This window comes from Cynocephalus volans, chromosome 11 (genome assembly GCF_027409185.1).
Source record: "Cynocephalus volans isolate mCynVol1 chromosome 11, mCynVol1.pri, whole genome shotgun sequence".
In the NCBI taxonomy this organism is placed as follows: domain Eukaryota; kingdom Metazoa; phylum Chordata; class Mammalia; order Dermoptera; family Cynocephalidae; genus Cynocephalus; species Cynocephalus volans.
The window spans coordinates 14,444,737-14,587,658 of record NC_084470.1 but is presented as its reverse complement, the minus strand read 5'-3'; the positions used below and the strand labels follow the sequence as shown (position 1 = coordinate 14,587,658).

At 43.5% G+C, this 142,922-nt stretch overlaps 6 protein-coding genes and 1 long non-coding RNA gene across 9 annotated transcripts in view; 2 read left to right on the top strand and 5 right to left on the bottom strand.

Moving 5' to 3' along the window:
• The window catches only part of CST8 (cystatin 8), a 7,725-nt gene extending 5,112 nt beyond the window's left edge, over positions 1-2,613 (bottom strand). The window contains exon 1 of the mRNA XM_063113547.1: positions 2,383-2,613. Within this exon, the coding sequence (XP_062969617.1) occupies positions 2,383-2,613 (231 nt within the window). The remainder of the gene's footprint in view (positions 1-2,382) is intronic.
• Positions 2,614-24,815: 22,202 nt separating this feature from the next.
• Positions 24,816-28,251, bottom strand: LOC134391329 (cystatin-12-like). Its single transcript, XM_063115357.1, has 3 exons — positions 28,057-28,251; positions 25,891-26,001; positions 24,816-24,896 (listed from the first exon to the last, which is right to left on the bottom strand). The coding sequence occupies exons 1-3, from the start codon at positions 28,249-28,251 to the stop codon at positions 24,816-24,818; spliced, it is 387 nt and encodes a 128-aa protein (XP_062971427.1).
• Positions 28,252-30,073: 1,822 nt separating this feature from the next.
• On the bottom strand, positions 30,074-32,506 carry LOC134391330 (uncharacterized). Its single transcript, XR_010024937.1, has 3 exons — positions 32,379-32,506; positions 30,635-30,749; positions 30,074-30,250 (listed from the first exon to the last, which is right to left on the bottom strand). It is a non-coding gene; the product is annotated as an uncharacterized LOC134391330 (long non-coding RNA).
• A 13,806-nt stretch (positions 32,507-46,312) lies between these two features.
• On the top strand, positions 46,313-49,239 carry CST11 (cystatin 11). Its single transcript, XM_063113354.1, has 3 exons — positions 46,313-46,537; positions 47,167-47,271; positions 49,156-49,239. Exons 1-3 carry the CDS (start codon positions 46,313-46,315, stop codon positions 49,237-49,239), a joined length of 414 nt encoding a protein of 137 aa, XP_062969424.1.
• A 3,426-nt stretch (positions 49,240-52,665) lies between these two features.
• On the bottom strand, positions 52,666-56,782 carry CSTL1 (cystatin like 1). The gene is made up of 3 exons (XM_063113353.1): positions 56,564-56,782; positions 53,522-53,632; positions 52,666-52,749 (listed from the first exon to the last, which is right to left on the bottom strand). The coding sequence occupies exons 1-3, from the start codon at positions 56,780-56,782 to the stop codon at positions 52,666-52,668; spliced, it is 414 nt and encodes a 137-aa protein (XP_062969423.1).
• A 12,613-nt stretch (positions 56,783-69,395) lies between these two features.
• Positions 69,396-109,959, top strand: NAPB (NSF attachment protein beta). 3 transcript variants are annotated; one of them, XM_063115085.1, is made up of 11 exons: positions 69,396-69,493; positions 82,557-82,636; positions 87,527-87,643; positions 89,803-89,849; positions 90,006-90,083; positions 96,976-97,031; positions 97,212-97,296; positions 105,172-105,276; positions 106,092-106,160; positions 106,417-106,467; positions 109,849-109,959. In XM_063115085.1, exons 1-11 carry the CDS (start codon positions 69,396-69,398, stop codon positions 109,957-109,959), a joined length of 897 nt encoding a protein of 298 aa, XP_062971155.1. The 3 variants fall into 3 exon arrangements, with proteins under 3 accessions (XP_062971155.1, XP_062971154.1, XP_062971156.1); XM_063115084.1 differs by having other exon boundaries at positions 87,515-87,643; XM_063115086.1 differs by lacking the exon at positions 87,527-87,643.
• Positions 109,960-115,141: 5,182 nt separating this feature from the next.
• GZF1 (GDNF inducible zinc finger protein 1) lies at positions 115,142-125,690 on the bottom strand. Its single transcript, XM_063114526.1, has 6 exons — positions 125,652-125,690; positions 121,658-123,030; positions 120,163-120,257; positions 118,412-118,579; positions 117,600-117,757; positions 115,142-117,231 (listed from the first exon to the last, which is right to left on the bottom strand). Exons 2-6 carry the CDS (start codon positions 123,007-123,009, stop codon positions 116,881-116,883), a joined length of 2,124 nt encoding a protein of 707 aa, XP_062970596.1. The 5' UTR covers positions 123,010-123,030; positions 125,652-125,690; the 3' UTR covers positions 115,142-116,880.
• Between the last annotated feature and the right edge of the window lie 17,232 nt (positions 125,691-142,922).

Here is a 142,922-nt window from a genome sequence, read left to right as displayed (position 1 = left end):
TGGCTCAGTTAATCCTCATGCCAGTCCTCTGGGGTAAGACTGTCACTCCTATTTTTTTCAGGTAAGGAAACTGCAGCACAGAGAAACTGAGTAACTATGTGTCTAGCAAGCAGCCGACCCAGGGGGGTGAACCAAGACATCCAGCACTGCAGCCCACGACCCTCACCCCCATGTGGCACTGCCACTCACGTTTCTGCTGCCGCTGCTGGCCCAGCCAAAAGAAGGCAGGGGCTTTCTGTAGGCTGATTACAGGGAACTATGAACCTAAAGGCTGGGAGGCTGGGGACATCCTCACTGCATCCTGAGAACCTATTTCTACAAATAAGTTCACCAGAGTGATACATTTAAAGCCCAAGTTTGACCACATAAGTCCTAACAACTCCCTGACCTAATGTTTTGCTGGCTTTTCAGTGCTCTCAAGACAAAGTAAAAATCTTGACTGTGGCCTGCATGGCCTGGCGTGGTCTGGTCCCTGCCTGCCTCTCTGGCCAGTCAGACTGGCTTCTTAGAGCTGCTTAAATGCGCCATGCTCCTTTCCACTGCCAGCCTTATAGAAGGCATTCTAGAATGCCCAACTGCTTCTCCCCATCCCCTGCACCCCCAAGTCCTCCTGCTCCCCTCCTGTAGCAGATGCTGTGCATGGTAACCCATGCCCCTTACTGTTCCTGAACATACTGCCAATTCCTGACTCTTGCCTGGGGCTTCCTTCCACCAGCAGGAGCCAAGTGCTCCCGGAGCAGCTCTCAGCCAATGATCGATGGGAGTTGGTCAATAAACAGCCCAGCTTCCTCGTCTGTAGGCTGGTCCAGCCCCAGGCTGGGCTCTGCACACTTCCTTGAGGACCCCAGGGAGACAGTTCAGTTGCCCGTGGGGGTCACCTGCTCATTAATTCGCCCTTGCATTGGCCATATTCCCTGCCCTGTCTACCTTCCCCTCTACCCCTGGTGCTTCCTGGCCTGGCCTCCCAAATAAACTGCTTGCACTTGAATTCTAGCATTAGGGTCTGCTTCTGGGGAAATGCAAACTGAAACACTTCCCACCAGCCTCCCTCACCTGTTTAACTCTGACTCAGCCTTCAGGTCTCATCTTCAACATCATTCCCCAAATGTTTGTTCTCAATCGTGACTGCATATTAAAAATCACCTGGAGGGTTTTAACATCTACCAAGACCTGGGTCCCACCCATAGACCCTCATTTAGTTGGTGAGGGTGTGGCCTGTGCAGCAGGACATTTACAAGCTCCCACTGTGAGAAATGCTATGGAAGGAAGCCTTCCCTGACACCACAGTACCATGCAACCAGAGCAGACAGCACAGCTAGAGTTCCTGGTTTAGGGGTTTTCTTTTACATTGATGTTGGCTGCCTAAGAGCTGTGATCATTTCTGTCCATCTCATCACCTCATCTACAGCAGCTAGTATGAAAGTGGCTTATGAGAAACTTGCTGAATGCATACGTGAATTGGATACCAAAGAAAGTAAACTATGAAGGAGGCTCGGGAGGTTGCCAGTCCCAGGCTCAATTCCTTTCTTTTGAAAGACCAGAGGGTTTGCACTGGGAGATGAATGGTGTAACATGCCCCATCAATAAAGGTGCTACCTCACCAGCACAAAGTACTGGAAATGCAATGCCGATGGCTCCCATTTCCCAAGGCATGGGGGACATGGACCTCTGCCAACAGGGACCCCTCTGATGAGTATTTTTACAGCTCAATCTTGTAAGTACATGGTGTAATTACAAGCCATATTACCAACCAAATTGCTGAGGCTGGTATTCACAGTCAGCATTGAGGGCCCTTCACTGAATAGAGCAGGCACGATCCCTGACCACTGTGTAGCAAACTCCCAAGACCACAGTACCTATTGGAATCTACATAAGCAATGCTTCCTAGAGTTGGGCAACTCGTGGCCCTGTGAAGAGATACCCATTTGTATAAACAGAAAATCAACATGTCTGTACTTCTGTTAAATAAATGTAGGATTAAAAAAATTAAAGAATATGGGAGAGGGCATTTCATTAGCCTATATGTTCGATAGTGCCATGGGCCTCTCTTCAACCCCACATTCCATGTTATGTGTATAGGTTTAGACGCTGCCTGTGAAGCGTTATTGCAAAATATTCACTGCATTCAATTTGTCTCCCAACCTCAGAAGTACATGAACATTTGATTTGCAGCATTTGGTTTAAAAGAGCTAATATATGCAAAGTTCTTAGAACAGCTGCCCAAGCACATATAGAAAATGCTCTATGTGTGAGTGAATGTTCTGAGCACTCACATATTCAAGCTTTTTGTACATCAGTATTTCTCTCACATGCCCACTTTCAGTCTGGCTTCATCTGTGCACCACATGCAAATGCCCTCCTGTTTGGAGAGAACACCTTTACCTGCAGCTGGGCGTGCTGTATCTTGGCCACCAGGAAAACATACTTGTCCTCGCTCTCTTTATTGTATTCTTGCAATGCAAACCACAGACACTGCTTCACGTTGGCATTTGAAGTACTGATGGTTTTTAATTTCCTCAGCACCTTCATCTTATTCTTGGCTAGGTCTGTGCTGGCCCTCAGGACTGCTGGGAAGGTGAGGAGGAGCAGGGAGAGCCACCAGGGTCTGGTCATGGTCCCTCAGTCAAGAGGCACAGGCGACAGGGCTGGAGAGGCAGGTGGGCTGGAGTGGCCGCCGCTGCCACAATACGTTCAAAGATCTTACCGTGGCAGGCTGCCTTCTCTCAGTGCTAGCCCAGCTGGATTCAAGAAAGAGCTATTAGGGTCATTCTTTAGGGCTACCTCTCTCCTCCAAGGAAACCCACCCATGGGATGCCAGTTAAGGAGTCTCTGCTACTAGCCTTCCCCCTCATTCTTGTCCTGGGTGTGGTCTGTGTTTCTAGGGAGAACTTCCTCTCCACTTGGACCCAGATGTGTCTACACCTACCCTGTGCATGTCACCACCTGCTCTTGTTATCTGCTTCTTGGTCCTGCAAGATGTGGCTGTGAAAACTGTTGCCCCTGAGGTTTCCTGGCCCCAGCCCTCTGTGGACTCTGGACCTGCTCCACACACCAGACCCCTTCTTCCTCCTGTGCAGTTGACCTCTGCCCCGCCACCCAGCCTGTGGTTCTCCTAGATCTCCAGCACGCTCAGTTCATGCCTGTGCCCTAGTCAGGGGGCTCTGCGGGTTCTGATCTCTGGTCTGTTTTCACCTGCAGGTCCACGCCCCTGTAGGGAGGTCACACTCTGTGATGTAATCCCCATCTGTGACCTTGCCTCAGTGAGGGCATCTTTCACCTGCCAGCCTGTGGCCTTTGGGTCTAAGCAGCTCTCAGAAAGCCACAGACAGTGTGCACGTCCCACTCTGCTCTTGGAGTGGAGGGCCCCCAGGTGTCTCCTACCCACCTGTGCTATGAACCCAGCTTCCTGAATGCCTGGCCTCTGGACTTCGTTTGGGCCAATGGCACCTCCCTCCCCAATCCTGCCAGGGCAAGGGTCACACAGCCCACCCTGGATCCCAGCCTGGGCCTTAGAGGGAGCAGGGGGCCATGAGCTCTCATAAATTTTGCTTTTATGTGAAACTCCCCAATCAGTGTCCAGCAAGTTCCTGGAGGGGCAGAGAGGTGAGTGTTTGTTCCAGGCTGCAAAGATTGATGGGCTCCAGACCATCGTGGGTGGGGGTATCGGGGTGGGGGGAGTTGAGGGGTCAATGTACAGGAAACACATACAGGCACTGCTCTGCCAGGCAGGCTGAAGAACATTGAAGAGTGTGAATGAACACATTGTAGCTACACTATTTTCCTAGTGATGGATCATTGGGTTGTTTCTAGTTTCTGGCAGTTACAAACAGTACTGTAGTTGAAAACAGCTGCTAACTACTCCAGGCAATTGACTAAGCTGAGTAATTGCCTGGAGTTCCTTTTAAGATAACAAAGTGCCTTTCCACTTTCTTGTAATGGTCAGATGATCATGAATTACTACTGTTTAAGGTTGTTTTTTTGTAGAAGCCCCAGTCTCTGAGGCAGGACAAACATGTTCAGAAGAGACCCTCTTAACCTCCAGATGTCACTTAGAACCAAAGTCACCCCCCACCTTCCTGCATGGAACAAAAATTCAGAGCTTTACTGGAGCCAGAATGCTGGACACAACTAAAAAGCGAGGGGTCCGTCACCATTTGTTGCAGGACAAGCAGAAAATGGTGTGAGATTGGAATGGGCTTATCTCCTACCAACCAGCTCCTGCCCACTTGCATTTTTGTAATTTTGCCTATAATTCTCTATACTTTGAGTTTCCTGTAAAAACAAGTCACACTTGGTCTGGGGAGCAGATATGAGCACAGCCTCCTGACTTCTTGCTGGCTGGTCATGCAATAAAGTTCTTTGTTTTCACAAAAGCCAGCATCACAGTGCTGGTTTTCTGTGTGCATCGGGCAGCAAGCCTATTGCTCGGTAATATAGTGAACAATACTTTTCCAATATCTTTGTGAAATTACACAAGTATTTCTATATAATAAACAACTAGATGAAGAATTTATGTAAAAGCTTTATGCAAATTTAAATATATTCATTTCCAAACTGCTAGTCACTTACTAATAACCTATGCATGATTTTCAAATTTTGCTTCATATTAAAAGGACTTGGGGAATTAAAGACCCCAGGTTACACCTCACCAGTAAAATAAGAATCTCTGGGAAGGGGTCCAGGAAGTGTTTCTGAACCAAGAAGGGGCCTGTCATCCACCACACCATGTGACTAAAGAGTCTCTCATGCCAAAGTTTGCAGTGACAAAGAGCAGTGTTTGAGTGTCCAGGCAAAGGACAACAGTGCAGCTAAAGGAGTTTGAAACCTCAAAATCCCAGATAGCCTAAAATGACAAGTATTTATAGAGACAAGCCATGAGTCAGGGTCCTGGGAGCCATGTGGGAATCTGATCTGTCCTCAGTGAAACTAGCATCTTGCTTCTGATCTGGGGAGTGCATGTAGTTTAGCAGGTCTTCGGTCTCTGGTGGTCTTGCTTCATCTGCAAAACAAACTTAGGAATGGTGTCAGAGATGACTGGGTGCCGGATGATCTCATGACTGTGGTCAGGTCACCCCAACCTCAAAATCTGCAAAAAATAAAAAAAAATAAAAATAAAAAATCTGTATGTAAGTACTGTTGTCTTTAAAGAAAAAGCAGAGGCAAGTATCTGGTGAATCTAAATCATTTCTGAGTATTGTTTAAATTATCACTTTATGTTTAACTGGCTACATTTTTTTTTTTTTTTAGAGATAAACACAACATTCTTTAAGTGACTGTCCATAATCTATTTCCTGTTACGTTTCCACTCTTTTTATCTAGAGTCTAGATGCTTAACTGCCATAACAGCTATAGGCTAACTATTAAACTGAGCAAAATACACATTTCTAGTCTTAAAATAAGAAATTAAATCTGTGGGTGTTGGTTTCAGAAGCCAGCAGTTTTTAAAAGTTCCCCAGGGGTGAACTTCCAATGTGCAGCCAAGTTTGAGAACCAGTGTGCTGCTGTCGGGGGCTCTCTCGGTCAGCCAGTCCTGGGCTCCGGATTTCCCTGGCCGTGGCCACTGAGTGATCCCCGGCAGACTCCCTATCCCCGTCCAGGCAGAACCAGATAAGTTGCCCTCTGCGGTGTAAGCCGAAGAAGGATCCCGAAGATGGGTGAGTGCACCGCCCCCCTATTCAGCCCGCAAAGGAACACTCAGACGCAGCGGGGGTTCCGTCAAACAGTTCCGTCTATTGTAACACAAAAGATCATATTTATATGCTTACCAGGCAGGGATTTCCAAGCTTAGGCCAATCCTTGAAAAGGTCAAATGTGCATGTGCCTTGCCTCTCTATTCTTAGCCTACTGATCATGCACTGATGAAGAGCCCGGAAAGGCGCAACTACCAATAAAAATTTTTGCGGAACTAAAAGTGACATTCCCCCTTTGCTTCCTCTAGGTGCCATCTTGTGTGGACCGTGAGGGTGGGGAACTTAAACAGCCGCCATTTGGTGTGGCCTCCTTTCACCCTAGCAATTGCTATAGCAAGTGGAGCAGTCGCAGCCCAACATGCTGCATCTGTGCTTGTAGAATATTAATGTGCATGTGAACCACCTGAAAATCTTGCTAAAATGCAGGTGCTGATTCAGTGGGTCTGGGGTGAGGCCTGAGATTCTGCATTTCTCACCAACTCCCAGGTGATGTGGGTGCTACCGGTCCTTGGACCACAACCTGTGTAGAAAGGTGTTGAACTGTGACAGTCCTCGCTTCTCCACATCTTTGTCTTCAGCTTAGTTATTCTTTCTTGACTGGATAAGAGAATAATTAGTTTTCATTGATTTATTTTTTGTTGTTTGTGTTATTGGTCAAGGTTAAGTATGTTTTCACATAGGATCAATATTTCTTCTATTAATGTCTCACTTACTTTACCTATTTTTTTCTAGTGTATTGCTTGTCCTTATTTCAAGAGCTACAGAGAGTTTCCTTAGGGCAATTAATATTTTGGTTTACATATGCACAGTAAGTCTTTTTCCATGTGAATCTTCCATCTTTTGAAGTTACTTGTATTTGATTTTTGTGTGTGTGTGTGTGACTGGTAAGGGGATTGTAACCCTTGGCTTGGTGTCGTCCGCACCACGCTCAGCCAGTGAGTGCACCAGCCATCCCCATATAGGATCTGAACCCACGGCCTCGGCCCTCCCAGCGCTGCTGTGCTCCCAGCGCCGCACTCTCCCGAGTGAGCCATGGGGCCGGCCCTGTATTTGATTTTTTTTTTTTTTTTTTAATTTTATTTTGTCGATATACATTGTGGCTGATTATTGCTCCCCATCACCAAAACCTCCCTCCCTTCTCCCTCCCCCCCTCCCCCCCAACAATGTCCTTTCTGTTTGCTTGTCATATCAACTTCAAATAATTGTGGTTGTTATATCTTCTTCCCCCCCCCCCCCGGTTTGTGTGCGTGTGTGTGTGTGTGTGTGTCTGTGTGTGTGTGTGTGTGTGTGTCTGTGTGTGTGTGTGTGTGTGTGTGAATTTATATATTAATTTTTAGCTCCCACCAATAAGTGAGAACATGTGGTATTTCTCTTTCTGTGCCTGACTTGTTTCACTTAATATAATTCTCTCAAGGTCCATCCATGTTGTTGCAAATGGCAGTATTTCATTCGTTTTTATAGCTGAGTAGTATTCCATTGTGTAGATGTACCACATTTTCCGTATCCACTCATCCAATGATGGGCATTTGGGCTGGTTCCAACTCTTGGCTATTGTAAAGAGGGCTGCGATGAACATTGGGAAACAGGTATACTTTCGACTTGATGATTTCCATTCTTCTGGGTATATTCCCAACAGTGGGATAGCTGGGTCATATGGTAGATCTATCTGCAATTGTTTGAGGAACCTCCATACCATTTTCCATAGAGGCTGCACCATTTTGCAGTCCCACCAACAATGTATGAGAGTTCCTTTTTCTCCGCAGCCTCGCCAGCATTTATCGTTCATAGTCTTTTGGATTTTAGCCATCCTAACTGGGGTTAGATGGTATCTCAATGTGGTTTTGATTTGCATTTCCCGGATGCTGAGTGATGTTGAGCATTTTTTCATATGTCTGTTGGCCATTTGGATATCTTCCTTAGAGAAATGCCTACTTAGCTCTTTTGCCCATTTTTTAATTGGGTTGCTTGTTTTCTTCTTGTACAGTTGTTTGAGTTCCTTATATATTCTGGATATTAATCCTTTGTCAGATGTATATTTTGCAAATATTTTCTCCCACTCTGTTGGTTGTCTTTTAACTCTTTTAATTGTTTCTTTTGCTGTGCAGAAGCTTTTTAGTTTGATATAATCCCATTTGTTTATTTTTCCTTTGGTTGCCCGTGCTTTTGGGGTCGTATTCATGAAGTCTGTGCCCAGTCCTATTTCCTGCAGTGTTTCTCCTATGTTTTCTTTAAGAAGTTTTATTGTTTCAGGGTGTATATTTAAATCCTTAATCCATTTTGAGTTGATTTTAGTATACGGCGAGAGGTATGGATCAAGTTTCATTCTCCTGCATATGGATATCCAGTTGTCCCAGCACCATTTGCTGAAGAGGCAGTCCCTTCGCCACTGAATAGGCTTGATGCCTTTGTCAAAGATCAGCTGACAGTAAGTGTGTGGGTTGATTTCTGGATTCTCTATTCTATTCCATTGGTCAGTGTGTCTGTTTTTATACCAGTACCATACTGTTTTGGTTATTATAGCTTTGTAGTATACCTTAAAGTCAGGTAGTGTTATGCCTCCAGCTTTATTTTTTTTGCTCAGCATTGCTTTGGCTATGCGTGGTCTTTTATTGTTCCATATAAATGTCTGGATAGTTTTTTCCATTTCTGAGAAAAATGTCTTTGGAATTTTGATGGGGATTGCATTGAATTTGTATATGACTTTGGGTAGTATGGACATTTTCACTATGTTGATTCTTCCAATCCAAGAGCATGGGATATCTTTCCATCTTCTTGTATCCTCTCTAATTTCTCTCAGCAGTGTTTTGTAGTTCTCATTATAGAGATTTTTCACCTCCTTGGTTAACTCAATTCCTAAGTATTTTATTTTTTTGGTGGCTATTGTAAATGGGCAGGCTTTCTTGATTTCTCTTTCTGCATGTTCACTATTGGAGAAAAGAAATGCTACTGATTTTTGAGTGTTGATTTTGTATCCTGCTACTGTGCTGAAATCATTTATCAATTCTAGCAGTTTTTTTGTAGAGGTTTTAGGCTGTTCGATATATAGGATCATGTCATCTGCAAACAGGGACAGTTTGACTTCATCTTTTCCAATCTGGATGCCCTTTATTTCCTTCTCTTCTCTGATTGCTCTGGCTAGTACTTCCAACACTATGTTGAATAGGAGTGGTGAGAGTGGGCATCCTTGTCTAGTTCCTGTTCTTAAAGGAAAAGCTTTCAGCTTTTCCCCATTCAGGATGATATTGGCAGTGGGCTTGGCATATATGGCTTTAATTATGTTGAGATACTTTTCCTCTATACCTAACTTATAGAGGGTCTTTGTCATGAATGAGTGCTGAACTTTATCGAATGCTTTTTCAGCATCTATAGAGATGATCATATGGTCCTTGTGTTTGAGTTTATTAATATGGTGTATCACATTTATTGATTTGCGTATGTTGAACCAACCTTGCATCCCTGGGATGAATCCCACTTGATCGTGATGAATAATTTTTCGTATGTGTTGCTGTATTCTGTTTGCTAGTAATTTAGTGAGGATTTTTGCATCTATATTCATCAGGGATATTGGCCTGTAGTTTTCTTTTTTGGTTATATCTTTACCTGATTTTGGTATCAGGATGATGTTTGCTTCATAGAATGAGTTTGGGAGATTTGCGTCCGTTTCAATCTTTTGGAATAGTTTGTAAAGAATCGGTGTCAATTCCTGTTTGAATGTTTGGTATAATTCTGCTGTGAATCCATCTGGTCCTGGGCTTTTCTTTGTTGGGAGCCTTCTGATAACAGCTTCAATCTCCTTTATTGTTATTGGTCTGTTCAAATTTTCTACGTCTTCACGGTTCAGTTTTGGGAGCTTGTGTGTGTCCAGAAATTTATCCATTTCCTCCAGATTTTCAAATTTGTTGGCGTATAGTTGTTTGTAGTAGTCTCGAATGATTCCTTGTATTTCAGATGAATCAGTTGTAATATCACCTTTTTCATTTCTAATTTTTGTTATTTGAGTCTTCTCTCTTCTTTTTTTTGTTAGCCATGCTAATGGTTTGTCAATTTTATTTATCTTTTCAAAAAACCAACTTTTTGATTCGTTGATGTTTTGAATTGTTTTTTGGTTTTCAATTTCATTCAGTTCTGCTCTGATCTTAATGATTTCTTTCCGTCTGCTAACTTTAGGTTTGGATTGTTCTTGTTTTTCTAGTTCTTTAAGGTGAAGTGTTAGGTTGTTCACTTGCCATCTTTCTATTCTTCTGAAGTGAGCGTTTAATGCAATAAATTTTCCCCTCAATACTGCTTTTGCAGTATCCCACAGGTTTTGGTATGATGTATCATTGTTTTCATTAGTTTCAATAAATTTTTTGATTTCCTGCTTGATTTCTTCTTGGACCCATATGTCATTAAGTAGAATGCTGTTTAATTTCCATGTGTTTGTATAGTTTCCAGAGGTTCGTTTGTTATGAATTTCTAGTTTTAATCCATTGTGGTCTGAGAAGATACATGGGATAATTCCAATTTTTTTGAATTTATTGAGACTTGATTTGTGACCTAATATGTGATCTATCCTGGAGAATGATCCATGTGCTGATGAGAAGAATGAATATTCTGAGGTTGTTGGGTGGAATGTTCTGTAGATATCTGCCAATTCCAATTGGTCTAGAGTCTTGTTTAGATCTTGTGTTTCTCTACTGATTCTTTGCCTAGATGATCTGTCTATTATTGACAGTGGGGTGTTCAGGTCCCCTGCTATTATGGTATTAGTGTCTATTTCCTTCTTTAGGTCTAATAGAGTTTGTTTTATAAATCTGGCTGCTCCAACATTGGGTGCATACATATTTATGATTGTTATGTCTTCTTGATGGATCAGTCCTTTTATCATTAAGTAGTGTCCCTCATTGTCTCTTTTTATGGTTTTTAGTTTAAAGTCTATTTTGTCAGATATAAGAATAGCTACTCCAGCTCGTTTTTCTTTTCTGTTTGCATGGTAAATCTTTTTCCATCCTTTCACTCTTAGTCTGTGTGAATCTTTGTGGGTGAGGTGGGTCTCCTCTAGACAGCATATAGTTGGGTCCTGCTTTTTGATCCAGTCAGCCAGTCTGTGTCTTTTAATTGGGGAATTTAAGCCTTTTACATTAAGAGTTGTTATTGAAAGGTGTTGATTTATTCCTAGCATTTTATTGGTTGTTTGGTTGTCTTAAGTGTCTTTTGTTCCTTGCTTTCTGATTTACTGTTTGTTTTCTGTGTTTGTTGGTTCCTTAGGTTGTAGATAGTGTTTTTGTTAGCTTGTTTTCTCTTCATGAATGCCATTTTTATTTTACTAGCGGGTTTAGATTTTTCTTGGGTTTTTATGGCAGTGGTAGTTATTTTTCAGGAACCAAACCCAGTACTCCCTTGAGGATTTCTTGTAAGGGTGGTCTTGTGGTAGTGAACTCCCGCAGTTTTTGTTTGTCTGAGAAATATACTATTTGCCCCTCATTTCGGAAGGATAGCCTTGCAGGGTAGAGTATTCTTGGCTGGCAATCTTTGTCTTTTAGTATTTTGAAAATATCATCCCATTCCTTTCTAGCTTTTAGGGTTTGTGATGAGAAGTCTGATGTTAACCTGATTGGGGCTCCCTTATAGGTGATTTGACGCTTCTCTCTTGCAGCTTTTAAGATTCTCTCTTTGTCTCTGAGTTTTGCCAATTTGACTATGACATGTCTTGGAGAAGGCCTTTTTGGGTTGAATACGTTTGGAGATCGTTGAGCTTCCTGGATCTGAAGATCTGTGATTTTTCCTATACCTGGGAAGTTTTCTGCCACTATTTTGTTGAATATGTTTTCAATGGAATCTCCATTTTCCTCCCCTTCTGGAATACCCATGACTCGGATATTTGATCGCTTATGGTTGTCTGATATCTCTCTCAGATTTTCTTCAATGTCCTTGATTCTTTTTTCTTTCTTTTTGTCTGCTTGTGTTATTTCAAACAGCCCATCTTCAAGTTCAGAGGTTCTCTCTTCAACTTCGACAAGCCTGCTGGTTAAACTCTCCGTTGTGTTTTTTATTTCGTTGAATAACTTCTTCAGTTCAGCAAGTTCTGCTACATTTTTTTTCAGGACATTGATTTCCTTGTACATTTCCTCTTTCAGATCCTGTATACTTTTCCTCATTTCATCATGATGTCTAGCTGAGTTTTCTTGTATCTCATTCAGTTTCTTTAGAATTATCACTCGAAATTCCTTGTCAGTCATTTCAAGGGCTTCTTGTTCTATAGGATCTAGAGTTTGAGATTTATTAACTTTTGGTGGTGTACTTTCTTGATTTTTTGTATTTCTGGTATCTTTTTTTTGGTGTTTATTCATTGTGGCCGGGGGTTTCACAGTCCACCGGTTTGAGACTAATGACTAACTAGGATGTTGCTGTGGTTGCCAATTTCGTATGGCTCCCTCTGTGACTGCTCAGTTGGCCTCTAGTGCCTTGTGTGTGTGGTTGCCTCAGGTCTTGGGCTTCTCCGGGGAGCCACCTTTCTGGTCAGCTTGGACTCTGCTGGGCTGGTGGGTCACGTACCACAGGGTGTGTGATTTCTGTTGAGCTTTCACTTCCTGTGCAGGACTTCTCCCTGTTCCGTGTGCTCTGGCCCAGGCTGTTAGATCGTGCAGTAGCGACCCCACCGGGTGTGTGGTTTTTGTCGAGTCTCCGCCTCCCTGGCCACACGTCTCCCCACTCTGTGCGCACTGTGCTGGGCTGGGGCGTGTCTTCTGCACCCCTCGTCTAACAGCTGGGCCTTCAAGACCCTGCTCGGTACCGCCTCGCCCAGGAAGTCTACCAGGTTTCTGCTGGGCACAGACGACCAGTCTCTCTGGGTGCCTTTGTGGCACTATGTAGATCTTTCTCGGGTCTTGTTCACTTTTGTATCCCCCCAGGATAAACCGAGTCTAGCGCCCACCTGCAGCCTGGTCTCCGGCAGGTTCAAGCGGACCTGGGAACTCTCCTACCACACTATTCCCAACCAGAAATTCGTTAGGCTTTTTTCCAAACTGGTGGCCGCACAGATGGTATCTGCCTCCCAGTAACAGGGAGTTTACCTGGGGCCGGAGTCCAGGGTATGGTGGAGTGACAGTCGGCCCGCCCGTACTTCCTTGCCCTCCCGAAACTGGCCCGGGACGCCCTCCGCCACCAGCCCCGCCAGAGAACCGCGGAGGGAGTGGGAGCCAAGGCCGGTCGCAAGCTCCGGAAAGCCTGGCGCCAGGCCAGCAAGTGGGAGGGCTCAGTGATGGCTGAGCAGGGCGGAGCTGCCCGCACCTGGGAAAATGGAGGCAGCACCGGCGGTGAGTGGGCTGGTGGTGCAGGCGGGGGCCGCTTGGGCATCCACCCCCCGAACAGAGCTGTGCCAGGGATCACTCACAGTGCTGTGCCAGGTCGGGCGCTCGCTCTCTGTCTCTGGTTTGCCGCCTTTCCCAGTTCTCGGCTGCTGCCGCCTCGGGCTGTTCAGTCGCGGCGCGGCTCGGGCGCTCCCAGGAATCTTCTTTAATGCCGGCCTGAAACCTCGAATCCTGAATAGGGCAGCTGGCCGCCTTCAGCGCGGCCCCGGCCTCCGGGATTCTGGCTGCATCCACAACAGCCCTGGCGCCGTGTTCCCTGTTTCGAGACTCACTTTTGCAGCTAAGAAACAGTTCTTTTCCTGCTCCACACTTTAAAGCTGTTGTCTGTAAATGAGCAGCCTCTCCTGCCGGGGGCAAAGTGGCGGTCACCCCCCACGACCGGTCAGCAGCAGCAGTCCTCCCTTAAGAGATGGCGAGAGGAAGGACCACAAGTTTCCCGGCTGCCTGAGTCCCAGTGGCCGCCTTTTCCACCTCAGCTACTCCGCGCCCGCCGCCACAGCCGCCGCCATCTTGAAAAGCCTTGTATTTGATTTTTTAAAAAGATATTTTCCATGAAAGAATTTGAATTTTTTTTTTTTTTTTTTTTTTTTTTTTTTTTGTCTTTTTCGTGACCAGCACTCAGCCAGTGAGTGCACCGGCCATTCCTGTATAGGATCCGAACCCGTGGCGGGAGCGTCGCTGCGCTCCCAGCGCGGCACTCTCCCGAGTGCGCCACGGGCTCGGCCCAGAATTTGAATTTTTATATAGACAAATTTACCCACCTTTTTCATCCATAGCTTCTAGCTTTGATGACTTTTGTTAAAAAAATCTCCTTGATTTAAAAAAATTTTAACCCATTCATTTTGTCTATATTTTAATAATTTATAAAACGATCAAATATACACTCACATACTCCTCATAGCACTGTAAACTGGTACCACCTTTTTAGTAAGTAAATTGACAAAACATGTTGTATTAATCCATTTTTGCTGCTTATAACAAAATACATGGAAGTGGGTAATTTAAAAGAAAAATGACATTTATTGCTTACAGTCTCTGAGGCTGGGAAGTCCAAAGTCCATCTGGTGGTGTCGACAGTGATCAAGGGGTCTCACATTGCAAGATGGTGGAAGCAGAGAGAGGAAGAGAGAGACAGACTCTCCCCTCTCTTTTAAAGCCCTCAGAACCACACCCCCGACCACCATTCTTAATCCATTCACTACTGCACGGTCCTACAACCCAATTACCTCTTCAAGACTCCACCTTTCAATTACCGTAATAGGATTTCCCACCCTCTTAACAGTCACAGTGGGGACTATGTTTCTAATACATAATACTTGGGGGACATAATTCAAGCTTCAATGAGTTTTCAGGGAACATAATTCAATCCACTACACATGTTAAAACCTTTAGAATTATTCATGTTATCGAATGTTGTTGACTTAATGCCTCTTTAAGTCACCTTAAAGCTATAATGAAATGAAGCTAAAAATTTACTTTGAAAAATGTTTAACACGTCTTTACATCAAGGAGCTAAAACCTGGCAACACTTAAATTTCCACCATTAGTAAATATAAATACACTATGGCATGAATAAAAGGAAATGACTTAAAAACTGCACATTTGAAGAACTCTCAATGGTGCTGAAAAATGCTCATGAAAAAGAAGTTATGTACATAATGCAAAACAGGGACTGTCGGGTTAACTCAGAACATGATGTTGTAACACCAAGGTCAAGGACTCACATCCCCCAGCCGGCCATCTGCCAAAAAATAACAAACCAAAAAAAAAATGCAAAACAGTAAGTGTGATCCAATTCTTTATTAATGAAAAAAAGAAAGGTAAAATGCAGGAAACCCTTGGTCCCACCTTCACAGCATGTGTTGGAATCTCCAATCACCTCACCAAGAGCCTCTACCCCTGGGGCTGAAAGTGCACCAGGCCTGGACCCCCTCCAGGGTGTGGCCTGGCTTCTGCTGGGTGTTTCTTCCCACACCCACCTCGGAGGCTCATCCAACCCAGCCAGTCTCAACACAAGTGTGATTTCCACAGAGACCTCCCCACCTAAAGTGCTTCTTCCAGCCACGCTCGTTTTCATTACCCTGTTCATTTCCTTCATATCATTTATCATAGCCTGCAATTATTTATTGGTGAAATTCTTTCCGGTCTCTTTCTCCACAGGAAATACAGTGGGCTTCCTAAGGGCAGGGGATCATTTCTGTTGCTATGGCTACACCCCTGAGCCTGGAACAAAGCCAGGCTTGAAGTACACATCAATAATTGTTGAGTGAATGACAAACAATGATTTTTACTCTGATAGAAGAAAAATATTTACTTCTGATTTTTCCTATTCATATTTTTTTAAATTTTCTATATTATTATATGCATATTTCAATAACTGGAAAAAGAGGGGGAAATAACCTTGTCATGGGTGTTATGGTATATAAATAAAAATGAGATTAAATTAAAGAATAGTTCATGTGTTTAAGGATGAAGGTTGAGAAGGAGCAGGGGTATGAGGACTGCATGTGGGCTGTGTATGCCTTGTTGATTGTCACCTCTGGGGATTCATCCATACATGTCCTCTGCCCCTTCTGCTTCCCTCCTCTTCTGCTCCGGGGTAAGGATGCTTCAGTGGAGGAGCCTACCTCAGGCACCATCCTCACAGGCCTGACCCCGGAGAGTCCCCTGATCCCATGGGAGCAGATCGGGCTCAGGGACTGAGCAGCTTCTTTCTGTGGGGCTTCAGAGTCCCCTCAAGGAACAGGGTATCTGGATCCCTGCCCAGTTCTATTACGGCCAAGGGTGGTCCTTAGGCCAGGGACCTAATCCTGTTGAGAGTCAAGGTCCATGCCTGTAAACTGGAGACAAGCCATCTTTACAGCATTGGTCCCCATGCCTCAGGGAAATGAGTGGTGAGCCAGGCACCTCAGCAGAGGAGCCCCTTGCAGGGTGGATTCTGTTTTGCAACAGTCGTTCATGACCCCTCAGGCCAAGGGACCTGTTGAGGATGAGCCTGAGACAGCAGCCCACCCAGCAGACCTGAGCCAGCTTCTGAGGACCCTCAATGCCGGGAAGTCTCACCATCCCAGGGCCCAGTGAGGCTGGACTGCAGGAGTAACTCCTCCAACAGCCCCTCGGCCCGTTCCTTTAACCTCCAAGGTCAAAACACCTCATGGATGTTCTCTGACTCTAGGGTTTACTTGGGTCTTTTGTTTGCTTACCTTTTCCTTTTGTTGTGAACCCTAGCTGCCCAGACGTGGCTGACACATCGCCCTTTCCTTTGCTGATGACACTGCTGTCATTGGCCCGTGCATGACTCACTTCCATTTTTGTATGACATGATGAACTCCCATAAATTCATCGCCCAAACCGAAAGCTAGAATATTATCAATATCTGGCAATTTGTGTTCTTTTGCTATTCTGTCCCCCTGTGCCCCGCTGAGTCCCCCGAGCTGACCCCTACCCTGAATTTTAGGGTTATCATCCCTGCTTTTACTTTAGAGTTTAATTGCCAGTGTCTGCTTGCCCACCACACTTGGTTTTGCTTGGTTTGTGTCTTATGAAAGGACATCCGCCACACTCTGTGTAAGGTTCCAGGGACTGAGTTTTTTCACACAACATTGTATCACTAAGTGCCATAGACCAAATCATCGCTGCAGTTCCCCAAGCCCTCCCATTGAAGAGCTGTTCATGCACACCCTTTGCCATGACTGTCAATGCCTCCCACCATGCTGGACAGAGTTTGTCCCCACCCACTGCACTGGACTTGGGCATGTGACTGGCTTAGAGTTTAGTGATGGGAACAGAAGTGATGACTGTGTACCAGGATTGTGCCAAGACTTGAAGAGGCACTGCATTTCTCCACTTGTCCTCACACTGTCAGGGGATTTTCCATAGTAATTGAGTGCCCTGGAATACTTTGTCTGATAATACATCATATGGAAGCCCCTCATGTCTGACCACTGAGTCTGGAAACACCCACTCTGGGCCCCAGAGCACATGAACAGCAGACCTGAACCCACCCCATGGTGAGCCCAGCTGCAGTCAGCCTTCAGATCTGCTCCTGGTGATGGAGGCTTGCTGTGGTTACTACCTGGTGAGGGTGAGTCGTTACACAGCGTTTTTGTGCCAAGGGCCTACGGATACACTCAAATTCACCAAATTAAAGCACGATTTCTAAGTCTTAGATTTTGGAGAAATATGTGGTGATGGTTAATTGAGTAAGAGATCCAAATCTTATGCCCCAACACTCTCGTGCTCCTTTGATCTTCACAAACATATGCACGTGCACACACACACACACACAGACACACACACACACTCTCTCTCTCTCTCACACCCTCATCATGTTGATAGTACATAGAAATTTTTAGTTCTGACTTGTTCTGAACATATTCAGAGCTGCTCCAGCTACTCTACACACTTGCCAGGAAGGTGTAAATGCTTATTGCTTTATGCTACTGAGATTATGAGGCTGTTTCTTATGCAACGTAGCTCATTGACACAAAACCCTTCCACCTGAGGTCTTTTGTCTTCCTTTAATTTTGGAAAATGTATCTCCATTGTTTCTTCAAGTATTTATTTTTATTTTTGTTTTTATTTTCTTTCCTTTGGAAATTCCTATGTTTTGTGGAGAGTAGGGTAGTTGCAGGGTTTTTTGTGTGTGTTTGTGTGTGTGTGTATTTTGTTTGTTTTCTGCTTTATGAAGGTATAACTGACAAATAAAAATTGTATATATTCAGGGTGAACATGTGATGTTTTGATATACATGTACATTGCAAAATGATTAAATCAAGCTAATTAACACATCCATCACTTCACATAGTTACCTTTCTTTTTGTGGTAAGAATACTTGAGATCTACTCTCTTAGCAATATTTAAGTATACAGTATAGTCTTATTAGCTATAGTCACCATGCTGTACATTAGGTCCCCAGAACTTATTCATGTTACAACTGAAGATTTGTACCCTTTGACCAGCATCTCTCCTTTTCCCACACCCGCAGTGCCTGGTAACCACCATCAACTTTCTATTACTAAGAGTTCCACATGTTATTAGATTCCATGAAGTGAGATCATGTAGTATTTGTCTTTCTGTGTCTAGCTTATTTCATTAGTATAATGTCCTGAAGATTCATCCATGTTGTTTCAAATGGCAGAATTGCTCTTTTTAAGGCTAAGTAATATTCCATTATACATATATACACACACACCAATTTTTTTTACCCAGTCATCTGTGGATAAACACTTCAGTTGTTTCTGTATATTGGCTATTGTAAATAATGATGCAACAAACATGGGAAGACTCTTCAACATACTGATTTCATTTTCTTTGGATATATAACCAGAGATGGGATTTCTGGGTCATATGGTGGTTCTATTTTTAATTTTAACCTCTATACTGTTTTGCATAATGGCTGTATCAATTCACATTCCCACCAGCAGTGCACAAGGATTCCCTTTTCTCCACATCCTTGCACGTGTATTAACTTTTGACTTTTGGGTCATAACCAGCTGAACAGGCATAAGGTGATATATTATTGTGGTTTTTATTTGTGTTTCCTTAGTGATTTGTGATGTTGAGCATCTGTTTATGTACCTGTTGGCCATTTGTACGTCTTCTTTAGAAAAATGTCTATTCAGGTCCTTTGTCCATGTTTTTAATCAGGTGGTTTGGGTTTTTTGTTTGTTTTCTTGTTGTTTTTTGATTTTGTTTTTTGCTATTGCGTTGTTTGAGTTCCTTATATATTTTGAATATCAAACCCTTATTGGATATATGGTTCACAGACATTTTCTCCCGTTCTGTAGGTTGCATTTTCTTCCTTTGCTGTGGAGAAACGTTTTAGTTCGATGTATTACCACTTGTTTGTTTTTGTTGTCTGTACTTTTGGTGTCCTATCCAAAAATTCATTGCTGAGACCAGCATCAAGGAAGTTTTCCCCCATATTTTCTTCTAGGAGTTTTATGGTTTCAGGTCCCATGTTTAAGTCTTTAACCTATTTTGAATTGATTTTTCTGTATGATGTAAGAGAAAAATTCAATTTCATAATGACAGTCCTGAATAAAATCTACCTTACCATTTTAACAAGTGCCATGAATAATGTTTTGGCAGTTTATACTTTTGGACATGTTTAGACTTCCACCTCTGTCCTTCATATCCCTTATCTCTTCTTTTTTTCTCTCTATTCTCTCCTGCTGCCTTCTTAAAGCATTCCCTGAAAAGGCTGTCCGCCTCATCCCTCTCTTACTTCTGTCTGCTTTGCCTCCCAACCCATTTCTGCCATAAATATCCATCCCTTGTGTTCTATATTTTGACTGTCGAGTTTTTCATATCTAATATTTCCACTTCATTCTTTTTTTAAATAGCTTTTTGTCTTTTTTTATGTTACTAAAATCTTTTCTTATCTTCTTAAGCATTTTATAATCTTGCTTGTTTTAGATTCTTTGACAATCTTTTCTGACCATTCTGCTTCAGATGGTCAGCAGGAGTCAGAGCAGGGGTCAACAAATGCTTTCTATAAAGGGGCAGATGGGAAATACATCATGCTTTGCAGCCACATGGTGTCTAGAACAGCTACTCAAAATATATATTATTTCAATGTAGTATATATTACTCAACAGGTCTCTGGGATACCTGGGCTTTATACTCTGGAGTTCATCACCTTCCCCTTCCCTAAATTCACCGAAGTAGAGTCTTAATCCAGGTCAGAATTCCAGACAGAGCAGCTGATACATCTTGGGAGAACATGGGCTGGTTGACTGGTCAAAACAGCTAAATGCCTGAGGATAGCTGAATACCATTAGTCTGAACCACATGAAATTATTATCTTTGTAGGTCAATATCAGTCAAATATTGAAATTCCCTGTGGTTCAACTTAATACTCTCAATAGATGTGGGTGAACCATGGCCCATGGATCAAATCTGGACAGCCACATGTTTTGATGAATAGCTATATTGGAACAGAGAAATTCAGGTACTTATACATTGTCTTGGCTGCTCTCATGCTCACATCCTGCATCTCCAGCCTTCCTAATCTTTGGGTCACTGTGAAGAGAGAGCCACTTCGGTGAACAGGAAGGATCCGCGGGGACCTGGGAGGCTTCTTTTGAGATCAGGAATCTACTTGACATTTTGTTATTGACTTCTAGCTTAATTTCACTGTGGTTCTAGAACACCGTCTGCATGATACTAGGTCTGTGTTTTGTTGAGAATTGCTTCATGGTAGAGAATGGATCTATTCTGAAAATGTGCCTGGCACTTGAGAAGAATGTACATCATGCAGTGTTTTCAGTGACTGTGTAAGTCAAGAAGGACAATTTGATTTTGTGCTATTCAGGACTTCTACACCTTTACTGATTTTTGTTGTTGTGGTTGGTTTAGTTTTATCAGTTCCTGGAGTTGTGCTTTATACTCTCTCACTATGATTGTAGATTTGTTTAGTTCTTATTCTTCCCATTTTCACTTTATATATTTTGACAGAAGCCTACATACTTAGAGGTGTTCTATCTTCCTATTTCGTCAGTAAAAAAATCCATCTTTATTGCAGGCAAGGCTTCTTATTTTAGAGTTTGTTTTATGTGACATTAGCACTGCTACAGAGGCATTGTTTGGTTAGTGTTAGCATAGCACACTTATTTTTCCAAATTCTCTGTGTTCCTATATTTAAGGTGTGTTTCTTTTTTGTTCTGTTTTCTTTTGTTTTTTAAACAGTCACATAAATCTGTCGTTTAATTAGAGCATTCCTTCTATTTGCGTCATTCCAGCTACGTGTTCTTCTCTCCTAACTTTATGCTATTATTTCCATGTATACTAATCCTACATGTATTTTACTGTCTCTAATAAGATATTGGTTTTTCACACTCAGCATATCGTGTAGAATTATCTACATACATACTTTCTTCCAACCATGCTATTCCTCCATCTGGGGTTGTTTTCCTTCTGTCCAGAGAATTCCCTTTAGGATTTATTTTAGAACTTACCTTGGATTGAGTGTCCCCACAAAACCTAGCCCCCACTGTGACTGTTAAGAGGGTGGGAAATCCTATTATGGTAATTGAAAGGTAGGGCCTTGAAGAGGTTATTAGATTGCAGGACCATGCCCTAGTGAATGGATTAATAATGGTGGTCGTGTGCATGGTTCTGAGGGCTTTTAAAAAAAAGTGAATGAGGAGGTTCTTCTCTCTTGCTCTCTCTGCCTCATCATTTTTACAATGTGGTACTCTGTCATCACTGTCACCGCCACCAAGGCTCTCAACAAATGTGTTCCATGGACTTTGGACTTCCCAGTCTCAGAAACTGTAAGCAATAAATTTCATTTTTTTTTATAAACTACACAATTCCAAGTATTTTGTTATAAGCAACAGAAACAGACTAATATAGAACTCTTTTGCAGGCAGCAAACACTCTCCTTTTTTTTTTTTTTTTTAACAACTTTATGTTGTATGTATTTTTGAGACATACTTTTGTTGGCTAAGGAAATCTAGTCTGGTCATTAATTTCCTTCATGATTTAGAAGATGTGTGATGGTGTCTTCTGACTTTCCTTGTTTTCTGTCTGAGATCAGCTGAAAGCTTGATACCTGCTTATTTGAAGATAAGGCACTTTTTTTTAACCTCTGGATGATGTTAAGATTTTTAAAAATTTTGGCTGTTAATTATTTCACACTCAGTTGTGTGTTCCTTCCATTATATCTGCTTGGAGATTGTAACACCACTTAAATCAATGGCTTGCTGTCTTTGGGCAGTCCTAGAAAACTCACACTTCACAATTTCAAATATTGCTTCTGCCGCTCAATCTTCTTCCCTTACTAGGGAGATCATCGTGAATTGCTCCATATGCTCCTATGCTTTTCTTGTGTTTTACATCCTGGACCATTTTCTCCGGCCTGTCTCTGGTTGTGAAATTCTCTCCTCAGCTTTCCCTGATCTTAGATTAGCCCACCTGTTGCACTGTCCATTTCAGTTACTGCATCGTTCAGTCCTAGAATTTTCATTTTATTCTTTTTGTTAGCTTCTAATTCTTTGTCAGGATTATTCACCTTTTAATTCCTTGAACCTATTAGCGTTGGGTACTTTAAAGTACATGTCTGATATGTACTTTATCAGTACATACCACAGTGCCTTGATATTTTTTCAAATTTATTTCCGTTATTTATTTTTGCTCTTGGTTTTCCATTGTCTCGTCTTTTTGCCTAATTGTTTTCGACTGAGCACTGGACATTCTATATTTTTAAAATATGATCTAATTTGAGGCTCTGCATGATTTGGATGATATTTTAGATTTACCTGACTGCTCTCCACAGGATGTAAGCCACAGGACAGATCTGTGTAAAGTATAGACTATTACACAGGCATCATGTAAAGAATAGCAGAATTCTGCGAGTGGGCTGAAGCCAGGAGACTGGAAGAGGCATGACAGGAGGTCATGCAGGGTCTGGGGAGCTCTGCAAGCAGATGGGGCAGGTGCTGAGGGCCAGCAACTGAGTGTGGGGCAGCAGAGGACCAAGACAAAGGGCTCTTTATGGCAAATGTGGTGGTTTGGGAATAGATTTGTTGGTTTGCTCAGCTGATGGGATCAATGGGCTGACAATGGAACCTCTTAAGAGAGGACAGGAAAAGAGATAAACAACAGCAGTTTCTGTGGTGGGTGACCCTGTTCTGAAAAGTGGTATCTGGGAAGCATCACAAAAAGGGGATGACAAGTGGCAGTTACAAGTGCTCCTGAGCCTTTGCATCATTCTTTCACTCGGTGTCTATGGATCAGTGTCCAAGAGTAGAAAGGGAGGTGGTAGGATCACTCAGCCCTGCAGCCAACTTCAGAAAAGAGCAGTAATTAACCGTGAGAGTAGCCGCCAGTGCCCTGATGTGAAAATGGGAGGGGCTGGCGGTGAGAGTTAAAGGGGACAGTTCACATGACACACATTTTACAAGATCGACGGTGCAGGGAGCACGACTCTCCTGTCTTTCTCCTCCACCTCCTCCCATTCCTCCTTTGTCACTTTCCCTGTCACCACAGTGCTGAGATTTCGGTTAAGTCCCAGTTTCAGGAGGGATCTCAGAAAATGTATTCCAAAGAGCTCTGTTCCTTCAAAATACGCCATTCCAGGAAATACAGAAAACATTTTGGGTCTGATGGAAGTCTAGAATTTATGAAATCTGTGTCACATTTTCTATTGTGTGTGTGTGTATAACTTTCAAACATATTTTTTACTCCTACTGATTTGAGCCAACTAATGTGTGAGCTGAATCTGCAGATGTTTCTCCAGGACACAATGACATAAGAAAGACTCCTGGGTTATGGCTGATCTCAGAGAGTGACACATCATTCAAAATCTACTAATTTCGGTTCATCCTATGACAAAAGTAGCAGGAACAAAACTTACCAACCCTCCAGGACGTCTACATAGCTCATGACCTCTGAGCTTCAACTCAGTAAAATCCACAATAGGACATTGTTTTAAATTTCTTAGAGAGATGGAACCAGAGGAAAGACACAGACCACAGACAAAAAACACTAAGAGCAATTAACACAATTTCTAAAATACTAGAGTTCCTCAAGAGAACTTTTTACAATCTTGGCTGCAAGTGCCAATCACCTGGGGACTTCACATATTTCTGATGTTGGTTGTCAAACTTTCTGCTACAATAGAGAAGGGGTGTTGCCTGGAGTCTAAGAAAATTATAAAATGAAACCTATGGGAGCAAAATCAAAGTAGAAAAGAACTGTAGTAGTGTGAAAAGGCACCACCCTCTGTGAAAAGGGACTGGAAGCTGAAGGAGCTTCTGCCTGTAACCACTGCCTGTGAGCCCAGCTCTTATAACAAATGCATGGGAAAGTGTCGGCCAGGAAAGGGACATTCAAATCAGAGTCCACAGAAATCCAGGACACAGGACAAAAGACCCCCAGCCATTCCATTCTGGAGTATTCCTCTAGATGGCATCGCCAGTGCCTCCCTGCGCAAATCTTGTTCCCACCCTCCCATGCCTCCGTCTCTCTGCCCTCCAAGGCTGCTCCCCAACGAGCACTCCAAAGGAGAGACTTGCTTGGCAGGTGGGTGTCTGCCATCACAGTGGCAGGGAGTGGTGTTGACAGCTGGGGAGGCCCAGCTGGTCCAGGATGAGGAATACAGGCCTCAGGGACCAGATGAGGACATGGGGACTGGCGCTGCCATCTTCTCAGTTGTCAGTTGAGCCCTGGAGAAGATGTTCTGGTCATCGGGCAGCGCTCAGTGCCACAGAGGGCAGAGCCTCCTGTCAGCTTCAGTGTCCCTCCCCTGCCCCTGGGCCTGGGCCTGGCCCTCTGCAGAAGGGCCACCCACTGTGAGCCTGGTCCTGGGATGGCAGCAGAGGGGACCCAGGTGGCTGCTCACAAGAAAAATTGTCTGCATTCCTTTTGAGTAGGTGGATGAGGGACATGGGGAAGTTGGAAAGTGAATGAATGAATGCATGAACAGATGAAGGAATGGATGAATGAGTGAATGAATGAATGATCACACAAACCCACCGCTGGAACCCCTACATGAAGTGCCTCATGACCTGGGGAGTTGGATTTGTTCAACGCTCTGCACCTGCAGCTGGGGTAATAACCATGATGATGACATAGTCTCCATCCTATATCACTGGCAGCGACATCCACGGAAAATGAACGAAGTGGGAGAGGGCAAGACTGCACAGGGACCCAAAAGTGCTGAGATGCCTTTAATTCTGCTGGTTCTGCACCGACCTGCGACTACAGACTGTCACACCCCAGGAGGAAAGGGACTTCTACAGTGAAAAGCCAGGGCCTTCATCCCCGCCTATGTCGGCACACAGGTGCTGTTTAGGAGAATAAACTGGGTAATCCAGGGTTGGGCATCCACATGAAAAGAGCAGCGCACCTGAAAAAAAATTGTAATGCATAAATAAGAAAAATGCAATGCTTTGAGATCATGATGCATTAAAACTAAGACAATTAAATTAAATTACACTTAAATTAAAAAATAAAAAGCAAAATCAGTCCCCTGGGGTCAGGGCTTGTAAAGCTCACAGCTCCACCTGGACAATGGGCAGAGGTGGCTCAATCCACCAGTCTGAACCTGGGGTTCCTGAGAGGAATCCTGGTTGGAGCCATCATCTGCGCCTGAAGCATCCCATCCACTCACAGCATTGCCAGCGCACACGATGCTGGATAAGCTGCCCCTCCGCATGTCTGAGGAAGCAGAAGACTGTCTAGAGGTAGGCACCCACTAGCTGAGCAGCAGCTTGCAAACCCACCCAAGGGAAGGCTGTGGGTTGGAGGGAGAAACAAGCCTCACTGATGGCACCACCGTGATTGAGGCCCATCCTCAAGCTCCAGGATCCCGTGGATCACACATCAGCCACGGGATGATGAACTTGGACTGAGGGGGAACAGCCAAAAGACATGAACTAGAGAGAGATGGCTGGGTGTGCAGATGAAATAAACAGTCCTCCAGTCCCCAAGAACAGGAACAAAGAAGAGTAAGGACCACATGGAAAACATCATCTGCCTGAACCTGTAGGGTCTCTTCAAGGGACAGGGCTGGGACCCAGAGTGGGGCTCCAGCCAGAGAGGAAGGCCATCTAGACATCTGCAGGTGGCCTGCGGTCAGCCGCTGGGCTGTGAGCAGAGGGCTCACCCCCAGTGCAGGGAGTCAGGCTCTGCCTGCTCAGAATTACCACTTTCTGTCTCCCAGGGAGGGGTGGGGGGGTGAGGGGAGCCTGGAAACCTGTGGCAGAGAGGTCAGGAACCCTCCTTCTGCCCCAGAATCGTCCCTCAATGACTCTCCTAAGTCTCCTCCCAAAGGCTCTCCTTGACATTTTCTCTCATCCCTAGTTGATCGGTATGCTGTGGGCTTTATTTTAGTCTCAGACCTTTTTCTCTCCTGCGCCTTCTTGCAATGGGCAATTGTCAATGTCTTCATCATGCTTTTTACAAACTGTGCGGCCCAATTCCATGTCGATTAAATATATCCAAGAAAACATCTGTCAAGAAGAAATTGTAGAAACTTCTGTGAAATACTTTGTTGGAATGAGAAAAACAAAAAGAACCAAATAGAAAAGTGGGTAAAGGGGTGATGTGCATATGCATGTAAATAAAGATCCACACGTCCTGTGCAACCTCTCTTACTTCCCTAATTTCTGTTGTATTTCTTATTCCACTTTTCCTCTTAACTCTTCATTTCCCCGTTTAAGGATGTCCATAAGTGCACCTAAAACATGCACTGGAATCCTCCCTGCAGCACTCTTCCCAGTGACTAACACCAGGTGGTCACACGGACAGGGCAATGAATACATAGGGTGTGACACACTCACAGGATCTGGTCCTGCACAGCAATGAACCCGCACATGCTACAGCCACACCCGATGACAGGATGACTCTCAAACCTGCGCCTGAGCAGCATCAGCATGTGCTGAATGATTGCTTTTACGCAAAGCAGGAAAACAGCAAGATTAATGCCCACGATTAGAAATCAGAGTGGCGAAACCCCTTTGGGGGATGGATATAGATGGGAACGTGGGCAGGGGCAGGGAGGAGCATCTTCTGAAGCTGGGAATATTCTTTCATGTGGTGTTGACTGCACAAAAGTGCTTATCTCGCAAAAGTTCTTATTTTCCTTATAAAGACGTAAAAACAAAACAAAACAAAACAAAAAAAACCTCAGGAACACCCAGACATAGAGAGAAAACAAATGCACCCAGAAATCTGTGCAGGCTGGAACACATGTACCACTAGAATGACCTAGAAATTGTCTAAAAGGTTGACTTGGGAGCTCAGAAATCCATGCAGGTGACAATGATGCCCACTCGTGCCCCAACACATGCCAGCAACACACTCACAGCTCACGCCCTGACACACACCAACACACACTCACACATTCACTCTCTGACACACACCAACACACACTCACACATTCATTCCCTGACACACACCAACACATTTACACACACTCATGTGTCCACACACGTCCTGCCCCTCCTTGCACGGTCCCGGACACTGTGCTAGGCCTGCACTCCATGTCTGGGACAGCGGCAGTAGAGGTGTCAGTGCCACAGGGGCTCCTTTGGCCTCCCAGAGTCTGGTGCTGGGGATGCAGCCTGAGGACGAGGCAGATGGCCTACGAGCCAAGCAAAGACGAGCACAGCTGTGTCCGTGCAGGGGCAGTCCATGGCACCATGGCTTCAGGCGTGCAGCACAGACATTCCATTTCGGCCTCCACATAGACCCAGAAGCCTGAACGTCTATCTCTGGCAACAAGGTGACCATCCCCTCATCCTGGCCAAGCTTACTGGGGGCTTTGGAGAGTGAGAAGCTTGCTGGAGCACCAGAGTAGTACCCTCCAGTGGATCCCCAGGACTCCAAGTACAGGATCCTAACCACTCAGCCCCACCTGCCCCTGCACACCTGCAGCAGACACGGGTCCATGGACTTTGAGGCCGTGGACTCTCCGGTGGCTGCCTGCATTGCTATTCCCAAACCTCTGCATGGTGGGGTCCTTCCAGGCATGCCTCACAGAGGGATCTTTCCTGACAACCAACCAAATAACGCCTTCCCTTCAACCTTCCTCACCAGCCCAGGACCCCGCATCACTGCGCTGACTGCACCTGCCCACCTCTCACTATTTCACTCATGAATGTGGGGGCCGGCTCACTTCTCTCTTCACCCAGCACAACATCCCCGAGACCAGGTCCCGGCCGTCTCCCCCACCACTTCCTGCACACAGGCTGACACACAGTGGACATCAGTGACTTCTGTGTCGCACACCGCTTCTCTCTCCCCCACCCAGAAGCTGGGCTTCTGACTCGATCGTTTCCTGTCTGCTTATCTTCTGTCCTCCTTCTATGCTGTTTTTCAGGGGCTATACTCAATAAGAAAGCAACACAGAGCTTTTCTGATGATACCTTGCATTTTTCTTAAAAATGTTTGCCAAGTTAGAAAATTGCTTGCTCTTTTGTGCATGGCAAGGGTCCACCAGCCACCGTCCCTGGCTGGCTGCAGGGAATGTGGGAGCCACAGCAGGGTGACACCCGGCCACTCACCTGCTGCTGGCTTTTCCGGACCCGCAGAAACTTGTAGGCGAACTCATCCTCCTGGTCTTCGTTGAACTGAAACACGGCATACTCCACAGTAATCATGACATACTGCGAGTTCTTATCAATGTCTACAAATTGGAAACTACAGATGTGGGTCCCCAGGATGAGGAGCCCCATGAGCAAGGCCACCTTCCGCAGCATGCCTGTCCTGGTTGTAGACTGGGGACTGGGACACGTGGCAGAGGGGCGGTGGCATGGCTGCTGCTGGCACCCTTCCCCACACTCCCACACAGCCCTGCCCATGTCTCCTCCACTCCCCCACCTTGTCCCTCCCCTCCGTCACCACCAAGCTGAAGGCAGAGCAGGAGGCCACATTTTCACCCCCTGGCCACCTGAGCTTTGAACCCATGGGCATGCATCTGCCTGCTGCCTGCACATTTCTGGGGCTGCCGCAGTAAGACCTGGTGGGAGTCTCAAGCCCACCTGGCTTGTCCTCACGGTGGTGCCTCCCAGGACTGGTAGTGTCATGGGAACCCCTAGAAATAATGGTGGGCCCTGATTCCTGGGAGTTGAGGGGAAACTCTGCCCTCCTGGGGCCTGGGCTGCAGCCCACACCCTCAGGGAGCCTCAGGAGGGCACAGAATGAGGGGCCAGCATCGGAGGCTGGGAACTGTCCTCCCACCATCTGTGGCACCTGCTGGTCGACTCTCCATTCTCCCTCTTGCCCCAAGGCCTGGCCATGCTTGTGCTTAGCAAGGAAGAGGGGTTTCTAGTGTCCTGGGGTAGGCAGGGAGAACTCCAGGACAAGAACGAAGCCGAGTCCCAGGCAGGAGCTCCGCAGGGATGCACGTGGACAGCCACCCTGCCAGTGAGAGGGTGTCCGGGGCTGGGAAGGGCAGGTCCTGCCAAGCACCGGCTGACGTGCATTGTCACCCAGCGCCACCATCCTGTAGTCCAGGGTCCTGAGCCATGCCACCATGTCAGGCTCTTCTTGGAGGAAAGCCATTGAGAAGAAAAGAAGGCGACGGCACGAGCAGGCTGGGAGGCATGAAGGCTGACCATGCATGCGAGGGGCTCATTCCAAGACAGCTTCCCCACCTTGGCTGCGGGGCACCCACACACTTATGCTTTAGTGACTTCACAGATGGTCCCAGGGCCTGGGCCACAGCCTTGGGAACAGGTTTCAAAGGCAGAACTGAAGCTGCCACAGGAAGAACTGGGAGTGTGCACAGACTGAAGGACACAGTTACGACCACTGTCCTGCTGCTTCTGGGGGTGGGGAGAGGAAATGCTCAGCTCAGGCACATGGCAGCACGGCTGCTTGACGTGTCCCCGGGTGGCTGGGGCATGGTGCCTGCAGAACACACTGGCCCATCAGGCCAGCTGTGCTGCAGAGTGTGCTGGGGCCTCCCTGTTCCCCACCTGAAGAGCCATGTGCTCCCTGTTCTTGTCATCGTCACCATTCTTGGCTGCAGGTTGATTACGGTTTCTCATGGTGGGCTTCTGAGGTCTGCAGGGTCTGTAACGAGGCCCTGACTGCCTTCTCCAGTTCCAGATCTCGCTTGCCAAGGAGTTAGTTAGTAGCTTTATTAGGCCTCTCAACCTATCAATATTGGATTTCTTGATCCTTTCTACAGGGCCACTCACTGTGAGCCTGGTCCTGGGATGGCAGCAGAAGGGACCCAGGTGGCTGCTCACAAGAAAAATTGTCTGCATTCCTTTTAAGTAGGTGGATGAGGGACATGGGGAAGTTGGAAAGTGAATGAATGAATGCATGAACAGATGAAGGAATGGAAGAATGAATGAATGAATGAGCACACAAACCCACCGCTGGAACCCCTACATGAAGTGCCTCATGACCTGGGGAGTTGGATTTATTCAACACTCTGCACCTGCAGCTGGGGTAATAACCATGATGATGAAATAGTCTCCATCCTATATCACTGGCAGCGACATCCATGGAAAATGAACGAAGCAAGAGAGGGCAAGACTGCACAGGGACCCAAAAGTGCTGAGATGCCTTTAATTCTGCTGGTGCTGCACCAGCCTGGGACTACAGACTGTCACACTCCAGAAGGAAAGGGACTTCTACAGTGAAAAGCCAGGGCCTTCATCCCTGCCTATGTCTGTGCACAGGTGCTGCTTAGGAGAGTGAACTGGGAAAATCAGGTCGGGCATCCATGAGAAAAGTGCAGCGCATCTGAAAAAAAAAAAAATAGTTGTAACACATAAATAAAAAAAGTGTAATACACTGACAGCATTTACCATTTAGAGCAAGAAGCATTAAAAACTGAAAGAAAAAAAGAAATATAAAAGAAAAAAAAAAAGCAAAAACTGTTGCCCAGGGGCAGGGCTCCTAAAACTGTAGGCTCCACTAGGACAATGGGCAGAGTTTGCTGAATCCCCCAACCTGAGCCTGGGGCTCCTGAGGCCACCTTCTGCCTCCATTGGGGGAGCTGGGAACCCTCCTTCTCCCAGGATCACCTCCTGATGCCACTACTAAGCCTCATCCCAAAGGCTTCCTTGACATTACTTTTCATTCTTAGTAAATTGTGATGCTTTAAGGTTGATTTTATTATCAAACCTTTCTCTCTCCTGCACCTTCTTGCAACAAGCATTTGTGAGTGTCTTCATCATCGTGTTTTTTCACAAATTGAGCAACCCATCTCCAAGTCCATTAAAAACATCATCATCCATGTCTGTAAGAAGAAATTATATAAACAGCTGCTAAATATTTGCTTTTCATAAATGAAAAAAAAATAGTCACAGAACCAAGTAGAAAAGTGGACAAATACTGGAATATGCATGTGCATATAAATAAGGCTATAATATCGTATACCTACTTCTCTGTAGGTCAGCAGAAAAATGTCCATAAGTGCACCTAAAACATGCACTGGAAGCCTCCCTGCAGCACTCTTCCCAGTGGCTGACACCAGGTGGTCACACGGACAGGGCAATGAATATATAGGGGTGACACATTCACAGGATCTGGTTCTGCACAGCAATGAACCCGCACATGCTACAACCACAGCTGACAATAGGATGACTCTGAAGCCTGCGCCTGAGCAGCATTAGCCAGACACAGAGGGCACATGCTGAATGGTTCTCTTACATAAAGCAGGAAAATGGGTAAGACCAATGCCCATGATTAAAAATCAGAGCAGCCCAATCCCTTTGGGGGATAGATCTAGTGCTCATCTAGCAAACATTCATTGAGGTGGATATATGTGCCCAAATCTGCTGTGTATGTTGTGTAAGCTTCTATACGAAGTTATTAAACATTATTTTCTTTTCTTTATAAGGAAGTCCAGGAAAACCCAGGAGGCACCCACACGTTAGAGAAAACTAATTCAGCCAGGAAGTCTGTGCAGGCTGGAACATAAGTCCCACTGGACTGACCTAGAAATTGCCTAAAAGGCTCACTCAGGGGCTCAGAAATCCAAGCAGGTGACAATGATGCCCACTCATGCCCCAACACACTCACACACTCATTCCTTGACACTTACCAACACACTCACACACTGCCCTGACACACACCAACAGTTACACACTCATGCTTGACACACACCGACAACACACACACACCCTCATGCCCCAACACAAACAGCACATTCTCACACACACTTATGCTCGAAATACACCAACTCCCCCCCCAACACACACACAAACACACTCATGCGTCCACACATGTCCCGCCCCTCCGTGCACGGTCCTGGACCCTGAGCTAGGCCGGGGCTCTGTGCCTGGGGTGGCGGCAGTAGGGGCATCGGTGCCGCAGGGCTCCCGCGGCCTCCCAGGGTCAGATGCTGAGGATGCAGCCCGAGGACAAGGCGGAGGGTCCAGGTCCCGAGCAAAGACGGAGGCGGCCGTGCCTGTGCCGAGGGGAGTCCACAGCGCCGCGGCTTCAGGCGTGTGGAGCACACGCGGGACCCTCCACCTCAGTCCTGCTGACACGGACGGGCTCGGGGCTCTTCGTCCGAGGACAGCCCTGGCAGGGACTGTCACTCAGCTTTTGCGGGGCTCGCCCAGCCTGCAGTACCCTTCTCTTCCATGTTGTCGTCGTTGAACCGAGCCACCGCAAACGACACAGACGCCACAAAATAATCCAAGTTCTTACTTATGTCTTTAAGTTCTTTTTGAATGGCGCTGACGTGAGTCCCCAGCACGAGGAGCCCCAGGAGCAGGGCCGCCTGCCGCAGCACGCCTGTCCTGGGGGACGCACGGCGGAGGGCTGGTGGCGCGGCTGCTGCTGGCGCTCGTCCCCGCTGCCGCCCCCACGCAGCCCGGCCACCCCCAGCGGCTGCCGGCCGCCCCCCTGCGACAGGCACCTGGTCTCCTCCACTCCTCCGCCTTGTCCCTCCGTCATTCTCGAACAGAAGGTAGAGCAGGAGGCCACATTTCCACCCCCTGGTCACAGGAGCCCTGACCCTGCGCGCTCCAGGGCTGCTCCCTCCTGCAGCTGCGAGCACCCGGCTTACCCTCACGCGGGGCAGGCAAGGACAAGGACGGCCGGCTGGGGTCACAGCGACTCCTGGCGAGCGGGAGGGAGCAGTTGCCGAGCTGTCCTCGACCTTGGCTGGAGCCCATGCTGCCAGCTGGGCCAGGGAAGGGCAGGGGGGCGCTGGCGGCAGCCGGGGAGGGGCAGGGTGGTCTGGAGGCCTGTCCCCTGCCCGGCCCTCCCAGGCTGATACAACCATTACTAGTTGTTCCTCACTCCTGAGCCTGTTCTCAGCATCCCTGCGACTTCTTCTTTGACTTGAGGGCTATTATAGGTGGTTTTCTAATTATCTTTTCTCCTATCATCGCCTAATCAAACATAAGTCAAACTCCTAATCCACATAGTCAAAGAACATCCATCCATTCTGTTATTTCTCTTCTTTGAAAATTGGTTTTTTTGTGGGGTTTTTTGGGTCCGGAATATGACCGATATGTCATATGCTCTTGAAAAGAATGTGTTTTCTTCATTTTTAAGTGGAGAGTTAGATATCTGTATATCTCAGTAAGGCCATTTTGTTCAAACTTTTAATATTTTATTCTTTTTTATTTTGTCTGGTTTTATTGAGTTTTGTATGGTTGAATTTTGGTTTCCTGTGGGGTATGTTAAAATCTCTCACTATGATTATGATTGTGAATTTATCCATTCTTTTTTTCTCTATGTATTTTGAGACTATGTCATGAGTGTTTGCACAAATAGAGCCGTTACAGCCATCTGCTTGGTGGCTGGCCATCTTATCATTATGAAATGTATCTCTTTATCCTGAGTAATACCTCTTGCTCCAAAGACTTTGATGTCAGAGTAGCGACAGCTGCAGTATATTTGAGTATTTTGATTAGTATTATTACAATATATCTTTATTCATATTTTTGCTCTTAAATGATATCATAATCATTATGGGTCTTTGTGAGCAGCAAATGCTTTTTAAAATGAGTCTAAGAGTCTTGCCTTTGGAGCATTTGTCTCATTTACAATTACTCATATTACTGGTTATTGATAACCAATATTGCCGTTACTGATCTATTTGGGTTCAAATCTACCATATCACTATTTGTTTTCTGTTCATCTCATCTGTCTCTGTTCTTTCTTTTCTTGTTTTGGATTATTCATGATCTTTTTAATATTACATTTTTTCCCCTTAGTGGCTTTTAGTTACCCCTTCTTTTACCCTTCTTTTACTGGTAACTTTAGTGATTGTCACAAGCATCACCAACTGAGTCTACTGTATATCAGCACGCTCACCATGTCGAGGATGGTGGGAAAACCTTAGGATAGTATAACTCCTTTGCCCTCTTCTACCATCCATGTTACTGTTGTTGCATATTTGAGTTCTCCATGTCTGAAAGCCCATAAAACAGTGTTATTATTGCTCTGTATATCCACTTTCCATTGGTTTCACCAACATGTTCATGCTTCCGCTGTGTGTCATTCCTTCAACATGCCTGTGCTTTCATCTGGGATCATTTCCCTCCCCCAAAAGAAATCTCCCTGGTATTTATTTTTGGTTGGATCTTGTTGACACATCTCCTAGCTTTTTCCAAAGCTGCTGTCTCACTAAACAATTCTACTTCTATGGGAGCCCCTGTCCTAGGGGTTCGGCCAAGTCTCCCTCCTTCCTCCTCTGGATGCCCCCCAAGCATTGCTAATATATGGATTTTAAGACTATAAATTTGCCTCTAAGCCCTGCTTCAGCTGCTTCCCAGAAGTTTTCGTATGTCTGTAATAGTCTGTTTCTATTACTTATAACAAAATATTTGAAACTGAGTAATTTAGAAAGAAAATGAAACTGATGGCTTACAATTTCAGAGGCTAGGAAGTCCAAAGTCCAGGGAACACATCTGGTCAGGGTTTTCTTTGGTGGTGGCTTTATAGCAAGGCACAGGTCTCACATGGTAGGAAATGCCACAGCAGAGAGAGAGACTCTCGTGTGTTCTTCTTTTAAAGCCCTCAGAACCATGACCCTGACCATCATTATTAACCCATTTTCTACTGCATAATCCTACAGTCTAATCACCTCTTCAAGGTCCCACCTTTCAATTACCGTAATAGGACTTCCCACGTCTTCACATGGTCACAGTAGGGGCCAAGCCTCCAACACATTAAACTTTTGGGGAGATGCAATTCAATCCATAATAATGTCATATGTTTATTATCTTTCAATTCAAAGGATTTTTCTTATTTCCTTTATAATTTCTTCCTTAACCATGGATTATTTAGAAATACATTGTTAAGTTTGCAGGCAGCTAGAGGTTTTCAAGTTATGTTTTTATTAGAGTTGTCTACTGTGAACAAAGACTGTACTCTGAGCCATTTCCATCTTTAGAAATTTTTGAGATTTCTTTTTTTGATTTTCTGAAGATATTTTTATTTTGCCTTCATTTTTTCAAATCACGTTATCTGAAAAAAAAAAAAAATGCTTGTATCCAGAAAATATAAATAACACTCAACATTTAAAAAAAAAAAAAAAAAAAAAGACCTAATTAATAAAGGGGCAAAAGACACAAACAGACATTTTATCAAAGATGTACAATTAGCAAATAAACACATGATAAGATCGTTAGTCATTAGGGAATAAACTCTGCATCATTAACCATTAGGGAAATGCTATTAAAACCATGATGAGATATGACTACACACAGCTAAAATAAAAAATGGTGAAAACACCAAATGCTGGTGAGGCTGTAGAGAAACTGAATTGCTCAGACATTGCCAGTCATAATGCAAAATGAAACAGCCACCAGGGAAAAGTTTGGTGATTTCTCAAAAAGTTAAGCACAAGCTTATCATATGACCCAACAATCCTACTCTTAGATATTTATCCTAGAGAAATAAAAACTTATGCTCACACAAAAACCTGTGCACAAATATTTATACCATCTATGTTAATTATTGCCTAAAACTGGAAATAATCCAAACATGCTTCCGTGGGTGAAGGCGGAACATCCCTACAATGGCATACTACTCAGCAGTTACAAGGAGTGGACTATTGATATATGAGCAGCAACACAGGTGAATCTCAAAGACGTTATGCTGAGGGAAAGAAACCAATCTCAAAGGTTACATACTGGATGAATTCATTTATATAGCATCTGGAAAAGGCAAAATTTACATTTCAGGTTGGGTCTGGGGAGCCCAATAGCTGGCGTCTACCCACCCTATCCTCTAAACAGGTTCTTGACTCTGCCACAGGAAAGAATTCAAAGGCAGAGTCACAGTAGAAAGTGAGAACGAGTTTAATATAACAGATAAGAAATACAGGTTCTGCAGAGAGCACGCGGCCTAGCTCCAGAGACTGAGCAGGGCCCACATCAAGTTTAACACAAAGTAAGAAATATGTACTTAAAGCTCAGTACAGATGCAGGCTGCCTCAAAAGAGTGAGCAGCGTTTGCTGAAAGTAAGTTCAATACAAAATAAACACACTTCAGCCAGTAAAGTGTATGTAAGCTGCCTTCAGGAAAATGAGCAATAACCCCACCTTGGGTTGGGCTTCCGCTTTTAGAATTTCTCTATCTAATGAATATTCAGTCACGGGAGGGATCCCAGTTATGTAACGTTGAGTCGTGCACATGCTCAGTTGGTCTCTTCTGGAACATGTTCATTGGTCAGACCCTATCACATGCACCAGGCACATTCAGGAATATTCTGTGCTCTCTATTCAGCATGTCCAGCCACTGGATTTGCATGAGACAGTCTCTTGTGGTCTCATTTTCCCCATGTCGGTGCTGAAAATAGGTCTAACTGGCAACAGTAACTTTCCTTTAGGGGAGAACTCAGAGGTGGGGGCCTGAATCCTTGGGGAACGGCTTATTACCCAGAAGCATATCCTGAAACCTGAGTCCAGGGAAACTGAGCACCTCCTATATTAAAACCACAGTGACAGAAAACAAGTCAGTTGTTGCAAGAGGATGGGTTGGAAGAGCAAATGACTGCAAACACACACCACTAAGAACTTTCTCTGTAGTGATGTAACCATTGTGTATCTTGGTTGTGGTGTTGGTAACATGAATCTATAAATGTGTTGATTCATAAAACTGTACACCAGAAAGTCAGTTTCGTTAGATATTAACCTAAAAATTAAAAAAATGAAAATAAAAACCCCTGCAGTTGCCCAAACTAAAACACATCCATCCTACAATTCTCCTACAGGTAAACTTCAACTTTGTGTTGCTTGTTAAGAAATTGCACCTTAGAAGGTTAAATATAGAATTATCATTTGAGGGCTGACCCCGTGGCGCACTCGGGGTCAAATTATCATTTGATGCAGTAATTCCTCTCCTAGACATATACCCAAGGGAATCAAAAACATATGTCCACATGAGAAGTTGCACATGATTGTTCATGGCAATATTATTCATAATAGCTAAAAATTGGAAATAACCCAAATGTCCATCAACTGATAGAAAGCCCAACAGATATGGTTTATCCAAATAATGGAACATTTCTCAACCATAAAAGGAATGAAGTACCGATGCATGCTACAACATGGATGGACCTTGAAAACATTGAGAAGAGTGAATGGAGCCAGCCAAAAAAGATCCCATTGTACAATTCTATTCATATGAAATGTCCAGAATAGGGAAATCTATAGAGACAAAAGGTAGGTTACATTTTCCCTAGGGCTGCAGCAGGGGCTGGTGGGGGACAGAGTGGGAATGAAGGGTGATGGCTAAAGGATACAGTTTCTTTAGGAGATGATTAAAATGTCCTAAAATTAATTTTGGTGACTGTCTTACAGCCATGTGAATATTAAAACCCTTTGAATTGTGTACTTTCAATGGGTGAATTGCATGGTATGTAAATTATATCTCAATATAACTGTTACCAAAAAATTTGCATAAAAAAGGTGTATTTACACAATGCCATACTGTACTGCAATGAGAACGAACCGACCAAAACTACATAAAGCATAGATGAATGGCACAAATATGATGTTGAATAAAAAGAGCTACATACATAATAGGACCTACTGCATAATTTTGTTTATGTAAAGTTCAAGAACATGCAAACTAATCTCTGCTGTTAGAAATGAGAATAATGGTGACTTTTCAGGTGGGCATGACCAGCAGGGGCATGAAGGGGTCTTTGGGGAAAGATGATGTTCTGGTTCTTGATCTGGGAGCTGGTTGCATGAGTGTATTAAGTTTGTAAAACTTCTGTACATTTATGATTTGTGTACTTTTTTGTGGGCATGTTATATTGCAATAGAACATTTATAAAACATTAAAAAATAGGAGAGGATGTATTATTTTCTTATTGCTGCTGTAACATTACCACAAACTTAGAGACTTAAAACAGATAAATTTATTATCTGGAGGTCAGAAGTCCAGTATGGTTTTCACTGGGCTAAAATCAAGGTGTCAGCAGGGCTGCATTCCTTCTGTAGGCTCTAGGGGAGGATTCTTTTTCTTGGATTTCTCATCTTTGAGAGGCCTTTTGCATTCCTTGGCCTGTGGTGCTGTCCTCCATCACCAAGGCCAGCCTGTGGCATTTGTCACTCTTTGTGTTCCTGTTGTCTCAGCTCCTTTCACTACCTTCTCATCCCTGCCGCCCTCTTATAAGGACCTTTGCCATTAAATTGGGCCCACCCAGCTTATCCAAGATAACCTCACCATCTCTAGATCCTTAACGTAATCACACCTGCAAAGACCCTTTGCTAGGTAAGGTACCACATTCACAAGTTCTGAGGCTTACCATACGGAAATTGCTGGGGGAACCATGATTCATCCTATCGCAGAGAGAAATAAAAGTTCACAAACCCATTCAGAAAAAAATTCCAGAAAGCCCTCCAGCACAACCAGGTCAAAACAGAGATTTCCAAGAAAAGAGAACGCAAAAATGAGACAGTGTGGAACAATAATACTATTTTATGTATACAAAGCATATAATTAAATCTAAGTGAATAAAAGTACTGTAGCTCAGATATTTTAATGTATTGAGAATTCTTGAATAAAAGAAACATTCTATAAATAAAAATGAATCAAAAGTTTGAAACCAAAATTTGTTCAACTATCTCATAAAAATTCTGGATTTGGATGGAAGAGAGATGGAGAAAGGGATGAATAAAATCATCCCTCACAGTTCATCCTGGGGGACAGAAGAACAGGGAAATGAAGTAGGTATAAAGAGTTCATCGTTTGGGAGATAAAGAGTGAACACATAATAGTCTTGTTCGGGACTACATGTGATTATCATTTTATTTTAATTTAGAAATAGGGAAATGTTTATTTTCATTTGTTTGGAATTAATACTCTGCTGGATTGACAAAATGTCTGCAATTCTTTAGTCCACCTGCGTCCACATCCTTTGCAATGGGACTTTGCAACTTCTCTCATTGTGAGGAGACTATTTATCTCTACAATGGAATGTGCCAGAAGGATCTGCAGGCCATTTCCCAACTAAGCCCCAAGAGACCCAGAGCATTTCTACTCATGCTCTTGGAAGCCTGCCTCCACCATAGACACACACCTGGGCTAGCCTGCTGGAGCATGAGGGGCCATGTGGAGCAGAGCCAAGTCAGACCAGTAGTCCCAGCTCAGGCCCCAGACATGAGAAAGAACCCACCCAAGATCAGCAGAGCCACTACCTGACCTCCACTTACTGCAAATGAGGGAGTGCAGCCAAGATTACCCAGCCAACCTGCAGGCTCGTGGGCTCAATGTGTACATACTGTTTTAAGACACTACACTTTGGCGTGGCACGTTACACAGAAATAACTAACTCACATGCCCCATGAATACAAAATCTATGAATTAAAATGTATTGATAACCAGGTAGGAGAAGATAAAATTGTCATTAAATGCTGATGATATAATTGCAGGCATAGATAACCAAAGAAAATCATCCAAAAAACTATTTTGAACAAGTAGAGAAATCAGTGCGGTGGCTGAATAAGCAGAAAATCTACACTTTCGACAACCGGGTGGAAAATGTAATGGAATAGCCTATTTGCAATGGCAAAAAAAAATGTAATGGAAACTACCTAGGAAATAAAATTAATAAGAAATAAGCAAAATATAGATGAAGAAATATTTTAAAGACTTCTGAGAACTGTGAAAAGGACCTAAGTAAGCACGAAGAAATGATAAATGTTTGACGTGATGGGGAAACAAAGAAAGACCTAAGTAAGTCAAAAGTGTAATGCTCAATATTATAAATATTTAGTTTTCCCCAAATTGATCTGATATTTAATGTATTCCCAATTCAAAATTTCAACATGACGTTTTAGTTAGTATACAAGCCAACTTAAAAGTCTGCTTAGAAACATAAACGTGGAAGAGCCAGCACGCTTCTGTAGAAGGGGAATGAGGGGACAAGAGGTATTACACACTGTAAAGATGGTGGGGGCCATGGCCACACAGCCGCTCCTGCCTCACTCCCAGGAAACCCCCCTGACCAGCACACCAGAGGTTGGGCAGAATCAAGGCCAGGAAGAGAGCCAGATAGAGCGTTTGATCATGATGGATGGTCAAGTCAGTTGGTGAAAGATAATTATTCAGTAAATGTGGCTGATACGACCAGACAGCCATCTGCCAAGCAAATAAATGCACAGTTCACTCCCCAGTCATTCCTTCCACCAACACAAATTCCACAGGGGGCCAACAGGTACAAGGGCCACTTCTGAACACTACTCTGACCGTCAGGACAACCACTGCTCTGGACCCTCTGGACCTTGAGGACACATCTGGGGAACCTTGGCTATGTTGGGTGAGGGCACTGGACTACCCCGTTAGGGAGAGCACTTGGGGAGTTCTGCTGAGGGTAGCTCTTGTGCCTTGCAGGCTGCAAGGCAGAACCCCATGTGTCTGTTCCCAGATTGGCACGATGCCTTTGAGGTGCTTACGAGGGATGTGGGGAGCAACAGGCTTGAGGAAAGGGCATTCTTGTACACTGCTGGAAGGAGTATAAGCCAGGAAAGCACGAACAGAGGGACGCTATGAACGCGGTCTGTCCCTTGAGTCTGCTCCTTATTTTCTAGGCCGCTGGGAGCTGCTGGAGATTCAGTGGAGGCTGCAGTTGTGGTGACACCAGCTCTGGTGTGTGGGAAGAGGCCAGAACGGACATCACGTGAGCCATCAGGATGTCACCCGAGTCCAGATGGAGCCAAGGAAGAGCGGCTGGGAGGTGGCCATGGGAATGCAATTCAGGGGAAAAGAATTTTATTCATCATTCATTCATTTGTGTGTTCATGCATTCATTCATTTGATGTGTTTTTGAGCAATGAGTTTGTGCCAGCCCCTGGGGATGCAGCTGTGCATAAAACAAAGACCTGCCCCATGGCACTTCCATGCCAGTAGTCTTCAAGAGGTGTTCTGAAGAATGACCCAAGGGGACCAAGTGACTGTTGGGCACAAGGGATGAGCAGGAGGAGAGAAGCAAGTCTCAGCCATTCCTTCCACATCCAGAGCCGCACTAAGTGTCCGCAATAATGATTAATAACATCAATATTAACAGCAATGTCTGTGTTAGCCACAGGATCCGAATAGGAGGGAACTGGTAAGGGCTCCTCATGAGAACAGGCAGTTCCAGGGAGTTGAGAAGAGAAGCTCCTGATCACAGAACCAGCAGAAACCAGTTGAGACCAGACCCACCAGGTTCTGGGGCTAACACACTGAACTTGGAGTGAACTTTGCTCATTACAGTACTAAATGCTCCACCGGGGCAGCAGGTTACTGATCAGCGTAATGTGCGTGCATGAGCAAGTGTGGAGATGAACCGTGCCTGCGTGTGATGACCTCAGTAAACTAATGTATGTTCATGTTCACCCTCAGCGTGAGAAGCGCAACCCTCCCGTCGAGGAGATGCTACTTTGGAAGCAATCCCCACTGTTCTCCTTGCCTGTGACAAGTCATAAGCCTTCCTATCCAGACTTCTGGTCTTGGTTGCATTTGTTGATTGAGCTCACTGAGAAATGGACCCATTGAGTCCGGTAACATTTGTTGAATACTGTTTAAGCCCTTTGCCTAAATTATCTCTTTTAATTATCACATGATAACTACTTTATACCCATTTTATGAGTGAGAAGACTGAGACATATTGAATGTAAGTAACTGTCCCATAGCCACCCAAATGATAAGTGGTAGAGCCAGACATGAGCCCAGACAGTCTGACTTTCCTGTCCCAAGGGACTTAAAGTCAGGTACCAGAGGCAGACCCAGAAAGCAATAAAGGGAAGACAGTCTTGCATGATTAGATGGACACATGGCCAAAGGAGTGTCAACCACGTCAGCCTGGGCAGCGGGGTGGGCCAAGCAACCAGTGATCTCCTGGAGGAGACCACTTCTGAGCAGAGTCCCGGAAAACAAGTCTCTGTTAACAAAGTGAAGAATAGGGGGAGAATATTCATCCGACTGGAGTCCCCCCACCAAGACTGAGCTAAGGATGGGGTGCTGGAGACCTGGGCATGAGGGCAGCTAGCAGCCTGAGACCCCTGTAAATGTTGGGCCCACTTCGATGGTGAGAAGAGACCGCATGCTCTAGGGAAGGTGAAGAAGGGGAGTCCCTGGCTGAGAGCACAGCCTCTCCTCTGTGGCCAGCAATTCCAACTCCTCCGGCCCCAGACCCACAAAACAAACACAGCCAAATCAAAATCCCATGGGAACCTACAGCCTCCTTCAAGGTCTCACGGACCTTCTCTTCTGCAGAGAGTCCTAATATACATGCCTTTCTCATCCTCACCATAATTCAGTGAGATACGTTCGTGTTGCTGGAAGACGGGTACCCTGGGAAGCCACCTGACTGATTTCCCACATCTGTCCCCTCTGAGCCCAGGGAGCTGTAACAGATCTACTTGGCTGCAGAGGACAGTGTTCATGAGATGTGAAGGCTGAGGACACAAACCAAGCCTGGTTTCACTCTCAAGGAGACGCCTCCACCTGAACTACGGGGAACCATGGAGAAGCATCAACTGCAACGAGAGAACTTACAAAATCACTAGAATTAAAGAGTGGGTGAGAAATTTTAGAGACCAGCTGGTTGAGCTTCCTCAGCATGTTCACCTACCTGAGTTGGCAGTTTGGTCGCCAAGTAATATCTTCTAGCAGAGCAACTCCAAGCCTGTGGCTGCAGGAGCATTAGGCAAGTCCACGTAACCTTGAAGCTGAGAATTCAGTCTTTCTGACAGCTGGAAATTAGGATCCCTTCCATTTTGAATCTCAGCATCTCAAAATATCACACCCATAGGTGGATGTCTCTTAGCAATAAACGTATTGCTCCATGTTGCCAATGAAGAATCCGTGGTGAGGGTGGAACTGAGACTTGCATGGAAGACTGAGGGGAACTTGGTGGCTGATTTTTGGGCTTTCAAGAGACAGAATATGGACCCCCAGAGGGGTGGTGAAAGGGGAGTGAAGACAATGAGTCCTTTTGGGGCTTGAGGAGTTTTAGTTCATAGTGGACTTTCAAACAAAATTGCAGCAACCAGTTAGAAATGTAGGATCAGACATCAAAACAGGGACCTGGAATGAAGGTATATGGGGGTCACCTCTACCAAAGCATTGAATGTGGCCAAATTGTTAGTAGCTAAGAGTGTAGAAAAGGAGTTCTTAATAAAGGGTTCATGCCAAGGGGTTGGATCCAGGGGTCTATAACCACACTTAAGTTATATGCAACATTTTATGTAAATGTTACTGAATGTTAAAATGGAATTTTTACATTACACCCCTTTCTCATAGGGGATCCTTGCCTCTTCCAGAGTTCAGAATTATTAACATAGAGCAAGAGGCCAAGGTTTGGGCTTGGGGGAGAGCACTTGTATTGCAGCCAGCTGGGGAGTTGGTGGGGTGGGGGGGACAGGGTACAGAGAGAGTGACGGGAAGAAGAATTAGAGGGAAGGAATGTAGGATCAAAAGGACAGGGAGGATGTGGCTTTCTGCACATTGCCTGCCCACCCCTGCAGGGCCAGGAAGGTAAGTGGGTGGCAGGAAGTGACTGACCAAGAGAAGTCCTATGAGTGCATCCTGGTGGAGGACCAGCCACCTCCATCTCCTGGACAGGCCTCTTTGGTTCTGCCTTCTTGCCTTGTGGCCTGGGAACTGAGGGAGCTGGTCAGGTGCGCTTGAGTGATCAGGATAAAAGCAGATGGGCTGCCCACTGAGGCTGGAAAGGAACATTGCCAGATCTGCACAGCAGTCAGCGCACACGGGAGACACTCCACGATCAACTCCCAGCGGCGCTTACAAGAGGGATTCTTTTTGAGGCCCCCACCCTGCCCCCCATCCTGCCCCACCAAGTGCTGGATGCTTACATATTATTTGTAGTTTTACAACAACTCGGCAAGGGAGATGTAACACATATGTCTATGTCATGAACTCTCTAAACCAGACAATAGAAAACAAAATTTCATATTGCTCAGACCATTTTATAATAATTCTATCATATATTGAGCCCTTACCATGTGTCAGATTCTGTTTCAACTAGCAATAGTGTGAGGCTGTGAAAATCAGAGACCAAAAATAGTGGCTTAAACACACAAGAGTTTATTTTCTTCCATAAAAGAATTTCAGATGGCAACATAGGGCAGGCATTGTGACTCCAAAAAGTGAAGAGGACGCAAAGCAGCAGGTTTCTTCCATCTTTCTCTCTCCCATCCTCAGAGCTGGCTTCTGTCCTCCGGGTTTCTTCATGTTCCAAGATAGCTGCTGGAGCTCCAGCCATCAGGTCCTCATCCCAGTAGCAGAAAAGGCAGAAATGACTCCTCCCAGGTGAGTCGGCTCTTTACAGTGTGAATTCCCACATGTCTAAAACAAGAATTTCACTTATATCTTGGTCATGTGGCCACTCCCAGCTTTAAGGAAGGCTGGGAAATGCAGTCTTTATTGCAGATAGTTCCATACCCAAACAAAAAGTGCAGTTCTCTTACCGAGGAAGAAAAGAATGAGCAGGATCTGCTGCTGGCCCTTACTCAATCATCACAGCAACACACTGAGAACACCTCTGCTATCCCACTTATAGCTGCCCCAGTGTCCCAGGGGTGCAGTGGCCTAGCAGGCCTTACAGCAGGCCCCGTGATGCACAGCTTTTCACTTTTTTCCACCTTTCTGTCATGCCCCCAGACAAATTGAGAGCACCCTAGATGTACAGACAGGAGGCCAAGACAGAGCCTTTCCATAATATGCCCTCCATCAACCTCCACAGGGCTCCGAGGAGAGACCCCTGAAGTCAGTGCAGCTCACTCCTGGCGTCCCACCTCACCTTCCCACTCCTCTCCCTGCTTTGTGAGTTCTCTCAGCTGGAGAAAGGCAGAGGGGTCTTTCCTAAAATGATTTCAATGGGGAGTGAGAGTCGAGGGTACAACTGTCAGATCGCTTGTACTTCCTGTAGGAAAGGGTCTCACCCATGAAGGGGACTTCTAAGGGCAGCAGCAATGTGTGGCCTAGGAAGACATTTTGGTGATGACTCTGCTTTTTTGTTGTTTTGAAAGAATGCAAAGAAACTGTCCCCTGTGAAGGTGCAGGTGAGGGTAGGTGGTGTGTGCATGTGTTGTGAATCTGTGAGTTTCAGTGTGAGGGTGGGTGTTTACGTAGGCAGGGGTGTGAGCATATGTCTCTGTGTGTGGCATGTCGGTGTGTAGGTGTACGTCTCTATGTTCTGGAGTGAGTGTGAATATGTGGGGGGCTGTAAGTGTCTGTGAGGGAAGGCTGGCAGGGGGTTGTTAGGAAAAAGACCCTCACTTCCTTGTTACTGGCCTCCCCTGGAATGCGTGTGGAAAAACCTGGCTAATCATTAATGGAAAAACTTGAAACAGGCATCTGGCCCTTCCAGGTATCTCTTACCTGTGCTCACCTGCATCCCTTCCTGGGTTCCCACACATGGGAACCATCACTACCTGTCTCTACCTTGCATCTTTCCAGATAGCACCATAAAGTGCTTTACAGTAATAACACACAACCGCACTGAGCTGACGTTGCACTCTGCATGCCACCGGACGGGAACGCCAGCCTCCGCCACCCGCGACTGCCTCCTCCACTTGGACACCGAGGTTGGGGGCTCCTGTAGGGTCTTACCTTTAGGAGACTAGAGTTACCAGCCAGAAACTCTCTGTTCCTCATGCCTGAAAATGCACAGCCTCAGCCCTGCGTTTTCACCTCCTCTTCCTTCAAAACATCTATGAATGAGCTGCGCTCACTCTGGGGTTTGCTGACATTCAGGTGTCATCAGCTTCAGAGGTAAGACTCTCTCACTCCACACTTTTCTTCCTGGTCCTCTGATCCTCTGTGCTCTGGGGGAAGGCTGTTGCCTACACAGGCCTTCAGGAGCCAGGTGATGGGGGAGAGGCTTCCTGTGCAGACAGTCCCTCCACAGGCTCAGCTGTTCATGCTCTACTTCCTGGGACCCAATAGCCCCCGTGTCTCCATCAGTTCATGTCCCCCAGACCTTCCATGGTCCCTGCTTAGGGGAGCAGCTCAGTGGACAGAGTCCCCTGGCTTCCAGCAAGATAATGCTGGGTCCACAGGAGACGGTGTGGTGCTGAGGAAGCAGCCCCAAAAGAAGAAATGTGTGTGTGTGTGTGTGTGTGTGTGTGTGTGCACGCCTACATCTTATGCAAAAGAAAAAGAAAGTGAGAGTGAACTTGCCAATCACTGCAAAGTCCCCCCTGCCCTCCCCTCATGTTCAGCTGTGGGCAAAGTGGGAGCAGCAGGGGAGGAGAGCTGTGGGTGTCCACTACGGGCTGCTCTGAGACCCAGCCAGGGCAGGTAGGCTCAGTGTGATCCAACTGGCCCTGGGAAGCCAGGAGAGGGCTCTTAGCATTCCTTCCCAGCCAAGGGAGGATGGCCAGACCCTGGAAGGCTCCACGGCTCCTGCTGGCCATTCTGGTGGCCCTGATGGCTCATACCTACCAAACAAGGAAGAAAACCTTTATCCTGGTCCAGGAAGTGTCTGCAGTGGAAGTTTACGTGCCGGACACCTTGCAGTTTGTCACTGAGGAGTATAATAGGGAAAGTGATGATGAGTACAACTTCAGGATCCTCCGAGTCCTGAAAATCCTGAAGAAGGTCAGTGTGGCTTCCCTCCTCTCTCCTCGCCGTTCCCCTATGCCAGGGGACCGCTGGTACTCAGGGGAAGGTCCCACTCTGGTGAAATTTGGCCTCACTGAGTTTGAGGTGGGCATTTTAAGAGAAGCATAAATTCACTAGAGTGGATGAAGTTAAGTCACTTAAGACCAGGAATCAGCAAATTACATTCCAAGGGCCAAATCTGCCTGCAGTCCACTTTTGCAAGCAGTATTATAGGAACCCAGCCATACCATCTGCATATGTGTCGTCTGTGGCCGCTTGCATGTTTTGATGGTAGAGCTGAGTCATAGCAATAGAGATCATATGGCCCACAAACCCAAAATGTTTGCTCCCTAGCCCTTTGCAGAAAAAGTTTACAGACCCCTACCTCAAGCAATTAGCATCAATTGTGTTATCCAAGGACTGGGTTTGCATATGGATCATATTTCTAGGGGTTTCTTTGAACGGCAATAAGAGGCATGGGGTCAGATAGGGGACAGGGGAGCCCACCAACCTGTCCAGGACTGGGTCCTTGCCCTCGGGCACCGTGTAAGGTGATCCTGTGCACAGAAGCTACAGAGAAGGGAGCAGAGGCCATTCTATAGCTCCTTGTCACTCGCTGCCCACAGATAACAGATCACTTGGAGTATCACATCGACGTGGAGATGCAGCGGACCACCTGCAAAAAGCTGGAGACGAAGAACTGTGTCTTACAGAAAGGAGAGCTTTACAAGGTACTGGGTAAAATGCACATGAACTTAATGGGTTTTTTTCTGTGGTTTTAGGATGAGGTGGGGTAGACCTATTTGAGATTTATTCAAACTCGCTTGAAGAGAATGTGTGGATAATACCTCCCTCCTTGGAGAGGAAAAGTGAAGGTGGGAATGGCCAATGCCTTGCTCTTTTGTTGCTGGAAGGATGAGGAGGAGCTGAGGTGGCTGAGTTGCAGGCAGACTGAGCGAGGAAAGTGGCCAGTTACAGATCACATGCAGCAGCCAGCAGGACGTGGCTGGGGTGCTGGCTGAATGTCTGAATGTCAGCACGAGAACGCACAGTCACTGGGCTCCAGCCTCTATTCCTGTCACCCAGTGGTGCTTGGCAAGGGGGAGGAGGAGATGAGAAAAGGAGTTCAGAAATAATTTTGGTGATGGGGGCAGGCTGGGGACAGACTTGTGTGTGTGTGTCCTGCTGAGGAGCCACCTCCCCAAAGGCAGCTCAGCCCCTACATGCTATGTTCACACCCAGGGCTCTCATGGCTGGGGGAGGCTGGGCAGACCACCACCAGCACCATCACCACCCCAATGTGCACAGGGTGGGTCCCATGTTCCTTGAAGGTCACAAGTCCTACAAGCCCTGGAAATCTCTTTACTTCACAAAAACAGATTAAAACTAGGATGACTGTATGTCCTACCTTGCCTGGAATCATTCTGATTTATGCCTAACTTCTTAGTGTGATCATTAATAGCATCCCCTTTTGCATATATAATGCATCCTGCTTTAGTACATAAATTATATTGTCACCCTGGGTGTTCACGACACAGAAATGTGTCCATCCATGGGCTCCCTCCTCACTTTCTACATGGGTAATTCTTCAAAATCTCTGGTTCTTCCCTGCAGAAGGTCATGACATCTATGGAAAGAATAATTAAAGATAACAGTAAAGTAAAATTAAAGGAACTTTTTGACTGGGGAGATTGAATCAGTGGAGTTGATACTCTGAATTTTTCTTTAAGAGGAATGTATATGCCTAAGCCTCCCACCTCCAACTCCGGGCTTTCAAATGAAGAGCAGAAAAACAAAATCATGCTAAGAAATGATAATCAATAATATGCAAAATATGTTTCAAGTGTTGATTTTTTATTACAGAGAAGGAAATAAAAAAGAAAAGGGAAATTTGAGAGAAAATAGGGAGGAAGGAAGGAGAGAGCTAATGCAATGGATAGGTGGATGGCTGAACAAATGAAGGAGGGTCAGAAGCAAAGCTGGATGGACTGGTGGAAGGATGGAAGAATGGAAGAAGGATAAACGGATGGATCAATGGAGATGGGTGGGTGGATGGGAAAGTGAATGAAAGGATAAATGGATAGTTGGAAGGAAGGCTGGATTGGATGACTGTAAGAATGGAAGGAAGAATGAAAGGATGGATGGATGGATGGATGGATGGATGGATGGATGGATGGATGGATGGATGGATGGATGGATGGATAGGTGGATGGATGGATGGGTGGACAGATGGATGCATGGATGGAAAAATGGGTGGATGGATCCAACAGAGGCCATGTAAAGGAAGGTGTGAAGTAAAAAACACATGAGTAAAAATGAAGAGGGAAAAAAAGAATCAGTAGTCTCCATGGTGAATATGGACTGAGAAGACACTTAATTTCTGCCCATCAATCAAATCTGACCACAGACAGAAGGATGTTTTCTGGAATGATCCCAGCAGTGTTACTGTCTAGTGACTGAAACCAAAGTAAATATCACACCGTATCTGGACTGGAGGGTGGTGGGGTGGTCTCATTTTCCCCATCCTCATGTTTCACATTCTCTTCTTTCCCCCTTTTACATTGCATCTTGCATGTTGGTCTTTTTTAGATATTGTTTTTGGTTTTCTGTTTTAGCAAATCAAGTGCTACTTCTCAGTGTTTGCTATACCCTGGTTTGAAAAGTACAAAATTCTGAACAAAAACTGTACCAACAGCTAAGTGTCCTGGAGCACCTCCTGTGGTCACCGCGTCTGAGAGCACCCTGCAAGGGGCAACAGTCAGTCCTCAGTAGAGACAATAAAAGCCCTTCAACCTTTCCTCTTCATGATCTAAATATTTGCAATTCCTCACTTTCTTTTTCTTCGTCTCCAAATTCTTCAGCTCATAATGAAATAACCTGAAGGTCTTCTGGGCCATAGGAGATTTGGGGTCCGAATGAGGTGACATGAATAATTCCTGGCCTTACAGCTGACACCTGCATGACAGCAGGACTTCAATCCCATCCTCGTATCAAGCAGGTCTGTAGATTTTAAAATAAGATGAAGATAAGGAGGAGACTAAGGAGGAGCTAAGAGGCTCAGAGTAACTCAACAGAACAGGCAGGAGATTTTTGCAAGTACGGCCTGTGATGGCATCTCTGGGGGCAATAAAGAGCATACCCTTCTCCCCTAAAGTGTGAAACAAGGAGGAAGAAAAGAGCACAAAGAATTAAGAAGTATAAGGACCTTGTAAGGATTGGTAAGGACTGAGTTTGAGACACACCCTGTTTTTGTAGGCAAGTGCACTTTCTAATTCCAAACTACAGGATTAGGCCTCCTCCCCCACACACCAGCAGCACTGGGCCAAAGCAGGTCTGTCCATGAACGGATTCCTGTCCTGGAGAAGCAGAGGAAAATATATGACCCCTGTGAAAAGAGGGAGAACTGGGTGACAATGCCCAGGTCATGCTTCCCAAGTGGACCAGTCAGATTCGTTCCACCAGGAGAGGAACAGCTGAGGACAGGGAGCAGCCAGCGAGGCTGTGTTCAAGGGGCTTCCTCTCCCTGGAGGGCGCATCGGCGGTGGGGAGTCAGCATACCCCACACAACAGCTTGCCTCAGGATTGCAAACAATGTCACCAGGTACATCCCACTCTTCTTCCTCCATGTGGTCTCAGGAGGGCCGCCAGCAGCTCTCTGGGTCACTCTGTCCTCACTCACATCCACGAGGAGAGTGGAAGAGCTTGTCCCCAAGAGCTCAGACAAAGCCCTGAGGCTTAATACCACTGGCAAACTCAAGAGACACTGTAGAAAACACACACACAGCACATTCATCTACCTGAGAGGACAAGGAATTGGGGTATTTACCCAGTAATTCTCTTCCGGTCAGTATTGGTTACGGGTGGCTCCTAGGGGACATTAATTCCCTAGAACTTCCGGCCTGGGGGTGGCTCCAGAAGAGAGAGCCTACAGATAAAGGGACACGGGTGTAGCATTTGGAAGTCGAGCTGGCGTGCACAGAAAGGTAAGACCTGAGAGGACGCAGGCAGAGCACCTACAGGATACTCCTTGCATGTGTGGATTGGGAACTGAGAGGCATAGTAGCCACATGACACCTCCGCCACTTGGAGACAGCTGGGAGCTTTGAAAGAACATTTCTTTTGGCTTCTACTCACCCTACCAAAGTTCTGGATTGCTTAGGATCCTGTTTCAGGTGGGGTGCAGGTGGGATTTCTCTCCACCAACTATCCTGGGTAATGATAACCTGTAATTTCCTCATTTTTAACGAAGAGTAACAGTACCTACTTCGTGGGATAGTTGTAAAAACTGATGATGATGCATATAAATTGCTTAACACAGTGCCTGTGCACAAAGCCTGCTTTCAAATAAATGCTGTTAGGAATACTGGCCGCAGCAGCGGTGGTGATTTGATATTAATCAGCATTCAACACTCTTCTGGGATTTTGGCTATTTTTTCCCTGAGGCAAGGGTTGTTATCTTTGGGGAGAATGAAAGAGAAGGTGGGGCATTTGTGCCCATTAATCTCTCGAATTTCTCAACCAATCTTTTGGGTGTTTTGTTTTGTTTTTATTTTTTAAAAAAGTAATTTTATATTCACAGGAAGTTATATAATACAGAGAAGTCCCCTGTTCCCTTCACAGTTTTCCTTAGTGGTTACGACTTTTGTAATTATATAAAAATACCACAACGAAGAAATCTGCTTTGGTACAGTGTGCACGTATTCAAGTAAGAATTTAGAGATTGAACAAGGTTTAAATCAATAAATAACATAGGTAAAAAACTTAAAAATGTTAAAAGGTCTTGAGCAAAAGTAGCTAAGAACTGAACATACTCATATACGTACAAACTATTATAAACCAATTCCTCTCTTAGGCATAGACCCAACAGAAACAGGCCCACCATTAGACATGTATATGCACATTTATTATGAACAGTGATTAGTCTTAAAAGCTGAAAAGTACTCAAAAGTTTATCATCAGTACAGTGGATGAATTGTGGTGTACTTACACAATGGAATTCCACACCATGAAAGTGAACTATACAGCACATACATGTTGAGTGAAAGAAGCCAGAAGCAAATGAATATGTACTGTATGATTCTATTTCTAAAAATTCAACCAGTAGACCCAACTAAGCTAGAATATTAGAATCTGGACAGAGGTTTCCTGAGGAGGCCCCGTGTCTATAAATTAGAGGTAAAAGATGCCATTTCATAGGGCTGTCACGATGATCAAATGAGATGCTGGGAGCACCCAGCCAGCCTCGGTGACACTGGACTCACACAACTGGATGTTTCTGCCACCTTCTGTTTTGTGCAGGGATTTCACCACCTTTAGCTCTTTCCCTGCAATCACCCACCCCTACTCTCTCAGTCCTCTCAGGCAAATTTGAGGCTCTGCTTGTGTGTTTACCCCCCTCCCTTGGAAATACTCTCTCCAGTTGCCATTATGACTGTGCTGGTGGCACGGGCACACATGGTACACGTGGTGTGCTCTCAACCACATCAGCACCTCGTTTCTGTGTGCCCGCCCTGCTCTGGACCTCACCCCATGCTCCTTTTCTCTTTGCTGATTTTGCTTTGTGTCCTTCTGCTGTACCAAGTCACAGCCATGAGCACGACTGTGTGCTGAGTCTTGTGAGTCCTAATGGATCATAAACCTGTGTTTGGTTGTGGGCACCTTAAACACACTAACAAAGACACATGTGAGTCATAGTGCTGTGTGTGGGTGGAGGAAGGACATAGGGCTCATGCTAGGGCCAGAGGTCAGGGACGTGCCTGAATCTAGAAAAGCCATAGATATGGGAGATGGGCCGCAGGAGAAAGAATGAGGAAGTTTCCACAAGGAGTTGTCAACATTCTGTCCAATTGCACCAGCTCCTGAAGACCACTGGGTGTGCATGTGAGTGTGCGGGTGAGTGTGAGAGGTGTCAGTGTGAGGGTGTGGATGTATGTGCACATGCATGTGAGTGGTGTGGGTGTGAGCGTGTGGAGGTTGGGAGGGTAAGCGTGTGCATGTGCTTGCACATGTGCGCGTGTGTGTGTGTAGCAAGACCCGAACAAGGGAGACGAGTTCTTCAGAACTTTATGACAGCCAGTGCACAGCACGGCCGTCTGAGGCCTCAGGGAGGGTCTTTGCAGGAGCTCTCAGCCCTCCAGACAGGAATTGTTCCAGAGCTGGTAATAGTTGACCCAGGGCACAGTATACATCAAAAACTCACAAATCAGAGTCTGGAAGAAGAAAGAACACAGACAATCAGCTTTTGGGGAAATAGTTTTCAAAGGCAAACAGAAGGATCCCGCCCCTCAGGCCCTAGTCTGGGAGTCTGGAGCCGTCTTGATGGCTGCTCACTGACCAGGTGGGCACGGGAGGAGCTACCCATGGTCACATGGTGGGGACAGCAGGGAGGGCCAGCCCAGAACAAGAACGTCACCCTGGTTCCCCCTGCCCAGCCACTTGGGACTGATAGCAGGTGCACTGGAGCCTGTGGCCCGGGAGAGATTTGAGATAAAGGCTGGGTGGAACAGCAATATGGCAATGCCGCATTGCCCCTCCAGCTGCCCCGCACCTACACCTGGGTACAGAGAGAGACCCTCGTATCTGCCTGCTTGCAGGTTGTGGCCCTCAGGGACCAGGAGAAACAGAAGGGAATGGGCAGAACTTGGAAGACAAGGAGAAATCGGGCAGTCCTCAGAGACGTGGTGAGTGAGAGATCAGAATAAGGACCCCAGGAGCAGAAAATGCCAGGGTGGTGGGCACTGAGGAGCCCAGGTTACCGGAGGCCTGAGTCCAGGGTGTGCCAGCACGGCATGGTGGGGCTGCCCAATAAAGAGCCTTCCTCAGTCCCCATTGCCTTGGGAAGGGTCAGGCAGCCCAGAGCTGGCCCTAGTAGGACCCAGTCCACACGGCTAGAAAAGCAGCCAGCGTTCAAGGAGTGCTTTTAATAATGTTCGCTTTCCACTTTTTGATGGCAAGTCCCTTTCAGGTGACTCCCACACACACCTTCCTCAGCTTCTTGCTTTGCAGGGGGCAGGTAGAATTCTTCGTTTCACTCCTCTTGCATTTGGTCCGGCCAATCTTCACGGTGACCATGTACTCGACCCCCGTGGTCAGCTGCAGGGAAGTGATTGCACGGTTAGTTTTGAGTCCAGGCACCAGTGACTGACCTTCTCCTGGAGAGGTAGGAACTGAGGGGGAAGGCCCAGAGACACAGTCCCTGTTCCCAGAGCTCACACACCACAAACACGGCTCCCTTCTCCCCACCCTGGCTGGAGGAGGCACAGTGGCAGCCCAGGCCCTGGCCACTCCTCATGCCTGTGCCCTGGAGTGGCTTTGCTATGGTGGCAACAGGCAGCTTCTCACCTGTCTCCCTTCTGTCCTCAGGACGAGGGAGGTGACATCGAGCTGGGTTACCTGGCAGCTGCAGCCACCCCAGGCAGCACACATCGTCCTCCCAACATAGAGATCCAGCATCTATCCCTGTCCTCAGTCCCTACAGTCTTTTCCTCTCTTCCTACTCTCCTTCCCAACCAACCTGAAGGGTGGCAGTTTTGCAACACAGCTAAAAACACGAGTTTTGGAGTCAAATTGATTTGGGGTGTGCATTCCCCATTTTCTGACTCTGTGACCTTGAGCACGTTGCTTAGCAGCCTCAGTTTCCTCACTTGGAGAGTCCAAGTTGTAATGGTGCCTACTCATGGAGTTGCGATGTGGGCTTATGGAAGCATGCGTTCCACTTAATGCATGAGATAAATTTTAAAGTAATTGAGTCATTACAAATTATTAACTGTTTTAGCCAAGTGTCTGGAACATTATTCCGTAGCAGCTATGGAGCTGGAAGAACAACACACAGAGACAGAAGAACTGCACTTGAGACCTGGACTTATTCCCTGCTAACTTCGTCACTTTGGACAGTCCCTCCAACTCCCTGAATCTCAGTTTCCTCATCTGAAAAATGGGAGAATAATGCCAATTTCCTCCTGGGGTGTGTGAGAGTGAAGGAAGGGGACGTGGTGAACCCGTAAGCCTCAGAGACACATGCCAGGGCCATTTCCCATGGCTGTGATTTGTCTTCATTTACTCAAGATCAAGTGTGAGGCCATGGAGACTGGAGGGGGTGCAGGTCAAGAAAGCCCCATGGGCAGGGAAGTCCTACACCCAGGAGCGAAACTCTAATGCAGAGTTTGGTGGTTATTGTTCTCTGTCGGAAACTGAGCTGGATTCCCCAAGTAAATATGTGGATTAGAGAGTTCTGCGCTGGTGAGGTGAGATGCTCCTGGAAGCCCTCTGCCCAAATGTCAGTGGTCAAACAAAATGAGATCACTTCATCCTCACTGGGTTGGCGACAGAGGCAGGGAGTGCCCACACTGCTCCCAGAAGGGGACTTCAGGGCAGGGCAGCAGGGGAGTGAGGCCCAAGGGCAGTGCCAAGATCCTAGTCCCAGCAGCCACTGAAACCAGCCCAGGTGCAGGTGCTCCTCTGCTCTTATCAAAGGACAGCGCCATCCTGCTCTGGCATCCTGCAGATGCTCTGCCAAGAGCTGTCATGCCAACCTTTAGCACACTCTGTGTGTATGAAAAACTAAAACACTGGTCATACGTTCAACCAACATTCCAGTGTAGCAAGTGTTTTCTTATTTGTTGTTAGACTTGATGTGAAATAATAATAGAAATAGTCATAATAATGGCAAACATTTTTACAAGTGCTACTAGATGTCAGTACTGTGTTAACTGCTTCCCTGTTATTCTGACCCACTTTGCAGGTGAGGAGAGGAGGCCAGGAGAGTCTGGACGTCACTTAACCAAGATCCTATTGTTGGGAGGGGCTGGGCATCAAACCCAGAGGGGGACCTGGAGCCCAGGCACAGGCAGCCCACAGTGCCTGCCTCTTACACCCCTCAGGGAAGTATGAGGGAAAACACATCATGTCTGGGGTGGGGGCATCCTGAGACAAGATCATCTGGCAGCTCCCCTCTGTCCACTTATCAATTTGAATGACACCAAACGTTTGCTTATAACTATTTTTCAATAGTTAACTGCTGATGACAATGGATTGATTTCACAAGACGGGCCTCCTTGGACTCTCAGATTTATTTTTAGGAAACCGATCAAAGAGAAGCGACCAAGAGCAACCCCGCCACCTTGCGGTAAAAGTGTGTAACTGAGACAGACTCGCGGAGGTGTCTATCCTGCGACTAGGAGCCGCCGCCGTCCTGTCGCACCAGCTCTGCCCACCCCCTCCCCACCCACCACCCCTGCCCTCCCACCTCGCTGGTTTCTCCTGTTCCAGCGGCACTTCCTTCTGGTCTGAATCTTTTCTCCTACTCAATGATTTTTTTCCCAAATCCATCTGATTGAACTAAGATGCTGTGTTACCACTGTCCTAACATACACTTGACCTGTGACCTTGAGGGAAAGTTGGACCAACAAAAGTGGTTCTCAAACAACTTTTTTTCCCTCTATCATCCTTCAATTGATATATTTCAGAGAAACTTTATATGTTAAGCAAAAGGGGAGATGATTTGATTGAAGCCCATCTATCCCTCACTCCTCCCAACCCCCCACCTCCAAAAAACCCTCTGCGTAATTTCAAGTTTCCATAGAACACAGAAAACCCAGTCTTAGATTTTACAACCCTGGACAATGAAAAAAGTATTGCTGTGGATTGGTATCTACAGAGATAGATACCACTATTTGTATTTTGCCAAACGAGACCTTTAAGGAAAGCAACATTGCCCTCGTTTGCTATCACTCTGGAAGGACCTAATATCAGAATGAAAGGCAGTTCTCCCTAAGGAAGAACAGTTGAGAACCTCAATGGACTTTCTTGCTTCTGACTAACAGAGTCAGGGTTCACTCCAGTCTTTAGACCGGCATAGCAGAAGCGTGGACAAGGCAATTTGGGACCTGAACAACTCTAAAATGTGCCCATCGCAGGTGAAGCTGCTGCCCACCTGGAGACACCATCCCCAGTTCTCTCAGGAGCCACACTGGAAGCCCTGCATGTCTGAATGAGCAAGAATGAGGGAGAAACTGAGGCACAAACCTGCATCTGACTTCGAATTAGCTTCTGGATTCGGAATAAGTAGGTGTCATTGCTGGCATTGTTGTAGGATTGAATGAAGAAGTTGAGTGTTGAATTCATGTTTTTCTTGCTCATAGGCATCTCCTGGAAGCCCTCCCACCTTTGGAAGTAACCCAGCTTGGCCGCCAGGACCAGGGCAACCAGTAGCAGCGGGGGATTCCTCCAGCATCCGACCCCCATCTCTGCAGCCTCAGAAACCTCCTCTCCAGCTGCACCTTCCAGGGTGGGCTGGTGCCAGGCAGCGGCTCGCTGGCTCTTCTACAACAGTCCCCGCCAACACAAGCTTTCCTGGGAGACGGCCTGCTAGCATTTGAACAGAGATTGAGCCCAAACCTCCTCCTTCTGAGGCCCTGACCAAAGAAGACCAGCCGGGGAAATCTCCCTGTAGGGCCACCCAGCCCATTCTCCAGTCAGTTCGTTTTCCATTCATGTATGACCCCTCTCCCTGCCTTAACACCTAGCAGGGAAGAAAGCCCCCAGAACAGACCCTTACAGTGCTATGCAATGAGAGCTGGTGTAGCAGACAGAGGGTGACATTTATGGGCTGTGGAAAGACTTGTGGAGAAGGTAGTATTTGAACTGAGATGCAAGGAATCAGCAACATGGAACAGGGGGTGGTACATTCTACCTACCTACCTTGGGTTCCAGCTGTCTCACCAAGCCATCAGCTGCTCCCTGCACTTCCTATAGGCTCAGGATCTCGCCCCAGATTTCTGCTTGCTGGATCCCACTGTGCCTACAGGCCCTGCCACTAGCTCTTGCCATCTTGTTGTGACCCCAGTGGAGCTTTGTGAGGTAATCTCAGCCTCCCTGGGGGTGGGGCAATGGGGTGGGAATAAGCTGCAAGCTTACTCAGAAGCTAATCCTGCAGACCCCTGAAGGTTAAGTGTCACCCAGAAGCCTGTACGCATGCCCTATTTTTAAAACATTTTGTTAAGGTGAGATTCTGAGTGGCATCATGCTCCAGAAAAAGATCAATAGAGGGATAATTGATGAAATGTGAATAAAATCTGGAGATTAGTTAATAGAATTGTGCAAACATTAAATTCCTAGTTATCACCGTTGTACTGTGATTATAAAAGGTGTTAATGTTTGGGGAAGTGGGATGAAAGGTATATAAAAATGGTTTATGCTATTTTTGCAAAATATTTGTAAGTCTAAAATTATTTCAAAATAAAGGTTAAAATATCCAAAACCAAGTAAATAAAGTGTTGGTCTGTGAGAAGCAGCATGATGTGGTGGGGGATGCATGAGTCTTGGAATCCAGCCATTCTGCACTCAAGTCCTTTGCTTAGTCTCCCTGAGCCTCAGCTTCCTCGTCTATGATATGACAATGGAGAGAAATACTCATCATGGGTTGTGGCGGAGACTAAATGGATGCAGGCCAAGAAGCTGCCCCCAAGCCAGGCATCGGGTGTCAAGAAAATCTGCATGATTCTTCTGTGACTCTGCATCCACGTGCTTCAGCCCATGGTCTGGCAGACCCTTCCTGCCCCAGCTCCCAGGCCACCCTCCATCATGACAATCATGCTAGGACCCTCACAACAGCCTACCTGGACCCTCAGAGCCTGCCTTGCTAGGGCATGCCTAGCCAGTGGAGCTGGCAGCTCTGCAGTTCCCGGAGCCTGAGCTGCAGGGTGTCACTGCAGAAGAGATAAACAAGGAGTCAGAGTAAAACATGAGGCTGCTCACACCTGGACCATCTCAGCCTGTGCTGGAAATCTGTGGACCTCAGAGAGGAAAAGTAACATTCGGTGGGTCATATTAGAAAACCCACGAACACAGGACTAAAAACATAAAAGATAGATCTGCTGAAGGAATATGGGAGTTGGTTATGTCCATGTATTAAAAGGGAAATGGGTCACTGGTAATTTCTATGGAAGAAAAGGAAAACGCAGACCCTGGGTGTGTCTATAGAAGTGACTTAAAAAAGGGGGGGACCCTATTGTATCACTCCTGGGGTTCTTTGGCTAGAGGCAGCAAGCCTTACAGAGAGGGGAAGACAAAATGATGTGATAGGCCCCCCCCTTTTTAATCTTCTGTGGAACAGAAGAAGGAGAAATAGGATTCTAGTAAGGCCCATGGGATAAGGGGAAAACCGAGAACTTGGTTAAAACCCTGGAAGAAAGGAGAAATCCCTGGCCTTGTTATATCCACGTAATAAGGGGAAAGTAGGAAGCAATTTAATGTTTATAAAATAAGGAGAAATAAGATGCCTGTCGCATCCATGGATAAGCAGAAAATAGGGGCCTCATTATGTTCATGGAATAAAGATAATGTAGGAACCCTGGTCATGTTCATGGAATGTAAGGAACACAGGGGGCCTCGGACATGTCCCTGTAATATGGTGAAAATAAGGAGCCTGGTTATGTCCATGAATTAAGGGGAAAATATTGAGCCTGATGAAATCCATGCAAAGGGAAAAATATCAGCCCTGATTATTTTCATGCAATGAGGAGAAAACAGGGGACCTGTTTATTTTCATGTAATATTAGGAAAATAGGATTCCTGGTTATGGCCATGAAATAAGAGAAGTATGGTTACCTGATTATGTCCATGAGAAGAAACATTGAGACTGGTCAAGTCCATGGAATAAAAGGAATGTAGGGGTCTGTTTATGTCCATGGAAAATGGGAAAATAGGGTCCTGTTCATATCATAAAAATAAGGGAAAATAGATGCCTTGTCATGTTCACAGAATACAGGGAAAATGGGGCCTTGGGTATGACTGGAATAAGGGGAAAACACAGGCCTGAATAAGGAAGGGCGGGAAAAAGGATTGCAAAGGGTGTGAGAAAACTTCAGATGACAGATACACTCATTGCATGGACAGATGCGATGATTCCACAGTTGCAGACATACGTCAAAAAACATCAAATTGTGCGCCTTAAATATATGCAATTTACTGTATGTCAATGATGTCTCAATGAAGCAGTTTGAGTCTGGCCAGTTGCTCACTTGGGAGAGCATGGTACTGAAAATATCAAGGTCAAGGGTTCAGATCCCCATATAGGCCAGCCACCCCCAAAATAAATAAATAAATAATAAAGCCATTTGGATGGATGGATGGGTGGATGGATGGGTGGAAGGGTGGGTGGATAGATGGGTGGATGGGTGGGTGGATAGATGGATGAATGAGTAGATGAGTGGGCAAATGATTGGTATGTGGAGCTAAGCACAATGTTTCCTATGAAACAGACACTCAGCCTGGGGCTCACTTTCTTCCGCCATTGTGCCCCTTTTCATGACCAGTGCCTGGGGCACTGAAGGAGAAAGGGCTACCCTTGGGCAGAGATGCACAGGCACAGGACTGAGAATGATGATGACTGCACTGCAGCCCCTCCCCCCTTCCTGTCCCCAGGCCACCTTATTGTCTACTGCCACACCACCCAGAGGAGAAGACAGTCAGCCACACTGGTAGTTGTCTCTTAAGGAAGAGGAAGTATCTTTCCCAAGAGCCCAGCAAACTTGGCCTCCTGTCTCCCGGGTTGAGCCTGGTAACAGGCCACTGCTGAACCAGTCATGGTGGCAAGTGGAGGGGACACATCTAACATCAGCCCACAGCTGTGTGATGTGTGGATGAGACAGTGCGGGTCCGAGGGGGCCCCCTATGAGCTGCACAACTTCCTGGTTTTGGCTGTGTACAACCGTGCTTGGGATTTCTTTGTCAGTCCAGCTCCCAGGAGAAAAGAAACAGGAAACAAACAAAGGGATAATGCGTTCTATCACTGCAGGCAGAAGGCCCTGCTTGCATGGGCTGAGGAGTCCTTAGACAAGGGAGTTTCCTGGCTGTAGCTTTTTCTCTCTTTGGTCCTATCCTCCTCATTGCTGCTGAGAGGAACTTCTCTGGCTCCTCCTTGACTCTGAGCTCTTGAGGGCCTGCACAGAACCACCCATCAGTCTGGTCAAAACCCATTGCTCATCACATTATGCCTCTGACTGGAAACAAAGTGGGGAACGTGGGAAAGGACCTGGAAGTCATCTAGCAGATGCCCACGGATGTGGGGCATATTCCAGGACAGGTAGGTGAATAGCACACCCCGTGCCCAGCCATCCCCAGTCCAGACACCCAGGCCCATTAGTCCTGGTCTCAATTTGGGGCCTTGGGGCTTTGGGGTTGCCGTGAGGGGCAGGAGAGCTGAGGAGTGGGGTGTAGAGGTGGGAAGTAGCCAGCCTTTTTCACTGTGGCTTGGCTAGTTGCTTTACCCTCTGAGTTTCAGTTTCCTCACCTGTTAAACTGGTATAATAATAATAAATACCTCATAGAGCAGTCGTGAAAATCAAATTTTAAAATGCATGGGAAATATCCGGCACATCGGGGACAGTGATGTTGGCTACGTCAATAGCAGGAGTAAAACTCCGGTGGAGGTGAAACGGGTGGAACTGCCCTGGGCTCAGGCTTTCTCCGGTGAGTGTCCCCCTCCTTCCCTCCATCCCACTGCCATCGACATCAGTTCTAACTGTATTTCACTGGTAGCCATGGCATTGGGGCTGGGAGGAGGGTCACCGTGTAACTCTCTCTTCACAAGCCTACATCTGGTATCTGGAATCTTCTCACTCCGGGGGAACAAGTAAGCCCTTGTAGACAACACAGCTGATCTCAGTTGGTTTCTTCTCTTCACCCTCTATTTTTTTAACACAGCACTGTTTGATAAGCTTTCCTTTGTCCCCTAAATAATCCTGTTCTAGGTGGCCTGCTGACCTGAATATAACCCAAACAGGAAGCAAGTGTATTTGAGACCCACCCTGCTGCCAGACACCCTTCAAGATGGCCCAGCAAGGAGCCATTGTGTGTACCTGCTTGAGCACAGTGAGGTGTGGCTGCAGGGAACATCACTGAGTCGCCAGCAGCAGTGCCCACTGCAGCCCTGTGCCTCATCCTGTGGTTGCAGCAGAAGGATGGGGCTGACCTTGGTTGGAAATGTCCTCTGGTGCCAGGGAGCAGGCCGGCAGCAGGTACGCAGAAAGTCAGCCGCAACAAGGTGGTACTACAGATGGCTACAAGCTGGTATTGCTCCAAAGGGCCCCGTGTACATGTTCTCTTCCCAGGCTAAGAAACCTGAGAAATCACAAGGCTCAGAAAGCTGGAGCCTATCTTCGGAGGTCGAGCCTTCTCACTGCCTGCGTGGCTTTTCCATTTGGGGATGTGGGATGGATAAGGACATCTGGGGTGGGGTGGCAGGTGGGGGGGTGCTTGATGGCAGATCATCTTTCTCATGCAGGCCTTGGTCTCATTTCTGCAGATGTTTTCCACAATGCAATGTTGGTTTATCAGCTCCTAAACAAGGTGCTCCACTTAAGTAGCCATCAAGTGTCATCCTGAAAGCCAATTAAAAGCAACAGGCTCTGCAGGCACCTCTGCTTCTGTTTTCTCCATCTGTCTTTCTGTTTTGCCACAAGTGGGTGACTGTCCCACGAAAGCAACGAGAGCAAATGCTGAAGAGAGCCAAGAGTTTGTTCAAATCTTTAAGTCTTCAAATTCTTTGTTCATTTTTCCATTTGTCTGTTTGTCTTGTATTGATTTGTAGATTTTTTTTTTTTTTTTTATCCTTGACAAAATCTTTTCAGGTACATAGGCTGCAAATATCTATTTCTGTATTCTGGTTTGTCTTTTAATTTTTTTTATATCACGGTGAAAAAGGAAATCTTAATCTTAATTTAGAGACCGTATTGATTTTCTCTTATGGTTTGCACTATTTATGTACTATTTAGGAAATCAAGATCATAAAGCTACTTTCCTGTATTCTATAAGTTTTAAAGGGTAGCCTTTCCTGTTTATGTCCATAATTCATCTATCTATATTTTTGTGCATGGTATGTTTGCTATTTTGTTCAGAATTTTTGTGTCTGTGTTCGTGAGTGAGACTGACCTATGATTGTCCTTTCTCATATTGTCCTTTCTCATATTGTCCTCTTCTGGTTTGGGTTTCAAGGTTATAGTGGCTGATGCAAGGAGTTGGAGAGTGTGTCAGTCAGGGACTCCACAGTCAACACAGGTACACTCACAATAGGAGAGTTCAGGAGGGTGTATTAAGAGAGGACATGTACAGTGGTGTAGGTGCAAGGGAACCACAGGGCACAGGACAGTTGTCTGCAGCTAGTGGCATTCTAAGCCTAAAGGATGAGGGGAACAATCTAGAAGGAATTAGAGAGTGTCAGCCGGCCACCTTGTGGAGGGACTGGGGGTCAAATATCATGATCTGACTCCTCTTCCATTCTCCAACCTCACGCCTGGGCATCTCACTGGCCAAACACAGTCAGAAGTTACAAGTCCCAGGAGAGCCCCACTGATGGAGTCCACACTGGCCAGCATCCCGTGGTAGAGAGCAGCATGGAGAAAGTGTATTAGTCGGGATTCTCCAGAGAGACCAAACCAATAGGAAATATATATACATGAAGAGGTTTATTATACGGGATTGGCTCACACAATTATGGAGCCTGAAAAGTCTGCAATCAGCCATCTGCAAGCCAAAGACCCAGGAAAGCCAATGGTATAGTTTGCAGGCCTGACAGCCAGAGAACTGACGGTGTAGATTCCAGTCTGAACCAGAAGCCTGATCGGCAGGAGTGCCGAGGGCAGGAAAAGGTCCAGGTCACAGGTCAAACAGTCAGCAGAGATCATCCACCCGACCCCCCCCCTTTTGTTCTCTTCAGGCCCTCGATGGGTTGGACGATGCCCACCCACATGGACGAGGGCAGATCTCCTTTACTCAGTCCATGATTCAAATACTAACCTTTTCCAAAACACCCTCACAGACCCACCCCAAAATAATGTTTAACCAGATATCTGGGCATCCTGTGGTCCAGGCAGCTGACATATAACATTAACCACAACAGACGGATGGCGACTGAAACCGGAGGGCAAACAGAGATGACCCAGCGCCAGGAGGTCTCCCTCTGCCTGCAGTCTCTGGAAGAGTTGTGAGCTGTCATCTTTTTGTTCCCTTCATTTAGAGGTGGGAAAGGGAGGTTCCATGATCTGGAGTCATTTCATTTTCCGTATCCAGACACCCTGGCAATGCACAGTTTATTCTCATCATTTGCAATAGCTGTCTTCTATAAAGTCTCCACAACGGAGAATCGGTGAATACTGAACCACTGCATACAGGGGAAACACAAGGTTAGCCTCCTGTGAGTCTCTGCTTACATGCTTGTCACTTGGTCAATCTGTACCTCACTTTATACGTGTTTCTGTTTAAAGATACCTTGTTTAATATATATTGTTGATCCATTAACATTGAGTTCATGGCTGACAACACTACAATGCACACTTAAATGAAGTTTATCTAACACACAGTTTTCTCCCGAAGGCACATCACACAGCCTTCTTGCTGTTAGGAACAGGAGCACATGCTTGGGGGCCATTTTAAACAGCGAAATCACCAACATAAAAACTCAAAAGTGCAAAAACAAAACAAAAAAAGTAGCACTGGCCAGGCTGTGAAAAGAACACTCGTTTCCAGCACGAGAGCAGAGCTTTGCGGTGCTGGGCGAGGCCGGGAATGCTGGCACCGGGCTGTTCTGGGAGTGTCCGTGAATGACCACAAAAGCACCACGAGGGCTGAGTTTAGGATCACAAATACTTTTTAGCGAGTAGGTGAATTCACAAATGTGGAATCCATGAATATAAGGAATGTTCAAAGCCAGTTACTACAATGCGGAGTGGGTTTGTGGAGACTCGGTTCTTCCAGATGGATTAAGAGCTGCTAGCACCAAACCCTAAATAAGCCGGGGCCACGCTATCCGGGAGGGGAAAACCCTCTTGTTTTTCGGGACAGACCTGAACATCTCTATAAGAGCCAGATTTCATGAAACTCAGATAGTGCCACAGTGGGAAAGGGTTGCGTAAATGTAATGCATTCAACTACCGACTATAGCAGTTAATTACAAAGACATTTAGCAACACACAAAACATACGTTTCATAAACAAAACATACAAACTACAAATATATAAGGGGTCTTCAAAAGTTTGTGGAAAGATTTGTATTATCTTTTAATTCCATTTTTCCATGAAACTTTAAAAAGTACCCTCGGACACCCTAACTATATCTACATATTTGTAAGTTTGATGGATAAAGATTAGACAGGAACACACATATATATGTAAAATATAAACTGTCTGATTGGGTGGGTAGAATTATGGATGGGATGTCTTTTTTTCCTAAAATTTCTTTTAAGTATCATTAAATGATGATGTGAAAGGAAGTCAAAGGGCATGTGAGGAATAAATCATTTTTCTCTTTAAGCAGTTATGTCTGCAGCTCAGAACCATAACTTTGAGAAGAGCTTCATTAAGCACAGATGAGGAAGGTCTTAGAATATATTATATAAATAAAAGTCATCATCTTTGTTTTTATGTTCATTTGCTATAATTAAAAGCACCAAGTTCATTTCAAAATTTGTTGTACATTTTCATATCAACTAATGAAAAGAATAACATTAACTAATGACAATAATTTAATAATATGTATTTTCTCATAAGCATTTATTTTAACTTGCCATTTTTTGTGTTTCACCGAACAGATATTTGCGTATATTTCATTTTACCTTTTTTGGTCTAAATTCTATGGAATAATTTCTTAAGGAAATGCTAAGTAATGTTTAAAAAGCTGCATTTGGGAATATTTATAGCAATTTTGACGGAGTGTGGAATGTCACCGCCCCAGTACAAACACACATAAAAACTAATGTTTTGAAAAGTTTTATAAAACTTTGTAGAAGATACCTATCTAATTATTTCTCTGAAATTTGCCATTCAAATGCTCTTGGGTTTTGCAAGTTCATGTGGAAAATGAAAAGAATCACTATAAACAGAACAATTAAATTCTGTTCTTAAAGCTGCACAACCTCATCCAGACAAATGGAGGACATTTGTTTCCATTATTACATTACTTTACTGATTTTTGATAAAGAACCTTCTGGAATGAGCTCTTTTCTTCCCTGCCTTCTACAGCAGAGCACCCTGCTTCAGAAGTGGTACGGCCCTGTCTGGAGGCCTCTGAGCCACTCTTACGTTGCAGGCAGGACCGAGGCTGAGATGTCCTTGGAAGAGGCAGCAGAAGGCCCCAGCAGGGCCCTTTGGAGCAACAGGGCCAGGTGAGGTGAGGGAAACTCCTCAGCCTGGGAACTCCAGCTTTTCAACTTTGTCAGTGCAACCAGAGTGGACCAAGGCAGGTATTGACTCCCTCTAACCTGACTGAGATGGTTTTAAATGTCTGCAAATCCTTTGAGACCGTTCCACCAAGAGATGGTGTTTAATTCCCCTCCCCTTGAATGTGGGCGAGCCATATGAATTTGCTTCAGTGAAGCTGAAGTGACGCCCCATAACTCTTAAGACTAGATCATAAGAGGTGTTCTGACTCTGCCTGGTGCTCTCTCTCCCCTTCTGTGAACACATGCAGGTGACCACACCTTTTTTCCCACATTGGCCATATTTTCTGACTCTACCTCTTTTATAGCTGGGAGTTCTCAAATGGCTTCAACCCTGCCTTTGTCGACCATCTCTCAGGGTGGGCGGGTGGACACTTAACATTCCAGTCTAGATTCCTGTGCGTTGATTCAGTCTGAGGGACCATGTGTCCACCCCAATCTGCCCATAGGGAAAGGCCAGCAGGTTCTGTTCAGCTCTGCCCTGTTCCGAGTTTGGGCTCCTCCTTTCCTGCTTCATCTTTTCAGAAACTGCCTGAAGTCTTTTTCCTCTTTTCTCCAGGGCTGCTGAAAGATAAGGCATGTATAAGGCAGTTCGGTCTAGGACTCTGTGCATTGATAGAAATGTTCTATATCTATGCAATCCAATATGGTAGCCGCCAGCGACATGTGGCTATTGAGCACTCGAAATGTGGCTGGTGCAATCAAGAAACAAAATTTTATGTGTTATTTAATATTATTTATTTTAAATTTAAATGGTCACATATGGCTAGTGGCCCCATGCTGGACAGCACAGGTACAGGTCCTTTGGATCTTCCCCAGGAGGACAGCTCCTTCTCTAGGCGCTTCCAATCTTTCCCTGGCCCACACCAGGTAGGTGGTTTTCCTTTTCTTTCCCTCCTGCTTCAATGATTCCTCATCCATCTCTAGTCAGGTCTTATTCTGTGAAGTTTGTCCCTCTGCCCTGCCCTTTCCCCTCCCCTAGCCTCTGGGAGAAGAACACACTTGGATTGAAGTTTTTCTCTTGCTTTGGTGTAGACTGAAGGAAGGGTGGGAGTGCCGGCAGGTTTTCCACGAAAAAGAAGAGAATGAGAGAATTAACCAGAAACAGCCAAAAATGTCAAAATATGCCCCTGCCACCCTTAATTGCAAGTTCTAGTTTAGAGGAGGCAGTCCATTCCAGCTCCCTTTCAGCTGACTACAGACTTGACAATCCAGAATAGTTGTGTGCTTTAGAATAGATGTGGAGAGTTATATTAGTTAGGGGTCTCCAGACAGACAGAACCGATAGAATAGATAGATAGATAGATAGATAGATAGATAGATAGATAGATAGATAGATAGATAGATAGATAGATAGATAGATAGATAAGAGGGGATTTATCAGGGGAATAAGCTCATGCGATATGGAAGCTGAGAAGTCCCATGACAGGTCATCTGCAAGCTGGTGACCCTGGGATGCTGCAGTGTGGCTCAGTCCAAGTCCAAAGGCCTCAGAACCCGGGGGAGTGGCAGGCAGCACTAGTATAAGTCCTATAGTCCAAAAGCTGGAGAGCCTGGAGTTCCAGTGTCAAGGACAAGAGAAGGAGAATGTATCCCAACTCAAGGAGAGAGCAAGGAAAATGCCTTTTTGTTCTATCCAGGCTCCCAGCTGGTTGGATGGTGCCTGCCCACACTGAAGGTAGATCTTCCCACTCAGTCCACAGACTTACACCCTAACCTCCTCTGGAAACACCCTCACAGACACATCCAGAAATAATCCTTTACCAGTTCTCTAGGTATTTCTTCATCCAGTCAACTTGACATCTTAACCATCATAAGAGTTTTTAAACAATTGTGTACTTTCTGGACCCCAACTCCAGGAAATCCTGATACCAAAAGTTAGTGGCCTAGGAATCAGTAGTTCGGGCCGAGCCCGTGGTGCACTTGGTAGAGTGCTGCGCTGGGAGCGCGGCGACGCTCCCGCCGCGAGTTCGGATCCTATATAGGACTGACCGGTGCACTCACTGGCTGAGTGCCGGTCACGAAAAAACGACAAAAAATAAAAAAATAAATAAATAAATTGGTAGGAATCAGTAGTTCTTAAACATCTCTTAGAGCTTCTGAATTGAACCAGGCATGGGAGCTGCTTTAACTGACACACAGATGCACTTAGGAGCTTTTGAGTTGGCCCCACTTCGTTAAATCCTCAAAGACTGTTCCGCTTTTCAAATGCTTATGCCCACTTTTCGCACTTTTTCTCTCTTCACTTCTGCACTTATTTCCGCCTCCAATTTCCTGCCTCCTTCTTCCCCCATACTCCCATACTGCTCCACCTTTTTTTAATTTTTTTTTTCCCTTGGTGGCTGGCCACTACAGAGATCAAACCATGGACCTTGGTGTTATCAGCACCACACTCTATCCAACTGAGCTAACCCACCAGCCTCCAAATCAGCTTTTTGAGGTTAGAAAAATGCATGTAGTAAATAAACTGCATGAAGAGCTGAGATTTCCTTCTATCTCTACAGTGTCTTGCCATGTATGAATCTGTGACATATGCTTTAGTAACCTTTTCTAGGTGTTTGGCTCCTGTTGCCTTGCTCTCTAAAGACGGGCTCTTTCTTAGATAAGTTTTAGGTGACAGTGCCCACAGTGTATCTATTAATAGTTTAAAATTGTCATAAATTATTATCTGGCAGTGATTCTCATATTTACTTCACCACCTCTGCTTTAGCATTGCCAAGAGTAAATGGTCTAGACATTGCATTAAAAAATAACTTCCTCTGGGACAGGCCTGGAATTCGCTGGCACAGGATTGCATCTATCTATGGATACTTCTCCTAGGAGATCAGAAGTCTTCCTGGCAGGAAGGAATTTTGTCCCAGGAAATCTACCCGCTATGGCCAGCATTATGCAAAGGATGGATGTTCAATGGCTCACATCCATTAAATGGGATTCAATCAATTTAGAGTGGATTGTGCACGTACTGCATATACGCAACTCATTTATAACCAAGGAAGAGAGGACCAACAGAAAGTTGCAGTTTGGGCAGACTTAAAAACGACCCTTAATTATTTTGGGCAAGATGATACATTCTTAAACATCTTGCTCTAGGAGATAAAAATGGGTCTTTTTGCCAGCTGTTGCTCCTTTTTTGGTGGGTGGCATCGTTCATATGATGCCATTGCTTTCTGCGGCTGCATTAGATTCCCTTTCGCAGAACTTGCAAGTAGGTTGAGCGTTCCAAGCTGCTATTCCTTGTACCTTCATCCATCCCGTTTCCACGTCAGTCGTGTTGAGCAGGGATTCCTGATGCTTCGTACTTTAGGTGACCTTTACTAGAAGCAACGGGTCATTTTCTATTTCCGCATCCTTAAAAGATTAAGGTCCACCTCGGCGCAGGACCCTCCGGAGGGTCACGCCCCCGGCGCCGCAGCCCCGGGAGCCAGCGTTCAGCAAGCTGAGCTCACATATGGCTCGGCTCTGAGGCCTTCTGGGAACTGTAGTCGGCACTTCCCTCATCCCCGCCGCCACGGCAGCGCCCCAGACTACGAATCCCGACAGGCCCTGCGCGCTGCGCCTGCGCACCTGCGGCTGGGAGGGGGCGAAAGCGCCCGGAGCGCGTCGCTGCGGGCTGTGGTGGCTGTGGCGGCTGCTGTGGCGGGCAACATGGACAACGCCGGGAAGGAGCGCGAGGCGGTGCAGCTGATGGCGGAGGCCGAGAAGCGAGTCAAGGCTTCCCACTCCTTCCTCCGAGGGCTGTTTGGGTGAGCGCCATACCGCGCGCGCCCTGGGGGACGGGGGGGGGGGTGTCTCCGTACCGAGCCCGCTTCCCGCTGCTGACCCCGGGAATCCCCCACGAACCCCCTGGGTCCCCCGAGCCTCCCAGAGGCCGTCAGCCCTCGGCATTCCCCTGGTCCCTCAAACGCCTCAGGGGCCCTCAGGCCCCGTTTGTCCCCCGGAGATCCTCCTAGGTCCCTCAGCGCTCCCCAGGATCACCCTCAACGCGTTTAGGGGCCCCAAGCGCCTTCCAGAGATCCCCTAGAGCCCCCAGCGACCCCTGGATCCCCCAGAATGCCCAGGGCTCCTCAGCCTCCGCTCGCCCTCTAGAGTTTCCAACACGCCCCCCTGCTATCCCCAGAACCTCCCAGCGGTGCTCCGTCCACACACGCTCCAGAGAACCCCGAGGGCCCCCAGAACACTCCACGCGCCTCTTGAAATCCTCGCAATGCCCAGGATCCCTCAGCCCCGCGCGCCCTCCAGAGTCCCCCAGGACCCCCGACGCCCCTCGGCTCGGCGCTGGCCCTGCGTCGGCGCAGGGGTCCCACGGCCTCGATGGTCTGCGGGGCGCGGCAGCGAGGGGTGTGCGTGGGCCCCCCGCCGTGGCGAGTAGGATTTACTCTTTGACCACGTACGAGCCCGTATCGCTCGGGAAGAGCCGGGGCCGGCTTGGGGACCCGCCCCCGCGCCTGGAGGGGCATCTGGGGGCGTCCCGCCGGGCTGTGGGTCTCGCGGGCCGCGGGTTCCAGAGGTCGGGTGTCCCTTGGCCTCGCCAGGGCCCTTGAGCCGAGTAGACACTTAGTAAATACTCATTGGGTGAGCCTAGTATTTTTCCTTCGCCAGAGATGGATTTACATAGCCAGGGCCTCCTGTTTAAATCAGCGTCTTTTGGGAATCCCGTTAATTTCCTGTAATTCTTCCATGCTCTCCTAGGGAAGGTTTTAAATTCGGAGCTTTCAAGAAGCAGAGCCTGTACTGACAGCTCCGGGTAGAGTTTTGGGCTGTTGAGCATGTGAATGATTCAGCTATTTAGGACGAAAGAGGCAGAAATTGCGTGTGCGTGTTTTGTTTCGTTTTTTCCTTTTAAAAGTGAACGATCCTCCACTGTCACCCAGACCAGATTTTCATTCTTGAGAAGGACCTGGGATAACATATTTAACCACTGCATTACTGGACAATTTTATTTCTGTACAAATTCAATTTGGACTCTTAGTTCAGAAAACACACGCAATGGGCTTGTTTTGCCAACTTCATTCTTTTGGCTGTAAATTATCATACTTTAGTGTTATTAATACATCTCCAGGAAATGCTTAAGGGCAAGTTTCATGCAGTGCACTGTAGTGTGGACCGCAAAGATGCATAAAAGTAAGGATCCCTGTTCTCAAGAACTCTCAGAGGGCATTTAACCCAGCTGGTTTCTAAATTTCTCATGTGATATGTAGCTTGAAGATAGAATAATGAATTATAAATTTTGTTTCTCCTTTAAAAGTCAGGACAATACATAAGGAACGCTACCTAAAACTTGATGCTAACACCAAACAATATTTTCTTTCTCTGATTCACAAAACATTTAAAATTAATTCATATAAAATTTAATACCATAGCACCTCGTGCCAGGAGGTGATCTTAATGTCACAGTGAGTTTCAAGTCAGGAAGTGCTTTCCTGGGAGAGTGTTTGCAACTGGTAGAGGAAAAAGCATGACAGCACTTGATGCTTGCCTTAGGTGAATACTCCTTTTGGTGAAGGGGTGTTTTGTTGTAGTTTTTAGGAAATTAGGCGAGATCTTGAGCCTATAATCCTGAAAGGATTTTGAAGATCCTTCTTTAAAGAAACATCTCTCTTTCCATTGCCTGTTGCTACCCTATGTCATTGACTGGTTATACAGGAAGACTTTCATCTTCTCCATTCACTCTTGGTTTGCACAGGAGTCATTGCATGTTAGGTCTAACCTGGATACAGCAGGTCAGTTTATTATCCAAGCTCTGGGACCTGGAGCAAGTTACTTAGCTTCTCTGTGCTTCAATTTCCTGTGCAGTAAAACAAGGATAATAATAGTACAAGTTCATCTCATTATTTGTGAGGGTTCATTGAGTTAATGTTTGTAAAACATTGAGAACCATGGATGTTGGATATGATGATTATGAGGTATTAATTAGCATATTCATAAAAATTGTTATCTCCAATTATTTATCAAGGAAGCAGATGACCAGACCGAGTAAGTGACTTTTCCAAGATTTCAAAGCCAAAGATCTTTTGGACTGATCCTTGGTCTTTTAATGAAATAAAATATCTGAAAGAGCTTTTAACTAAAGTACCATGCAGGTGTTATTTATACTATGAGGCCTGTGTTATTTCCAGTAATATTTGGCTCCAGGAAAGTTTGGAGGAAGAAAAGTAATCAGTTATATGAGTTTTAATAATATTACATAATTATTTGAAGTCCAAAACCAGACGTAGTTCTCTGTGAGTTACAATTGGATAGAGCGGGTCAGTTTATTAATGATTTTGTATCAATTTTAGATGTTTAAAATCCTACCTTATAGGTAGCATCACTTGGACCTATCATCACCTTTATGGACTGGAATACATGTTACTCTACATTCCCTCCCCCTCATTTTTCTTCCTAATGATCTACATGTTATCATGTATTTAAAACATGGTGCAATCCATTTTCATGTCTGACTCCTGGGTTAACATAACACAAAATTAACAAAACATATACCAACATGAGTATCATCAGAGCTCACATATTTAGGAACTGATCAGCTAGTGCTTGAAAGGGGACAGGTGATGCCATTTCGAGGGTGTGGCAGCCATTGAAAGGTGCTTGGCATATTGCATATATTTCATATCACAGCCATTCTCAATATCCCAACTGCAGATTAAAGCCTGTCATGAGCTCACCTCCTCCTTTAAGCAGTGTTTATCCACCACCCACTGGTTTTGTGGCATTACTGTATTCTCAGTACTATTCTACATCTCTTGCTTTTTGTTGCTTTCAGTAAAATTAGATGCAAATATGCATGTATATTCACAAGAAAGGGTCAGTCAAATATTTGTTCTGCAGGTATGGCACAAATCCCAAGTCTTGTCAGGCAAGGTGTCTGTGTTCCCTCCCTGCAGCCCTCCCTTCCCCAAAGGAGCTGACAAGGGTAGCAAGCATTGCAAGAAACCACTGTTGCTGCTGTTCTGTTTTCTGCTGGACTGCCAGTTAATGAAATAGTGATACATTTTTGTAGTTGTAGAATTAAATTAAACCTTACTTTTTCTGAAGGGTGTAGTATATTATAGTAAAACTACTACCAAAAGAGTTGTATTGTCATTTATTTATCACCAGAGATGAGCTATCAAATTTTGTAGTTAATTTCAAATTCTAATGTAGAATCTTAATGAACTGCTAATATGATCTTAAACTGGCCCGGAGTGTGACAGATAGTTTAGAATTGTGAAGGCCTGTTACTGTCCTTTCCATCTCGTTGCTAGGAGACCACAGATGGGGATAACCTGCACAGTGTACATCGAAGAAAGTGGTGTTTAAGAATGACAACGGAGAGATGTTCTTGGTAGTAGTTAATGCTGTCTTCCCTTGCTTTTCAGTGTTCTTCAATAGTAGAGTTATAAATCCGGCAGTGTCAATGCAAAATTAATGAAAGACCCTGTTGGGTTATCTTGAAATAATCATGAATGTATAATTTAGTAGCTATTTGTGAAACTTGAGAATATTTCTTAAGCATTGTAGGCTGTTAATGTCAGTATTTTACACTCACCTTTATTTCAACAAAAATTGTTTTAAGTTTGCCAAAATATGGTTGGGCCATGTGGTAGATTTTGTAAAGCTTTTAGCTCTTCTCCAGTTACAGTTGATATTCAAATGCTTTCAAATGATTTCAAAGTTCAGATTGAACTTTAAAAAATCCTTAAGCTCAGATTTACTTATAGAGACAGATGGTATAGTGTAAGAAATCTATATGTATATTTCTTATAGTAATGTAAGAAATAGGGTAATCTATATATTGGATAATTATTTTTATGTACAGTTGGCCCTCCATAGCTGCGGGTTCAGCATCTCAGATTCAACCAACTGGGGATCAAAAATATTCTAAATAAAAGACAATAAAAAATAATACAAATGTTAAAAATACAGTATAACAACTATTTATATAGCATTTACATTGTACCAGATATTGTAAATAATCTAGAAATGATGTAAAATATACAGGAAGATGTACATAGGTTATATGCAAATACTACACCCTTTTATATAAGTGACTTGAGCATCGGTGGATTTTGGTATCCATTGGAGGCTGGAGAGAGTGGTGTCCTAAAACCAATCTCCTGAGGATACCAAGGGACACCTGTTATATATGTTATCTAAGAAATGTAATAAGAAGAATAAGAAATGTATGAGAAGACCAAGTATAGGCTCTAGTTTTGTCATTTACTAGTTTGGTGATCATAGTCAAATAAATCATACTTTGTTTTTTAAGCTTTCAAATGGGCAGAGGGACAGAATCTGCTTTTCAGGGTTGTTAGAGTTGAATGAGGTGTCGGAATGCTTATTCAGCTGCACAGAGCTATATTACTGTTGTTATTAGTTTTCTAATTTTAGGTCAAGTTACAGTTTGGGTATCAAATGGTAAACCATTACCAGATTGGCCTTTTTCTGTTTGTATTTTTTCAGTATTCACTATATATTCTCCCATTCTTGTGAGACCTGTGAGATGCAGAGTTGCTTAGAAGAGGTTGGGAGGACCCAGTGGTAGTGTGTGGCTCCCTGGGAGTTTGTCCTATTTTGTTGCCGTTGCCAAGCACCTCACCCAGCTTGTGGCATGAAGTCGGCACTGGGTGGCTGTTGTTGGAGAGAACAAATATACAAATGCTGATTTTTTTTTTTTTTCTCTTGTCTGGTTTTCAAGAGCAAAGGTGTACCAAGTGAAAGGGAGTTCATGTCACTTTCTTTTATGTTTTATTTAAGTATTTGTTTATAAACATAGTAGCTATACATGGTAGAAAAATGCAAAGAGTACAGAGGGGTTTTAGTTGAAAAGTAGAATTCTCTGTGAGTCTTCCCTCTCCTTAATCCCCAGAAGTAACCATTTTTAACTCTCTTTTTAGTTCTTCTGATGGTTGCTGCCATAATTCTAAATAATTTTGGGATACTTCTACTTCCTGATTTCTTTTTTTTTTTTTTTTTTTTAAAGATGACTGGTAAGGGGATCCCAACCCTTGACTTGATGTTGTCAGCACACGCTGTCCCAAGTGAGCTAACTGGCCATCCCTATGTAGGGATCCGAACCCATGGCCTTGGTGTTATCAGCAACACACTCTCCCAAGTGAGCCATGGGCCAGCCCTCTGATTTCTTAATTTTAGACAGTATCTATTGATTCTGCTAAAAATGATGGGGAATTTATCATAACTTACATGACCTTATTTCCCCCTCTATCTATCTTACTTATTTTTCAATCTCTAAATATTACCTTCTATATATAAATTACATATTTAAACTGTAATTCTGGATCTATGCCAAATAATTCTTCAAGCTGATAAAAATTATTTTATACCTAAAATTTTTTTCAAATATTTTTCTATTTTTGTGAGTTATAGATGGTGACCATGAATATATTATCCAAATTGAGATATTTTTGAGATACCAAGAAAATGGGTGTCTATGCAGCCAGAACAAGAATCACTCTAGTTATAGAAGACTTTCTTTCTACACTATTCATAGACCTTCACATTGCATTCATTTGATTAGATGATAAGATCAGTAAAGCTTTTGTACCTTCAAGGAATTTTCAGTGACTAATACAGGTCACAGTAAGGAAACTTGGAAGTAGAATATCAGAATGTTAACAATTTCTGTATTTAAATGGAGCTTATTGTAAATAAAGATGATTTAATTAAAACAAAGTAACAGGGCCGGCCTTGTGGCTCACTCGATAGAGTGTGGCACAGGTAGTGCTGAGGCTAAGGTTCAGATCCTATATGGTGATGGCCGGTGCGTTCACTGGCTAAGCATGGTGCAGTCCGCACCAAGCCAAGGGCTCTGATCCCCTTACCGATCAAAAAAAAAAAAAAAAAAAAAAAAAAACAAATTAATAGATCAATACTTTATTGGATTAAGGTACATCTTTTTTATGGTATCTGTCAATTTCTGTTTTATCGGGTGTTCTTATTAGTGACTAGTACTGTATTCTGAAGCCCTTTTCACTGTCTATGGAGACAAACAAGATTTTTCTCCTTAAAGTTATTAATATGTTATTTACTGGATATCCTCATATTGAACTGTCCAACATTCCTGGAATAACCTGCTGTATTATAATGTATTATTTTTTTAATGGGCTGTTGGACTCTGTTTTTATGTGTTTTATTTACAATTCTTTCATGTATTGTCTTTATTGGATTGGAGAATTCATGGTACAGGTGCCACATAAAAAGAATTTGGAAGTTTTTCTTTTTTCCTGAACTCTGGTCTTTGAAGGTTTAAGTAGACTTAGAGTGAAACCTTTGGGACTTTTGGTGGGTATTTCTTTGATAACTTTCTCTTTTTTTCCTCTGGAATTTGGAACATTTAAACTTTCTATTTGTACTCAGGTAGGTTTTGGTAAATTGTATATTGCTAGCAAATTATTTCATCTAAGTTTTTAAAAATGTATTTGTAGAGTTGTGTAAAGTAGTCTTTTATGACTTTTAAAAATGTTCTGTCTCAGTAGTTATTTTCTTCTTGTCACTTTTTTTTTATTTGTGATTTTTCCCTTGATTCTGATTCTTTTTCTCCAAACAACCAGTATTTTGATTTGTTAGTTCTACTGGCTTTTTGTTTTCTGCCTTATTAATTTCTTCTACTTTTATTGTTTTCTTTTGGCTTCCCTCCCCATCCCCAGCTTGGGTGTGTGTGTTAATTTGCTGTTTTCATTATTTTACTTGTGTAGATCCAAATGTTCATGGCTGTGAGTTTTCCTTTAGAACTGCTTTAATTGTATCACAGATCCTGATATATAGTGTTTTTATTTTGGTTTGTTTCCCCTTGTATCTAAGAGTTGTTTAAGGTTTTTATTATTCCAGGAAGGGCCTTTTTGTATATTATTATTAATTTCTAGGTTTACTTCATTATGGTCAGAAAACTTACTGAGAGTTTCTTTGCCACCTGATATATGGTTGGTGTTCTGTGCCCTTTAGAAGAAGGTGGATATTCTCTTAACAGGGTTTGATAGAGATCCCTAAGATTTAGTTATGGATTTATATTGTCTAGGCTGTTCATATCCTTATTTATTTTTTGTCCACTTGATTTTCTTTGGGATAAAAAGGGTGTCTTAATGTTTCCCCTTATAAGTGTATTTCTATCTCCTTGTGTCTCTTGTAGTTTCTGCTTTATAAAGGCAGCTACTATGTTTTGGTGTATAGATATTCACAACTAATATCATTTCATTATGAATTGTATCTTAAACATTATGATGTGAGCTTCTTTATCTTGTCTAACACTTTTGAACCCAAATTCTACTTTGTCTGATTCTAGGGTGATAATCCCTGCTTTCTTATTGTTTGTGTTTACCTGCTTTAGGGCCGCATTATGTAAGAGGATACTATATTCTGCCTGTTGCCATGTACCCTGTGCTGCCCAGCTCTCCCCTCCCCACTCAGACAGTCATGAGATGAGGGGAAGGGATGCATGCTTCATCTGAGCAGAAGTGCAGGGTCTATCCTGTGCCTCTGCCATGGCTTTTTTCCTTCTGTAAGAAAATAGAAATACAACCTAGGTAGGGGCTACATTACAGAATAGAGAATGATGACACTTGGAGAAAGAACCAGAAGTCACAGCAGGCCTGCAGTATCAGGTAAAGTGAATGAGAGAAGCCTTTGGGAGATAACAGGATTATTTGATGTGACAAATCTAACAAGAGCTGGTTGATGTACAGTCGTCCCTCAGTACCCTCAGTGTCCACAAGGGATTAGTTCCAGAACCTCCAGCAGATATCAAAATCTGCAGGTGCTTAAGTCTCAGATATAAAATGGCATAGTATTTGCATATATCTTGTGCATCCTCCCTTATACTTTAAATCATCTCTAGATTACTTAATAATGCCTAATACAATGTACATGCCTGTAAATAGTCATTATATTGTGGTGTTAAGTGAATGATGACAAGTGAAAAAAGTCTGTACATATTCAATATTGATGAATTTTTTTTTCCTGAATATTTTGACCACAATTGGTTGAACTCATTGATGCATAACCCTCAGATACAGAAGTCCTGACTGTATTTGGGATACTTCTGACCATTTCTTTATTTTAAGCCTTTCATAATACCTTTATTTTTTATTGTCTCTCTTGTTTTGAATACACAGTTGGGTTTTGTTTTGTGAGCAAATCTGAAAATGACAGGTGCATGATTTCTATATTTGCTTTTGTTTTGAGGAACACGTGGGAAAACTTTCAAAACTGTTATGTGGACAGTTTCTTCTATCTAGACACTGTGCAATCAGCATTGTTATTGCAGCCTGTGTGCCAGGCCTTGTGCTGGTCCCTCTCCCTAGAGCTTCAGTCTAGTGGTGAAGGAGAGAGATTGCTGGTAAATCATGAGAAGAAAAATTATTCTGTTTGGTGGGGTTCCCTCCTCCCAGGGTCCCAGGCACTACTAACAGTGATTGCTGTTTTTAGTCCTTCCACACAGCTTGACACCCCTCCAGGGTATCCTGATGGTAGAGCTGAAATTTGCCTCTAGTTCTGCATGCACATCATCACAGCAGTGTCATTGACACTTTTTATAATATTTCTACTCTAATATCTTGTGAATTCAGAGGCAACTTTGTTTCTACCTCAGCACTTGTCACCTTTTTCTTTTGAGTACATCTCATGATATGTGTGCTATTGTTTCCCACAATTCTACCTTAATGTCTCCGCCTCCCACCCACAGTTTTAAAATAGTATCTACTATCATTGCCAGTGTTTCCCAGTGCTCTAAAGTAGTTATCATTTAGGATGGGGAAAAATCAAGTCTTTAGATTTTTTGAGGATTAATTGCTTTTCATAGCTCTGCTGTTCACTGGCACCTGGTGGGACATGTTGTGGCTTTGACCACGTTTCAACAGAACTTGGGGACATTGGATGCTCCCTGAGACCTCTTTCAGCCCCGAAGTTTGATTTTCTTTTCTCAACATTCTGACCTCCTTGTGGGCAAGGCACTTCTTTGCTTAGTATTTCCTGGCACATGTTGATTTAAGTATATATTTCTTGAATGAGTATGGTCAAGAAGAAGGGGAGTCTGCCTTGCCCCTGGAATTGAGGGTTTGGTTCAGCTGGGACTGTTGGGTGGTGGCGGTTCTTATGGAGGCTGGTCAGCGTTTTCTTTCATGGTGGAGAATTTTCTTCTTCAAGGTCAGAATTTCACAATACCAGAAAATAGTTAACTTAGATCAGTTTAGTTTTCTTAATGTCAACTTAGTGCCATGTGCTTACATTGTATCACTTTATAAGGTAGATTCCCTCACAGAGTCTTGTTTCTGTTTTTTGAGGATCTTCTACCCCACTGTAGGGGTCTGGGTAACAATCAGTTGAATTATTTGAATGGGAATTCTGAATATTTGTCCATAAAACTTATAAAAATTAACTTATAGGTATATAAAACAAAGTAGGTTAATTTCAAAAGTACATTGTTTCATGAAGTTTTAAAGTTATGTTTCATTTATGGCAAGTGAGTTTTCTCTAGTGTTTTTCAAGGAGAATTCTTCTGGTAATTCTGTTTTTGGAGAGGTGAGGGTCTCATAGTCTTAGGGTTCATTCAGTATTTTTGTAAAGATCATTGAACTTGAAGTCAGGTTTCAGCTATACCACTAATATTGGCTGGCTGATGTTGGGTGAGCCATTGACTTCCAGATACCATTTTCTTTTCTGTAAAATGGAGATAGTGTCTTTCATGATTGTTGTAATAGTGAAAAAGACATAACATAAGTCAAAATGTATTGCTTAAAACCTAGTGTAATGTAGCAGTTCCATTATTCCTAGCTCTATCTGTCTCTGAAAATAATAAGATAAAGTGCATTTTAATTAAGCTAGTTTTATTTGGAAACCTTTAATAAGAATGATTGCACTATACTTACAGTTCAAGATCCCTTGTATTCGTTAGAAAAAGAAAAAGAAACAAAAAAAAAAAAAACAAGAAACAAGAAAGTGGCAAACCTTTGTTAGTTCCAAGGAGCTATGGCTAAAATTGAGAGCATTCTCATGTTCGGAAGTTTTTATTATAAATTTGAAGTGGGAAAAAAGGGACATGAGGGTGTGAGAGAAAGCTTGCATATTCTGACACTTCAGTTTTGGTGTGGCTTGTTGCCATCCTGTCATTCATTGTGTGAGATAACCGCCAAAGGTTTTTCTTTTTTGTTTCTTTCATTTTGGGGGGTGGGGTGGTGGTGGTGTTAATAGCCTTATTGAGATGTAAGTCATATACCATACAATTCACCCATTTAAAGTGTACAATTTATTGTTTTTTAGCATATTAACAGAAATGTTCAACCATCAGAACAATTGTAGAACATCTTCATCACCCCTAAAAGAAACCCTGTACCCTTTAGCTGTTACTTCCCCGGCCTCCCCATTTTTCTTGGCACTCCCAGGTCTAGATGTCTTTGTCTGTTTGGTGCTGCTGTAACAGAGTAGCTGAGACTGAGTAAGGTGTAAAGAACAGGAATTTTTTTCTCACATTTCTGTAGGCTGAAAAGTCCAAGATCAGGGCATTGACGTCTGATGAGGGCTTTCTTGCTGTGTCCTCACATGGCAGAAGGTGGAAGGGTAAGTGGGTATGAATGTTATGTCCCAATGTAACAGAGGAGAAAAAGAGAAAGAACCCACTCCCACAGGCCCTTGTTATAGCAGCATCAATCACTGATTATGCTCTGCTCTCATGACCTAAACACTTCCCATTAGGCCCAGCTCCCAATACTTGAATGGGGATTAAGTTTCAACATGAGTTTTGGAGGGGACAAAAACATTCAAACCATAGGACTAGGCAAACACTAATCTGTTTTCTGTCTCTATAATAGTTTGCTTACTCTAGACCTTTCATATAAATTATATGAATTATATTGTAACTGGCTTCTTTCACTTTGCATAATATTGTCAAGGCTCAACCATGTTGTAGCATGTATTGGTACTTTATTCCTTTTTTATTGCTGAATAATAGTCTATTGTATGTATATATCACATTTTATTTATCTGTTTGTCAGTTGATGAACATTTAGGTTGTTTCTACTCTCTGGCTATTATAATTAATGCTTCTGTGAACAATGCTGCTGTGTATTTGTATACAAGATTTTGTGTGGACATATGTTTTCATTCCACCTAGGAGTGGAATTGCTGGGTCAAGTGGTAATGCCAAACCATTTTCCAAAGTGGCTACACCATCTTAATTCCTATCAGCAGTATACAAGGGTTCCAGTTTCTCTACATCCTCCTTAACACATATTATTGTCTGTCTTTTGATTCTAGTCATCCCTGTGGGAGCCACGTGCTATTGCATATGTGGTTTTGATTTGCATTTCCTTTATACTTATGGTGTCAAACATCTTTTCATGTGCTTAACGACCATTTGTATATCTTCTTTGGAGAAATGTCTGTTCATATTTTTTGCTCATTTTTTAATTGGGTTATTAGTCTTTTTATTGTTGTGTTGTAGGACTTCTTTATATATTCTAAGATACAAGTTCTTTATGAGACATATGATGTCTCAAAGGTTTTTATGCCTTTAATACATGGACTTAGTTGTAATAACCATCCTGATTGAGTACCTACTCTGGGTCAAGCTCTACATCGACAACTATACATAGTTTACTTCTTTTTATTCTCATAACAACCCAAAGGTAGAGGTAATATTAATCTAAGTTTGCATATGCAAAATCTAAAGTACAAAGAAGTTAAAGAACATTACTCAGGGTCAGACTGTTAGTAGTTACTGCCTAAGGTCTGAGTCACAACTGGGCCTTGCTGTGTTGCCCAGCTTCTACTCTGCAGTAGGACTCGATGTTAATATGAAGCCACAGGCCCCTCTGCTGGAGCTTATTGGAGTTGCTGGCATGTGTGTTTGCACTCTTTCATGTGCATATCGTGCCCAGTCCCCAAGAGTCAGCCTTGACCTCTCCTGTCTCTGATTCCTTATGTCCGCACTCCACTTTGAGTTCCTCATTGTGTGTACTGCATAGTTAGAGTCTACTGTGTCTTGGTTTTTCTCTGGTTATTTTATATTTATAATGTAGATAGACAGATAAACATCTCTCCAAGAGGGGCTTTAGCATAGTAAAAGCAAGGTTGAATTAGAAAACTCTGGAGGAATTAACAGAGGATTATTTTGGCTTTTATATAAGAAGAAATTTCTAAGCAGCTAAATTTGTCTTTCAGTAGAATCAGCTGCCTGCTGAAGAACTTCCCAGAACTGTATGTTTTCAAGCAGTAGTAGAATGCCCTTCTGTTAGGATGTCATAAAATACATTTCTATACAGGGTGAGGAGCTGGACCCGAAGGCCCCTTACATGTTGGAGAAAGGCTTGCCCCTACCAGAGTCACAGATAATACAGCGTGGCACTTTCTCATATGCTTTGGCTTCAGATTTTGGTTTTATTTTTTAAGTCTGAATAAACATAGTACTAAACTATTGAAAAATAACAGGATAAAGATGCTTTATCCTTGAAAATTTAATCTCCTTCGAAAAATGTACTTCTGACTCTCAGCCTAACATAAAACTTCTAGTTTTTGTACATGGAAAGGACTGTGGTTAAGGGTATAGCCTCTGGGTTCAGGCAGATTTATGTTTGAGTCTCAGTTCTGAAGGATCTTTACTATGTGACTTTGGGCTAATTACTTTTACCATTGTATGCCTCTGTTTCCTCATCTGGAAAATAGGGATAGTAAGCGTATCTCCTCTGAATAATTACCAAGATTCTGTAAGTCTTGTCTGACGCATAGTAAGTGTTCATTAGATGTTTATTATTTGAGGGAAGGAGGATTAGTGATGTGGATGACTTATACTAAAATGTAATCTCATTTTTAACTTTTTCTCAGAGGAAACACAAGAATAGAAGAGGCTTGTGAAATGTATACCAGAGCTGCAAATATGTTCAAGATGGCTAAAAATTGGAGTGGTATGTACTAAGTTTTTGTTTGCTTTTATGGCAAATACTTTAAAGTCATTTTCAAGGAACAAATGACTGTTTGTATTACCCTTAGAGGATAAGACTGTTGGCACTAAAGACAGAGGTGTCAGTGCTGAATAACTGTGTGGCTTTGTGGATGGGGACTAAAGCACCATGATCTAAGTAAAGTAAATTTGAAAACCAAACCTAACGTTTAAGCATGTGGACAGTGTTTTAGTTTCTATAAAACAACTAATACAGTAGACTCGTAGAACTAAAAAAGAGTTGAAATTACTTGGAATTAGGAAGAGTAATCTTTGCTTCTTACTAATTGTGCTGAAATAAATAATAGTGCCGTAAGGAAGGAAAATCGTAGTAAAACTCATTGGCAACTGATAGGATAAACAGAAATGTCTGGTTTTCTTTACCTAAACATTGGTTGGGAATTTCTAACTATTCCTCACTCTGAGATAACTGATTGTAATTCCATTGAGAACTGAGCCAGTGAGGATGTTTTTTATGTAAACCCTGACAGACTCATTCTTTAAGTAAGGCTTTCTACCCAGTGAAATTACATATAACAAAATCAACAGGTTTATCTTTTTCATTGCTATGAGAGGGGATGGCTCTTTCTAACACTAATTTGAGAGAAAAATTCATCCACCTCCCCCTGGAAAAAGATGGCTCAGTGATAAAGTATATCTCTGCTTCCTGGAGTGATGCTCTCTGTCAAGCCTGGCATCTCCATGCTTCTGTGCTTTCCCAGCCTATTTCAATGAAGCAACATAACATGTTAAGTCAGGTCATATCATTCCAAATAAGAGCTGACGTCCTTACAGTGGCTTCTTGTCTCTGACCTCATGTCCTGCACACTCTCCCCCAAACAGAATGTAGCTGGTTCCCTGCTTCCTTCAATTCCTTCCAATGTCATCTTAGCGAGGTCTTCCTTGGCTACCCCTTTTAAAAATGGCAGTCTTCTCCTACCTGGAAACTCCCTTCCCTTTGGGCATTTTCCCAATGTCCTTATCGCTGTCTAACAAAAGCAAATAAATTACAGGCCTGCCCCGTGGCTCACTCGGGTGAGTGTGGCGCTGATAGCGCCAAGGCCATGGGTTTGGATCCTATTTAAGGATGGCCGGTGCACTCACGACACCGTGCCAAGGGTTGCGATCCCGTTACCAGTCCAAAAAAAAAATAAAATAAATTACATAGTGTTTTATTCATTTATATTTATGTGTTTTTATTATATGTTGGCCCTCAGAATATAAACCTTGGAAGGCCAGAATGTTTATGTATTTTATATCTGCCATATCTTCAGGGCCTGGATTAGTACCTGCAGTGTATTAGATGCTCAGTGTATTTGTTCAGTGAATGAATAAATGTTACTCTTTGAAGTTACATCCATGTTGCAATGGTGAGGGTCATAACACCATTGTATATCTTTATAATTTTAAAAGTTATTTTATAATGATTAAGCTGATTTGTTTGATTCTCAACTTTTGAGAAATCATCCTGACAGGTATTAGACCAATTTCACAGGTGAGGAAATTTAGCCTAAAAAGTTATGTGACTTCTCAGAGGCCATTTACTTTAATGTACATGTCTGCTCCTTTAAAGACACTTCCAAGTTTGGAGAGACTGAGCTGGCATTTGTTAGCAGTGATTGGAATGAGTGTTGGAATGAAGAAGTAAGCCAGCATCTAGTTTTGGAAGGTGGGAGCATGAAAATGTAAAATTAAAGCACTTACTTTTATCTGGGGAAATGGAGGTAGCCCAAGAGAGCCTAGATGTTGTCGTATTACACTTAGCAAGAAAAGGATGAACCATGATTGGTTATGGGACAGTAAACATAGATAAGTGTCACAAATGAAATGCTGGCAGTAGAGGGAGGATGTAGGTTATAAAGAAATTATGACATTTAAGCATGCCAAACAACAGGTATTGTCTAAGGATGGATTTGCACGTAAAAATGAAAATATCCAACACATGTGTAACCTGAGCCAGGCTCTTCTAAGCACTTTACTTGAGAGATCCAAGTTATTACTACATTCTTGTGAGGCAGAGCCCATCAAAGCTACTGTTCAGCTAATGTATTCCTCAGCTGCCACTTGGTAGTTACTTACTACCCCAGGTACCTGTCCTCTACCCTGGCAGTGGTTTTGGCCGGTCCGCTAGACCCCCAACCTCTCATGATTTGCCAGTGGCCAACAGGGTTTCTCTAGTTCCTGCTCCAGCCCTGGGACCAGCATCCACTTTGATTGGTCAGTGCCCATTTTAGTTTGTTTCTGCTGCTGTAACAAAATACCTTAGACTGGGTGATTTATAAACAACAGAAATTTATTGCTATAGTTCTGGAGGCTGGAAAGTTCAAGATCAGGGCAACAGCAGATTCAGTGTCTGGTAAGGGCTTGTTTTCTGCTTCCAAGATGTTGCCTTCTTGCTGTGTCCTCACATGGTGGAAGGGAACAAGTCAGTTCCTTCAACCTCTTTTATAAAGGCACCCACTCATAAAAATCCCGCTCATGACTTAATTACTTCCCAGGAGGCTACACCACCTCTTCATAATATCACACTGGATATTAGGTTCCAATATATGAATTTTGGTGTGATGCCAACATTTGGACCTTATCAGTACTCATGTGTGTTAGTCCATTTTCTGTCACTTAGAATATCTGAAACTGGATAATATATAAGAAATGAAATTTATTTCTTTCAGTTTTAGAGGCTGGGAAGTCCAAGATCCAGAGGGTACATCTAGAGAAGGCCTAATTCTTGGTGGGAAAACTACAGAGTCCTGCGATGACCAGGGTATCACATGCCGAGGATGGCAAGAACCCTTTCATGTACTGTCCTTATAAAGCCACCAGTGCATGCCCATGACAACCCATTACTCCATGAATGGATTAATCCTTTCACAAGGTCATGGTCATCACATCCAGTCACCTCTCAAAGGCCCCACCTTTCAACTGCCATAATCTGATTTCCTACCCTCTCACCACTGTTATAATGGGGATTCAGTTCCAATGAGTTTAGGGGGTATGTTCAGTCCACAGCACCATGTCATGCTGGTGGCTAAATATTTTCAGAACTGTCTGGGTACTATTTTTATCAGAAACTGAGGCACAGAGCAAGAATTCAACCTGGGCAGACTGGCTGTAGAGTTTGTACTGCCTCTTTTCCCTCAGATGAGAGTTCAGAAACCCACATAGGAACTATGTGGTTACCTCTGGAGTGGCAGCTGGGACAAGGGACACAACTGAATCTTTAGTGGAACTGGATGTTTTATTTTTTACAAAGAAATTTAAAGCAAATGTTTAATGTCAGCCATGATTAAAATTTATGATTTTAACTTTATGATTAAAATTTTTTTTTAACCTAAAGGTTTTGTTGTTATGTTTTTACTTGTGCTTCTCCTAGTGGAGCAGATTTTTTCAACTCTGTTCCTGTTGTACTGACTTCCCTATTCCATTCTTCCTAAGCTCATGTCTCCCTAGTCTGTCCTGCCCTGTACTCATTTTTTGGAGGCACTCTGCCAAGCTTTCTCTGAACTTGGGAAGTTCCTCTTGTTGACATTTAAACCCTCTCTGAACTGGCTTGGTGTGTCTCAGCCTTGACTCCCATCACCCTCCTCCAGTCAGGACAGGCTCGTCACTGGCCTTCACGACTAGCCCTTTCTTTCCTTCAAGCATTTGTTCTTTGTTCATGTGACTCCCTCATTCTTTTCTGCCATTCCAGAATCCATGGTCCCTGATCCAAAACCTTCTCTAAAAAAATTGAATGCATATACCTTACATGTCGTTCCACGTCCCAGCGAAGACCTTGGCAGCACCCCACAACCAAACCCATCAACAATTCTGTAGGGAAATATGCAAATTCTCACACTAACTGTAATAAAAACAGATTAAACTTCATACAAATTTCAGTCAGGTTTTGCTATAAACTAAAGAAAGAAACTTTGGATTTTTAGACTTTTTTGGGTTTCAAAATTGTGTGCTGGGTTTTCACTTTTTAAGAAACTTACTTTCTCTATGAAGCATTTATTAGCAATTTCTTTAGCAATGACAGCTAAGTCCACTAGACACTATAAGATAGAAAAATGAATAAATAAATACCCTTGACTTCAGTGTTTTACCTTTAATTGTTTGTAGCTTGAAGCCTCTAGTCAGTGTTTATTGTGTTTGTGGAATAGAATTGAACAGCCCAGAACTTGTCTGTTGGTATTGAATGGTTGGGCTATAGAAGGACGCTTCATTGTCCATGGGCACTGTATTAGTTTGTGTTGCTATAACAGAAATACCTGGGACTGGGTAATTTATAAAGAACAGAGGTTTATTTGGCTTATGATTCTGGGACAACTGCATCTGGCACGGGCCTCAGGCTGCTTCTACTCATGGCGGAAAGTGGCAGGCAGCTGGCAGGTACAAGCAGATCACATGGTGAGAGGAAGCAAGAGAGAGAGGGGAGGTGCCAGGGTCTTTTAAACAACCAGCTCTCGCAGGAACTGATAGAGTTAGAACTCACTCATTAATCCTCCTGCCTAGGGAGAGCATTAATCCATTCATGAGGGATCCGCCCCCATGACTAGAACAGCTTCCAGCACTGCCACATTGGGGATCAGATTTCCACATGAGTTTTGGCAGGGACAACATATCCAAACTCTATCAGGCACTTTGGAAGGTATGCTGGGGCTGAGATGGAGAAGCTTTCTTCGCTGTCTGACTTGATTCTGGTTATTTTTATATACACCCAAGGTGCACTTGACTATATTAACATGTGCTTCTTACTGAAATGATTCTTTTTTGTGAAATGTAACTTTTCTGGGTAGGTCCAGCACTTAAAGCATGGACTGTTCTGCTGGGAAACTTTTTCCTCTGTGTTTAACTGTAGTATCTTCTTCAGCTGCAGGAAATGCGTTTTGTCAGGCAGCCAAGCTCCACATGCAGCTTCAGAGCAAACACGACTCTGCCACCAGCTTTGTGGATGCCGGAAATGCTTACAAAAAGGCAGACCCTCAAGGTAAGGCAGGCAAGCACGAGCGCATCCACCTCGGTGCATCACTAATGAGTCAGGGTTTCTTTCCTCGTTAACATCCATTTTGGTGTCCTTTTTAGTCCTGGTAAAGGGAATTTAATTTTTATATCTTGGAATAATAGAGAAATTTTGATAACTTTAGGAACTTGTCTTTAATCATTTGGGGACTTTTATGAGAAGAAAATATGTTAGATTTATCCTAGCTGTTTAGCTGTCAACACCATTTTCTTAAACTCCATTTGTGTTGCATTTTAGAGAATTTTTTGGAAATTACATTTAATTTTATCTAAGAATACTTTAATTTTATGAAATATGTATATTGATAATGAAAGGAAGCTCTAGTGTTTCCTTATTTCTAAATACTTAGTGAGTTTTAAGGTCCAGTTAATGGGAGATTGGAATATCTGATGATTATTAAAAAGTTTCTTATTCATTTGTATTCATTCAGTATTCATTTCTTTTTTTTTTTTTTAAAAGATGACCGGTAAGGGGATCTCAACCCTTGGCTTGGTGTTGTCAGCACCATGCTCAGCCAATGAGCTAACCGGCCATCCCTATATAGGATCCGAACCCGCGGCCTTGAGCCACAGGCCGGCCCTTCATTTCTTTTTTTTAAAAAGTGTTTTTTAAAGTATTTGTTTTCATGAAAGAATGAAATCAGATATTTAAAGTAAAATTTTACAAATATTATTTCTTTTTTAGTTAGAAGAGTACACTTAGCAATTAAAAAATTAATTTCTTCACTCCCAGACAGCTGCACAGATAGCTTTGAGTCTCCCTTTTTTCTCTTAACAGTCCCTTTTGTTTAATACACAAATCTCAACTTTTATGAATATATCGTAAAGAAGTAAGATATCTTTAAGGGCTTTTGTATGAAGATTAATCATAGTTTATTTCCAAAAGTGGAATACTGGACACAGCCTAAACGAGTACTAAGAGTAGAATGGTAAAATCATAATGCATCAGTATTTTAGAATGTGATGCAGGATTAAAGTTCCTGGTTTCAAAGAATCTTCAGTGACCTAGTAAATGTTCACATGGTAATTAAAGAACCACGAGACTGAATGTCGTATCGCCTCAATTGCAGAAAACAGTTTGTGCATGCAGTAACGTGTCCAAAAAGCACAGGAAGGACAGGTGCATCAAGATACTAACAGTGGCTTTGGTGGGATTATAGATAGGCTGTTTTCCTCTTTATATTCTGTACTTTTTGAATTAGCTGAGATTCATTTTTTATTGTTTTTTTAAATTTATTGAAACATTATTGGACATATCTGTGGAGTATAGCATTGATATTGTTCTGTATTTTTAAACGTTGTAACAGCAAATCTACATTTTTTATATAGCTTAGGGGGAAATTGTTTTTAAATTTTTGTTAATCTATTTATCTTTCTAATTCTTTAGTCAGGGCTTTTCACTTTGTTGCCTCTTTTAAACCAAGAAAACAATAAACTTGGAGCTGTCAGCCATATGTTAGCATTATAAATACCACCATTTTATGATAAGGAAAAGTTTTGGCTGTTTTAGAAAATTAATATAATTTATTAGCATTATCATGTATTAGATATTTTTCTTCTTTTTTTGGATATGTTTAGTACATCAAAAGCTAGCATCTCTGAATATTATACCAAATGTTGACTTTGCTAAACAGTTGTCTGAACAGGCATATCAAAGTGCTTTTAATTTTGGCTGCAGAAGGAGTAGAATCTGTTGAAGTGATCTTTCTGTGAAGTGGTACCATCTTCCAGAATTAATATATATATAAATGATATTGATGAAGAATACATTTACATTTATGTTTTAGCAGTTGTAATTTATCAGTGTTGGTGACAACCTCCATGGTTTTGTTTTCTTTATAATGCAGTCTTTCACTTGGATGGAGTCCTCTCTCTAAGGTTAAGAGTAACTAGCCAGTATTACTCTAGCTGCAGTTCCCTAAATTATACTTTAGCCGCTGGGAACAAAGCCACGCGGATGAATCTGGACTTGTGCATGATTTGTGTTTGCTTCTCACTAAATAACCTGCCTACTCTCCACCCCCAAGTTGTACCTCTGTAATTCTCTAATAACAGCCACGAAAACAGGCTCACCTGAACGTTCTTTGACTGAATGGATTTTTTATTGTTTTTCTTAAATGCTATCAGAGGCTATCAACTGCTTAAATGCAGCCATCGACATTTACACAGACATGGTAAGACATTGCATTGCTTGAGCAAGCGGCTGGCTACGGGGTGGAGTCCTTGAGATGGCTTAGAATTGTATTGCTTTTTTTTTTCCCCTTTCCAAACTGATTGGCATTCAAATAGGTAAAACAGGTGTGTGACTCTGTTTTTTGTTTCCCCCCCAGGGAAGGTTTACAATCGCAGCCAAGCACCACATTACTATTGCTGAGATCTATGAGACTGAACTTGTAGACATTGAGAAGGTAAGCAATGGGCACAGTTCCTCATAAACTCAATATGGAACAGATAAACAAGTTGACTCGAAGAACCGTCTCCTCTCCCAGCTGACGTGCGTGGTGCAGAGTGGTCACAGATGGGTTTGCCTGGAGACTTTTGGGACATGGCTGCCGAGTAGATGAGCGATTTTCTTGTAATGAGTGTCTAAGGCACAAGAGTTCATTACGATTTACCAAGCTCACGTGTTGTCACTCTCTGTGATTCATATCAAAACATTGGTGTAACCAAAAGAATCTTCAACTCTATCACTAAGTACTCCGATGTTCTGGGAAGAAAGCTTAAGAGGGGATCTCTGTCTATGCTCACTTAGCCTTATGGCTTTAAGTGTCATCTCTATGCCAGTGACAGGCAAATCTGTCCGCAGCCCAGACCTCTCTCTGAACTCCAGATTCCTATATCCACCTGCCTGCCAATCACTCTACTTGTGTCCAGCAGTCCTCTCAAACCCAGCATAATCTGAGACTGGATTCTGATCTCAAGTCCCCCTCTCCCCCCACCACTACCATGTTCCCCTTTAAATCACATGTAGGCTTCCTTGGTCCACATCCAACCCATGAACAGTTTCTCTGAGCACTGTCCTCTCTGCTCCCGAGTCTCAGCACTTCTCACTACCTTGCTGTCCCCCAGCTTGCACTTGATCACTGCAGGAGCCTCCTAACTCATCTCCCTGTTTCTGCTCTCTGCTCCTCCTCAACCTGCCCACTTTCCATCCCCTGCAGCAGAGCAGCCAGAGTGATTCTTGTGAACAGTATCTCAGATTCTGTTTCTCCGCTGCTTACAACCTTTGGTTGGTTCCCCCTTCACTCAGAGGAACAGCTGGAATCTGCAAATGGCCTTCATTGCCCCGTTCCCTGCTCCCTTCCACCTCCTGCCCCACACTCCCCATGCATCAGAGGGATCTTTCCTCTCTTACTTTCCTCCCCTTCCATACCCTGCTCCAGCCACCCTGGCCTCATTGCTGCTCACAGAAGCCAGATGAGTTCCTGCCTCAGGACCTTTGCACTGACTGTTTTGTCTTCCTGCAGAGCTCTTCCCCAGATGTCCACGTGGCTAACTCCTTGTATCCTTCAAGTCCTTGAAGCTAACTTCCCCATGTCCTTCAGCATTTGTTCATTTATCACCTTTTCCATGAGGCCTGTCATGGCCACCTAGTAAAAATTACACCCTTAGCCCCTCAATTACGCATACCCAGACCCTCACACGCAGCTCGCTCAGCTTTTTCTTTTTTTGCAGAGCACGTATCACCTTACATCATGCGCTGTGGGATGCTAGCTCATGATTCCTGATATTCGTTGTCTCTCTGCCTCCACTAGAATGGGCACTCATGTCAGCAGAGAGCTTTGCCTCTGCTTTACTTATGTGTCCCAATATCCCAGAACTCTGGGACATAGCAGGCTCTCAATAACAGTTGAATAAAGAAGTGGCGCCCCTCTCTCTGCCATAGCAAAGGAAGGATATCTTGGTTTGGGGAAGTATCTCTTAGGTAGTACTAGAGTTGGATTGGCATTGTTAATGTTCACCCTTGCTGACTTCATTCTGACCATGTATAGGGGATTGAATTATGTCCCCCCAAAACTCACTGAAGCTTGAATTGTGTCCCTCAAGTTTTATGTATTAGAAACTTAGCCCCCACTGTGACTGTTAAGAGGGTGGGAAATCATTGTGGTAATTGAAAGGTGGAGCCTTGAGGAGGCAATTGGATTGTAGGACCATGCCATAGTGAATGGTGAGTCTGTGTGTCTCTCCCTCCCTCCCTCCCTCCCCCTCTCCCCCTCTCTCCTCTTTCCCCCTTCCCCCTTTCCCCCTGTATCCCTTTCTCTCCCACTATGTTCCTCTCTCTCCCTCTCTCCCTGTCCCCCTTTCCCCTTCCACTGTCATGCAGCATTAGACCCCTGGGTCACTGTCGCCACTACCAAATAGACTTTGGACTTCCCAGCCTCAGAAACTGTAAGCAATAACTTTCATTTTCTCTATAAATCACCCAATTTTGAGTATTCTGTTATAAGCAACAGAAACGGACTTATACACCATGTTATATAAAATTTATTATTTGTCCTTTTTAATTTTCCCCATAATTGCCATGCTTTTCTGAGGATACCCTGTGATCTTGACAAATCAGAGCCACCCTGTGCATTGCAATTGCATGTGCACCTCCTCTTTGGAAGGTTATCTGGATCCTGGAGGAAGATGATAGAGCCTGGAGCTGAGCCTTCCTTTGTTCCTTGCTGTGGTTTTGATGCTGTGACAGGAAAGAGACAGACCTAGCGTGGCTAGGTATTTGTTTGGTCAGAATGTCTGGGATGGGCATAGTATCTTTACTGAGGGTGAGTGAGTCTTGCAGGGGATGAGCACTGTGCTCAACATCTTTGCTAGCAGAGGCTCCTGCATCAGCTTCCTCTTCCAAGGTGGTGAGAAGAGCTCTCTGGGGACAGGACCTGCAGAGCTGTGGCATTTCTGCTGGCAGGGCATGGTCTGGTCAGCCACACCACCGTATGGGTCTCCATAAAATTGGGGGTGGATAAAATGATCCATCGTGCCCTCTTTTTTCCCTTTTTAAAAAACTTGATTTGTCCTGGCAGCTTCTGAAACCCCCATTCTGTGTATTGGCCACTAGGTGGCACTTTCTTTCCTTGATATGTCTTGTTTTAAAATCAACTGAAGAAGGACATTTTACTGAACACACACAGGGTTAGCTTATGTGTTCCCTGTTGTTTGCACTCCTGTATTTAGAAACATCAGTGCTTGGTTGGACTCCTTAAATTGTGGTTGTTGGTGTGTGAAGTTCATGTTTGAAAAATCAGTTACACCTAAGGTATCTTATATCTGGTTTGTTACAAATGGATTTCTTTCCTTTTAATACTACCCAATGTCTGTTCTCTGATTCATTCACAGATTTTAGCTACTAGACGTTGAAGTGTGCTGTTTCTTAAACTCATTTTCCTTCTCTTACTTTATGAAGTAAAATACTGAACCACATAATAAATGAGTCCTCTTTACATAGCTTTTTAAATGATCCGGAGGAACTATGACTCATTTCTGTTTTCAGCCTCTGAAGAACCTGATTTAATACCCCTTTTTACAGCATAGGATAGAGTATATGGAAGGTTTGTGTTAGGTTCTATCTAGGAGTATTTGTTCTAAAAGAACCGATCCCATTTTAAGACTATTTAAGGCTATTTCACTTACACAGTAGATTCTTAAGCTTGAATCCTGTAAATTACATTTGCTTTAAAATAGCAACCAGCCCGTGGCTCACTTGAGAGAGTGCGGTGCTGCTAACACCAAGGCCATGGGTTCAGATCCCTATAAAGGGATGGCCAGTTAGCTCACTTGGGAGAGTGTGGTGCTGACAACACCAAGTCAAGGGTTAAGATCCCCTTACTGCTCATATTTTTAAAAGATAAATAAATGAATAAGGTAGAATTGATGTCACAGCCATAACGGCCTTGTTTCTTATTTTAGGATCCCATGTGTTCTCCAGCATTGTAGCATTCATCCAGGTTCCCCAAGAAGGAAGATTGCAATCCCTTTGGCACTTTACTTAAATAACAGGATAATAAGCTTGTCTTAGTGTCTAGACTTATTGTTATGTGTGTTATTGTTATTGGTGTCTGTGTTCTGCTTTTGATACTTGTTATAGTCTTTGAAATTGTCAGGTAAAGTGGGCAGATTTCTAGTTATTAAGGGTCTGCGGTGCCTGGTAAATCTCCCTACATGTTAAAATTTCAAACTTGGTGTTTGAAACACCAAGGTCATCCAAAGATAACCTGTGGCCGATCTTTTTTCTCTGAAACGTCTGTTAAATGGGCAGATATGCTTTCCTTTCAAGTTCAATCTCTGTCGAAACTTGGGAAAACTGTGTAATTTGATTGGTTTGATTAGTGTTATTAAAAACCAAACTTAAAATTTTTCTTTTACTATGATAAATGTAGTTGTAGCTTACACTTCTAACATTTGAGCCAGTGCCATTGTTTAATAAGTGTATTTGTTTCTTTTGCTTATAACAGAATACCTGAAACTGGGTAATTTATTTCTTATAGTTTCAGAGGCTGGGAATTCCCAAGTACAGGCAACACATTTGGTGAGGGCCTTCTTCTGGGTAGGAAATCTCTGCAGAGTCCTGTGGTGATCAGAGTGTCACATGGTGAGAAGGCTGAACAAGAGAGAGTTAACCTTCTCACTTACTCTCCTTATAAAGCCATCAGAACCATGCCCATGACCACCCATTAAAGGCCCCACATTTCAAATACCATAATTGGATTTCCTAACCTTTTAACACTGTTACAATGTAAAGTTTCCAATACATGAACTTTTGGGGGGCACATTTAACTCACAGCAATAAGTATTAAGTTAAACCAAATTGCCAACATTTGGCCTTTTTTTTTTTTTTTAAAGCTCTGAAACAGCAGTTACATATGGTTCAATCCAACCCTATTCACTGAGTACTGGTACTGTAAGAACTAGGGAGATAAGTAGCTACGTTCTCTGTCTTGGAAAGAAGTAATATAATCAGAAACTCTTTAGAGAAGATTTGGTTAAGTATCTCATGCCTTATCCCATTTATTATAATGGAAAAGGATGCTAAACACTTGGGGACAGTTCAAAGAAGGTTATTTTTGATTAATCATAAATTCAATGAAAAACTTTTCCTGGGTATTACAAATTAATCAAGATAGTTGATTAATGGTTTAATAGGCAGTGGTTTAATAGGGGACCTTCGTTTGTGATGCAGTTGACATTCATTCACTTAGCATCTGTTTAGTGAGCATCTGCTGTATGGTAGGCATGTGCTAGGCACAGGGATATAATGGTGAGCAAAACAGTCATGGAGCTGCCCTCAGAAACCTTACACTCTAGTGTGAGAAGATGTACATTTATCAGATAATTCCATGTGTGTGTATGTGATGGCTCTGAGTAGTATTTCAAAGCAGTATATTCTTCCAGATGTTTTCTGTATCCGACTATGTATTTGCAAAAAGAGGAACATAGTGTATTTGCAATGTATTTGCAAAAAGAGGACGATAGCTATTCTTTAATAGCTATGTTTTTAAATTTAATATTATGTGAAGAACTTTTTACATCAATGCTTTCATCCACTAACTTTAACCTTAGCACAGCAGCCCATTTTATTTAACTACCTAAATTGTTTCCTGCTTTTCTCCTATTATAGATAATGCTGAGAAAATATGTTTGTTTGGGGAGTATATTGGTTAGGGTAGGCTAAATGGCTGAAACAGTAGACCCAAAATATAATCATTCAAACACACTGAAGGTATCTGTTTTTCACAAAACCCTTCAAGGTGAAGGTTCTGTGGGGTGCTGTGTTAGTCCTCACTGCTACTGCCTGCAGGAAGTCCTAGGCCTGGGAGTTTATGGGAGTTTTTGCTGCCGGTCAGCTCCCTGTTCAAGTAACAATCACCAGAGTGGTATTCCAACATAGTTCTGAGCCTGTTTTGTTTTATTTGTTGTTTTCTTGTCTGTATTCCTAACTCCTAACTCATTAGGGGCTGCCTTGAAGCCATTGAAATAATGGCCTTTGGTGGAAAGACAGGCAGTACCTTTAATCTGATTTTCCCATAGTGCTAGCTCCTTCTTTTGGGTTTATTGGGAAAGTTTTGAAATTTAAGGCAGTGGTCTGCAAACCCTCCTGTTTCTGTATGCCCACAAGCTAAGAATGGTTTTTAGATTTTTAAATCATTGGGGAACAAAGCATTTCATGACATATAAAAATCATGTAAAACTGAGATTTCATTGTCTGTAAATAAAGTTTTATTGGAACACAGCCACACTCATTTATGTGTCATCTATAGCTGCCTTTGTGCTGTTATCTGACCTGTTATAGAAAAAAAAATTGCCAGACCCCAGTTTAAAGCATTGCCTGGACTTATATCTTACCATTGGTTTTCCCGATTTTTTCAGTCCCTTGTCTCTGGGTTTTGTCTGTTACCTTTCATACCTGCCTGTAAACTGACTAATTCTTTCAGATTCCAGCCCTTATAAAACCTTGCTGAAAACAGCAAAACACACTTTCCAGAGTTTCAGACTCCAGTAGATATGTGTTCTACCTTCCCAGTTGTCACAAGCTTGATTTTACCTGCCACAGCATGACAAGGGTTTCCTGCTTTCCAGCCTGCAACTTCTGTTTCCTCTTCACTTGTTAATTGAGTGCCACTCGTTTTAAATTGAAGGCAGCACCTTTATTCTAGATGACACTTATGGTACTAGTAAGGGTAGTCTGTACTACTATAGCAAGTTGTAGACCTAAATTATAATAGGGCTTCATATCTCTCTAAAAGAACAATCCACTGTAACTGTTGTGGGTTTGGCAATGGTGGGGGCACTATGGTTGGGGGAACATTCTATCCTGTGTAGTTCTTTAGGAATCAGGCTGGTAGAATTCTGCTGTCTTCAGTTTGTGGCTTCCAGTGGCACTTTGGACATGATTGTTCCATTCTAGAAGTGGAAAAGACCTGGAGAAGGATGCAAAGTAAGATGTATGGCCCAAGCCTGGAAGTGCCCACAGCATGTCTGTTGACATTCCATCAGAGAGAAGTAGTTACATGATTACCCCTAACTGAGTGGAAGCTGGGAAGCTTCCATGTAGTTGGGTGTTTGTTGAGGGGGGGTTGGGGGGAGGGAGGAGAGATTTTGATGGACAGACAGCAAGCTTTCTGCCCCCAGCAGGAGTCTTCCAGAGTGCTTGCTTTCTTGTATTCTCTAAATAAAGTAGGCTGAGGTATGAAAAGTTTGCTTTTGGAATAGGTTTATTTATAGGCAAAATACCTATGCAAATGTGTGTTTTAAATGCAGCTCTTCAAATGAATTGTTTGAGAATAAAATGTGTGTGTGTGTTTTTAGGCTATTGCACATTATGAACAGTCTGCTGATTATTACAAAGGAGAAGAATCTAACAGGCAAGTATTAAATTTCTCGATATAGTTAAATGGGTTTTATTATGTATGGTAAAAGACAAATCTACCTGATACTCTGTGAGCACACTTGACCATACCAAATGCAGTTGTACTGGGGTCCATGTGTATGTCTTTTCATTTTCTGTTGGATCATTATTTACTCTGCTCTGTTCTTTGTTTTAGCTCAGCTAACAAATGTCTGCTGAAGGTGGCGGCGTATGCTGCCCAGCTTGAGCAGTATCAGAAAGCCATTGAGATCTACGAGCAGGTGAGGGTGCGCTTGTCTCCTCGGACTGAAGTCATTCTGAACCATTCTTTTTTTTATAATTTTTATTTTTTGAACCATTTTTTAAATTAAATGTTTGATGTTTCTTCTTATTCAGATACAATTCACACATCATGTTACTCATTCTTTTAATGAGTACAATTCAGTGGTTTTTTACTATATTCACAAAATTGTGTAACCATCACCACTGCCTAATTCCAGCACATTTTCATTACCCCCAAAAGAAAAAAGAAGCCCAGTTCTTCATTACCCACTCCTCCCAGTCCCTGGAAAACACAATCTACTTTCTGTCTCTATGTATTTGCCCATTTTGAACCCTTAATATATATATACAATTACATAATACGTGGCCTTTTGTGACTGGCTTCTTTTACTTAGCAGGGTGTTTTCAAGGTTTATCCATGTTGTAACATGTGTCAGTACTTCATAACTTTTTATGGCTGAGTAATACTCCACAGTTAGTTTATCCATTCATCAATTGATGGACATTTGGATTGTTTCCATTTGGGGGTTATTGTGAATAATGCTGCTGTGAACATTTGTGGTCAGGTTTCTGTGGGGATGTTTTCAGTTCTCTTGGTTATATACCTAGAGATGGAATTAGAATTGCTGGGTCATGTGCTAACCCATGTTTAACTTTTAAGGAACTGCCAGACTCTGCCACAGTGGCTGCACCATTTTACATTTACAACAGCAGATGCACTGAGGGTTCCGGTTTTTCCACATCCTCACCAACACTTACTTGTTTTCTGTTTTTTAACACTTGTGTGAAGTGTTTTCTCATTGCTTTTGATTTTCATTTCCATAATGATTAATGATGTTGAGCATATTTCCATGTGCTTATTGACCATTCATATATCTTCTTTGGAGAAAAGTCTATTCAAGTCCTTTGCAGTTTTTAATTGGGTTGTTGGTTTTTGGGGTTGAGTTGTAAGAGTTCTTTATATATTTTAGAAATTAATCCCTTATCAGATATGTGATTTGCAGATATTTTCTTCCATTCTGTTGTTGCCCTGTTACTCTGTTATTAGTGTCCTTTGAAGCACAAAAGTTTTAAATTTTCATGAAGTCCATTTTTTCTACTTTTTCTTTTGTCTGTGCTTTTTGTGTCATATCCAAGAAGTCATTGCTTAATCTAATTTTATGAAGCTATTTCCCTGTGTTTTGTTCTAAGAGTTTTATAGTTTTAGCCCTTAGGTTTAGGTCTTTGATCCATTTTGAGTTAATTTTTGTATATGCGTATTAGGTAAGGGCCCAACTTCATTCTTTCACATGTCACTATCCAATTTTCCCAGCACCATTTGTTGAATAGACCCTTTTCACTAATGAATGGTATTGGGACCCTTGTGGAAAATTATTTCACTAGCATGTGAGGGTTTATCTCTATCTTTACTATTCCATTGGTCTGTTCATCTGTCTTTATACCAGTATCACACTGTTTTGATTACTGTCGCTTTGCAGTAAATTTTGAAATCAGGATATGTGAGTCTTCCAACTTTTTCAACTTTTTTCAAGATTGTTTTGGCTATTTTGGATCTCTTGTATTTCCATATGAATCTTACGATCAACTTGTCAGTCTCTGCCAATAATTTAGCTTGGATTTTGATGGGGATTGTATAGAAGTTGTAGACCAATTTGAAGAGTGTATTAGTCAGGGTTCTCCAGAGAAACAGAACCAGTAGGAGATACATACAGTAGTTTCCCCTTATCTGTGGTCTTTGCATGGTTTTACTGCAGTCAAACATGGTCCAAAAACATTAAGTGGAAATTTCCAGAAATAAACAATTCTTAAATTTTAAATGTGCTCTTTTCTGTGTAGCATGATGAAATCTTGCACTGTCCTATGACATGCCCAGGATGTGACTCATTCCATTGTCCAACTTATCCACACTGTGTATGTATATGCTACTGGGCTGTCACTGTATAGGATAAAACAGTGTATATAGGATTCAGTACAATCTGCAATTTCAGGCATCCACTAGGGGTCTTGGAATGTATCCCCTGTGGATAAAGGCGGACTACTGTGTGTGTGTGTGTGTGTGTGTGCGCGCGCGCGCGCGCCTGCACATGCATGCACGCACAGAGAGAGAGAGAGAAGAGGGAGAAGAGAGGAGTAAAGGGAGGAGACAGAGATGGTGGTAAGGAATTGGCTCGCTCAGTTATGGAGGCTGAGAAGTCCAAAGTTCTGCAGTAGGCCAAGCTGAAGGCCCAGGCGAGCCAATGGAGTAAGCACCAGTTCAAGTCTGAGACTGAAGTTAGGAGAAGATGAATGTCCCAGCTCTGAGAGTCAGGCAGTGAGAATGAATTTTCCCTTATTAAAAGCCTTTTGTTCTGTTCCGGCCTACAGTAGATTGAATGAGGCCCCCCAATATTGAGGAAGGCAGTCTGCTTTATTCATTCTATTGCTTGAAATGTTAATCTTACCCAGAAACACTCTCATAGACACCAAAAAGAATATTTACAAGTATCTGGGCACCCTATGGCCCACTCAAGTTGACACATAAAGTTAACCATCACAGAAAATATTGCCATCTTAACAATATCAAGTCTTACAGTCTGAGAGTTCAGGATGACTTTCCATTTATTTAGATCTTTAATTTTGTTCAACAATGTTTCGTAGTTGTCAGTGTGTAAGTTTTGTGTTTCTTTGTTTACATGTATTCATAAATATTGTATTCTTTTTGATGCATTGCAATTGGAATTATTTTTCTTAATATCTTTTTCAGATTGGTAATTGCTAGTGTATAGAAATACAGTTGATTTTTGTATCCTGTAACCATGCTGAAATTGTTTATTACCTCTAATAAATTTTTTTGTGGATTCCTTAGGATATTCTGTATACAAGATCATGTCATCTGCAAATAACAGTAGTTTTACTTTTTCCTCTCCAATCTGAATGCCTTTTACATCGTTTTATTGTCATTTGCCCTGGCTAGAACCTCTAGTACTGAAAGCAGACATCTTTATTTTGTTCCTGATCTTAGGGGGAAAACTCTCTGTCTTTCACCATTAAGTATGATGTTAGCTGTGGGATTTTTGTCAATGCCCTTTATTGGTTTGAGGAAGTTGCCTTCTCTTCCTAGTCTGCTGAGTGTTTTTATCATCAAAGAGTAGTGGATTTTGTCAAATGCTCTTTCTGTATCTTTTGAGATGAGCATATGGTTTTTGCTCTTTATTCCATTAGTAATGGTCTATGACATTGATTTTCATATGTTGAACCAACCTTACATTCCTAGGATAAAGCTTACTTGGTCATTGCAAAGTTTAGGGGTCCCCAAGAACACTCTCAGGTTTGATAATTTGCTAAAAGTACTCACAGAACTCACTGAAATCTGTTATACTCACAGTTGTGGTTTATTACAGTAAAAGGTACAGATTAAAATCAACCAAAGGAGAGACTCATAGGGCAGGATCCAGGAGAGTTCCAAGTATGGAACTTCCAGTTGTCCTCCCCCAGTGGAGTTGGGTTGACAGTGCTTTACTTCACCCAAAATATGCACAGAGCATTGCCGACCGGGAAACTCACCTGAACTGTCGTCCTCAGTTTTTATTGGGGCTCAGTCCTGTAGATGTGGTTGGCCACCTTGTGGCTGATCTTATATTCCCCCCCTCCACAGGCCGAGCTATACCACACTAACCAAGGCCCCCAGGTAAACAAAGGCACTCTTGCAGACAGGACATTTCAAGGGCAAAGCCACACCTCTCTGGACAACACTCATCTTTTATGGCACAGTTGTGGTGAGCAGTCTTTTCCATGAGTTGTCAGAACTGGTTTGCTGATATTTTGTTGAGGATTTTGATATTCATAGGGATGCTGATCTTTAGTTTTCTTGTGATACCTTTGTCTGGTTTTGTTATTAAGGTAATTCTGGCCTCAGAATGAATTAGGAAGTGTTCTCTTTTTTTTTTTTTTTCTTTTTTTTTTTTGGCAGAGTTTGTAAAGGATTGGTGTTAATTTTTTAAACATTTGGTAGAATTCAGTGGTTTTCTGTATTTTTCTGTTTTTATTTTTATTGATTTCTATTTTCTTGATATTTCCTTCTGCTTTCTTTGGATTTGTTTTGCTCTTTTTCTGGGTACTTGAGGTGGAAGTGAGTTTATTGATTTTCCTTTTTTTGTCTATGCATTTTTAGTGCCATCAGTTACCCTTTCAGCACTGCTTTGTGTCTCACAATTGTTATATTGTATTTTTAATTTAATTCAGTTCATTGCATTTAGTGATTTTCCGCTAGACTTTATTGACTTATGGATTATTTAAGTGTTTTTTTTTTTTTTAAATTTCAAAGTGGTTGGAGATTTTCCTGTAATCTTGCTGTTATTGATTTCTAGTTTGATTTCATTTGGTTGGAGAACATGCTTTGTGTGATTTCCATTCTTATGAATTTGTTGATGATTGTTTCATGGCTCAGAATATGATCTGTCTTGGCATATGTTTTGTGATTCAGCTGTTAGATGGTGTATTCTATAAATGTTTATTAGATCCTGTTGGTTGATCACATTGTTGATTTCTTCTGTATACATGCTGATTTTCTGTATAGTTCTATCCATTGTTGAGAGATTGTCTGGTGTTGAAGCATCTAACTATAATTGTGAATTTGTCTATCTCTCCTTTCATTCAGTCTTTATATATTTTCCAGCTCTGGATTGCTATTCTTCTTGGTGGATTGACTCTTTTGTTATAATGTCCTTCTCTGTTTCTGATAATTTTCTTTGCTGTGAAGTCTACTTTGTCTACTTTATAGCCTCTCCTACTTTTTTTCTGATTAATGTTTATATGACATATCTTTTTATTCCTTTTCTCTCCACCTGCCTATATCATTATAGTTGAAGTGAATTTTTTGAGTTTCATGTAGTTGGGTCATACTTTTAATCTACTCTGTCTTTTAATTGGTGTATTTAGATCATTCACTTTTAATGTGATTATTGATATGTTAGGACTTAATTCTGCCATTTTATGTTTTGCTTTCTTCTTGTGCTCAGTTTTTGTTTCTCTGTTTTCTTTTTCCTGCCTTTGTGTGGGTTACAGCCAGCCCTCTTTATTTGCTGTTTCTGCATCTGCAGATTCAGCCAACCTCTGATCGAAAATGTGGTTAGGCCTATGGTAGTTACACCTGAACTGAACATGTACAGACTTTTTTTTCTTGCCATTATTCCCTTAACAATATGACAACTATTTACATAGAATTTACATTGTATTAGTTATTGTAAGTAATCTAGAGATGACTTAAAGTATACTGGAAGAACGATGTATGCAAATACTGTGCCATTCTATATAAGGGACTTGGGCATCTGTGGATGTTAGTATCAGCGGGGGTCCTGGAACCAATCCTTTCAGGTACTGAGGGACAACTGTATTTGTTTTCTTATAGTGTTTTTGAGTATGTCTACTCAAATAGTATTTCTTTTTTAGTGGTTGTTTAGGTATTATATTACATTTACAAAACTTTTCACTCACTAATGGTGTCATTATCTTTTCAGTTCCAGTGAACTATAGAAACCTTGTCTCCCTTTACGTCCTTTTACTCTCCCCATTCAATGTATAATTGTTTTAAATATCTCCTGTATAGACATTAAAGTCACAGGAGTCAGTGTCAGAATTTTTCCTTCAACCATGAAGCATAATTTAGAAAACAAGAAGAGAAGGAAAGCCTATTTTATTTGCCCGTATTTTTGCTTATCATGTTCTTTTTCTCTTCCTAGTGTTCCAAGATTCCTTCTTTTGTTTTCTTCTATTTAGAGAACACCTTTTTGCCATCTTTTAGGGCAGGTCTGCTGGGAACAAATTCTCTTAATTTTTCTTCATTTGAGAATGTCTTGATTTCCCCTTACACCCTGAAGCATATTTTTCCTGGGTATACAATTCTGGGTTGATAGTTCTTCTGGTTTGAAAAAGTGTGCAATTAAGGCCTCCATGGGTTCTGATGAGAAGTCCGTTGTCATCCAGGTTGTTTTTCCCCTGCACGTGCGGTGCTTTTTTGGATCTTTTTCAAAGGTTTTGCTTTGTCTTCAGTCTTTAGAAGTTTAATTATAATGTCATTTGGGGTGGATGTCTTTGGTTTTATTCTGTTTGGGTTTTACTAAACTTCTTGAATTGGTAGTAGTTTTACTTTTCTTGTCAAATTTAAAGCAATTACTTCTTCAAGTACTTTTTCAGCCCTTTTTCTCCCTTTCAGGACTTGGACAACATAGATCTAGACCTTTGACAATGGCATAGGTCCATGGCGCTCTGTTCTTTTTTCTTTTTTTTTTTTTTGGTCATCCGGTTCATTGCTGCTTTCCTCTGTACCATCCATTCTGCTGCTAAGCCCACTGACTTTTTCACTTTTTATGTATATTATTTTGTTTTTCTGAAATTCCTATTGGGTTTTCCTTTATATAGTCTGTTTATTCCCTGTGACTTTCTCTTTCTTTGTTGATGCCTTCTGTCTTTTCATCAGTTTCAAGTGCTTTTGCAGTTGCTTGTTGAAGCATTTTTGAAGGTTCCTTTAAAATCTTTGTTAGATAACAGTAACATTTGTCATCTGGGAGTTGTATATTAATTGTCTTTTTTCATTCAACTTGAGATCTTTCTGTACTTTTGGTGTTACAGTGATTTTCAGTTGAGAACAGGCCGTTTTCACATTATGTTATGAGACTGGTTCTTATGAAAACTTTTCTTTCGTCTGGCCTTTTTTGACATGTCTCTGGCTGGGAAGGTGGGGAGTGTTGCCTCATTATTGCCAGCTGGAGGTAGAACTTCAGGCTCCCTACTGGGCCTCCATTGACCTCTGAGGGAGAAAGGCCCTCATTACTCCTGGGCAGAGCTGGACATCCCCAAGCACCATGCTGGGGTTGTCCTTGTTACCATTTGGTGATGATGAAAGTCTTCACCGTCCATTAGACCTCTTCTGACCCCACACTAGCTAGGAAATGCCTTGTTCCTGCTGGGTGGAGGTGGTCCGCACAGCCGTAGAGGTGGGGTGGAGGGCAGGGATGAAGTCTTTGCTCCCTATTTTGTCTTCTTGGAAGCCACCTCGGCAGGTGTGTTGGCTCCCCTTACAGTCTTGCAAGAACGGACATGAAGGCTCCCTCTTCAGCCTTTGCTGATGTAAGCGGGGGTGGGGCCGTGACTTTTCTATGGTGTTTGGCTGGAGTAGAGCAGTTATTGTCTAAACATTTTCTCTTTTGCTACACTGCCCTTTCCTAGTCCTTTAGCTAGAGAGAGCAGGCTTTTGTCTGTTTTCTTTTTTGATCTGCACCTACTGGCATTTCCAGATTGCTGGTTCTTCAATTTCTTATCAGGGACGTAAGAAGGAAAAAGAAAAACCAGGGAACCCACCACCATGTTTTCCCTTGGGTTTCACAATCTCTCACTGGTCTGACCCCTTTTGTCCACCTATCTACCTTTCACAGATGTTTATTTTACGTAAAATGATCAGGGCTTTTAGTTGTGCTTAGCGGGAGGAACAGGGGAAAGGATGTCTCCTTCTAGGAAGCAGAAGTTTTGTGAGTCATTTTAACAGGTTAACACTTAATGTATTTAATATGTTTCTTGTCTAGTAAAATTTTCTACTGTGTACTGTTGGGTTAAAAGAATGTATTTTAGGGCCGACCCCATGGCGCACTTGGGAGAGTGCGGTGCTGGGAGCGCGGCAGTGCTTCCGCCGCGGGTTCGGATCCTCTATAAGGATGGCCAGTGTGCTCACTGGCTGAGCGCAGTGCGGCCGGTCACAAAAAGACAAAAAATAAAAAAAAGAATGTATTTTATATCTAAACCAACATAAGGTACATAAGTATTTTCTGCAGGGCAAAAGATGATTATTTTGCCTAGTATAAGAAGCTAATCCTTTTAAATTTAACTCTGCTTTCTGTGCCTAGGTTGGAGCCAACACCATGGATAATCCTTTGTTGAAGTATAGTGCAAAGGATTACTTCTTTAAAGCAGCCCTCTGTCACTTCATAGTAGATGAGTTGAATGCCAAGGTAAGGAGTCCTTCAACATTCTTTCTCAACACTTTACCCATGAGAACAGGCCTTATGTACAGGTGTTCTGTAGTTCTCAATATCATTTCATTTGCGTGTCAGTAGCAAGACTAAACTGGGGATATTAAAAATAATATTAATTTTGTGATATGTGTCCCAGCTGTAATCTTTTAACAGCTGCCAAAGCTGTTCTCTTAAAGTTTTCAGATAGCCACATTTCCTTCAGGAGGTTTACTTTTAAGAAGTTAGGGAACTAAAAAGAAGACAATAAAAGTAGAATAGCATCCTTTAAAAATGCTCAGAAATGGGGTTGGAATGAGGATTAGAGAAGTTGAAAGCAAAGCAAAAGCTGGGAGATAAGAGGGGAAGACTGGGCAGCTTGGCATTGTCAGTGTCTGGAGGTGGAGGAGCAAAATTGCGGCTGCAAAGAGAAAAAGCACTCTTTTCTCCAACCTTGAGTAGTAATCTAAGTGTGATTTATTTGGAATCAGGACAGTGTTAAAGAAGAGCTTCTCTGTTTACTGGGTGAACACAGATGCCTGATCTGTGAGTTTTTAAGAATCAAAGTTCATTCACAATGTCTCTTCTACCACAGCCTAACTTAGAAAAACTGGTTTAGAAATTTATATTGTTAATTGAAATAGAAAATTCAAAATATATAGGTGTCCTGTGTTGATTCTGATGTGGAGTTTAACAGCATGCTTCTTAAACACATAAATTAGATGTAGACAAATCTTAATGAAATTATAGGATGTTGAAAGCTTTGTTTCCTAGTTGAGTAAGTCTGACATTGATGAGTGGTTTTTCTCTCTCAGCTTGCTCTTGAGAAATATGAGGAAATGTTTCCAGCATTTACCGACTCAAGAGAATGTAAATTATTGAAAGTAAGTAATATTAAAACTTTGAAAAAAAAAAAGCCTCTGCTATCAGGTGACAACACCTAAATGGGACTGGGTATAAAGTGGAGATTTAATCTAGATAGTCTGCTAACTGAGGGGAAATGACTTCCGTTCTTTTGCGCTGTACGTGTTCAAGTGCTATTAGGGTCAGGAACATAATAAAATAAGCATTATGTTCAGAAGCAGGAAATTCAGAAATATTCGTACAAAAGCTAACATTTACATATTTTTATGCTACCAGAAACTTCTAGAAGCTCATGAAGAACAGAACAGTGAAGCTTACACTGAAGCAGTAAGTTATGTCTTTGGGATATATGAATATATTCTTTGAAGGTCTAAGTTATAGATATTTCTTTTCCCTTTTATTGTGTGAATCCCAAACATTTATTTGAACATTATTTTGGCATACCTAAGTTGTATTTCCCAATCATATTTTATATATCCCACAAATTAGACAGTTCTATTAGCCATTGGCCACAGTGAAATTTCAGTTGTGTTCAGCACTGTTTCATGACTTACACTCAGAACTAACTTAGCTGTGAGGCTAGTTCAAGAACAGATAGCACATACTATTGTAACTTGCTTTTTAAATGTTTTCTTTTAAAAATAATATGATCCATGGATAAGAATAAATAAAAATAGTTAAAGTACAATTTAAAATATAAAAACTAAGTAGTGAGAGTTTGCTATGTATATGGCATAGAGTAAATGAAATATTTTTTTCTTCATGCCTTTTTCTGTTTTCCCATTTTTTACCATCTGATGTTTAGAATCAACCACATTTCTCCATTAGCCTTGATATGTTCATCATGGCTCTGAAGTGATAGTGGGAAGGAATATTTTCCTATTTAACTTTTGCTTCCAACCCATTTTTATCCTATTATAATTTTATTCTTTGGGATCCAATCAAGATGGTGGACTAGACTGTCCACAGCGTCACTCTCTCCCACAAATCAACGAATTTACAGCTATAAAAATGTAACATCAGCCAAGCCGGGGCTGCTAGAGCTCAGGGGAAGAGGAGGAGAGACCTATGGAGTTCATGAAGGCAGGAGAAACTACGATGAGAGAAAGAAAAAGCTGCTTTGAGCATTTCGGACCGCGGCTGCTTTAAGGCTCGAGCTGATGAGCGCATGGAGCAGGAGCCGGCAGAAGCTGCAGCTGTGCCCTTCAGATGGAGTTACTTGGAGGTGGCAGGAGAGATGAGGGCCTTGGCGGCCCCAGGACAGCAAGACCACTAATAGGGTTCATGTGGACCCACGCAGGAGCGAGGAGCCAGAACAACTGAAAAAAGGGAGCCACTCAGAGGTCAGTGAGTCATCACAAGGGACCGGCGCATGGCCCGTCCCATGGGAAGTGTTTGCAGCACAGGCAGTGGGGGAGACAGGCCCACCAGGGGAAGACTGGGACACAGCAAGGACAGCTGATCTGCCCCCCAGTCAGCACAGGACCACTCAGAGGCAACTGGTCGGGAATACAGAATTGCATGGGGTGTAGTTTGATGAAAAAACTCAGGCCCAGATCAGAGATTCTACAGAACACAGATCCACTGGGTCTCTGGAGAGCCGGAAGTACCTATAAGGTCAAGCATTAAATGCTGAGCAGCACCAAAGCCTTCCCTAGGGAATCAGCAGCAAAGTAGCAATTTAGCTCAACCACACATTCAAGTACTCATTCCCACAGGAAGTTCCTCTGTGTTAGAAGCAAAGGACAAATAATTAGTTCCGGGCCAGACACACCACTAGCACCTTGGGGCCTGCCTGGGAACTGGAGGCTTGGATCTGGGGACTGGACCCCATTCCCATTTCCAGGCAAACGGCACCAATGCGTCAGGGCGAGCCTGGGAACCTGAAGCATGGAGAAGAGTACTGGACCCCGCTCCTACAACCAGGCACACCACGCCAGGACCTTGGGGCCTGCCCGGGGACCTGAGACAAGGAGAAGGGAACCAGACCTCTCTCCCACAACCACGCACACTGAGCCAGCACTTCAGGGCCCTCCTGGGAAACCGAGGCATGGAGAAGGGGACTGGACCTCTCTCCCACAACCAGGCACACCATGCCAGCACCTTGAGGCCCACCCAGGGACCCAGGGCATGAAGAAGGGGACTGGACATCTCTCCCACAACCAGGCACACCATGCCAGCACCTTGGGGCCCACCCGGGGACCTGAGGCATGGAGAAGGGGACTGGACCTCTCTCCCACAACCAGGCACACTGAGCCAGTGCCTCGGGGCCCACCCACAGACCCAGGGTATGGAGTTGGGGACTGGAACTCTCTCCCACAACCAGGCACACTGCACCAGTGCCTCAGGGCCTGCCCAGGGACGTGAGGCATGGAGAAGGGGACCGGACCACCCTCCCACAACCAGGCACAACATGCCAGCATCTCAGAGCCCACCCAGGGAGCCGGGGCATGGTAATGGGGACCAGACCTCCCTCCCACAACCAGGCACAACATGCCAGCACCTCAGAGCCCACCCGGGGACCTGAGGCAAGGAGAAGGGGAATGGACCTCTCTCCCACAACCAGGCACACTGCACCTGTACCTCGGGGCCCACCCAGAGACCGGGGACTGGACCCCTCTCCCACAACCAGGCACATGGCGCCAGTGCCTTGGGCTCTGCCCAGGGACCAGAGGCATGGAGAAGGGGACCAAACACATCCCACAACCAGACATACCACCAGTGCCAAGAAGCATGCCAAAAACAGCACCCCCACGTGGGTGGCCCACCACAGCCACCACAGTAACCATGGCTGCTGCAAAAGCGGCTAGACACCACAGCCACCACGCAGATCATCCGCCAACCACTGGAGTGCATTCACACAAGAAGAGTCACCAGCAGAGACAAAGAAAAGAAGAGGATGTCTCTTTCCACAAAACCCATTTCAGAGTGACAGAAGCAGCATCTGCTCTATGATAATATTGGGGGACCTGATCACATCTCTCAGTATTGGACAGATCATCTAGGCAACAGGTTAACAGAGCAACCATGATTCTTTCAGGAGAGAAGAAATCTAGGGCAATTAGAAGGGGGAGAGGGAGGGAATGGGGGAAGGGGAGGGAATGGGGGAAGGGGAGAAATTGGACAAGGGGCATAAAGAATAATTATGATTTGTAACAATATATATGCTAGTAATACTGATTTAATCAACATATCTCAATGTTCAGCCCCCAAAATATGTATAATTGATTTTGATTCAATAAATGAAATAAATTATTAAATAATAATAATAATAATAATAATTTTATTCTTTGGTAATGAATTTAAATGCGTTAAAGAAATTCTTTTATACAACTTAACTCTGCAATTACATTTTTCCATGTTCAATGAATGTTAATTTTCCACATTTCTTTCTAATTCTTACACAGCGTCTGGTTTTCCTCTGTCACATTAAATGCATTCTTCCCATTATGATGGCTGTTAAGAATTTTTGCCATGTACTGTTTCCATGCAGAGCAATATACAGAGCATAGGAACGTGTCACTAGTACCATCACAATAGTCACAGAATAATGAAAAAATAAATGATTTTTAATGAAGAATGTTGTAAACTGGAATGAATAATTTCTAATGAAGAAGGTTGGTGGATTATCACTGTAAATATGGCACTGTTTGTGTTTTGAGTGTATCTCCATGGAATAATATTCCTGTTCCTCTTTCCTTAAACTAGGTGAAGGAATTTGACTCAATATCTCGCCTGGATCAGTGGCTGACCACCATGTTGCTTCGTATCAAAAAGTCCATCCAAGGGGATGGAGAAGGAGACGGAGACCTAAAATGAAAAGTTTATATCTTTGTGGCATGCAGCTAACTCCTCTTTAGTTTTGTCTTAAAATCAAGTGATCTTTATGGGATGCCCATTGAATGGCTTAATTTTGTTGCATATGAGCCAAATGAGCTGTGTATTGTCTAAGCTCGCCGTGTCTGTGTCCCTGTGAAGTGGATGAGTGGTGGGAGACTCCTGTTCATCTTGTGCTTATGATGGGCTGTTTCATGCCTATCGGGATCCCCAGAGTTTTCTAAGAAGTTCTTCACAATTTCATTCCTATTATTTTGATATTTGTAGAGCCCATGTTTTATGTTGCTCATGTGTTTTTATGTCCTTTTTCTTGGACTTGAGTACCCAACCCAGTTGTTCTCATAGATGCTTTTCATATTCTCTATACATTGGCATCTGGATGTATTCTTTATATGTGTGTATTTAGTTTAGAACAGTTACTAGGAATGAGTTTATAACTTCATTAGACATTGTTTGTATTTTAATCTTGTGATTATTTTGATCGTGCTAGTGACAAGTTTCTTTTCTTTTTATATTATTCCATATGCTAACATGTGCATGGCAAAAATTTAGAACACCCAGGGTCTGTTTGTGTCACTTACATTGTGAAGAAAAGGAGTTTCCTGGCAATATTTGTATGAATGAATGTCAAGGTAGATTTGATTGAGTGCTTATGCATGCACATGCACACACAAGTAGGTAACATCTGTGAGAAGTGGAAATTTTCCTTTCCCTGGAGACAGTTTCCACTTTTAGTTGTAGTGGAAATCCCTACATTTGCACAAAAGTGTTTTAATTGGCACATTGTGTTCTTTATGTTCATACACTTTCCCACATTAAGGTGTTTTCTGTGCCATGGTCATGTAAATCTTGGTAAGGATAGATTTCTAAGTCACAGTTTGAGGATGTATGTAAATTTTATCCATTTATTGAACATGATGGGCTAGGTGAGATAAATATGGTACCAGAGTATATTTTATGTCCAACTGGACAAGAATCCCAACATGCTTCTGAAGGGACTTGATTTTTCTCTTAGCTGATAGAATTATTTTAGCTTGTATGTTTGAACTCTGTCCTGTTTATTTTAGTTTACATAATATATATTTGCTCTCTTGATTTATGAACGTGATTGTACCTATTATTTTGTATGCTGATATTGTACTTTGGTCAAGGTCTTGTTTCCTGAATCTCCTCTGTTCATATTATTATGCTTTTGATATGCATTTGTTGCCAGATATAACTTGTGGTTCTTTCTAACTTGTGCTGCTGTCATAATGACAGATAAGTAAACTCACATGTTATAGTAGTATTGGAATGGTGTTTTCATTTTGGGATGGCCCTTGATGGTGACTTGTAGGATTTTGTTGGGCAGGTGTTGAGTGGGAGTGCCCAGGCCTGGGCCAAGCGATGGGAGTTTGAGGAATGGTGAGTAGGTCAGTCTAGGATGAAAGAAGAGAGAGTAGCAGGAAATGAAATTTAAAGGGCCAGCTGAGGCCGGATTATAGCAGTTCTACATCAGGTGGCTGTAAGGATTCACTGGCTGTCATTATGGTGGTGATATGCGTGAAGGGACTGGTGGAGCAGGAAGCTCAGTGATGGCAGTGTTCACTGGGGGTAGAGGGAATGGGCCAGAAGATGTGGACACTCTGGCCATGGGCCCTGGAATCTGATGAGGATCTCTTCCTTCCTTCCAAGTTCTGGGGTTCTTAAGTGAAAGCTGGCTATCACTGAAGGTAAAATTTGGAAAGGAGCCCAGTTAGTACTTCACTCCCTGTTAGAATCCCTTATGAAAAAATGATCAGAGAGAAAAATGGGTTCTTGTTGCTGTACCTAATGTATTCTGTAAGTAGCCCAATGCCTGTTAGTGACAAGGAGGTGTGGGGATTGATTCTGCAGCTTGAGTCCTCTGGCTTTAGGTATCTTCCATTAGGAGAGCATTTCAGCACGAGGCAGCCATCATGCTTGTTCCATCACTAGTTGAAAAAGTTCGTTTCCATTTGCTAAAAGAATCTTCTGGTCTGACCACTTAAGTATAAGCCATTAAGACAGTTCTGTTTAGCTTTTATCAGCATCCAGTAATAGACCCCTGTGTGAAGAATAGATGTGTTTTTGTAAAAATAGTGTTTATAACATTTTATTATGTCAATCAGAGAGTTGCTTGCTTGTATTAAAATAAGCACTAGGACCAGTGCCTGGGTTAAGAATTTTTGTTTTTAATATTTCACATGAAAAGAATAAAAGTAGAGTCGGCCCTTTGTAACCACGAGTTCCACATGTATAGATTCAACCAATTGTGGATTGAAAATATTTGGGGGGGGGGGATAATAAAAATTAATACAAATAAAAAATAACAGTATACAGTATAACAACAATATAGTATTACATAGCATTTACATTGTACTAGGTATTATTATTAATCTAGAGATGATTTAAAGTATATGGTAGGACATGCATAGGTTATATGCAAATATTACTCCATTTCAAGTGAGAGACTTGAGCATCTGTGGATTTTGGTATTCATCGGGGGTCCTGGAATTTCTCAGGGCTACCGAAGGACGACTACAGAACAGACCCATCAGGAGATAAAAGGAGAATGAGAAAAAAAGCCTAGACCAACAGTATACAAACTTACTTCCTTGATATGTCCCAGGGACATAGGACTAGTGCCATGTTATGAGATGCCTGTTGATTAGATTTTCAAGATTTATAGAATGCTGTTTATGAACAAAATATAATGATTATTTATGTTGCAGTTCTTATACTTTAGCGAATCTGGGGGTTAGTTCATAGTCGAAGTCAGTTAAAATTTCTTACAGGAAAGCTTTGCTTTTTGTGGCAACATTTTTATAGCTTGTATGAGTTCCCATTTTTGTTTAATGATTTGAAGACAGTATTTTTGCAAAGCTGTGACCATGTGTGGTGGTGTCACTGTAACCAAAGTATATGCACCAGCCCTTGTACATACGTTTATTGTTTCTTCTGATACCACGCATTTAAAATGTCCAAATGCAAACCTTTGTGATGTTCTTTGGAGGATTTGGCAGCACAGCGTGCCCCTGTGACCTGCCCACTGTGGTGTGAGCTGTGACCAGTAGCAAGTTTCCTGCCCTGTGAAGTCCTGAGTTGCTCTTGGGCAGGGGATTACATTATGAAAACCATGTATCAAGAAATCTGCTTTTGCAGAAAGTGTTTGTTTCATGTGAGCCTGTATAGTAAATAAAGTGGAAATTATGAGTAATATTTTGACTAGTCTTTCCTAGCTAAATTTGCACAGATCAAAGTAGCTTCCTTTCCTTGAAGTTGTTCCTGTTAGGTCGAAGGTAGTGGGCATTACTATTCTCTAGGCTCTTTGAATCTCCATCACTTGATGGGAATGCAGGGCACTGTAATAATAATGGTTTTGTAGGCTAAGGTTTTAGAAGAAAACCCCAGTTATGTTTGTTGATGCAGCCCACTAAATGTGTATGAGAACTGCCGGCCTCACATTCTCAGCCCTTCCTTGAATCCTTTAGGCTCTGCAGTTACTTGCAGAGTTGAGGAAGGAGCCGTTGCCAGAAGACTGTTGCGTGGTGGAGAGGTGAGGAACCCCAAAGCCTGACACTTCTCTCGCCTGAGAAAGTGCCAGTCAAACTGGGCAGTGTGGGCATTTATTTTAATCTTGCAACAGGCCGGCCCTGTGGCGCACTCGGGAGAGTGCAGCGCTTGGGAGCGCAGCAGCACTCCCGCCGCAGGTTCGGATCCTATATAGGAATGGCCGGTGAAAGCGCGGTGCAGGCGACACCACATCAAGGGTTGCGATCCCCTTACCAGTCACGAAAAAAGACAAAAAAAAAAGAAAATCTTGCAGGTATCTGTGCAGGGACAGCACAGGCCCCAGGGGAAGAGCCAAGCCTACTGACCACTGGGGTCTGAAGTTCTGGGGAGGAAGGGGACCCATGGGGGTAGTGTAGGCCAGCTAGCCCTGTCTTCTATCTTAGAGCATTCATTTTGAATCCTAAAATATATCCCTAAGTAATTGAAAGCAAATTAAAAAAAAAATTAATGGTAGAACACTTCATCCCACTCTAGGAATTCTGAGAAGTTGTTGGTCATTCAAGGACTAATCATTTAAATATCTCTTCTCAGAGTCAGTTTCCTAATACAGAAAAAGGCTCTGCTAAGGTGATGTGCTAGATGGCCCTCTGACCTGTGTCTGTGGCCTTTTCAGTCACATCTGCTCCTGTCCATTAACATGTGAACAAGCCCCTTTGCACAAGTGCCCTCCTGCAACTTCTCCATACATACATGAATACCATCAAGTTTAGTTAAATGGACAAGCAAGCACCCATCTGGTGTCACAAAAAGTTGAACTCCCCAGCGTGACAAGGTATAACGTTTATAGGTTCAAATTAAATTATAAGTTCTATTCAAATCTGTTTGGATAATCACCTGCAGCAAAGCCACATTTCTGTTAAAATCACCTTTAATAAAGGTCTTCACCACTACATGCCCCAGTTTTTCAAACTCTGTACAACAAAAACTTGGTAAAACCAAAGGCCGCAGAGAGTATTTCACACAACATGGTTGAAGGCACGAGGTCACCTCCTATATGGCCTTTACTAACGCTTTGGGAGCAGTGTGCCCGCCCAGCATACTTTCCTCATTACACACTTGGGACCAACATCCTCACAGGGCAGCCTCACTTGCAATCAGTGAGGCTGTACTTGATCAGGAGAGAGAGAGGGAGAAACCACCCACCCCCAACCACGTCCTCTGTAATGAGTCTTCTGTGGGGTTTATGGGCTTCCTTGCTCTCAGGGACAGCCTTATCCTCCCAGGAGGGGGATAGAGAAATGTGTATAGAGTTGACTCTTTTTGATGCTTACTTTAACATTACAGCGAAGAAACTGGCGGGAGGTGCGCTGTGCTTTACCACTCCCCAGCACAGCCACTGCTGCGAGTGGCCAGCAGAGGGCAGCTCTGACTGTACAGAATAAAGGCTATAGACCCTGATTTTAAATTTCATTATTCATGTAATTAAGCAAATTATACTTGTTTCAATTAAGAACCTTACTTCTGCAGAGCCTAAATTATAACAATGGGAATAAACTTAGAACTACAAAACTACTTTTACAAAGCAGACATTTATTAACACATTTAACAATTTTTTGTAGAACTTCTAAAACAAATTCAAGACAAGAATTCTTCCAGTAGGTAAGAAAATAATCTATTGCTTAAATTCCTTCTCATCAAGATGACTTTATTCCATAAAACAGTACATCAGCTGGGCAAGTTCAGTCTCCAGTTACCAAGATTAATATGGTTTGATGGTCTATCTTTTGTAAACAACTAGGACACAATAACATTGTCATAACTGAAGTAATTCAGCACTGCGAACTTCAAGAGCAGGTGTGAAACATGTTATCAGCGCCTGAAACACCTGTAGTGGCGTCACTGTTTACTCTGAACATAAGTCAAAATAGGTACTTCGGAAGAACATCTTCCCTCATCAGTTTCTGGCATAGTGCAGCTATATCTTCTCCTGGAACTTAAAAAGTAACTTCCTCTCAGAAAACCAGTGTTTTCACAGCAAGTTTAATAAATTAAAAATGTAGGGAAAAAAGCAACTGGTGAATAAAAGAATTTGCTTTAAGTTTTTCTTTTTAAATTAATATGTTTAAGGGTTTACATGTGCATCAAAGCATTTCACAAGCATGTGGCAACATACCCAAGGCCCTGGAACCAAACGTCAGGTTTAGCACATACAGCAGAATCATCTTTTCATTGTGAAATTTTGAGCAGTAATTAAGTCCAGCATGAGATAGCCAAAGGAGCATTTAAGACGTTGCTGGTTCTTCACAATCCACTTTAAGGCATAATCAGAAATAAGTGTGCCGAGGCTTCTGGTCCCTTCTGCTGTATTCTCACATGCTCCCAAGAAAACAGACATGTGGCAATTACTGGTCTTTTTAAATCTCTAAATGTGGAAATGAGGAAGTCTGGGTTTCTAGAAGTGACAGAGATCAAGTCAGAAAAGCCTGGCAAAAATACTAATGCTCTGTGTTCTAAGATTTGCCACGATCACCTTACTTTGTTAAAAAAAAAAAAAAAAGACTACACACATTCAAGTACTTTAAAGCCTCTTGCTTATTTTTTGACACGTCTTTGCAAAAATACTATCCTGTTTGCTCTTTGGTAGGAAGCTTTTACCTAATCCGATTTTTAAGAATGAAACTGAACAGCCACGTCTCATTTCAAAAGTTGACTTTGACAATTTTCCTAGCTACATATGTGCTGTGAGTAGAGATTATACTAAGTAGTTTTGCAAGTGTCCAATTTGTCATTCCTTTTTTAGTGCCTACAAATGGGGGGCAGGGGAATGAATGCAGTAATCCATTTCTTCAGTCCCATTCGAGGGTCCCCAGGGCAAATCTGATTTGCTCCAATTGGACAGGGAAGAAACAGTTGAAATTACATGGCCCCAGTTTTATTTCAGCTTGGTAGAAAGATACCCTATAAGTATCAGAGAAGTAAATCTACATGGAAGTGTAAGGCAGGGTGAGAGACCAGGAGGACCATTAACAGCAATTTCATTCATGAGCTGGATCAATGCTCTGTACTCTGCAATTAAGACAAGCAGTTGTCTAAACATCAAAATAATCAAGCAGTAGAATGATTAATGCATACAACCTACACCAGAATTAAGTGAGGCTATGTTAACTGCCTTGTTGATAAAAGTGTAGCTAAGATCATGCAGATCAGGATTTTTAAGGGAAAGCTTTAAAAATGCTGTGATAAAGACGTGCAAGTTATTAGAAGTTCAGGAAAACCTGAGACCATTCTTGTCCACATCTTTGAACATGGACAGCTCTTAGCCCCTGGCGTTATCCTGAGCACAGCTATCACATGCAAAGACTGACAAGATGGGCATATAAATTCAAGCTCTTATTCCATGTTGGTCAAAGAGTGAAACTGTGTGGGCATTGAGTCTGTCTGTGGAGTCAGCTCACTGAGCTCACTGATGGTGGTGGCGAGCAGAGCATTCTGGGACACCACGGAGTCGTCGGACTTGCAGGCTGTGTCTGCAGAGCTGTTTTCATGCATGGTAGGTACACTGCCTTGGACTGCAGCCAGGTTGTGAAAGTGGCCATTTTCTGCAAAAGACAGCAATTTATCTGAAAGTTTGGACGATGCATATTCTTCATCAGGCTGTTCAGTCTTGTGCCCTTCATCATTCTTGGGTGAGCCATCTACAATTACAAGGAAAGACTTCCATGGAGTATTCTTATCATGTATCTACAAATCAAACACAAAACAAAAGTCACTGAATGAATGTGTCCCTGAACAAGCACATCTTTTAAAATGATAGTCTCTCTTCAATTTAAATTGGGTTTCTACTTGAGACCCCCGTTCACTAACTGCTTATTACCACTACTACTGTTAGAAAGTATCATGGACTGTCCTTTCCTTGAAACTAAAGATGTGGTTTTTCACTTCATTCACTATGTGAATGTACTCACTGCAGAGAAAACCTGAGGATAAAATACCTGTTGTCTTTTGTCACCACCTTGTGGAATGACTACAGGTATTTCTGACATTTTAGGGTTATGTGTATCTAAAGACCAGCAGTTTTTCATTATCAAATGAGCCGTCCTATTGCTTACTGAGGTGTGCCGCCGAAGAGTGGACTTGTCGGTAAACGTCCGTCCACACGCATTACACATAAATGGCTTCTCTCCCGTGTGGATTCGATGGTGGCGCTGGAGAGCGTTGAGCTGGGTAAACTGCTTACCACACTGGTCACAGCAATAGGGACGTTCCCCTGAGACAGAAAGAAGAAAACTACTGGTTCATCTCTTTAGCCCACCGTATTTAATTCTGGATACATTCTGGAATTATGCTATTTGCAAACCTGTGGAAGCCTCAGCATTCCACCATAAGGAAGGCTATGTTGGGAATGACTCCGAGGGTCAACTGACAGATCAAAGCTACTATCCTTATAATACCAAAGTTTTTGGCCTATACCAAAAAATAGGCCAAAATCCATACCTGCAGCTATAGAAATGACACCTATTTCCCACAGTAATGAAGTTTAAAATTCCAAGTCCCCTAATAATTGCATTTTCTTGTGTGTACACTAACATGTATAGATCATTATCCCTTTTATAATCTGAAAGTGTTCACATATCCATATCCATATTCAACCATTCATGTCATGGGTAAACTGTCCTTTTGAATAAAGAAAGTTGCAAAGGGACTTGGTTGTATTCTATTTGCACACAAAATTGCTCCCACTTTTCAGTTTCTCAGAGCCAGAAACTAGAAACAGAAGTAAAAAATATGCTATTATGAAATAAGAAGTTTGGCCAGTTTTCTCCTAAAGCTTAATTCCGAATAGTTTTCTAGTAAATCTAAAACCTTTGGCATATTTTTCTTGCCAAATTTAACTCCCTTCCCTGGGACATTCCAGCCATACCTGTGTGGACTTTCATATGCTGGTAAAGTGAATTCCGCTGGGCAAAAGTCCTGAAACATACTTCACATTTAAAGGGTTTGGATCCAGTATGGATTCTATTGTGATGTTTTAAGTACTCCTTAGAAGCAAAACTCTTGCCACATGTTTCACACATAAAAGGCCTTTCACCTACATAAAAAGATGAAATAAAGTGAGAAACAACAGAGTCATTAATAACACATGGGAAGAGTAGGTGCAGTCTTAAAACCATATGAACTTCTCGAAAGTGCCTTGATGGGCAGCATGTCACATTTTCTAGTTGAAACTATCATAAAGCATTTATTCACATAAGATGCTTGCTACATGCTGAAAGTTTGTGTAAAATTGCCTTGGAAATCCCAAGAAAAATTCCATTAGACTAGAAGCAAAGAGATATTGTTCAGCCAGCTCACATTTTAGAAATGTAGTCATTCCAAAACAAAATAATTTTTATAACTTCTGTTTGGAGGAATTGTTGGATTATTTTCAAAGAAGCACTTCTATAGACCTTTATCAAAATAAAAGTCCTTGAAAGGAGAGGAAGTTTACAATGTATACATACACGTATAACTGTTCTAGAGTATTCCAATCAACTTGACTGGACTGGAGGACAACAAAAAAATGCTGTAAATACTGTTTTCCTTTTTGTAATTTAAGCCCTTTAATCTCACAAATCAGACTTATCTAATTATCGGATGTGCTGATTTCACAAACATCAAAATAAAAATATTGGCTCTAGTAAAATACTAACAATATTACCATCAAATGACCAATTTTAATTTAATCCTTCAGTATGACCTGACACTGTCCCCACCCCTAAGCTTCCTTTAGACACCAATTCTGCTCATTCTGTAGTCTAGAATTTTATAGCATTAAATGCCTCACCTCTGTCTCACCTGCATTTGAACTTGAGGCCCACATAACAGTGCTTAGAAATGCAAAGAACTGGATTAGTGAAATTGGAACAGTTAGATTCTGCATACTTCTGTATCACGTACGGCAAGATTCTGAACCTCAGGGTTGCTGTGCTGAACCAGAATAAAGCCAACTTAAATTTTCTCCCTCATATAATAAAAATCATATCTCAAAGATTTTGGAAAACAGAAATGAGATAATCTCACCACCTTAATACATCACATAACAATTTATTGTCTTCTGGTCTCATGTGCAGGTTTTCAATACAGTTGGGATTAACTGTATGCTTAATTGTGCATTTTTAAATTCAACATCCTAGAACAGATGTTTTTAAATACCTTTCAAAGCCCTTACTCTGAATGGCCGGGTCACGAGCCCAGGGGTGGATTTATGAACTACTTCCTTTGGTTGGACAATCAGGTTGTTTCCAATTCTTCATCATTAAAAATAGCAAGAAGAGAGATAATAGCATATAGCTCTTCCTATATTTTGGACAATTTCTTTAGGACAGCTTCCTGGAAATAGAATTGTTGGCTTAAACAGCAGGCACTATTTCATACCTCTTGATAACTAAGACACCTGAGACCTGTATGCCATATCCTATTGTGCAGTGGTGTAAAAGCCATGGCCATGTGCGCACACCAGCACTGCAGGCAATGGGCGTGTTTTTATTCATTTTTGCTCACTTACTAGATGCAAAAGCTGTATCATGGCTTTAACCTGCACCACACTGGTAGATGCTGACTTCTAAGTGAATCAACTGCAGTTTCCTTCTATAGCTAGGAAAGACATTCAATCACAACAGCATGAGTATTTACCTGTGTGACACCTTTTATGATAAATCAGCATGTGGTTCTGAGTGAATCTTGCACCACATTCATCACAGACAAAAGGTTTTTCCCCTGTATGAATTCTGAAAGTACAACATTCAGATGATAACTTAGGATAAATTTCAAAGCTCACTTTGCAATAAAAATTTCTATTCTATCCTCCAAAACTTGTTTATTCCAAGAGACCTGATGAGAATGACTTGGAAGTGACAGGTCAAGAGCCCATAATCTCCATCCCAAAATAAACTGAGTTTCTGCACAAGGCCAATAAGTTGACACATTTATTTCCCCATGAATCATGTTCATCACATCTGCTCATGTGCCTCACTGTTTACTAAGGTACATGCAGGTAGAAACCATACATTTGCATGCTTTTTAAAAACAAGAGCACTTTCTAATATTGGTAAAGCTTCCTCATTCAGAATAATCAGCCACAAACACCTTAAGACCTACTGCTGACAAAGTACCACATAATCAAACATTTTACTATCATTTCCTAATATTACCAGTCTAGAAAGGAGAACTGTTCTTAAAATATTTAAGAGACCTGGTTTCTGAGGAGTATGCGTAAGCATTTTAATTTCACATCTAGTACGAAGTAGCAATCAATCATGATTTACTGAGCACTTCCTAAATCAAGTATTTTAAACTTATTATATAGAGTAAAAGATGATGAATACCATGCTACCACCCCAGAGGCCAGCCTAGGCTTGAGGGCAGATCTAGAACAGAGGAGAAAACTTAACCGCTTGTTGGGATTTCAAGCCTAAATACTGAGAAATGTAAGAAAACGTTTAAAAACTGAACAGCACCCACCTACAATTCAAAAACAAACTAACACACAGAAAACACTGCCCATCCTGATTCTGGAGTTTAGACTAACCGCATGGCACACTCTCCAAGCCCCGAGGACTAAAAGACCAGAGAAGTGTCCTAAAGCCTAATGTCATCTCACCGAGAATTTCAATGGGATCTGAGGACTTCAATGAGATTGTGGGATCCAGATGGTCACAGAACCCAAGTTCTAAATGAAGAGTCAGGAAAAGAGAAATAAAAGTAATCAGCCCCAACTCCTCCTCAAGAACGAAGGGGCGTGAACATCACAGGCCCCCGTGGGGCAGCAGACCGGGGGACTGGCGCTTTCAGCGGCCCTGGGCAGCAGCAGGCAGCTCTAGGAATGCGTCAGGGGGCAGGTGCGGGTCCCCACTGGCCCGAGGGCTGCAGGAACGCTAGGGAGTTTCGGAACAGGTGAAGAAGAGCCACCTATCACCGCTTCTCTACTTTGAAAGAATTCAAAGCTGTCTCAATAGCCTTCCAGCTTTTGGGAAACAAATTAAGTGGGGAGTCTAGAGATGTGGCCCCCTGGTCCGAATGCTAGAACCGCCTCAATTCCTCGCCATGCGTTTCCAGAAGAGGAAGTCCCTGTAACCGGCCCCGTTCTGGGAAGCCTGTCTCGGCGGCCCCGGGCGGCCGCCCCGCGTACCTCATGTGCGTCTTCAGCGCCGAGGGCTGCGAGAACTTGGCGCCGCACTCGGTGCAGCCGTAGGGCCTGTCGCCCGTGTGCGTCCGCTCGTGCAGCCGCAGCGCCGTCTTGGAGCTCAGGCCCTTTCCACACTGGCCGCAGCGGTGCCGCTCGCCGCCGCCCTCGTGCACCTGCACCACATGCCGCTTCACGTCCTTCTTGCGCTTGAACTTCTTCCCGCACAGCTCGCACGGGAAGTGGCGCTCACTGCTGTGCACATGGCGCTGGTGGCTCTTCAGGTTGCAGCGGTTGGCGAAGGTCTGGCCACAGGTATCGCAGCGGTAAACCACCTCGGTGGCTACTCCGTGCTGGTGCTTGATGTGCTTCAGGAAGCTCTTCTCATACAGAAAGGCTTTCTCGCAACCGGTGCACTTGAAGTTGCTCTTCTTCTGCTCCCCCTCGTCCTCCTCTTCCTCCTCCCCCGCTGCTTTTGGCAACACTTCCTCTAAGTCCGCACCAGCACTGCAGCCCTCATCTTTTGTAACTGGCTCCATCTCTATTCCAGCACTGCCTGGGCTTTGGTCCTGGGGACACCCGCAGTCCCCCACATCATCATCCTCAGCACTTTTCTGCTGCTCTCGAAGTCTTCTTGTGTATTTCTTTTTAGGGATTTCCACAAATACTTTTCTTCCAGCCAGCCTTCCACTAGCTCTTCTGATTTTAGGGTAGGGAGGCTTAACTACCTCTTTCTTCTTGTCTAGTTTCTCCTTGGACTTCCTCAGTGACATATCTGGCGACATGCCGTTGCTGATTCTCTCTACCGGGTAGTCTGAGGAATCCGCAAGGACACTGGATTGAGGACTGTCCAGGGCCTCACTTGCCCTGGAGTCCAGAGCAACACTGACTTGGGAGCCACTGCTCACCTCTGCCTCCTGAGATTCTGAGAAATTCTGCAACTCCAAAAGCACCGACTCTAACATCTGTTTCTTTAATTGAAAACAAGTTTCTGATAAGTCCAAACATTTTAACTTTTCAGCCATTTCCAGCATTCGCTGCACCCGATCTTCTTCCACCTGTACCTTAGCAGTGTAGACAAACTCAAGAAATGAAGCAAAGTCAACAACTTGCACTTCATTTAAATACACATTAGTCCTCGTACCACCCACACTCTTCTCATTGAGGAATACTTCCTTAAAAAACTTGCTGGTGGCTGCCAGCACTGCTTTGTGGGCCATGAAGTCTTCACGGACACCCTGATACTCCACACTGACTGTCACATCACACAAGTGACCGAGAAGGCGTAGCTCATGCATTTCATGCAGAAGGTTAAGTGGTGAGGATTTGGATTCCAGCAGAACTGCACCACTTTCCATCTTTCTTCTTTCCAAAAACAGCTTTGAAAACAAAAACAAGAATTATCTCAAGCATGAGCAATCTCCTGAAGTAAAAGGACTAAAACTTAAAGGGATTATTTCAGTTCCTTGGAGGACATAAACTGATTAGCAATTTAGCTTTTCTCAGGTAAAGATTCAAATCATTTCACTTCTTAGCAGTTTTCTGAAGTCCTGATGCATTTTCATAAGACAATATTTGCATGAGAAAATATTACTAAGAAGGTCCCTCCAATGAAAAACATAAATGATTAGTTATAATTAGTGAAATACATCAAAGCAGTAATTTGCTAATCGAGGTCATTTTCTAATTTGCTTACAGACACAGACCCCAAACTGTAATAGAATTTATGGCAACAATCATGTCTAGTACTTTGATCAGGAAGCAAGATAATTAAAATGAAACACATGACTGACACTGTTTGGGAGCAAACCGTAAAGGATCATTGCTGCCTTTGAAAACAACCAACTAAATAAACACTTTCCATGAAGAAAACTTCCTGGAAAAGTAGTTCACAATCTATTACCATTTCCAACACCACTAAATGGCTCATAATTTGAATTACCATTACTCTACTGAAACAATGCAAGTTTCACAGCTTTACAGGTTGTGTTACCATGAGCGAGTCATTTGATTTCTTTGGACCTTAGCTCCCCGCCCCCTGTGGAAGGCTTCAATGAGTGCATCTTGTCAAGTGCCCACAGCTGTGCCTGAAACTTGCAGGCTAGTTGTCACTAGCTTCCCAGGCACAGGCAAAGGTGCTAGCATGATCCTCATTTCATAAGATGAAGAACTAACGAGGTAAGCAGTGGCTGGGACTTGAGTCTGGGCCTGGTGGGACTCTGGACTCAAATGAAACTGCTCAACACTCTCACCTCAGCCCTGCCAAATGTAAAAAGCCAGCTTTACTCCCGAGATCTTGCCACTGCAGTGGGCATGCAGATTTCACCCACCCCACTCCCAGGCCTCCTGTCCTCCGGCTCCTTACCCCCACCCCATCTCCATTTCTTCTGCTTTGCTAGTACTCTCTCCAGACCCCCTGGATACATGCTTTCTCCTCAAGACTCACTCATCCCTGACCTGCTCTGGAAACTAACTTCATCTTCCAAGTTGGCTTTGGTTCCCAAGTCTCCACCCATCCAAAGCACCCACCCTCCTTCTAACCTCCTTCAGCCAGATCTCAGATATCACCTCGGACTCAATGACATGTCTAGAACAGAACTTGTGATCATCTTATATGGCTCCCTACAACCACCAGCTCCCTGCAGGGAAAGTGAAGACAAATGGTCAGTCCCTCCAGGGTTCAGAATCTTGCCGAGCATTTGATGTAATTGCGCATGTGTACCCAGGTGTTCCTGGGTTGTCTGATTCACATCCGGGTGTTCTGGGTTATCAGACTTAAGTATGACGGACGAGTGGCTCTGCTCCACAGCAGGGCTTCCCCTCAACCCCCCTGCTGGACACTGTTGCTGTAAGCTGTCACTGCTGAGGAAGCTGAGGGCTGAGTTCATGTCGTCTGCCAACGGCTCCGGGGATCTTTCCCAATTACTTAGCTCGTGAATCTGCGTGTAAGGGGTCGGGTGACCCAGCCAGGCACGTGAGGGGTTTGTGGCCCAGTCTGTAGGGCAGGTTTGAGGGGTCTATGGGCCCTAACCCCTAGCCCTAGCTTTAGCCCTAGCAAACAACTGGCTGCTTGGGCAGGATTGCAACAATTGCTCTAACCTTACACCCACCAACATGAAGACTGTCCTGCAGAGTTCAATTGTAAAAACAGCATTTACGAATCTCGAGCAATGTCACCTAAAGAAGATTCCAGTAAACTGAGAATACTGACAAGGCCTAAGTAAAGGATACACTGGGGGGAGAAGTATCAGTGATTCCAGCCCCAGCCAGGGGAGAAAAGGCCGCAGGTGGCTCTTCTAGCCTGATGCCCGTTCCCCCAGCCCTGACTTTCCCAAACCTCTTCCAATGGGGCCCTGGAGGGGACGCGAGTCCTCACAGGCAGGCTGGCAGTGATTTCTCTGAGTCAATCAAGTGGGTTCTGAGTACGATTTCCTACTTTGCATGATTATGGCAGAGGAGGCACTGATCATGGCGACAGGGCTATGTGCGGCCCGGTGACAGCTCAACGGCATTCCGGCCGCCTCTCGGTGCGCCCAGCATTTGCACTAACATCGGCAGCTCCTCGGGTCCCCAGGCTTATAGTGCCAGCGCCCTTCCCGAGGAGACCCTGCTCTCCGCAGCCCCTTCCACAGTCATGGGGATGCCGGTTTTCCAGTTGGTCTTAAAGCCATCATCGTCCTCGCCGTTCTGACGGCACCCGCCCCCACCCTGCCCGAGTCCCCAACGCAGCCACCTAGCCACCTCCGGCGTCCTGGCCCCTTCTGCCCCTCCAAAGACGATGCAGAACAAACTACACCAACCAGAGTCCAGCCCCTCCTCGGCCGCCGTACGTCCCCTTCCCGACGTGGGCATCTGGGACCGCGTGGATCCGGCCTGTCCCTCGGGCCTCGGGCCACCCAGACCCCCTCCCTGCCCCGCATCCCTGAAGCCCACCCCTCCTCCGGACAGCCGGGAGGCGGAGGCGAGGGGCCGGGCCGGGCCCGGCGGGCCGCATACTCACCTCCCAGTCGGCACCCTCACAGCCGCCGCCACCCACTGGTCCTGGCCCGCAAGAACTGCCGGCCCGGCGGGGCGGGGCGCGGCATCCGGCGAGGGCACCGCCCATTGGCTGCTGCGGGCCCCGCCCCGCCGTCGGACGGCCCCGCCCCCTCGCAGTGCCGGGGGGTGCTACTGCGCGCGCACGTCCGGCTGCGGAGGCCATTCGGGCAGAGTTAAATGAGCCGACGTGTACTGGGCTTGCACGACCGTCTGGTCGCGCCGGATTGCGTCACCCGCCGCGAGCCAAAGCCTGCACCTGCGCAGAAGATAGCGACGGCCGCGCTGAGGCTTTCCGCGGCGGGGAGCGGGGTCGCGGGAAGTCACGTGAACGTCCAGGGCGGGAGGTCACTTTCCGGAGCACTTCCGGCCGCCGGCCCCACGGGGCGTGCAGCGTCGCGGTCGGGGCTGGTCTCCTGCTGAGAGCGGCGAGGTTTACGGTGTGGAGCCCGTCCGTGGGTCACCGTGGCCGCGCGAGGGGCCGTCGTGGAGAGGCAGGCGCGGCGCGGCTGGGCGTGGCCCCGCACGGGAGCTGCGGGGAGCTCGGCGGGGTCCCGCCCCTGCTGCGGTCCGGGCGCGCAGTGCGGCTGCAGCCGCTCCTGACCGGCTGCATCGTACGGCTTTGTTTGTCCGGGCGTCTCCGACGCAGACGAATGGCCTGAGTGCTCGTTATGGAACGTCTCCAGAGACCCATCCATTGTTCCGAGGAAAACACAGTTTATGCCCTAAGATTCTTTGAATAATTCAGCTCGAAACCTTGCTGTTTCCGCCAGTCCTTACTCGATCCTAACTAAAACCCCGCTTTGAAAGACCTGTCTTAAATCAAACTTCGAGTTCTCAGTGAATTCCGACCTTGCCTTCCGGCTCCTAGCCACTACTAAAGCTTTACTAGGTCATGTTCTCCCTCACTGAGGCCAGCAATAAACTCAGCCTTGTTATCAAAAGGTTGTGTTCGTAATGTTAGGGGAGTATAAGGACAAAAATACAAATTAGAAATAAAAGGCTTAATTCTCCAGTTTAAAATAAGCGTTCAGATTTTACTCCCTTCCCTTTTCTTTGAGCATTTCCTTTAGAAAACTGGTAATGACTGTAAGTACCTTATCCTCTCTGAAATGTATATAAATCCTTTTGAAGACTAGCTAGGTTTGGGGACCTGCTTTATGACCTAGAGCTGTCTTTCTCTAGGACCTGGGAGCCATCTCTTTGAAACATGAATATCAAGGGGAGGTAGTACCCCTATCGCCCAGTTTTTGTGGGAGGGTAGGAGTCTAACTTCACTGGGCACCTTCCTCGAAGTTGCATAACGATTTCCTGTCATTAAGATGTGAAGAGTTTGTTTTTCCTCTGGATAAAGCCAATTAGCCAACACAGAGGATCATCCCAATTACCAGGTAAAGTAAGGATGAACCATGTGTGACAGTGCTGTCAAATTCTTGACTTGAGGACTAGTTATTTATCTTGAAAATATGTATGTAATAGGTTGTGTCTGCTTGGCTACACAAAAGGGTGAGATTTCTGTCTTTGCAATTTTGCGCAGATTGCCTGTGATGTGCATCACCTTCTGGTTTAATGCTTATTCAATTAAAAACAAAAAAGTGTTTTCTTTCTTTACCACCATTGTGGAGAGGAATTCTGGGTTGGGAGATTTGGTTTTGGTTATCCTTCACATAGTAGGTACTCAATAAATATTTAAAGAATGAATGTGTGATAGGCATCTTTGCTTAGGTAGACTCTATATCTGTATTTCATGATTACAGAAAATTGGAATGAATGCAGTTTTCACCTGTGGCTCTGGCTGGTCCAGAATCTTTTTTTTTTTTTTTTTTTTGTTTTTTGAGACTTTGTTTTGCATTACAGAAAGGTGATCTGCTTCCTCATTTGCTTTAGTGCTTTTTGGCCATTTGTATGTCCCCTTTGGATAAATTTCTATTCAGATCGTTTGCCCATTTTTAAAGTGAGTTATTTGTCTTTTTATTGAATTGTAAGAGTTCTTTTTATATTCCAGATAAAAGTCTCTTGTCAGATACATGATTTGTAAGTATTTTCTCCCTTTCTGTAGGTTGTCCTTTTTACTTTCATGATGTTCTTTGAAGCACACGAGTTTTGAATTTTGATTAAGTCCAGTTTATCTCATTTTTCGTTTGTTGCTTGAATATTTGTTGTCATTTCTAAGACAACGTTGCCTAATCCAAGCTCATGAAGATGTGCTCCTGTGCTTTCTTCTAAGCGTTTTGTAGTTTTACCCTTATATTTGGGTCTTTGATCCATCCTTTTGAGTTAATTTTTATATATGGTATGAGGTGGGGGTTCCACTTAATTTTTTTGCATGTGATGATCCAGTTATCCCAACACTATTTGTTGAAAAGACTATTCTTTCACCATTAAACTGTTTTGGCACCCTTTCTAAAAATCTTTTGACCATAAATGTGAGGATTTATTTCTGGATTCTCTTATCAAAGGGCAAACTCCTACATTATATACACTCTACTTATTTTGACCTTGAGCTGGTCTCTTTACCCTTCTTAAAAATTTTAACTGTCACTTTCTGATCCTACCTGAAAATTCTTTGCATTAAGATATGGTATCGGTATAGGAATCCTATTAAATCCATGCCCCCCAATTAGTTCTTCTGCCCCAAAGTAGCCAAAACAACACATTTTGAAATACACAAAATACATGTCAAATTTTCTCATATGAATCTGTTTAACTGCATTCAAATATAATTATACATGGAGGAGGTTTTCTTTTTAATGAACCTATTGTACAATGTAGGAATTGTTTTTATTAAAATCAGATTTTATATTCTATTATGATTTTCAAATGAATGTTACATGTTCAACTTCTTTACCGATCAATACATTAGTTAATAATCCATTCATTTACTTACTGTAATGTTTTTTTAAAAATGAGTCCAGCAGGCAAGTTCTAAAATCAAATTATAAATCTCAGCTCTTTGGTGATTAAACAAATATTTTTATCTTCCATTTAAAAGTTTTATCTTATCTCTTTTGCTGTTCTTCACTGAACAGTTCCAGCAGTAAGCTGAAGTGATTCTAAGTGTAAACCCTTAGGGAAAAAAAAAAAAAAAAAAACAGACCTGACAACTTGCCATAATGTATATGCTCTCTCTCTCTCTCTCACATGCAATGCTGTTCCTTGCCTGAGTATTGTAGGCAATTTCTCTGCAAAACCAGCAGGATTGCATCTACGTTTATGGGGCTTCTCATTGTTTTAGGTTCAAATGTGCTTGGTCAAACTACACTTCATCACAGGAGGGACACGCATAGGGGTTTCTTCTTTTCATGCGCCTGGACTACAGGACACTTTATGGCCTTTTGTCAGAGAGCATGTGAGGGCAGGGAGCGCACAGGCTGCAGGATGTCCCTCTGTGGGCATCTCCGTGTGGGACTGGTGACCTCATGAGACCACAGGGCAGCCTCGCTTCACACTTGTGTAACAAATTTACATGGCAAAGCAAAGTATGCGGGACTTTTCAAGGAGATGAATTTACATTGTAAAGCAAAGTATGCAAGCCTTTTCAAGGAGATGCAGAAAAAGTTTTCTTCTTTTAAAAAAAGACGACATAGAACTCTACCATAGGATATTGTGAAGAAATACCTAGATGAGCCTAGAAGAAAATTTAGAAGTCTGTTCAAGATAACGAGCTGGATGCCAGAAAATTTGAGACCATCTAGTTAAACAGGTAGATTTTAGTCTAGTTTTTGTTTCTTAAATGGGTTACTGAGCATAAGGGCTAAGCTAATGAAAGCCATTTGACTTTTGAGGCTTTTAGGAGAAAAGCAGGAGACCCAAAAGGAGGTCTGGTTGGCGCCATGGCTGCTTTTCTCATAAAGCCTGAGAGTCTTTGGCAAAGAAGAGAAACACATGCTGATAAGAAAAGAACCACTGTTTTTAAGAGAGAAGAGAAGCATTTTGCAGATAAGAAAAGAAAACATGTTCAAGCAAAACCAACATTGCAAAGAAATATTAACCATTTTTTTCACTTTAGATTGTCCAATTAAGGTTTTTTCAGTTATTGGCAAAGATTAAGTTTTATCCTTTTTCGGTGATGTGAACATGTCTTTGTTTTCTGTTAAGGTCCTGAATAGTTTTTAAAGCAATTTGACATAAATTCCAAACCATTACATGGGAAGCCTTAACAGGACTGGTTGTATTTTTTAAGCAGCAACCAATAAATTCCCAATCCTCAATATCAATACTTCCTTCTTTAGGGTACCAAGGGCAATATTGTCTAATAATTAATAATAATTCAGTTAGCTGATGATTAGTTACTTTATAACATACTGCCTTAAGGAGACATTGAAGTTGTGACCTATGTTGAATTTCCTTCTTAGACAGTGAGTTACCCATAGTCACAAGAATAGATAGAAAATTGAAAGCGTAAGAAAGCAAAACTTCTGGGTGAAGCCCTAGCTAGACACTGCCGCAGGTGTGAATCACTATGGAAAGCCACCTGTGATCCCCTTTACCAGGGTGAGTCTCCCTTACCGGGATTCCCTTGCCAGGATAAGTAGTGGATGTCCTTTTGCTTTCCAAGGCTTGGCAGGTCAGTCTCTGATCCATGGAGTAGAATGCCTCACACGGGGCACCATTTGTTACACTTCCCCCTGTGTAACGGAGACGTAAAAAAGAATTACTCGATTATTCAAAGCACTATGTATGCATTGAGAGGTCTGGAAGGACTGCACTTCAGTAATTTCCCCATTAGGAGGAGAAAACTGAATGTGACAGCCCCAATTCAAAGTTAGCTTCTCCCTTTTATTGTAAAGACAAGGGAGTTTCACAAGAAAATTCAGTTGATCTAATCATTACAAAGAACACAAGGACATGGGCAGAGTTATGGCTAAGTATAGTTCTAACAAATGGAAACTAATAACATCAGTGAAATAAACAAAGTGACATTCCATAATGCAATTTGTAAAAGGTTAAGCGGATCCACCAACAAAAGCTTGTTCTTAGTAAACACTGTCTTTTCCTACAGCAGTTTCCTCAGTATGTTTACAAAACAATCAAGTAAACTTTGCAACATATCAGTCAGTAGGTTAAAATGCACCAAGGACATCTGTCTTTTGAGCCAGCAATTTTGCTGTATTACAATTCTTTATCTACAACCTAGCCTGGGAAAAGTTTCCTGTCTTTTGCAAGCTTAACATTTCTATATGTAATTCTAAAAAGTTGGGTTATACATGAAACTACAGGGCTTTGGAAGCTAGGCCCTGTGAAATACATTTGTTTTATAAATATTAGTATCCTTCATAGTGTTCTGCTGGTACTGCCGATGGCTCTCTGGGCAACTTGGGGGTCTGAGAGGCAGCACAGGTGTCTCCAGCCCAGTGTGAGAGCACAGTGGTGGCGCTCAAGTAGCCTCCCCCTGGCAGGCTGTGCCCCATGTCTGTGCACGTGCTCTGCAGGCTGCTCTACCTGCCTCTGCTCAGCAGGCTGCCACACTGGACACCTCCAGCTGTGGTGCTGGTTGCCACCGTGTCATTTCATGTGGGTGCTCTAGGTGCCCACCATGAACTGGCTCCCTGCTGAGGAATTTTGTGTTTATACACCCCCCACCTTTTTCTCTTCACAGGGACACTGCAGTTGGTGAAGAATCCCTCAGTTGACTTTTTCCATGTGGACTCCATACCCATGAGGACCTACCACTTTCCATACCTGATGCCTCAAGCTGAGACCCCAATCCCAGCCCTCCACTCTGCCTTCATGTCTCCACAAGTGTCCAGCTGATCCCGCTGTTGCATCTTTCACGTACCTCTCTCTTGCGTGCCCCTGTCCTGGTTCAATCTCAAATGTTTTCAGTGTAGGCAAATTTGTCTGTGCGAATGTCACCTGCAGCAATAGCACATCTTTTAATGTCTGACATCTCATCTCTGAGACAAAGTCTCTGCAAGTAATTGCTTGAAGCAGCTAAGATGCTTATGGGGTTGGGTGAACTGGGTTGTGGCACCCGAGTGGCCCACTGACAGAGGGAGCGTGAGACATGCAGAAGCCTTGAGACAGCAGCTTCCAGTCAGCGGGGCAGTTTCTTTTCCTCCATTTGGCCAGGGAACGGAAAAAAGGAATAAGCAGAAGAGCTAGAGCAACTGAAAATAATTTTAATTACCATCATTCAACATTTTTCTGTTTAATTATATAAGTTCTTAAATCAATTAAAAAGCAGTAAGGAGTCTCCTTATGGACACAGTGTGTGGCCTTGCATGATCGCTCACTTGCCTTGGCCACAGTCTCCTTGGTGGTGCCTATGGATTCTGCTGGGCCCTGCCTGAAATGCTGTGCAGTGACACATGACACTGTACACAGCTTCCTTGCTAGCTGTAAACGGGACAGAATCAGCAATGCCAGGGAAGTGGACTTGCTGCTGCCTATAGTAAACAACAAAGCAAGTTTCACCAATTGCCTCCTCCCCTAACTTCTAGCTTCTGATCTGGGCAAACCTATATATAATCTCCAGCATCTTTGTTGCAGCTGAGAAATAAACAGAGGCACAGGGAGGTTCACAAACTTAGCCAAGATCACAGAGAGCAAGCACAGAGCCAGGATTTAACTCCAGAGCTCTAGCTCTTCCCCAGACCAGACGCCTCCGCAGCCAGAGCAGAACAAAGGAGGTGTTTCTTGTCACATTGGATGGAGAATCAAAAGGAAACTAAAGAGAGGGTATGATTAGATAACATTCTAAAAGTTCCACGTCTTGGTTGGCATGAATCCAAAAGTATAGTCAAGAAGTGTGGACTGTAATATAGCTGGAGGGACAATGATGGCTTCTTTCAAGAGCCTGCCAGATGTGGCCCTTACCTGCCTGATGGCACCACCATCACTCTCACCTGCCCTGGCCACTGGGCCTTGGCTCAGATCCAGCAGTGGCCACATGCCCCTCAGCACAGGCCATTTACATATCCCATTCTGATCACCCCCCTCTCCTCCATTTAATTTCCTACATATGACTTCAGCCTCCATTCAATTTTTTCCTTTCCAGGAAAGCCAACCCCAGCTCCCTGACCAGGACGAAGCCCAAATAGATACTTATTAAATGAATGATTGAGTGAATAAATCAAAGAATGGCCTACTTGTCTGTCTTCTGCACAGGGTCCCCCGGCTGCTGGGCTGTTAGCTGCCTTCAGTGTAATTCATTCCCTGGAACTTCACAACAGGTGCCATGCCACCCCCAGCCTTTCTCATCTTCTGCAGCCTCCTCATTCCTTTGTGGGACAGCTGGTCTGTCCCACTGACAGACTTGCCTCCTGGTACTGTCGTATAGGTAATGATTTGGGCTACGGGAATTGTTGATGCATCCTAAAGAAGGCCATGGCGGAGAAAAGTACAAGATTTCAAATGAGTCTTCCCTGCTCATCCTGGTCAAATTCAGATCATTCACACTGAACAAGAAGAAATAAAATACCTGTCACCTTTGTTTCATTTCTCTAATGCCAGCGAAACGCATTAGAGTCACCTACTGTACGTGGCACTCATGATGTTCTGTGGAACCTAAAAGGCATGGGAAGAATTTGTCTCTGCCTTCATGAGGAATAATCTAAGTAGTCCTATCATTTCAGATTCTGTTTTTGATCACAGTAGCCATACCCAGGACACTACATGAGCTCTCTAAATTTATACACAACCCTGTCAGAATATAATAGGCAATTATGCACCTCCTTTTCAGAAAACATACATACATATGCAATTTTGCACACAATTCCAAAGTATTCACAGGCCCCCAGAAGCCTATCTATTAGAGGAAAGGGAGGGCCAGGGTCTCAGGTTATCTCATCTTTAAACAGATGTGAATTATGGGGCTATTTTTAAGTGTTTAAATGTTTAGAAAATTCTATGCCTAGGCCAAGTTTCATTACTCCCTAAGGTTAACCTCTGCTTGCTTCCCAACATCTTTCCATCCTTCAAGCTTGAACCAATGTATAGTCACTCTGGACACACCTTTGCCAGACTCTGGGTATGGGAACCATTGACATTCTCTCCAGAATACCCCTATCAGTGGCAGAGCTGAGCAAGCAAAGGGACTTGGTTCAATACAAGATTCCATACACGTCTAAGAAATCCTGTTTGCTGAAAGATTTTGGTTTGATGTGCTTGACAGCTTTGACTGAAAATGAAACTATGGCTGATACTGATTTTTTCAACTGGCCATACTTGTCTCACGCAGGCTCACTTGATTGCCAAGAACTACAAGATATCAGCAGAAAATTTTCAGTCTTGCTGGCAATAGCTGCATGACTTCCAGGTCACTAGAGGCAGGGAGGAAATGGGTGGCAGAAGCTCTTTCTAAGCAGTAAAAATGGACAAATTGGGGAAAGGTTATTTGCCTTTAAAAAAAGGTGTTTTAAAACTGAGGACACTGCTCTTTTGCTCTTTAAAATCTTCCTAAATTATCTCACGATGGTTCTGGACGGAATCTTCTTTATTGTGGTAAAATATGCACAATATAAAACCAGTTTAACCATTTATAAGTGTACAATTCAGTGACATTAAGTACATTCATAATGTTGTGCAACCATCACCACTACCCATTTCCAGAACTTTTTCATCATCCTAAACAGAAACTCTATTCATTAAACAACCACTCATCATTCTCCATCACTCACCCCCAGTCCCTGATAATCTCTACTCTACTTCCTGTCTCTATGAATTTGCCTATTCAAGGTACCTCAAATAAGTGGAATTATACAACATGTGGCCTTTTGTGTCTGGCTTGTATCACTTAGCATAATGTTTTCAAGGTTCGTTCATGTTGTAGCATATATCAGAATTTCATTCTCTTTTAAGGAGGGATAATATTCTATCATATGTATATACCCCATTTGTTTATTCATCTGTTGATTCATTTGTTTATTCATCTGTTGAAGCATTTGGGTTGTTTCCATCTAACAGCTATTGTACATAAAGCTCCTATGAATGTATGGGTATCTGCCTAAGTTCCTGCTTTCAATTCTTTTGGTTATATATCTGGAAGTAGAATTGCTGGATCATCTGGTAATTCTGTTTAACTTCTTGAGGAACCACCAAACTGCTTTCCACAGCAGCTACCTCATTTTACATCCACGCCAGCAATGCACAAGGGTTCCAGTTTCTCCACATCCTCGCCAATAGACTGAAACATTTTTTTAAGCAAGGGACTCATACACATAACAGTGTCTTAAGCATGATATTCTAATCAAAACTCTCATTAGTTAAAAAAAAAAAATAGTCCTTAGTCTTCATGATGAGGCCAAATAAAATGTCTCCAAGAAAAGCCTATGTTATAATTCATGATAGGAGATGAGAAACATACTAATGAACGGCACCTTTGCAAAGAGTTTAGATTCGATTAAAATGTGAAAATACATATATACTCTTACCATGAGTATCACATTTGGATGAATTTAATCTGGCCACAAATGCTTTTATTTATTTATTTATTTATTTTATCTGTCAAGTACATTTTATTTATTTATTTTTTATTTTAGGTACATTGTGTCTTTTTAAAAAAATTTATTAAGAATATTCATGAGATACAAAGCTAATTGTCACCCCTTGTGCCCATGATGATGTGATGGCCAGAATCATACTGGCAGTATACCCATTACCAGAAATTACTTTTGTACCCAGTGTCCCCTCCCAATTGTCCCCCCACCTCCCACCCCCTCTCCCCCCCACTCTGTTTTGTAGCCTTAGGAATGTTCCCTCCCTTTGTAATACCACCGCAGTACTGTGGGCTTTCTTTTCTTCCTTCCTTTCTCCCTTAGCTCCCACATATGAGTGAGCACATGCGGTATTTATCCCTCTGTGCTTTGGTTTTTGTTCACTCAACATAAGTTTCTCCAGATTCACTCATGTTGTTCCAAACGGGAGTATTTCATTCTTTTTTATGGCAGAGTAGTATTCCATGGTGTGTATATACCAGTTTCCTTATCCAATCATCCATCGATGGACATTTAGGTTGGTTCCATACCTTCTTTTCTTTTTTTTTTTGTGACCAGTACGGGGATCGCAACCCTTGGCTGGGTGTCTTCTGCACCACGCTCAGCCAGTGAGTGCACCGGCCATCCCTATATAGGATCCGAACCCGTGGCGGGAGCGCTGCTGTGCTCCCAGCGCCGCACACTCCTGAGTGAGCCATGGGGTCGGCCCTGGTTCCATATCTTGGCTTTTGTAAACAGAGCTGCGATGAACATGGGAGTGCAGGTATCTCTTGGACATGATGATTTCCATTCCTCTGGGTATATACCCAGAAGAGGATTGCTGGATCTTATGGTAAATCTACCTGTAGCTGTTTGGGAAACCTCCATACTGTTTTCCATAGTGGTCGTACTAATTACAGTCCCACCAACAGTGCAGGCGCATTCCCTTCTCTTCACACCCTCGCCAGCATTTGTTATTCACTGTCTTTTTGATTATAGCCAGTCTAACTGGGTTGAGGTGGTATCTCAATGTAGTTTTAATTTGCATTTCCCTGATGACTAGTGATGTTAAGCATTTTTTTCATGTGTCTGTTGGCCATTTGTATGTCTTCCTTTGAAAAATGTCTATTCAACTCCTTTGCCCATTTTTAATTGGGTCGTCATAAATGCTTTTAAATCGACTTTGCTTGAAAACCAAATGTCAAAATCGGTGATACACCACTTTTCATAAAACAATTTCAAATAAAGCCTTATCACACATTGCTGCAGTCTTACTTTATCATTATCAAGGATCACATCTACGTGTTTAAGAGTACATGAGGTATTGAGAACGTGTTAGAAGTCTAAGTAGACATAAAAGCAAGATACCTGAAAAAGAGCAACCAGGGTTCAGTGTTCTCACCACGTTAGTTAGCATTCAGCACTGAAAGGACTGCTTTAGTTGGGTGTCATAATAGCTATTAATGCCTGACCAAGTGAAGAAACAGCATATGATTATTTAAAAAAATTTATATTCAATTTCCTTTACAAATGCTACAGGGATTTACAAACAAGATGAGGTTCCAAGGCGGAAATTGCATTAAGTTTATTTTAAAAACCTCTGGAAATCAGTAAGGAAAAACACACCATCAGCCCAATACAAAACCTGCAAAGAATACGCACAGACAATTCATATAAGAGTATGAATGCCATAAAAATAATAAACCAACATCTATGTCAAACTGACAAAAAATTAAACATAATGTTGGATGCTGCATAAGTATGCACGAGAGATGCAATCTGAGGGGCAGTTAGGAAAAAAGTTAAACACACATATATATGTGTATGTGTGTGTGTATGTATGACCATGTAACTGTCCCTACTCTTTAGCTATCCCGAAGAAGTCAATGGAGTGAACAGTTTTTTGTAATGGCGTTTGCTGCAGTGACTTATATTAATTAGTGAAACTCTGGAAACAATCTACTCACCTACAAAGAGACGGATGAATAACATGATGCATCTATCCACGCACTGGAATATTATGAGGTCATTAAAATAATGTTTTTAAAATGTTTAATGGCTTGGGGAATTGCTCACCCTATTATGAGTAGAGACGGATACATAATTATACATAGCGTCTGATCTGATTTAAAAGTAAATCTATAAAAACGGACTGGAAAGAAATGTCAAATCCTCACCCGCACTAGGAAAACCCAGAAGCAGGCCCCGCCCACTTGGCACCGCCCTGCCCCTCACTAGCGCCGCTGCGGATGCGCGGCAGGCCGGGCCACGCCCACCACGGGCTCGCGAAGGCTCCTCCCGCCCGCGGTTCAGGATCCGCGGCAGTCGCCGCCCATTGGCTGCAGCGGGGCCCGGCCCCGCCCCTCACCGCGGGGGCCCTTGGAGACCGAGGTCGGGGCCGGGGCGCCGGGGTTCCCAGCTGACAGGCAGTCTTCCCGTTGGTCCTGGTGTCTCAGGGTCATGGCGTAGGTCATCCTCCGCGGGCCGGGGACGTGCAGCCTAATGCGGAGCCGGCACGGGCTTCCGGCGTCCTGGCTTTCCGCTGATGGCCCGCGGGGTTTGGGGTTGTGGGCTCAACCCGCTCCCTGCAGAGCTGTCGTCTGTCCCCCGACGTCCCTGTTCGGCTGAGCAGTCCGGCCGGGCGGGAGCTGTTTGGGGCACGACGTCCGAGCCATAGGCGGCCGCGGCGCACGAGCGCGGGAAGAGCCGACCCGCAGAGCAGCCGGGGCCGGGCCGGGGCCGGGCGGGAGAGAAGGTGCAGGCGGAGGGGTGTGGGCTCTCACCGGGGGACGCCGCCTCTGCCTTGGGGGATTTTCCTAATGTGCGGATTCCAAGTTCTAAAATGCTGCAAATTCGGTTACATTCCAATAGATCAAATTAAACATATTTAGGGCAGTTCGGGGGTCAAGTCCAGAGTTTCAGTACATCTTTACCTTGTCTTTACCTGTCGTAAACTTGGACAAATTACTACAACTTTAAGATAAACCATTTCTCATTTTTTGTTTGCAAGTCTGTAGCATTTCTCACGAGGTTAGTGGGTGCGTTTTCAGTTTTTAAGATGTATATATTTTTGAGGAACCCCAATATGTTCCAGTGAAACATCTACATGGAGACGTCTCCATTGCTTGGTTGGGCTGTTCTGTGCAGAGAGGTGAGACCACCCCGCATACATCTCCACAACCTGAATGCGCTTCATTTCTGGCTCCGAAAACACATTAGGAAATTCTTTAACAAAATTTTAACTGAAAAATCAAGATGTGCACACTGTATAAAACAATGCACAGACAAGTTAGACATAGGACACCAAGTGCCTTGCCCCCACATTAAAGCCCTAGAAGCCAATCCTTAAAGACAGCTGTCTAAGTTTTTGTCAATCCTTGCAGAAAGTTCTTGCATACATACAAGAGTACTTCAAAAAGCTTGTGGAAAAATAGAATTAAAAGTGATAACCAAAAGACTGCTCTGACAAGGTCAGCTAAATTATAGTGCCTTGGGATATCTGGGATAATTAGGTAATCACATCCATGTGTCTTGGAAGACATTATCTTAAGATTATTTTTACTCAGAAGCAGACTTAATAGCACCAAAAAGCCATACAATCATGTAAAATGCTTATTACCCTTGCCCTAGATCCTGCAGTAGGATGAAACCTAGTAATAATCCCAGATGTGTATGTCACGTACAGCTCCTACCCACACCCTAGTTTGGCTGCTCTGTACTCAGAAAGAAAAGAAACAAAAGACTCATAAATCCCAAATACTGGTGCCAGGCAGTGATGTCTGAGGTAAAGTCTGGGGGCCCAAGAGTCAGCCTTAACTCACCCCATCCTCTTACCAGGTTCTTGACTCTGCCACAGGAAGGAATTCAAGAGAGGAGTGACAGTAGAAAGTGAGAACAAGTTTAATATAACAGATAAGAAATACAGGTTCCAAAGGGAAAGTGTAGCCTAGCTCCAGAGACTGGGCAGGGCCCACACCAAACTTTATAAAAAAGTAAGAAATACATACTTATGGTTTAGTACAGAGTGCAGGCTGGCTCAAGAGTGTGAGCAGCCACTCGCTGAAAACATGTTGGATACAAAATAAAGCACAGGAAAGTGCAGGTTAGACCCAGGAAAGCAAACAACAACCTGCTGAAAAGTAAGTTTGATATAAAAAGAAATACACACTCCACAGAGAAAGACTGGGATGGCTCTTGGAGAGTGAGCAACAGCCCTGCCTTCTGCTGGGATTCATAGTCTTACTATCTAATGCATATTCATGATATCTAATGCATATCCAATTGAGGGGTGGTTCTCAGTTATGTAACATAGTCTTGCACATGCTCAGTTGGTCCCCTTTTGGAGCATGTTCATCAGTCAAATCCTGGCACACGTACCAAGCATGTTCAAGAATATTCTATGCTCTCTAGCACCTCTAGGAGAAGGTCATTCAGAGGATGAACTCCACCTTACTGAACATGCTCAGCTACCACGGTTACATAACCCTTCTCTATTAAGTATGCCCAGCACTAGATTTGCATAAACCAGCCCCTTGTGGTCTCAATCTCCTTGTGTTGGTGTTGAAAGTAGGTCTAACTGGCAACAGTAACTTTTCTCTAGGGGAAGGCCTAGAGAAGGGGCCCGAGATCTTGGAGAGTGGCTTGAAACCCAGAGGTGTGTCCTGAAACCCAAACCCAGGGAAACTGAGCACCTCCTATCCCAGTAGGAAGCTTTATGTTCAGACCTGAGGAGAGAGCCAGGCTATAACTGTGTCAATGCCCCAGGTTTTCAGAGGGGTTTGTATAAGACAAAGGACAATAGGAGAAGTGTATTAGAAATGACGCAGGGATAGGGTGACTACGTGCAGATCAACATGTTTTAATCTCTTCTTTATGTTGAGTCCTGTGAGGCCTGGAGTCAGACTTCTTGGCTCTGACTTCATCTCATTTCCAGGAAATCTGCAAACTCAAAGAGAAACTGTTAGTTCTGTAAGTTACTGAATCATGGCCTTGCTTTACTACTTCAACAAGATGCAGCAACTGTCCATTGTTCAAGCATAATTTTTTCCCAGGCATTAAGTTCTAGCACAGCTGCTCTTGTATTAAAAATTTGTTATGCTCTATTACAACCAACAAAAAACCTGATGAAGTATTTAGGCAGTGCTGTTTTTCTCTCTCCTTTGACCATTCCCCCTTCTTGTGATTCTAAAATGGTAAGCTCTGATGGCCCTCTTCAGAAGGCATTTCTCAGGGTGACCTGACTATGCATCTCCCCAGTTGCAATGTCATATTGGCTTAATGAATACTTGTTATATGTATTTGGCCTCAGTTTCTTTTTAGGTCAACAAAAGATAGTATGACTTTTTACATGAACTTTTTGAAGATTACTCATGGTTAAGCTGTGAGGAAAAATAGAGTAGTTTAGTCAGGCCCCCTCGCCTCAGGTCCGGCTGGGTGTGGTGCAGCACATCCTTTATAAACAAGTTGTGCGGGATTAGAGTTAGTGCGCAAGCCCACTCATGTATCTTTTAGCTTGTTGCTATTTTTGTATGCTCTTTGGTGTGTGAGGCAGCAGCTCTGAACTGCTGGTTGGCAGAGCTCGCCTTTAGAAATAAAGCCTATTATTTCTTCACCCATGGCTCCAAGGACCTTTTCCTGTTACCTAGCTCATAGATCTGCATGTGAAGGGTTTGTCTGGACATTGGGCTAGAGGGGTCTGTGAGCTCCATACCTAACCCTAGCTTTACATAAGCCTACCGGAATGTCATCCTTTTTAAAAAAAACAAAAAACAAAAAACTCATAAACCAATTTCCTATCTGTTTAATGAGGCCAAAAATACTGCAAAGCACCTGAGAATGTCGTTCATTCTTGTAGAGTTAGGGCGGGGTCTGGAGCTCACAGACCCCCGAGCCCATTCACAAACCTTTCACACACAGGTCTATGAGCTAGGTAACCAGCAAAAAGGTCCTTGGAGCCTTGGTTGAAGAAAGAATAGTCTTTATTCAGCACACACAACACTAGGAGCTAGGCAGTCCAAAGGAGAAACTCAGAAACTCAACTGCTACTGGCCAAGTCCAAAGAAACACTGAGCAGCTGCCAGCAGAGTAAACATGCTCTATATTTAGCCTCGAGTTCTGCTGGCCAGCTTCTGCTTCACAAACTCAAGAACACACAACAGCAAGTAACTAAAAAGATACATTGGCGCACATGCGCACTAACTCCACCCACACACAACTTGTTTACAAGGAAATATGCTGCTTGACCCCCACCGGGACCTGAGTCAAGGGAGCCTCACTAAATTATCCTGTTTTCCCCACAGTGCTGCCTGTAATAACTGTTGTTAATGTTCTACAGAGTTTGAACTTTGCTTTTCTGACAACCAATGAATCTCAAAGATTGTTTCATATCACTCTTGTCACATAAAGTTGTGTCCATTATTTTCAAAACTACACAATAATCCTTCCTGTGGAAATATAATTTGTTTAAATCTCTTATTGGTGGACATCCACTATTTCCTTATCACAAATAATGTTGTGATGGATTATCTTATATAAAGGTTGTTGTGTGTGTATATGGTCAATTGCGTCTGCAAAATACCTATACTCATAGAAATGGAAACATGGGAGCCCAGATGGGTGGATTTTAAATGTCACCTTCCCTCAGAAGAGCTTGCACCAATCAACACCTCCTAACACCTGAGCAGGAATGCTCCTTTACCTAGACGCTGCCAACATACTGCACAGCAGCAAAACATTTTGATCCATTACCACTATGACAAAAGAAAAGTGATGATTCATATCAGCTGGAAGACTCTAAGTGTCAGTTGCAGAAAGGCCCATCAAACTGTCTTACATGTTAAAAGGGATTGACTTCCTTGACTGTTAAGAACCAGAGGGTGGGCACATGGGCTTGTGTTGGATTAGTCTTTCGTGTACAAATGTCACCAAGACCCAATTTCCTTTTCCTCTCTGCTCTTCAGTTCTGTTTGCTGGGCCCAGGTCCTTGAACCAGCCACTGTTGCAAGAGCAATAGGATTACTCTAACTAACTGACACCCATTAGGAGTTCCACGCTAGAGACGACCAGAGGTTCAATCCCCTAAAAACCTGCTACAAAGTGGGATTTCAGGGAAGTTGCCACAATATCCACTATAGTCCTCCTTTTTAATGTGCATCATTAAAATGAGGTTGGTGTAAGCACCTTGTCTGACATCAGTAGGCTATCTGTATTTCTGTGACAGCATGCATGAGTCTTTTTCCAAGTTTTCCTTTTTGCTAAGCCTTTTATGATTTATAGAAGCTGTTTAAATGGTAAATAAATTATTTTGTGTAGCAAATATTTTTCCCAATTCACTGGCATCCTTCAGGATGCTCTGAACTCCTTTCTTCACAAGCTTCCCTCCACCACCACTCCCACCCGCAACTTGACTCCCGTCAGTCACATGGAAATGGCAATGGAAAAGTTGAGTGGTCACAAAATTGTTTCTGTTGGTTGTCTAAACAGGGCTGAGATTAGGGTGAGGTGAGAGACACTGCTAAGGCACACAGTTAAAGGAAGTGTGCTAGCTCAGGTTGCTTACATGCTGACCTTGCACCTACATGGCCCTGAGAGTGGTGCCTCCTTACATTTTGCACCTCAGGTCCCTGGTCTCACCTAGTCCCAGCCCTGTGTCTACAGGACAAAGCAACCTTCTCCAGTTTTCTGTTTGCTCTTTAAAAGGAGAGACTGGGTCCAATTTAGCAAGGTTGTAGGAGATGCAGGGATGGTGTTTAAGGTAGACCAAAGCAGCATCTAAATCCGAATCTTCTCCAAAGACCCCAGGGCTATATGCTCCACAAGCA

Bases quoted from the DNA above. Each gene is read 5' to 3' on its own strand.
- CSTL1 (XM_063113353.1), bottom strand. From the start codon at position 56,782: ATGGGGGTCGGATGCTGGAGGAATCCCCCGCTGCTACTGGTTGCCCTG. The intron at 53,633-56,563 runs GTTTGTGCCTCA...ACTTCCCTGCAG, and splicing joins TAATTCGAAGTCAGATGCAG to CTGACCACGGGGGTCGAGTA. The intron at 52,750-53,521 runs GTGTGTGTGGGA...TTCTTCTTCCAG, and splicing joins AAAGCAAGAAGCTGAGGAAG to ACTCTGATTTGTGAGTTTTT.
- GZF1 (XM_063114526.1), bottom strand. From the start codon at position 123,009: ATGGAAAGTGGTGCAGTTCTGCTGGAATCCAAATCCTCACCACTTAAC. The intron at 120,258-121,657 runs GTACGCGGGGCG...TTGTACTTTCAG, and splicing joins GCGCTGAAGACGCACATGAG to AATTCATACAGGGGAAAAAC. The intron at 118,580-120,162 runs GTAAATACTCAT...CTTTTTATGTAG, and splicing joins TCATAAAAGGTGTCACACAG to GTGAAAGGCCTTTTATGTGT.
- LOC134391329 (XM_063115357.1), bottom strand. From the start codon at position 28,251: ATGCTGCGGAAGGTGGCCTTGCTCATGGGGCTCCTCATCCTGGGGACC. The intron at 26,002-28,056 runs GTGAGTGGCCGG...TCTTCTTGACAG, and splicing joins TCCGGAAAAGCCAGCAGCAG to ATGTTTTCTTGGATATATTT. The intron at 24,897-25,890 runs GTCTGAGACTAA...ATTTTTTTTCAG, and splicing joins AAGGCGCAGGAGAGAAAAAG to GTGCGCTGCTCTTTTCATGT.
- CST11 (XM_063113354.1), top strand. From the start codon at position 46,313: ATGGCCAGACCCTGGAAGGCTCCACGGCTCCTGCTGGCCATTCTGGTG. The intron at 46,538-47,166 runs GTCAGTGTGGCT...CGCTGCCCACAG, and splicing joins TCCTGAAAATCCTGAAGAAG to ATAACAGATCACTTGGAGTA. The intron at 47,272-49,155 runs GTACTGGGTAAA...TTTCTGTTTTAG, and splicing joins AGAAAGGAGAGCTTTACAAG to CAAATCAAGTGCTACTTCTC.
- NAPB (XM_063115084.1), top strand. From the start codon at position 69,396: ATGGACAACGCCGGGAAGGAGCGCGAGGCGGTGCAGCTGATGGCGGAG. The intron at 105,277-106,091 runs GTAAGGAGTCCT...TTTCTCTCTCAG, and splicing joins TAGATGAGTTGAATGCCAAG to CTTGCTCTTGAGAAATATGA. The intron at 106,468-109,848 runs GTAAGTTATGTC...TCCTTAAACTAG, and splicing joins GTGAAGCTTACACTGAAGCA to GTGAAGGAATTTGACTCAAT.